The 109,036-nt window shown below is 36.7% G+C and overlaps 11 protein-coding genes, 2 non-coding genes and 2 pseudogenes across 16 annotated transcripts in view; 9 read left to right on the forward strand and 6 right to left on the reverse strand.

Annotated features, from left to right (window-relative positions):
- The window catches only part of LOC149005769 (U11/U12 small nuclear ribonucleoprotein 25 kDa protein-like), a 5,020-nt gene extending 3,467 nt beyond the window's left edge, over nt 1–1,553 (forward strand). Inside the window, exon 4 of one of the 2 annotated variants that reach the window (XM_089168645.1) lies at nt 366–1,553. In XM_089168645.1, the coding sequence (XP_089024771.1) occupies nt 366–455 (90 nt within the window). In that variant the 3' untranslated portion in view covers nt 456–1,553. The remainder of the gene's footprint in view (nt 1–365) is intronic. The other variant, XM_089168646.1, reaches the window with a different exon arrangement.
- Nucleotides 1,554–2,220: 667 nt separating this feature from the next.
- Nucleotides 2,221–3,527, forward strand: LOC149005770 (RING-H2 zinc finger protein). The gene has a single exon (XM_089168989.1). The coding sequence runs from the start codon at nt 2,441–2,443 to the stop codon at nt 3,326–3,328; it is 888 nt and encodes a 295-aa protein (XP_089025115.1). The 5' UTR covers nt 2,221–2,440; the 3' UTR covers nt 3,329–3,527.
- Nucleotides 3,528–7,777: 4,250 nt separating this feature from the next.
- QRT3 (Pectin lyase-like superfamily protein) lies at nt 7,778–10,088 on the forward strand. 2 transcript variants are annotated; one of them, XM_089168754.1, is made up of 3 exons: nt 7,778–8,296; nt 8,510–8,749; nt 8,851–10,088. In XM_089168754.1, exons 1-3 carry the CDS (start codon nt 8,075–8,077, stop codon nt 9,895–9,897), a joined length of 1,509 nt encoding a protein of 502 aa, XP_089024880.1. In that variant the 5' UTR covers nt 7,778–8,074; the 3' UTR covers nt 9,898–10,088. The 2 variants fall into 2 exon arrangements, with proteins under 2 accessions (XP_089024880.1, XP_089024882.1); XM_089168756.1 differs by having other exon boundaries at nt 7,778–8,287.
- A 1,785-nt stretch (nt 10,089–11,873) lies between these two features.
- Nucleotides 11,874–12,049, forward strand: TRNAY-GUA (transfer RNA tyrosine (anticodon GUA)). The gene is made up of 2 exons: nt 11,874–11,910; nt 12,014–12,049. It is a non-coding gene; the product is annotated as a tRNA-Tyr (tRNA).
- A 1,125-nt stretch (nt 12,050–13,174) lies between these two features.
- TRNAY-GUA (transfer RNA tyrosine (anticodon GUA)) lies at nt 13,175–13,268 on the forward strand. The gene is made up of 2 exons: nt 13,175–13,211; nt 13,233–13,268. It is a non-coding gene; the product is annotated as a tRNA-Tyr (tRNA).
- A 4,650-nt stretch (nt 13,269–17,918) lies between these two features.
- Nucleotides 17,919–18,970, reverse strand: LOC149005774 (uncharacterized). Its single transcript, XM_089169375.1, has 2 exons — nt 18,543–18,970; nt 17,919–18,437 (listed from the first exon to the last, which is right to left on the reverse strand). The coding sequence occupies exons 1-2, from the start codon at nt 18,839–18,841 to the stop codon at nt 17,951–17,953; spliced, it is 786 nt and encodes a 261-aa protein (XP_089025501.1). The 5' UTR covers nt 18,842–18,970; the 3' UTR covers nt 17,919–17,950.
- Nucleotides 18,971–40,219: 21,249 nt separating this feature from the next.
- LOC149005775 (membrane magnesium transporter-like protein) lies at nt 40,220–45,508 on the reverse strand. Its single transcript, XM_089169420.1, has 4 exons — nt 45,361–45,508; nt 45,167–45,219; nt 44,989–45,089; nt 40,220–40,610 (listed from the first exon to the last, which is right to left on the reverse strand). The coding sequence occupies exons 1-4, from the start codon at nt 45,431–45,433 to the stop codon at nt 40,517–40,519; spliced, it is 321 nt and encodes a 106-aa protein (XP_089025546.1). The 5' UTR covers nt 45,434–45,508; the 3' UTR covers nt 40,220–40,516.
- Nucleotides 45,509–48,375: 2,867 nt separating this feature from the next.
- On the forward strand, nt 48,376–52,243 carry VIP5 (plus-3 domain-containing protein). Its single transcript, XM_089169546.1, has 2 exons — nt 48,376–48,673; nt 49,889–52,243. The coding sequence occupies exon 2, from the start codon at nt 49,917–49,919 to the stop codon at nt 51,894–51,896; it is 1,980 nt and encodes a 659-aa protein (XP_089025672.1). The 5' UTR covers nt 48,376–48,673; nt 49,889–49,916; the 3' UTR covers nt 51,897–52,243.
- Nucleotides 52,244–52,665: 422 nt separating this feature from the next.
- Nucleotides 52,666–54,863, forward strand: LOC149005777 (Pectin lyase-like superfamily protein). The gene is made up of 3 exons (XM_089169547.1): nt 52,666–52,966; nt 53,259–53,489; nt 53,823–54,863. The coding sequence occupies exons 1-3, from the start codon at nt 52,733–52,735 to the stop codon at nt 54,861–54,863; spliced, it is 1,506 nt and encodes a 501-aa protein (XP_089025673.1). The 5' UTR covers nt 52,666–52,732.
- Nucleotides 54,864–56,568: 1,705 nt separating this feature from the next.
- LOC149005778 (putative E3 ubiquitin-protein ligase ATL45 pseudogene) lies at nt 56,569–57,137 on the forward strand (annotated as a pseudogene).
- A 1,714-nt stretch (nt 57,138–58,851) lies between these two features.
- On the reverse strand, nt 58,852–62,436 carry LOC149005779 (TMV resistance protein N-like; annotated as a pseudogene). Its single transcript, XR_016169929.1, has 4 exons — nt 61,488–62,436; nt 60,257–61,374; nt 59,861–60,151; nt 58,852–59,671 (listed from the first exon to the last, which is right to left on the reverse strand). The product of XR_016169929.1 is annotated as a TMV resistance protein N-like (transcript).
- A 509-nt stretch (nt 62,437–62,945) lies between these two features.
- LOC149005780 (choline-phosphate cytidylyltransferase 2-like) lies at nt 62,946–67,016 on the reverse strand. Its single transcript, XM_089169525.1, has 8 exons — nt 66,789–67,016; nt 65,327–65,440; nt 64,993–65,088; nt 64,652–64,694; nt 64,414–64,569; nt 64,211–64,291; nt 63,322–63,432; nt 62,946–63,227 (listed from the first exon to the last, which is right to left on the reverse strand). The coding sequence occupies exons 1-8, from the start codon at nt 66,914–66,916 to the stop codon at nt 63,021–63,023; spliced, it is 936 nt and encodes a 311-aa protein (XP_089025651.1). The 5' UTR covers nt 66,917–67,016; the 3' UTR covers nt 62,946–63,020.
- A 1,258-nt stretch (nt 67,017–68,274) lies between these two features.
- Nucleotides 68,275–70,261, reverse strand: LOC149005781 (putative pectinesterase 8). Its single transcript, XM_089169259.1, is given in 6 exon segments — nt 68,275–68,730; nt 68,836–69,095; nt 69,181–69,387; nt 69,571–69,742; nt 69,834–70,051; nt 70,053–70,261. Coding segments are annotated over 6 exon segments (1,206 nt in total). The 5' UTR covers nt 70,248–70,261; the 3' UTR covers nt 68,275–68,576.
- A 3,037-nt stretch (nt 70,262–73,298) lies between these two features.
- On the reverse strand, nt 73,299–74,303 carry LOC149005782 (uncharacterized). Its single transcript, XM_089169520.1, has one exon. It carries the CDS (start codon nt 74,231–74,233, stop codon nt 73,604–73,606), a length of 630 nt encoding a protein of 209 aa, XP_089025646.1. The 5' UTR covers nt 74,234–74,303; the 3' UTR covers nt 73,299–73,603.
- A 19,715-nt stretch (nt 74,304–94,018) lies between these two features.
- Nucleotides 94,019–107,634, forward strand: LOC149005783 (polyubiquitin 3-like). The gene is made up of 6 exons (XM_089168161.1): nt 94,019–94,236; nt 95,951–96,210; nt 97,525–97,626; nt 104,301–104,412; nt 105,706–105,965; nt 107,309–107,634. The coding sequence occupies exons 1-6, from the start codon at nt 94,144–94,146 to the stop codon at nt 107,418–107,420; spliced, it is 939 nt and encodes a 312-aa protein (XP_089024287.1). The 5' UTR covers nt 94,019–94,143; the 3' UTR covers nt 107,421–107,634.
- Nucleotides 107,635–109,036: the final 1,402 nt, after the last annotated feature.

Here is a 109,036-nt window from a genome sequence, read left to right on the forward strand (position 1 = left end):
TCCTCCAATGCATTTTGGAGAGCTTACCTAGATTTTTTTTATAGATGAATAATTGAATATATAACTGCAAGAAAGAACAAAGAGGGGGGGGGGGGACTGGCCTTCAAGAGGGAGGCCGAAGGGTGGAATCAAGACCCCATGAGACAACAATGAGCTTGTTCCTTGGGGTATCAACAACTGGGGGGGGGGGGTGAGGAATACTAGAGTCTAGTAGAAACATTAAAACATATGGCTTTCCAAATCAAGTCTAGGAATTGAGATTTGGAAATCCATCTCCTTAGGTTGCTGTCCCACCACAACTTACCTAGATTAATAAAGATAAGAGTGTATTTTCCTTTAATTTAAATAATCTGTTTTTTATGTAGGTACACTTTGTTCCCTGTATCATGTCAAGATTATACCGGAAACATGCTCGGAGGAGAAAACATCGATTCTTCCATGGTCTTAGAAAATGATGTCTGGTTTGTGATAGTGAGGTTTTTATGTAGTGACCCACTGTAATTTGTTAATAGGTTAATTATGCTTCTGATGAATGCTAGACGCTTGGTGTGGGATAACTTGGGTTTGCAAACATGATGATGATCAGCTTCTTTTTCAGGCAACCTTTTTCTTTTCTGGTTTGTTATAAAGTTATACTATAGCATTGAAGAGGATAATTTTCTTTTTGTCCTAAAACAGGGTGTCTTTTTGTTTTCTTTTAAAATATAAACAAATGTTCAATGTATTTTGGTAAACTCATGAATCTGTTCATTTCCAAGCTTTGCACTGCAATGCTAATTTCCTATTGTTTGCCTCTTAAGAGGTATGGCTTTTCTTATCTATTTGACGATAGATGTCAATCTTCAGTCTGATATTTTACCTTTGCTGGTAAAGAATAGCTATTCTCTTCCAATGCTTTTGGATGGTTTTAATAGGACATCTAAGGAATTTTGAATCTTCCCAGATCTTGCTGCTATTGTGACACAAATGTTTTTCAGAGTCACTCACTTTTTCCGGGCCTATGGAGCCTGTAAATGTAGTTGCATTTTCATCAGTAGTTGGGGAAGAAGCTTCTTTTATATTATTAGTGGGAATTGGCTACTATTAGAGGCCTCAAGTTTAGTCAGGGTAATGGTTGCCTTTTGAAAGCACTCTGAAACTCATATTGTACAGTGCAAAGAATTGACTTTTACAGAGATGTTACAACCTAAAGACGTCCATTGTAAGCAGAAGTCCATGCTTGAATCAACTTTACAATTCTAAAAGGATAAGTCATCCACTTTGATCCGCAACATAGTAACAGAAGACTGCAACAGTATGGTGATGGTGGGAAGCTCTTAATTCCAGAAACTGAACCATGGTGGTTTATTCTTTTATTCTCGGATTGGAGTGTTTGCCACCATGGAGGACAAACTCTATTGGTTTATTGTCCAGTCTTGCTTCTGAACTGGGGAAGAATAACTTCATTTTTGGAAAGTTTTAGTATCATAGTATCAAATAGCAACAGATAGGTTAGGCTACAGGAATTCTGTTTGGATTCTTGGATTCCAGAGCAATTGAGGGCAATACATTTTCTTACCCGAAAAGGAAGATCTAAGCAAAACATTGTGTTGGGTTCTTGGATTCCGAACTACACTCTCTGTGTTGGATTCCAAAATTTGGAGAACAGCCGATCCAATTTTCAGTTTCTTTCTTCTTTTTTTCTTTAGTGTTTTGGATTGTTAACTTTATAATGGGTGGGGACTATTACAAAGACCACATGGAGCATCGAAACCAGGGCGTCTTCACCACAAGTCCAGAGCACCTCCTCTGATGGGGACTGTATTTTTTTGATGTTTTCTGACCACAAAAATAAAAGAACTGCGAGGAATGTACACTGTGACTCCCACCAATCACCACAAGTCCAGAGCACCTCCTCTTATGGGGACTATAGGGACTGTATTTTTTTGATGTTTTCTGACTACAAAAATAAAAGAAACCGTGGGGAATGTACACTGTGACTCCCACCAATCGAGATTTTCGATTGTTAATTTTGCACTAGGCCAGCTGGTAGTAACGGATTTGGCATCCATGACCCACCAATCCGGGTATCAAAGAATTCGAATCAGAATGATCCTAAGTGAGGGCAGGCGATCAGTGATTCTCCAGTCAGGATGAGTAGGACCCACCACACTCTCACCGGAATATTAAATATTCATTTGTTTATTGGTCGATAATTTTATCATTCATTCACAGCTTCGGAATAAAGATTACATTCAACTCCACAAGTCAATTTTTGTGGATCGAAACCAACTCTTGCGGGGGAGACCTAATACCGATCACTGTTTCTGCTCTTTTGGGATTTAGAGACTCTCAGAAGAAGAGAGAATAGAATTCTCATTCTCTGATGGACTCGTCTTCGCAAAAGATAAAGTTTTCATTCATACGAGTTGAACACCAGAACCAGAACCAGCGGTGATCGATGTCTCCTCCAATCACAAACAACAACGGCAACAACCCTAGCAGACCTCCTCCCCCTCTTCCTCATCATCATCATTCTCAGAAGCCCACATCACTCCCTGATCTCTTCCTCACAGCTCTCTCCCTTTTTTTCCTCTTCTCCTCATCTTCCAAACCTCAACCTCATCACATCTTCCCTAAAATCCCTCCCTTCTCTTTCCCTTCCAACCCTCGTCGTCTTATTCTCAAGAACCCAATAATGTCCCAATCCAAACGCACCGGCCCTAATCGCTTCTCGAATCCTCAATCCCTCTCTGATTGGCTCAAACCTCGATTGCCTTCCGATTCTTTTGCTTCTTGGGGTGTTAAGCCAGGCACCAAGAACGTACACAATCTCTGGCTTGAAATTGCTGATGGCGAGACCTCCCTTGTCGACTCCAGCCCTCCTCTGCGTACTGTTCATGTCGTCACCGTCAGAGTCATTGATGGCAATGGAAGTGTTCTTGTTGAATCGCACCAGGAGTTATCTGACGGCACCATTCGTGAACGATGTAGGCCGTTGTCGGAAAAGATGAAGCCTGGAGAGAGTGTTGAAGATGCTGTGAGTAGGGCTGTTAGGGAAGAGCTTGGATCAATAATTCAAGGGAATTCAGATGATGGGTTAGTGAGGGTTGTGCCTGGTTCGTATATAATGAAGGAAGAAGAGAAGGCATCGGTTTCCTACCCAGGTTTGCCTGCTTTTTATGTGTTGCATTCAGTTGAGGCTTTCGTGGATGGGTTGCCTGGAGGGGAATTTTGTACAGAAGAGGTCGGAGAGTACAGGGACAGCAGCGAAGCAGAGATGGTGGCTGATAAAGCAGTGTTTGTTAAAAGACATTTTTGGAAGTGGGTTGCTTCTGACTCTGTTTGATTGCTCCTTTCTCGTTCAGGGATGGTGAGTTTGAGCTGACCTCCCCTTTTTTGCCTTTTTCCTGCTTTAAGCTTCTTTTTTTTTTGTTCAATATGCAACTCTATTCTTTATAGGTTTGTCATGGTGGAGGTTCTCATTCCATATGCTCGCTAATGTAATGAGATTCGAAACATACATAAATATGATCATATGAGTTCTACATTGATTTCTTGTTCTGTTTTTCTTTTTCGGTTTTTAACATCGCGTTACAAAAGCAATTGAAGCAAACTAAACACGAATAAAATAAAATTTGATTCTGGGTAGAAAAAAAAAAACCAGTGCTGCATGGTTATCCATTCTCATACAATTGAATAATTGATAGCCCAAAGTGTGGGGAAGAGAATACTGAAGGAGTACCCATTATTAGCTCTCCACTACATAAGAGAAAATATTTATTCGGCAGCTACTTCTGGAAGTCAATTCATATATTCTTAAATACTTCTGGAAGTCAATTGGTATATGCATTCTGAGATGATTGAACTTCCTGGCCGCGGACATCTTCTAGTAGTCGATCCTCCTTTTTGATCTTCTAGCGCCCCTTCCACCTTATTGAGAACCCCAAAGATGAAATATGCCAAAATACTTAGGGATACACATTGGTTTACCCATACTTGCATCTTGAACAAAACAATATAGATAGATGCCAAATTGTAGATGAACCATCTGATGTTGATAAGAAAAGCTATAAGCCTTACCTTTTTTTTTTTTTTTTTTGTTGGCCCCTGGGAGGGGGAAAAATTGGGGTTTAAAAAACAGACTGACCGGCGCCTTTTGTAATTCCTGTCAGGAGGAGCATGTTATCTGATATGACAAGTGGAATTTTTTTTGAGTGATTGCTTAGTCAGTTAAAAAGTGGTGCTGGTAGTTGTACTCCCATATCTCATTTTTCAACATACCAAATCAATAAGAAAGAGATACTGAATCACTCAGAATGAACCAACCATTAAAGTAAGCAACATACCAAATCAATAAGAAAGAGATACTGAATCACTCAGAATGAACCAACCATCAAAGTAAGCAATGGCCAATGTGCTTTTTGAAAACTTAAATTCTATCCCTCCCCTCCCCTGATCGTGTTGCACTCTATATCTCCATAAAACGGCAGGGAAGTTGAGGCTTGAGGTATACAGAAAAAGATGTCAATGTTGTTTTACTTCTCGAGAGACTTCCAGAAAGAAAATCCACTCTATTCTGTATAGTTTTCTAAACTTCAGTAAATGCTGGATTTATCGGAATAAATTCCTCAAGAGTAAATGAAATTCAAACTTGCATGAATTCATTATAATCTTACTGAAAATGTGAAACCTATGTTCAACGGCAAGGGTAGTTTCATGAGTAAACAACGGTAATGATTCTTACCTGAAACTAAATATCACAACGCTAATACCCAAATGCAAGTTTCGGAATAAAGTCAATAAACCATGAACCAGAAATAATTCAAATTGGTTTAAAGCTGCATTGAATTACAAGAATGCTTCTTTATTGGAACATTATCTTTGGCGATGGTAGTAGTTATGAACCCTGAAGTGCACCATTCCCAATTTTACGAAGCTTAGGGGCTCTCATGGGGAATTTTTATTTGAGCATGTTTTAAAGATAAATCCTTTTTTTCCTAGGTGATATATCTAACGTTACAAGTCAACCAAAATGTTGAAGCTTTTGGTTTCAGCTCACTTATTTCCAATGAGGTCCAGTGATTCACAGAATGTCAGATGGTGCCAGTCACTTAGTAACACATTGCCCAACAGGAGGTTGATTATTCACATTGTTATTTGTTCAGCAGAACATAAGACCATTCCTGAATGTGTGAAGAACATCTTGAAGCTCTTCGACAACTGAGGATAATTTGATGTTTTCAGGTAGATCTATTGCCTTGAGTATCAAAAGATGTTGCCGGGATATCATATCCTGAACCCCCTGTTAAATGATCATGGCCTTCGAACCTGGATATGGAAATTTCAGGAAGACATGGCGAAAAGGCTGAGCCACGCATTTTCAATTGTTAATGCTTAAGCTAAATCATGTTTTCTTCAAGCTGAGCAGTATCATCAACAAACTTCCGTGCCAAACAGGTAGGGGTCTACAACTAACAATTTTGAAGTAAAGTAGCAGTTGGTGAGATTAGCTCAAATCTAGTAATGGCCCAAAAGGTACATAAAATTACAACATTTGATAGGTTAAAAAGTGGAATTAATGGATTTGATTCAGGTGGTATTGAATGAAAAACTTAAACAAAATGAGAGGGCAAGGGAAGAGTTGATGTTGATAACACGCCAAGGGCCAAGGAGCATTGTTCCCTTCAACATGATGGAGTAGTCTTTAAGAAGAAATGGAGAACCATCCAAGTTCAAAAAGGCATACATTCCTCTCCCTTCTCTCTACTGTCTCATCCTATCTGATCTGTTACTTCACTCTCACATCTTTTATTATTCACAAGTTATACTCCAAAACGATCCCATTTATCCCATCAAACAACCCAGATTGAAGCAGTCCTGAATGGTAATCCATAATTATGTGAAATATAAACAAAGAAACAATAGAAACAATCAGGTGGGCTGTAGATCTTTGCCTAGCAGATTAAGAAAATGTTTTGAATGGAGTATTCTACTCCAAGAATGAATCGAAAAAGGAAATCTTTATTGATCCCATCTCATATTTTTACCAGGCAAATCAAAACTTTCATCAAAGGATGAGAAAATAATATTTATTAAAGAAAAAAAGTTCACTTTACATGATGTCAAACTTGCTGATGCTTCTTTTAGAACTTGTTGATGCTGGACGCTTATCAGGTCCTTAATGTAAGAAATGGGCAACTGCTTGCTTTTCTGTCACAGAGCGAAGAAGAATCTCCTAGCCTTTAAGCCATGTTTGCTTTTCCTTTTTTTTTCTTTTCTTCTTTCTCATGGAAATGTTTGCGTTCTTTTGACAGACTTTAACTTCTCACCATTGGCTTTATCGATTCTTCCTTTTAGCCGTCTTTCAATAGTTCCAGGTGACTAGTCCAACGTGAAAACTTATAATCAAGTAATTGGAAGCCATCTCTTTATTAGTTCTACTCGTGTCTCACAACTTTTGTCATCTAGAATGTACGAAAAAGAATGTAGAAAACACTAACCACACATGTTCATTGCAGTCAAGACCGATTTATTCTCACCAAATGAAATGTTCTGGGGGTCCATTTCAGGGGCCTAAAATGTGCTTCGATGGTAGTTTTTCAAACTTTGAACATCTTTGAATAGGCATGGTTTTGTTGAGAATTTTGAATCCTTCAAAATTCTTAGTTGTAGTCTTGTAAATCCCTACCTATTTGGGGTCCTGTGTTGTTTTTTTGGATTGGGGTCCTGTGTTGTTTTCTTTGGATGTTTCTGAGTAGCTTGGCCTGTCAGTCCTTTTTTTTTATAAGTAGAGTTTTTCAATCCTATAACTATTTATATTCTCTTAATAGGGTTTAGAGGGCAGAAGAAATGACTAGATTGTCTACTATCTCTAGTAAAAAAAAATCAATTACAGGTGCGTCCTACTCTTAAGAATTGAAAGCTATAAATGGACATCTTTTTAGAAGAGTAAGGTGGCATTTGTAATTAACTTTTTTTTTTTTTCCTTCTAGAAATAGTAGATGTAATTGATTACAAATTAATACCTTAAATTTAATGCTTTAATTAGCAAGAATTTGATGAATCGGGGCTACTAGAAGTTTAATCAAGGCTACTCAACTCTATCACAATTGCATTCAAAAGAAACAAAAGTTCTTGGGCAACTGCTTGTCTCCTTCCTCAGCCTTAGTTGTCAAAACAAAGACTAACTGTACAGAGAAACTTGGGTTTTGGAAGAAAAGTAATAATTAACGTTGAGCAGACTATCTAGTCAAGAGTAAATGAGTCATACAACATCGACCCAATCTAGAGCTTGACTTCAGTGCTACACATTAACTGTGTTGTGAACAATCTCGACCGAAATCTCAATCTCAACTGTTAACTGCAGGTGTTGCGCCTAAGCAATTTTAACCTTCATAAAATTGAGTCTCTTCTTTATATTAATTGTTAAAATATTTGACTAACATGTCAAAAAGTTTCAGAAAAGATGAAAATAAACAGTGACAAAATGTTGGAAATAATCTCATGTCAGAAACTTCGAAAGTGCCGCCACAATTTCTAAGACCTTTGAAATAAAGAAAATATTTCTGCTCAGCCAATAGAATTGATTTCCGCAGGTTCCGGTGAATTGAAATCTAACAGGAGAGAGGTAGTTACTCGATGAAAATAATGTGTTAGAAAGAAAAGAAAAAAAGCTAATGTATCTGCTCACGTGTAAATGACCCATACGGAATATCTTCCTCTTGAAGAGAAATTTGTAAGGACTAAGGAGAGGTTGTTGCTTAACAAGAGATTTCATTGCTTGGAAGGTATTTTAGAAAGGGAGATGTAATCTGTGCATGATACAATATAAGAAAGATCATGTCCGTTTCTTAATGAATCTGTTAAGCCTTTCTCTTTCCATGTTCATAGGTTTCTTCTCCCTCTCTCTTTCATATAAGAACACAAAGCTTCTCTGTTTTTGTCTTCAATTAAGTGACGAATAGAAGAGAACCAAATTAGCAAGAAATAAAAGGCTCTGGCCTTCTTCATGCTTGTGGGTTTACTAGCTAGCTGGCTTGTTTGTGACCCTCTTCTTTTGATTTCTATCTGAGGTGGTTAACAGAAGTGGGAAATGAAAACTGCAATAGCAAGAAAATTTGTGGCGTTTTTCACGCTTCTTGGGTTTGCTAGTTTCATTGTGATTCATGTTTATGGGGATTATCCGAAGGTAGGTTTGCTGCCAAACGAACCTCATTATTTCCAAATGAATCAAATGCAGGAACTAAAGGCTTCAATCTTCCGCCGTAGTCTGGCTTCTTCTCCCATCTCTACTGCGCCATCACCGGTGATCACCGTACTCTTCTTCCTCTTTAATCTCTCTCACTTCTTTTCAACATCCAAGTTATGGGTTAGGATAGAAAAATATCAATGATCTTGGCTCTGTTCTTCGGATGAAATCTTCATTTTCATTGGAAATGCTCTTCCCCTGCTGTTCTTGTTTTCTGGGATGTTCTTTTCTTCCCCTTTTTTAAATGGATTCCCTCTGATTTAAGTTCATATTATGCAGACAGTATCCTCATCTCCGCGAATTTATCGAGCAACAGCCTACGGTGCTGATCCAACAGGAAAAACAGATAGCACAGAAGCACTCCTCAAGGCTATTTCTGATGCATTTGAAGCTCCAACAAATGGAGATCTGATGCAGGGGATCACTAACCTTGGTGGTGCACAGGTATACCTTGAAGGTGGCTATTACATGATAAGTAAACCATTAAGATTGCCAGCCAGTGGTGGTGGAAATCTTCTGGTAGGTTCACACAAATCTATATTCTTCTCTCATTAATTTGCAGCTTCTGTAGCATCTATTAGAAGAGCAATATTGATTGTGTTAATAAATCGCATGAACAGATTCATGGTGGATCACTGAAAGCTTCAAATAGTTTCCCTGGAAATCGGTATTTGATAGAGTTATCTGCATCTTCAGCGAGTGAAGAGGAAGCCATGAAAGAGCAGATATCCAAATCAACCTACACCTATGAATATATCACACTCAGAGATCTCCTTTTAGACTCTAATTACAGAGGAGGTGGCATTTCAGTCATCAACTCACTTAGAACTAGCATAGACAATTGCTACATAACCCATTTCACAACCACTGGAATCTATGTCCAAGGTGGCCATGAGACATACATTAGAAACTCTTTCCTTGGGCAACACATCACCGCCGGTGGTGATCCCGGTGAGAAGAGTTTCTCTGGCACTGCAATCAACCTAGCAGGCAATGATAATGCTGTCACAGATGTGGTCATCTTTTCTGCATCAATTGGAATAATGGTGTCTGGTGAGGCTAATACACTTACTGGGGTACATTGCTATAACAAAGCTACTGGTTGGGGTGGAACAGGTATTTATCTCAAGCTGCCTGGTTTGACACAAACCAGGATTGTGAATTGTTACATGGACTACACTGGCATCGTCGCAGAAGACCCAGTTCAACTACTTATCTCTAATACATTCTTCCTGGGTGATGCTTTTATTTTATTCAAGTCCATTAGTGGAGTGATCAAAGGTGTTAACATTGTTGACAATATGTTCTCAGGAAGTGGTAAAGGGTTGGAAATAGTCCAATTAGATCAATCAAAAGCAGCTTTTAAGACAATTGATGGAGTTCTTATTGATCGAAACAATGTGAATGGAATGAAATTGAAGGCAACTGTTGCAAGAGGAGTAAAAGAAGGCAACGGAAGTTCATGGGTTGTTGAGTTCAACAATGTTTTACTGTTCCCTAACCTCATCAAACATGTTCATTACACCTTGAGCACCATTGCCTCAGGCAGCTTCCCTAACCATGCCCTGCGAAATGTGTCGGAGAATCGCGTGGTTGTTGAATCGGATAGCTCTGTACAGGGAACCATTCATGTTACAGTCGACCAAAGTCCTGTGAGCAATGGATGAACTGATCTGGAGAACCCATGACAAGGAAGAAATGAAGGCACAAGAAGGAAGGAAAATCAAATTGAAATAATTCAGTACCATACTAGTCTAAATTTTGAATTGGATTCTATTTCTTTCTTTTTTTATATATAATTTTTTTAGATGTCCTAAGCATGTATTGGTGATTGAGACGTACACAATGAAATCACAAGTTCACAACTCCATTAAACCATTCCAAAACTCTTTGTTTATTTGAATCATATTCAAGAGATTTTTCTAAGTAAATTTGGTTTAAAATAATCCTAGTATATTACTTTCTCTACAGGTTCATGGGAAAAATTCACTTTTCAAACCATTTTTTCCATCTCCTATAATGACATAATATGACCTCTTGGTAATGATCTTGACCACCAAGGTATTGAAAATGTGGTATGTTGATAAAGGGAAATAAGAATGAGAATTCAAAGTTCAATTTTTCATAGAAGGTTCTTTATGTTGAATTAGGGCTGTTGTTAGGTTGTGTTTGGTATGCATTCTTGAAGTAGATTATGGTCCATAATGACAAGAATGATACGTGTCTTGAATTCTTGTATCCAATTTCAAAGAATGGTCCGCTTAGAGATGTTTTGGTGCAATCCAATTAACTATCTTTGAAATCTGTGGTGGTAGCTAAGTATGAAATGAATCATCACAGTGAAAGTGCCTATTTGAAAGAGTATTTAATTCAATGCTTTAGCATCTAAATTTGAGGTTTTTTATTAGGGTTCAGCTTCAAGTTTTCAATACTGTTTTGGGGTTTTGGGTACTCATCAGAATCTTTGCATTAACGTGTGAGCTATGTTAAATTGAAACTTAACCACCTGGGAGGTGTTCTCTTAATTGAACTGTGGTGCCACAATCTCACTTTGTGATCAGCATTAGTTTCTCTCACCCAGGTGGTTGTCAAGCCAGCAAAGAAGACTGGAGATATCTGGTTTCAAAGTTCAACTAATCTGAGAAGTTCATACTTCAAAGGGACCCAATCTGGAAGTTCTTGCAGAACTTTGAAATCAACCACAATGCCCAGCTGTTTGAGAGGACTGTAAGGGGCTTTTTATTTTTCCCTTTTTCAATTCAAGACTTGGTCTAAAGATGAACAGAGAAAGTATTTCACCTGCAATTGCCAACACATGAACACCCCATCCTCTGATTCTAAATTCTAAGTGCCTCTTTCATATCATCCGTTCGTCTGTATAAGGTGATATGTATCAATTTTTCATCTTTGCATATCATATGAATAGATCAGAGTTTGAATCTTCTCGAGGCCAGGGGTGAAGCCCCTTTCTATATTAATTATAGAGCAAATTGCACTGACATCCCAAAATGGAGGCCTTAAACTATTGACACCCCTCTTTATGTTTATAAAATACAAAGACCCCAAAATTAGATTTTCATTGGATATATTTGTCCAATTTATCAATGAAAATAATTAAATCAATGTTTATTTTCTTTCAATTCAAAAAATATTCTTATAATAAACAATGTCTTAATGGTTTTCAGTGACTAATTGGACAAATATATCCAATGAAAATCTAATTTGGGGTTTCTGTGATTTTTAAACATAAAGTGGGGTGTCAGTGCAATTTACTCTTAATTATATAAAAACTCTTCTAAAGATATAATCGTGGTGTGTGCAAACTATCCCAGATGAACCTCAGATAAAAAAATAAATAATAATAATAATAATAATTTTATAAGAAGAAATAAAACCTATTTTGCCACCGTACACTAAAAGCATGCGATGAACTTTATTGCATCCCCTTCAATGCTGAAATTAGGATTGGATCGGATTGAGTAGATCAAAATGGTTAGTTAGATTTGGGCCACTTGATACTCTCTTTATGTTTTTTTTTTCCTTTTTCCCTAACGCAACTGATTTATGAAAAGATTGGTGGTGAATACAATGAAATTCTCTTCATTGAATGTTAAATTATTTTTTGCTTCCACTTATCATCAATCCGACCTTAGCTCAGTTGGTAGAGCGGAGGACTGTAGTTGGTTGACAGCCATAGATAGTCCTGCGATCGCAAGTTCGGAACTGCGTACGGATATCATGAATCCAAAAGAGAATGGAATTGGCTTAAACACCTTGCAGGGGATCCTTAAGTCGCTGGTTCGAATCCGGCAGGTCGGATTTTTTTCCCCCTTGACTCTTCCAATGGTTCTTCTTTATTGCAAATCTAGGTTTGCATTTTGCTTTGGAGCTGCTCGCAGCCACCCAGATTAGAGTTAGGGCAGTTGATAAGGTGACAGTGGTTGGCTGTCGAGCGTGCCCCAACACGCCCTCTTGTGCGCTGGCGGCTCCACATTGGCGATGTTGTTTTTTCTTCCAATGGTTCTTCTTTATTGCAAATCTAGGTTCGAATCCGGCAGGTCGGATTTTTTTCCCCCTTGACTCTTCCAATGGTTCTTCTTTATTGCAAATCTAGGTTTGCATTTTGCTTTGGAGCTGCTCCCACCACCCGGATTGGTTAGGGCGTTGATAAGGTAGCCCCAAATTGGCCCTCTTAGTAGCTGGACTCAGGCTCTGGTTTCTCACATTGGACTAATGTGTGTTTTTTTACTTGAACATAAGATGGCTACTGGCTTCTATGTAATTACTAGGCCTTCACGATAGGACCAGTGTTTGAGTTCGTAGTTTATAGAGCTAATGCTTGCATAGGAAATTCATTTACATGTCACATTAATCAACTTTGATGTGACTTATAAATGTATTTCAACCATTTGATGTGATTTTGAAACATATGTCACACATCTACAAGGAAATGGATGGTCCATATCTGATAAGAAAAATAACTGATAAATTTTCAATGATAAACCAGAAGTATCAAACTTATAAGATTGTTAACCACTCCTATAAAGTGAATTCATGTAAGTCCTACCGAGGATGAAATAAAAAAAAAAAAAAAGACTTGCTTTGTACAACAGTTTCTCAAAAATATGGTCATAGACAATGTTATAATAGAATAAAATTTACTACTATATTGAAATATGTAGCTAGCCTAGCTTCAACTTCAAAAGGGAAATCAAAGAACAGAATATACACATTCTATTTAAAAATATACAATAGAATCTTTAGGACAAGGTGTCAATAGTTATTAGGACACAAACAGCTTTGTGAGTGTGAATGCATGACTATATGAGCAGCTTGGGTGGAATGTGGACAGAATCCAAATTCTTCTTCTTCCTCTCCTATTGTAGAATTTGTTGGTTTGCTAGTAAGATATTTTAGATTATCTTTAGCAACATTATAATAACTCCGACCTTAGCTCAGTTGGTAGAGCGGAGGACTGTAGTTGTGATTCATTAAGCAGATAATCCTTAGGTCACTGGTTCGAATCCGGTAGGTCGGAATTTTTTTTATCACTTATTTCCCTGGAATTGTTTTCTATTTCTATTGGTGAGATTTGTTAGTGTTTGATAATTCTTATGGACATATTCCTTTTTCTGACATTTTTGTTTTCCCCTTCTTTAATATTGTCTGTTTTCCAACCGTGCCATTAGAAATTTTATGCCCGTATAAATTTCGTATCCTCCATTTTCAGATAACTGTAAGTCTGTAACAAAAACTCTCTCAAGATTTCAACGGTTATAATTTATCAGTTTGCCAGGTTTCAGTCCAAACAGTAGTCCCCTACTCTGTCTAGTTCAATCAAATCCATACTCGGTGAGATTAAAAGATGCATATGAGAAACCCATCCATCCAACTAGAAAACATTACAACTACGTATGCTCAAGGATGGAGCATTGGACTCATTTGAACTCCCTCTTAAGTGCAGGGTCGGAGGAGTCATAAACTTTCTATCATTATCACACAGGAACAGAAACTATTATGAAGAAAAATAGTAAGCAGAATCCGAACATAACCCATACCCTCCCTCCATACAGTATTCAAATCTGTTACTTTTGAAAGACCCAAGCTGCTATTGAATCAAAATCACTCTGTGAAGTTGGAGATACGTTGTACAGAACAATCAAAAACACCACAGCTTGCGCAGTAAAGGAAACAGATCAAAACTGGCTCACTAAGACATATCGAGTTGGGCAGGCCTAAGGGTTCAATCAAACACCATGCTAAGCAGATAAAACCAGAAGTATACTTTTTGAGCGTCATTTAAATTTGTAAAAGAAGAACAAACAATTGAGCAACATTCACAGGTCATGATCCCCAAATCCTCATCAGATTTCAAAATAATAATAAATGATCACATAAATGAATAATTATTCATTTCTAGTTATTCATGAAATCCATCAAAGTGAGTTGTACTTGATCCAGATCGCAGCTGAACATTTTTTTTATTATTTGGTAACAGCTGATGAACATATTTAGTTGTATGAAAAAACACCATGAGGGTTGTCTTACGCATACAATAATGTTGCAAATATGGAATGGGAACCTAAATTATTCCTTCAAGGAGGTTTTGGGACATAGCAAGAACTTTCTTTGACAACAATCGTTCAACAGAAAGAGGTAGGTCTTGCACTGTTAAGAGAGTCAATATTAGGATCAAAAGTAATAACCAACAAAACAAAAATAAAATTATGCTGCAAATACAGAATGGGTACCTATTCCTTCAAGGTGGTTATGGGACAGCAAGAACTTTATTTGACAACAATGGTTCACAGAAAGAGGTAGGTCTTGCACTGTTAGGAGCAGTCAATATGAGGAAACGGGTAAGAATGTCAAAAGTACTAATCAATATGAATTGGAAAGAAGAACACGGAAGAGGCAGCTTGCTCATGTGCATTCAGAAAAATAAGCCATGTATGTAAGCTAATAGAAGACAGTATATCCAATAAGACTACATAAATTAGGACATAATGAAGGGCACTGAATGATCTTAGACTTCAATTTTTCAGCTCAATAGCAAATGAATAGTGGTTCAACACAGTTTCAGATGTATCTTTGTAACTAGTCTTTCTTACAACTCCAAAAAGGATGGCTTAATGGAGTTTACAACCCAACCACAGACAAGGCCATTGATAACTATAGAAGTATTAGCTCTGGATCTATAAATCCAAAACTCTGAAAATGTTCCTTTGTCCAGAATAAACAGATTAGTCATCAATTACCCCTAGAAAAATCAGTTAAAACCACCATTACCCTGTTGCTATCAAAAGCTCAATCCCATGCATATACAACAGCCTGTATTAGATCCCCAAAGAGCCAAGCACATATTCTTTCAGCATTTATGAAAGGTATCCCATCTACCTTCTTACTTGCAAGCCCATCCAATTCTCAGCCTACATTCCCTATCAAGTATCAATGCAAAGAATTTTCCTGTGTATTAGCCAATCATCATCCCAATTCATTACTTTACCCTGTCACATCTGCCCCTTGAATTCTTATATGGATTTTGGCATTATAGACATGGTCTCAAATAGACAAGATGATGGTGGTGTAAAGATCCCCCCCGATGCAAAGAGATGCAAACAGACAACTAATAAATGGAGAAAAGCAATAAAGTGCAACATTGCACTTTCTTGCACGTAATAATCTATGTTCTTTTGTTTTTCTTTCTTCCCCCAATGATGTTTACTCTATAGGCCTACAGTAGGACCCCCTTAAGGCATTCTAATGTTAAGTTGTTTTTTGGAGGGGGGGGTGGGTTGGGGGAGGGGTGGCAGGGGTTAAAACAGTTCTAAATGTGGGTTTTATTTTTTGTGAAAATTTTAATTGTGTATAAGTCTTCATTAAGTTAGTTAGAACTTAGAAGGTTCCTTTTCTGTTTGTAACTGTTGAACTATAGCTACACATCAAAAGGTCCACCTCGCAAGGGTCCCACACATGTTGGGTCTGGAACTAGAAGAGATGAGTTGGGAGATGGTCCTAATCTTCTGTATCTTTTTCAACGAAGCACCATTCTTAAGACTAGAACCCTGGCATTTACCCCATGTTGCTAGTTCAAAGGGGTTGTTCGGGTTGAAAGGGCTGAAAGTGCACACTCGTGTGTGTATTTAGAGCATACACCATCTACTGACCAGTCACTTTTTCATCAGACAATCCTAAAACCTTTCTGTTGGCATTGCAGTACTCATTAACAGACATGAGCACCATTAAACTCATCAACATTCTCTTATCTGAACCTAGACAGAACACAAGATTGCATCAATTTCCAAGCATATTCTATAAGGACTTCCACAAGTGGCAGCTTTTCTTTCTCCCAATCAAGCTGGTAGTTTTGAGACTTTTAGACCTGCTTCATATCTATACTATTTTTCGGCACATAATATTGTGATATATAAAATCCTAAATCAATAAAAATATAACCTGTACTCAACATACTCAATTATATTGTCCAGCCTCTCCACAAACAGGAGTAATCCACTAAAATATAATACAGTAAAATATAAGCCTACTCCAATGTAAAGTTGAATTTTTCTTGTACAAAGTGAAGACTAACCCATGGATGTTCATTGAAGAAGATCTGCAAGACTAGCAGTGGAAGGTCTTATACAATCAATTTTTTAAGTTCTGTTGATTATGTGATACCACTAGGTTGCTAAAATCAACAGCAGGATGTTCAAGTCTGACGCAACACACAAAATTCAGAATGTTGGAATATACAAGCATCTGTAAGCAAGCACCACAAATAAAAGTTGCACCCTCAAACTTAAGTATGATGGATAATATGAGTGACACTAAGCAAATCAGCAAGAACGTCCCAACCATTTAATAAACATCCAGAAAGATGCAGCAAAATTAGAAATTCATTGACACTATGTCAAAAACAATGAGTTAACAGAGGAAGAAGTGTTCCAATCAACCACAACAAAAAGGCCAAAAAATGGCATATTAACTAATTTTCTTGAGTGAATCTACAAGTATATAAAATGCACTAACGGCACTTGAACATGGTCGTCCCCATATCTATCGAGTCTCCAGTTTGGTTAAAATAAAACATCCAATTTGTTGGTAATTCTCAGATTGCAACTTCTAATGTGAAATGGAGAGAAACCATTAGATTTCTAGATTGGCAACAACGAATTTTGGTCAAATTAGAGTGCGTGCTTGTTGTCCAACAAAGCCTACTGTAGTTTAATTACAAAATTTTAATTCGTCCATAACTTCAGCTAATGAACAAGGAGGTTGTTTACTTCATTAATGAGCATATGTGCATCTCTTAAAAAAGCACATACCTAGACTGTGGGTCCCTATATGATTGAGAAATGAATCTCCAACTGAAAACTAACAATGTCCTGCCTTAGGGGAGAGAAGCTTCTGCGTTCCCCATGTCCTTCAACCTAGCCTGAAAATCAATTCCTTAAGTGCCTGCGTCATAATGTGATTACAAGGCAAAGCACAAAGCTTGGAGTTTTTTCTTTTTATTTCTTTATTTCTTTATTTATTTTTTTACTTTATATATGTATAAGTTCATACTAACATCAGTGTACATTTGTCAACTGTAAGTAGCATGGTGATATTTTACAGTGGAGTTATTCAACTGGAAATATCAGAAGGATTTAACCTTGTCCTCTATAACATGGAGTGGACAACCCATTTGAGCTGAATATGCTGAAGTCTTAGGTTATGGAAAAATGATCTAGATACCATCAAAAGCTGTGTTTACGAGATGAAAAAAAAAGCCCAACCAACTATCCTACTTTGCTTTACATAAATAAGGTAAAGACATTGATTGAACAAAAAGCTGTGCCTGTGCTTTCTTATTCATCTTGAATATTCCGATATATAAAGTAGAACCCTCATGGTTTCACCTCCCTAAAGCATCAATATGAAATTGTGAAAAAACTTATTTTGAAGTTTTACATCATCTATGAATCAAGGATAAGTGAGAGCTAACAAAAGATGCCTATAGATGCACATCCAAACTGTAAAAACTCAACAAGGATGCACCCACTTAATGTAGATTTCCCACAATTCAAAAACATGAATGCTCCAACATCCCTTCCTATTTACAGTAGTTCGCTTCCAGTTCCTATACTAGAAAAGAGCTGTAAAAAGCATAAGATACACGAAGTATGAGGCAACTATAAAAACAGAGGATATAAAGGAATACTCAATTATGCGGTGTTGTTATGAACTAGTAACCAAGCCATCTTGCATATGCAAATAACCTTCATTACACAAAGTCTCCCTCACTGCCCGATAGAAGTCCAACCATGAAGAGGAGTATGGTTCTGTTGGTCCCCATAAGAATGTCGGATTAGGACTAGGCGGGCAGGCAGTGACCAAATCCAACACCGACGCGGCCGGTTTCAATTGCAGTGGGAAATTAAAAGCCAAATTATCCACTTTGTGCTCATAAATTTTCCCATTCCTGTCCAATTTATACCTGGAAGTTCCCTGAAACTGGCCCTTTGCCTCCCATGGAACCCTGGGAACACCTCTCAAGTTCCATCTGATTAGTATCAAATTCTCAGAAGGCTGCCATATCCTATAAACCTCAAAGGAAATTTCCCGAAACAGGATTCGGCTATGAAAACGCAAGGCCCAGAAGATCAATTTATATCTGTCAATTCCGGTGAAGGTATTCAGTGGGTCCATGAATGTTATGTCATCTCTGAAACAACAACAACAACAACAAAATCCAATAAAATCACAATCTTTCCGAAATCAGTAAAGAACCCTAAAGCCTTAGAAAATAATTGAGGTTTTTGGGAAATACCTGTAGATGTCGTAATTAAGGTCCCTGCAGAAGATTAAGGGCAAGTCTTCTCTAAGAGTCCTGACAGCAAGGCCGACATTAACGTAGAAATCGTCCTTGTGCTTATCCTGTGCAATTGGGAGGTCCTTATCCTGAGCACGGCGGACGGGTGGGGTTTCGAGTTTAGTGAGAGGCGAGGAAGCTAGCAGAGGAGGTGCAGCAGAAGTGGATTTCGTTGAGGAAGTTTGGTGAATTAGATTTTCTTTAGACTTAGCTTGAACAAGCAGAGTGGGAGAGAGATTTGATAGAAGAAACGCCATTTTCAATAGCTGCTTCCGAATCAACTATTCATGGCAGAGAGACACAGAGAGGGCGAGAACTGTAGAAGCCTAGAAGGTAGAAAACGAAAGCGGAGCTGAGGCTGAGCTGATAGGTGGCTTCTGGTTAGAAGAACATCTGTGTTCAAATGAGAATCTCACTTACATTGGGTGGCTTTGAATGGCTCACAAGTCAGCCTTTCAAATTCCACTTCTACCCTCATTAATCCAAATATTGGCCTTTCTAAGCTGTTTACGTATAATGTTTAAAGCTCAATTATAAGAAAATATGAAAATTATCAATATTCATACATAACCCATGGAAGAATAATTTATGGACTAAGATCATTCAATTATCATGTCTACAAGTAAAATGATTGTGAAATGCTTTTGGTACAGGGATCTTAGTCTTTTATGTAGAGGCAGTAAAATCAATGAGGTTTTGAATTCATATCTACGTAATACAACTCATTTTAATTAGTCTTACTCTTCTCCCAACCCTTCCCAACTTTTTTCTTTGTCTCGTGTTTTGACGACTTACTTTTATATTGTCATGTGTTGACGTTTACTAATCAAACAGGATAAGTGGATTGTTAGCGAATAAAAACTTGAATTCGATGGATAAGGTTGCAATAAAGAACATTGAATGTAACACAATAATAGGCAGACAAGATTACAAGAAAAAATGGTTCCAAGAGAGTATTATAAGAGCATATTCTTGATAGCTTTTTGTTGGAGCATCCGAAGGGAATGAAGAGCATATGCTTACTCCTTTATGGTGTATGCTAGTTTTGGCTTGACTCGAAAAGTCATAAATACGATTACATATAGAGAATGATTTTGAAAAATCCACCAACTAGAAATAATAGAAAGTGACAAAAAAAAATGGAATTTATTTTTTTCAATTTTTTCATTTTTTGTTTGATATGTCGAGAGGAGGAAAGAAACAGATGCATTATATTTATGCCCTTACTATTGCTATTTTAGGTTGTTTTATTTGTGCAACCTACTTATATTACTGTTGTTTTGAAATTTATCATCTCGAATCTGTTAATGAATAGAAGTAATAATAGTGATTTTGCTTGTGAATTGTACCATACCCAAAACTAGATATGGGCACTACATACCAAATGTATTTGTTGGTAAAAACAAAACTGCAGCAGTCAAAGAAGGGCTGGAAAGAAAAGAAAAAAATCCAGTTCAACATATCACCCAGGATGAATCGTCCTCTTCAACCTCACTGTGGAGCTTATCAGACTCAAAAACCCCCCATATCAGAAGGAATGTTGTCACCCACCTTGAGTTTAACAATGGAATCCTTAGCAGGTGAAGAAGAAATTTTCTTGGCCTGTTCCAAGTGAATTTCTTTGAGGGCTTCTAGTAGTGCTTTCTCAGCGTAGATTTCGTGGCAGACTCCAACTGCAGCTGCTACAATAAGGATCAAGAATATCAGAAGAGGCACAACGAAAGCCATCATTCCTCCATTGAAATCTTTCCAAGCAATAGAGATAGAAACAATAAGTACTGCAAGTAGAACCCAAAAGAAGGCGTTGCTTTCGAGCTGTTCAAGAATCAAACTCCAGAATGGAAGGGCTTTCATGATTGTCCAAATCAATCAAACCGTAGATCCGACGCAGTTCATCCTTGGCATCCGAATTCAAGCCATAAATTGGTTCCACCTCAACTGCCAAACGCAGTTTGACCTTGACATCCTTAGCCAACGCCTTTAGGAATTCCTTTACAGGAGGTCTTGATCCAGTATCGTGATCAAGTTTCCCATGTTCCTCCCCTATTTTATCCATTAGGATTCAGTGAGTGCTGTAGAAACTCGAGAAGAAAAAACAGAAAAACCTATACAAATTAAACAAAGTGACCAGCCGGTCTGATTCTGTAAAGCTGAGATTCTTTTGAGGTGTAAGCTAATTTGAATTATTTCTACATCATGTCCTCCTTCCTTTTGAATTCTTTCTATATGATCTCCTCTTACTTTTATTTCATCACCTTCTTACTTTGGGTTTATTGGTTTCTCTATGAAACTTTCTCTTATGGTGTATTTTTGAATCTTTCTTTAATTATTCATAGTTACCTTAAGAGCTTGGAAGAAACTTGTCCTTGATATTCAGTTTCTTTGTTTTTAAAATAATTGTACCGGTCTGCAATCTGGTTGAGATTGGTTTAAGCATTGAACCTTCAGCAGTTAATGAAGAGAAACCACCACTAACTTCAAAAAAGAGGAAAAACCCTACAAAGAAAGATTGTGAATTGATCCAACCGTCAAAGATGGAAGATAAACCCTATATAAACTAAAGCATTACACAAAAGAAGGATGTCTAAATCGTTTCCCTCCATTAAAACGTCATTCTATTAAATTTTGCAACTAGCTAGAACTCTGTGCATAATGTCTAACCTTGTTTTGTAAGCAAATTTTAAAGAATTTTAGGGCACTCATCAAGTACAAATTATATTTGACATACACTTATAAATAAAACTCTTCTCCACAGTTTAAGATTTAACGGGTTTTATAGTGTTGTATCAATTCATCCTGTCAATGTCTTGCGTTCTACCTTGGCTCAGTTGCCACTTTCATCTAGCAGATTAGAGTTTGAATTCCATTGGGGTTTATAGTTAGTTACCCTTTTGAGGAGTAATCATAAATAGACTGTCCCAAGCAAACCTCAATTTTAAAAAATAATAAAAATATATTTAATAATGAAAACAAAACAGAAAAAACTTCACCAAATTACACATACTAAATGTATTTGGTTGTAAAAGGAGAACTGAACCCAAAGAAAAATGAAGAAAAGAGGAAGAAGAAAGAAAAAAAATTTTGAATCCGTTCAACACATCACCCAGGAATAGGGAATGGGAATGGATGAATCCTGTTCAACCCGTGAGCCTAATAGAAGAAACAAGTGATGTGCAAGCTCACCGAGTAGGTTATGATCAGACTTAGAATCCCGCACACCAGAAGAAATCTTGTAGTGAACCTACAAAGGTTACAATGGAATCCTTGGCACATCGGAAGAAATCTTTCATTCAACCTAGAAAGAAAGGCCACCTTCTTCAGCTTGCAAGGAATTAAGGACTGAATAATTTCTTTCTCGGCTTCTAGTAGTGCATCCAGGGCGTTGGTCTCCTCCCAGATGCAGCTTCTGCAATGAGGGCCAAGAATATCAGAAGAGTCAAGACCAAATGCCCCATTTTTAATCTCCTGTGGTCCTAAATACCCATAACGCCAACCAAAATTGAACTGAGCAGCAATAGAATAGTCCCAAGTAGAACCGAAAGGGAGAGGGCAATATTAATGGGGTGTTCAAGAATCGAACTCCACCTCGGAGGAGGGCCTTCATGATTGTCCATGTCCAACTCAATAAAGCTGAAGATCCAAAGCAGTACGTTCCACTTCCACCAGAAGAAGAAGAAGAAGAAGAAGAAGAAGAAGCAAAATACAAAATACAAAATCCAAAAGAAGAACCCCTAGCTGCTATAATAACAGCGCAGAGCAGCTAAAAATGACTAGCATTTTCAGATTGTAGTCATGAGGTTCAAAAGAGATGGCTAAATGATTACTTGTAGAGATCTTCCATGGTAGCCTTCAAACGTGCAGCATCAACACCAACAATAACGTACTTCAATAGCCTCAATTTGTCCCATATATTCTGGAAGAAGTGAAATGTAGGCTGCAAAATTCCAAGTTAAGGCACTGTAAACAAACTATAAAATATCCGAACAATGAAACCTGAGCCAGTTTTGGGCACAACCAAACCAAACTTCTTTAGGTTAAGCCCTCCAGCTAGTATTAAAAGCATAACTAATCCAAACTCACAAAATAACAAGAGAAAAGAGGGGGAAAAAAAAAGTGCTATGCACTAAACATGCTGCAACATCATCTTTTTCCCTCTTTCTTTGGTATATGGAAGTTGAATAACATGGTGAACTGAAGGAAGACTTAAACATATGGCACATCGAGAACAAATGCAAATTTAGACGCATGATTTGATTCAGGACACACGGTTTTAAATCATCATAACTTGAATCTGTTGTTTGCTCCATCAAAAAAGGAAAAAAAAAAAAAAAACAGTTAATTAGTTAATGTCATTAATTTTGTAGCTTACTTGTTGGGGGAAGGGAAAAAAATGAAACAGAAAAATAATTGAAGCCTATGCAACACCATTAATCTACACATAATTTATTCAATTTCCACATGATAGCTAGCCAGAATGTTCCAAACTATTGTTGGAGAAACCGAAGCTTAAGAAACTCCTTGGTTGGTAGACAAAGCGTAGTCAAAATTTTATTTCATTGTTGCAGACTTGCATCACTATTATATCTTTTAGCGGCCAAGTCTTAAGAGATCGAAAAAGTAAAAATATCAGCTCCCATACAAAGTGTGGTCATTGTCAATACTCAATAGTGTACTAACCATCCAAAGTCTTAACGGTCTGTGTCATGCAAGATCATTGACTGCAAGATACTCTGACTGATTATTCTTTCTTGTTAGTTTCTTCACAGTTGAGTTCAACATCTCATATGGAAAAAAAAACTTGTTTGACGATGGCATTACGTGGTTTAGTATCAAATGGTAAAACCCAGCCCTCAACCAATTCAAAGATGATTTGTTCAAGACATGGATCATCCAAATCCATACTCACTTGAATGTGGGAATTCAAATCATCTATCATCTAAAGACTAAAAGACTAACCTAAAGTGGACATAAAAAATATCATGTAAAAAGTATTCATTACCCTAAAATTGTATTTAATTAATAGCTGAAACCAATCCAAGACCAAGGCTAGCTCTGACAAGAGATTGTTCTAACTTGAATCCAAGATAATGTCGGGGCAAGTCAAACGACTACATTTTCCAGCTAGCATATAAAAATGAAGAGTGAAATAAGTACATCCATAAACTAGAAAGTACAACCACATACTTGCTACTAGGAATTGTAAAACTTTTGGGTGGGAGGAGCATCATATATTCTCTAGGTAACAGAAACCAAATACAAGTCTTACAGTGTTGGCTTTTTGTGCCTTTAGCTTTGAGTTATTTCTCATACTTCATGAATAACAACTTAATGCATGAATACAATGGAATAACTATATCATGCACTCTTTTAGTTCACTTGGTTCCAATTATCTAAATCTTCAAAGCATGAACTCCATCCCATGGAACCAGAGCTAATAGTAACACAGGTGGACAGAATCATATCTCTATTATCAAGTTGTATCGCTGAAAGTCTTACTATTTTGAGACAATTGTCAATTTAGCCTGCAGAGGTATTACAACAATAAAATATAATAACATGTGATCAAATTTGAAAACTAACTTAAGCAATGGATATATGTTTTTATTTCAACGTTAACAAAATAAGAAGTAATCTGACTTGACGAAGTGAAAGCTATGTATGGAATTGCAATTTTATTCTAAAAGCTATGTATTACATTGATATCGATTGTAAGATGTATGATATAATGCCGGAATGAGATATTGCAATTTTATTCTAAAAGCTATGTATTACATTGATATCGATTGTAAGATGTATGATATGGATCTGGATTGGTGACGGGAGGGAAGAAGTAATCTGACTTGACGAACTGAAAGCTATGTATGGAATTGCAATTTTATACTAAAAGCTATGTATTACATTGATATCGATTGTGGTAAAGTTGATACACTACATGTACAGAATGAATACTCGATTTTAACGTGGTTCAATCTTCAATGTGAAGTCTACGTCCATGGTGAAATCCCTAATCAACTATACTCTGGGGAGAACATTTATTATCTTTAAATAGAGATGGTAGTGTACATGATGTAGTATTTTACAATGAGTAGAGTTCTATAGAGAATGAGAACTTTTACAATGCTTAGGACTATTAGTCTTTATGTTATACTGAAAGACTAATATCCGATAACACTCCCCCTCAAGTTGGATCAAAGATAACATCTGAGGTCAACTTGGACAATAATTTTTGGAATGTTCCCTTGGATAAAGCTTTTGTGAAAATATCTGCAAGCTGCTCTTCACTTCTTATGAATGGAGTTGTAATAATTCCATCTTGGACTTTCTCACGAATAAAATGACAATCAATCTCAATGTGTTTGGTTCTTTCATGAAATACTGGGTTGGAAGCAATGTAAGTAGCTGCTTGATTATCACAAAAGATCTTCATAGGTTGACTAAAACTGTCAAATCCTAATTCTTGAAAAAGAGATCTGATCCATACCAATTCACTAGTTGCAGATGTCATTGCTCTATACTCAGCTTCAAGACTTTGAACGTGCAACCACACTTTGTTTTTTACTTTTCCAAGTGACTAGGTTTCCTCCAACAAATACACAGAAACCAGTAGTTGATTTTCGATCAATAGGATTACCCGCCCAATCAGCATCAGAGAATCCTTCAATAATAGTGTTCCCATTTTTCTTCATCCATATACCTCGTCCTAGAGATGACTTCAAATAACATAGAATACGATCTACCAACTCCATATGTCCTTTGGTAGGAGCATGTATGAATTGGCTCACATAATTCACTGAATATGCAATATCAGGTCTAGTAATAGTAAGATAAATTAGCCGTCCTACTAACCGTTGGAAACAACCAATATCTTGCAGAGGAGTAGAATCACTAACCACTTTGCTATTATAGTCCATGGGAGAATTAGCTCGTTTCACACCCATTTTTCCAGTTTCTTTTAGAAGATCAAGAGTATGCTTCCTTTGACAAATGAACAATCCCTTATTAGAACTTGCAACTTCAATACCAAGAAAATATCGAAGTTTTCCCAGATCCTTGATGTCAAAAGTTTTACCCAAATATTGCTTGAGAGTAGTAATTTCCTGATGATTATCTCCAGTGATAACTAAGTCATCGACATAGACTAAGACGACAACTGTACCCTTAATAGTTTTCTTGACAAACATTGAGGAGTCTGATCCGCTTCTTTTGAATCCAAAAACTAGAAGGGATGTACTTAATTTTCATACCACGCTCATGGTGATTGCTTAAGACCGTATATTGCCTTCTTCAACTTACAGGCAATGCCATCTTGATGTTTCAATGGATGACCTGGAGGAACTTCCATGTATACTTTTTCTAGCAAATTTCCTTGTAAGAATGCATTCTTTACGTCCATTTGAAAGAGAGGCCATTCACAATTGACGGCTATTGACATTAACACTCTTACAGTGTTCATCTTCACTACAGGTGCAAATGTTTCCTTATAGTCAACTCCAAATGTTTGGGTATATCCTTTGGCGACAAGCCTAGCCTTGTATCTTTCGATTGTACCATCACTGTTGTATTTGGTCTTATAGACCCATTGACAACCAACTGGGTGTACACCATTTGGAAGTGGAACAATATCCCATGTATGATTCTTATCAAGGGCCTTTAGTTCATCTTCCATAGCCTTCATCCATACTGATGAATTATTGGCTTCAAATTAATTAATTGGTTCCTTATGATCCTCAATGGCAGTTAAAAAGGCAAGGAATTGAGAAGAAATACGATCATAACAAATATGAGATTGAATGGGATATTTACTGCATGATATGTTGAGAAGTCATGCAATCTAATGGAAGGTTTAGAGATTCGAGTTGACCTTCAAACTTGTATAGATGATGTCTGCTCATTCTCAGGTGGAACCAATATTTCTAGTTCTTCTTGAGTATCAAGATTGTTTTGTTGTTCAATGTCGATTAATGAGCTATCTGACATACTTGGTAACGGGATAGGAGCAAATTCCTGAACAACAAGTTCATTATAATGATCCATATTCTCCCCTTGAATTTGACTCCTGTCAGGATAAAACATGTGAGTTTCATTAAAGGAAACATCACGAGAAATAAAAACCTTCTTGGTGGAAGGATTATAGCATTTATAGCCTTTTTGTGATGTCGAGCAGCCCAAAAACACACACTTCTGTGAACGAGGATCAAGTTTGCTACCATGTTGCCAGTGAACATAAGCAACACAACCAAAAACTCTAAGATGAGTCATCGTAATTGGACGATTATAGAGAACCTCCAGTGGAATCTTGAATTGTAACACACTACTTGGAAGACGATTAATCAAATAACAACTTGTAAGAACAGCATCAGACCAATAAATTTTGGGAAGATTTTCATGGAAAAGTAAAGAACGGGTCACCTCAAGCAAATGCCCATTCTTACGTTCAGCAACTCCATTTTGTTGAGGTGTGCCAACACATGATGTTTGATGCAAGATTCCCATATTTCTGAGATATGACTGGAAATGAGTATTTGTATACTCTGTGCCATTATATGTTTGCAACGTTTTAATACTAATATGAAATTGAGTGTGAATCATATTGCAAAAGTCTTGAAATATCTGCAAAACTTCAGTCTTTGATCTCAATAAATATAACCACGTGGCTCGTGATTTATCATCAATAAAAGTAATGAAAAATTTAAAACCATCTTTAGAATCCACAGGAGAGTGCCAAACATCAGAATGCACAATCTCAAAACACGTATTGGAAACATGAGTAATGTTCGGAAAGGGCAACCTATGTTGCTTAGCAAAATGACAAGCATCACAACAACTGGAATCAAAAGAAAAGGATGAATTCAAAAAATTTAGAATCCTATCAAAAGGATGGCCCATACGCCAATGCCAAAGTTGGGATTCCTCAGGGTTTCTCAAAGAAACCAAAGCACTATTTGGAGAGTCCAACACATAAAGACCATGTTGCAGGCGACCTTCACCAATCGTCAGTCCGGTTCTACTGTCCTGAAATATTACTTTGTCCTTGGAAAATATCACATGGCAATTCAAACTTTTAGTGATCTTGCTAACTGATAGTAAATTCATAGACAAAGATGGCACAAACAATGAATCTGTTTCAGTTGAAAATAAATTCAACTTCCCATGTCCTTGAATAGGAACAGTGGTGCCATTAGCAACCGTAATAGGAGGGAAGGAGTTCAATTTATCAGTACTCAAATCAGATAAATAATATGAAGAACGACACATATTGTCAGCTGCACCCGAATCCACTATAAAATAATTCTGAGATAAAGTTGAAAGGGCAAGGGAAGTACCAGTGGTGTGAGCAACATTGCTTGATTCAGCTGCTGAGTGAACAGAACTATTTGACTGAAGGAGCTGTTGTAGTTGAGATGCAATCTGTTCAAGAGAACCCTGAAAATCTGAAGAGCCTGCTTGCGCAACAATTTTTGGATTTGATGTTTTAGTGGTGGTCTGATCTTTAGAAGGACGCAAGTGAGGGTGCAACTACCAGCATCGTTCTTTAGAATGACCATCACAATTACAATGATCAAAATGATAAGTAGGTCTTCCACAACCTTTCCCAAGATGACAACCGTAAGAGACTTGATTTCCAGAGCCAGAATTAGGAAAAATATTTGTTTTTGCAACATGGGCAATAGTATCACTTGGATCAATCCCTGTTTTAGATTCAAATTGCATAACATGTCTTCTAGTTTCTTCCCTCTGAATAATTGCACAAACAGTAGTGAATGTGGGATATCTGAATTCATAAGTATCTGTCTTTTTAAGTCTTCATATTCAGGACGAATACTGGCTAACAGTTGAAAGACATGGTCATGCTCATCTCTCTTCACATATTCATCAATAGTTTGGGATGGGGACGATACTGACGAAGTTCGTCCCATTTCTTTTTAAGGTTTCCAAGATGGTCAGAAAAAGACTAAGAAGAGCCTTGCTCAACATAGGCAATCTCTTGTTGCAGTTCATAGATTCTAGAGGAATTATCAGCTTATCCATACATGAGTCTCAATGCATCCCACAGAGATTTAGCCGTTTCAGAGTAATCAAAAATCTCATATATCTGAAGTTTTATGAAATTAAAAAGCCAAGTCATAATTTGGTTATCATTAGCAAGCCATTCATCATATTTGGGGTCAGCAATATCAAGGGCTTTGGTTTGTCTATTAACATGACCAATTTTAGAATGCCCACCTAAGGCAACAGTTATTGCACAAGACCAAGTCAAAAAATTTCTCTCATTGAGTAAGGTGGAAGTGAGACGACCAGTGGATTCATATGAAACATTTGGGCCAGTCATGATAAATACTCCAATCAACAACCAAGCAATTGAAAAGAAACTTCTTCAACCAAGCAACCAAGCAACACGTGGGATTCTGTTCTGCCTTTTTTTTTTTTGGGAAACGAACTCAGAAGGGCCAAAAGGTTTACGTGAAACCCAATAGTCTCCACCACTCTTTGTTTTTTTTGTTTTTTTTTTTTGGAGAAACGAAAGCAGAGAAAGGCACCGCGTGAAACCCAAAAAGTACTTTTGGGTTTTTTTTTTGGTAACAAACAAAAAAAATATGAAAAGGTTTTAATACGTAGCTGATGTAAATTTCTCGATCTTCTGCGGCTCTATTCTTTTCCAGCAGATTTGTTTTAGATAGGTGGAAAGATGGATGGCTGCAACGGTAATTCAATGATCTGATCCGGCAGCGTCCCAAAAATGAGATTTGAGGTACAAAAAAAATTCCGTCGAGTTGCCGAAGAGACGAAAAAAATCGCTTCAAAAACGTGCGCACATCGAACAAATCCAGGTATGCTCTGATACCATGTACAGATGGAATACTCGATTCAAGAAATAACGCGCTCGAACAAATTCAGGTATGCTCTGATACCATGTACAGAATGAATACTCAATTCAAGAACGAGCGCGCATCGAACAAATCCAGGTATGCTCTGATACCATGTACAGAATGAATACTCGATTTTAACGTGGTTTGATCTTCAATGTGAAGTCTACGTCCACGGTGAAATCCCAATCAATTATATTCTGGGGAGAACCTTTATTATCTTTAAATAGAGATGGTAGTGTACATGATGTAGTATTTTACAATGAGTAGAGTTCTACAGAGAATGTGAACTTTTACAATGCTTAGGACTATTAGTTTTTATATTATACTGAAAGACTAATATCCGATAACATGAATCTAATAATACCGGGAATGAGATGTATGATATAGCCGTTGCTGGATCTGGATTGGTGACGGGAGGGAAGACTGATTGCATGAGATCTGCCGGACTTAGATTGGTGACGGGAGGAAGACTGACTGAATGGATATGGATTGGTGACGGGAGGGAAGACTGATTGAATGAGATCATCAAACTCCCTGGCTCTGGATTTGACGCCGGCGACGACGCCGCTCCCGCCTTGTATACAGTATACTCTGAATGGCGGTTTTATGCTCTTTGTTGAGATGGATGCGAAGGCTTTTTTTCAAAGTGAACACCCGAAGACAGAAAGAACATTGGTGATACGTATTTCCATGCTTGAAATCACCGAACCCCTTCTTAACCTTTTTCTCCAGAAGCTTCTAGTAACTGCACGCCAGTGATTGAGAGTAATGGAAGAGCTTCTGGTAACTGAGCTTCATAGTTCAAGAGTGAGTGAATCAATCAGTGAACGTGAACAGTAGGTATGCTCTGATACCATGTATAGATGGAATACTCGATTCAAGAAAGAACGCGCTAGAACAAATCCAGGTATGCTCTGATACCATATACAGAATGAATACTCAATTCAAGAACGAGCGCGCATCGAACAAATCCAGGTATGCTCTGATACCATGTACAGAATGAATACTTGATTTTAACGTGGTTAGATCTTCAATGTGAAGTCTACGTCCACGGTGAAATCCCCAATCAACTATATTCTAGGGAGAATCTTTATTATCTTTAAATAGATATGGTAGTGTACATGATGTAGTATTTTACAATGAGTAGAGTTTTACAGAGAATGTAAACTTTTACAATGCTTAGGACTATTAGTTTTTATGTTATATTGAAAGACTAATATCCAATAACATGAATCTAATAATACCGGGAATGAGATTTATGATATAGCCGCTGCTGGATCTGGATCGGTGACGGGAGGGAAGACTGATTGCATGAGATCTGCCGGACCTGGATTGGTGACGGGAAGAAGACTGATTGAATGGATCTGGATTGGTGACGGGAGGGAAGACTGATTGAATGAGATCATCAAACTCCCTAGCTCTAGATTTGACGCCGGCGACGACGCCGCCGCTCCTGGCATGCATACAATATACTCTGAATGGCGATTTTATGCTCTTTGTTGAGATGGCTGCGGAGGTTCTTCTTCAGTGTGAACACCCGAAGACAGAAGGAACATTGGTGATACGAATTTCCATGCTTGAAATCACCGAACCCCTTCTTAACTTTTTTCTCCAGAAGCTTCTGGTAACTGCATGCCAGTGATTGAGAGTGATGGAAGAGCTTCTAGTAACTGAGCTTCATAGTTCAAGAGTGAGTGAATCAATCAGTGAACGTGAACAGTAGGTATGCTCTGATACCATGTACAGATGGAATATTCGATTCAAGAAAGAACACGCTAGAACAAATCCAGGTATGCTCTGATACCATATACAGAATGAATACTCAATTCAAGAACGAGCGCACATCGAACAAATCCAGGTATGCTCTGATACCATGTACAAAATGAATACTCGATTTTAACGTGGTTCGATATTCAATGTGAGGTCTACGTCCACGGTGAAATCCCCAATCAACTATATTCTTGGGAGAACCTTTATTATCTTTAAATAGATATGGTAGTGTACATTCTACTGACAACCTTATATGGAAGACTCAAACCCAAAGGACAGAAGACCCAATGCAGTCTTCAACTAAGTAGGTAACAGAATAAACTACAGTAATAAAAAAAACTGCCTAGAAACTGGACTGAACTTACAAAATCCTTATGTAGCCTTGATGAAATTAATAACAAAATATTTTAGAAGAAAAACTGTTACTTAAATAACCCCATAAGCGTGTAACCATATTAAAGCCCATTAAAATTGTACATTGCAGTGAAAACACATGGGATCAAGTCAACACATGCATACTGGCTACCAACTTTATTCTTATTTCTAATAAAATAAGCCCATTTAGGTGTTTAACTGCATTAAAGTATTGGTCTGTAGAATGCTACTGCACTTATTGGGACTTCAGTTTACACCTGCGCATTTAGTTTTAGTATTCAATATTACCCTTAATTATTTTTAATTTGCTGTTATTTTGTTTTCCCTTTCAATGTGTTATGGAGGTGGTATTAGACTTGATTGCATTTCTCACTTAACATAAATCTGTTTTCAATGCAGGTTTTCCTGTGCCTATTGCTTAAGATCAAATCTATTGACAAAAAAAATAAGATTCTAATTTATGGTAGTTCGTTGATTTTATGAGCTTTATCTGATGGTTTTTACTTTCTTGAATATGATCTACTGATTGTTTGGACCAAAAGAAAGTATGATCGTCATCACTTTAATCTCGATCAATGAATAAGTCAGAAATTTGATTTGCCATAGTTGCTTTAGTATTGTATTCTTCACCCTCTTAATTGACTTTTCAGTTACACATCTGTTGTGATTGAATGCTGAAAATTAAATTATTTTCATATCCTTCACTTTTTCTTGTTAGATTGAGGCACAAGGGCTCCATTTGACACTTGAATCATTGGCCTCCCTTCCACCTTTTTCAGCAACTACTTCTAATGTAGAGGGTTTAAATGGAGGGAATTTTAAACCTGAAGTTGCGAAAACTGGGTTGGGATCATCTGCAGTAATGACAACTGCAGTCGTAGCCCAGACTGCTCATTGTATTGCTCAAGGGAAGGTTGGCAGTGGGTTTGATGTCAGCGTTGCGATCTATGGCGATCAACGCTATGTTCGTTTTTTACCAGGAGTGCTCTCTTCTGCTCAGGTTCTCTTCTTTCTCTTTCTCTCTCTCAGAGATATATGTGTGGATGGTATAGTTTTTGTTCTTTCTGTGGGTATTTATGTGTGTATATTGGGTTGGGGGAGATTTAGATGGAGTGAATGTAGGAGATTGAATATGACCTATAGCTAGAGTGTCCAGTATGACAAAAGCATACTGAAACATATAAAAATGTGTAGTTGGGGTAGTGTGACCATGTTATTTGATGACCTCCTAACATAGAGGCTATAGGCGCGACCTGGTTTCTTGAATCTGAACTATCATTGTTACATTAGTGTCTCAAGAACTTTGTGTGGATTAACTGAGAATATTCCTATAATGATTTTTATATAATTATTGATGTACTTGGCACAATGGTCGGTGGACCACAGTTGTAGCCTGAGGTCAAGGTTTTGAAACAACCTCTCAGCAAAAATTATTGGAGTAAGGCTGCATAAGAAAATTGCCCCTCAGACTCTGCTTGTGCGGAAGCCTTGGGCATTGGCTTTGGCCTTCCGCCCTTTTATTGATGTACTTGATGGTTGGGTGATGGGTGTTATTTTCTAGTTAACTAACTAAATTTGACAAGTTGTTGACTATTAACCTGCCGTAGCAATTAATATCATGTCCCATGCTGTATATTTTTATTAATCTTCTCTCTTTAAAGAGAAGCTCTGAATCATCTTACTTTTACAAAAAAAAAAAAAAAAAGAAAGAAAGAAAGAAAAGAAGGATATATGGCTTCGGGTGTGAGTTTCTCCATGTATCACCCAATACTAGCAGTTTCAAATTACACAGTATTAGCAAACTGTTGTAAAAACTAATAGTCTAATGAAACTAATAACTTATTCAACTTCATTGCAATAAATGAGCTTCCCCATCCCCGTCTGGCAAGCCTTTAGGCATTCTTTTGGTCCCTTAAAAAGGGTTGCATCCAACCATGCTTTTGGTTTGTGTGTATGTGTGCCTGCAATCAGTGCCAACTAATGGGCAAATTTTTTCCAGAGAACATCAATTGATGATTCTCCCTTTGAACAATAACGTAAAGACAAAACACTTTAATCTGAGTAAATGATAACAATCATATATTTGGTAGTTTATCATTGCAGGATGCTGTCAAAGAAAGCCATTGCACGAGGTCATTACTGATGTTATAAAAGGAAACTGGGATCACGAGAAGACTAAGTTCCCCTTGCCACCATTGATGAATCTTGTGGGTATACCATAATTTTCCATCGCATGCATGGCTTACACTGTTTTTCCTTGTTAAAGAATTCTTTTTACCAGGAATATATGTTTTGTGCAAGTTATAACATATCGATTGGGATTTTTGCAGCTCTTAGGTGAACCTGGAACAGGAGGATCATCAACGCCATCAATGGTAGGTGCTGTTAAGAAATGGCAAATATCTGAAACTCAAAATGCACAAGATACATGGAAAAGGTTAGCGGAGGGGAATTCAGAACTCAAACTACAACTCACTACGCTGAGCAAATTCGCAGAAAAGCAGTGGGATACCTACAGATATGTTATCAACAAGTGCAGTGAGCATAAATGCGGCCAGGTAAATACATATAAATCAAATACAGGCACTAGCTGTAGCTGGTCAGTGTGAATGAAAAGTGTTAAGTGAGTCTTCCTAAAACAGACGATTTGCCACATTGTTGAATAGCAACATCTTTCTTATTACAGAACAAAGCAAAAAAAAATAATTGAGACAGATGTAGATTCATTCTAAGTAGAGGAAGAGGTTTGGCAGCATGCTGCTAAAAGAAAGATAAGGCTAAGGATATTGGCCCTCTTTTGTTCTCTGTTTTTTTGGTATTGCAATAGCTCAACTAGGTAGCTCCAGTAGGGTTGATTTTGTTGGCTAAATCATGAATATAGTGCAAAGCAAGTTCCAAGTAATTTGACAGGGGCTTGTTCTGCTTTATTGGGGCTAATTAAACTCTCTTTTTGCTTGTGATAAATGTTAGATGTTTCTCTGTCTCCCCATTTCCTAGGCTTGTGAATTCTATGGTGGGATTGCTGTCCATTTTGTTCAACCAAAAACATTTGCATGATGTGACTAGTTATTCTATGATACCAATGATAAATGGAAACCTGGCATGCCCAGACTTGGGTGGGTTGTCTATGGTTTGAAACTGTCTTGGGGTCAGTTTCTGCTCATCGCATGTTGAGGGTGAAAGCTTAGCTCAGTGATATATAGACCCTCATTGGAATATGATGGTGTTCCTCTTTCCTTTTGGTGATTAGAAAAAGAAGGATTAATGTCTTGGATTGCTACTTGACTTCCAGTTGGTTGGTTCAGGAAAAGCTTAAATTTTCTGTGAAAATGGTGGGGCTGGAAATTATTTTAACATAGAAAATGCTTATGTTATGGATTTGGGTCCTTTGAACATCCGAGCATGATGCTTCATCTGTATTTCTCGTATTATCTTTAACAACCCCGATGGTGTCAATTGATATATGTCATCTTTTCATCAAAAGACAAAATTAATAGAATTGGTCAACCATCTACAAGGATAAACCTGAGGTCCATCCTATTATTCTGATTTTGCTCATGTTGGTGCCATTGTAGTGTTTGATACTTGCATCATTGTTTGGATTGTCTATTTTTAGCCTGACAAAATGGTCTCCTAACTCTGATTTTCTATGTATGAGATACTAGAAATCTCTCTATGTTCCACATTACAGAAGTCTAATTTGTTTAAATACGTAAATGGATGTGCTGGTTTTACATTGTTATTAATTTGCTTTGTTCTTCCTACAGATAGAGCCCAAGTCACAAACTCAGCCCAAGATGATCCTTGTAATCATGGAGTTAACTCATCTCCAGTATATCAGAAGGAATCATGTCACCTTCCTTGAATTCAATAATAAAATCCTTGGCTGGTGAAGAAAATTTTATTTTCCCTTCATCATGAATCAGCGCGGCTTGCTCATAATGAATTTGTGCTTTCTCATCGTTGATCTCCCGCACGACTATAACCGCAACAAATAGAATCTGGATAAAGAACATCAGAAGAGCCACAAAGAAAACCACAATTCCCATCATCCGTAGTTCTTCATACCCATGAAGCCAAGCAATAGCAAAGTAAAAAACAGTTGCCACAAGTGAAACCCACATGATGTTGTGGTACAACAGTTCAAGAATCAATCTCCAGATCGAAGGGCCTTCAACATTGTCCATGTCCAACTCCATCAAGCCAAAGATCCAACGCAGTAGAAGAACCTATACAGCAACAGAGAAATCAGCAACTGGGTTTCTGTAAAGGTGAGACTTTCTGAAGAACAAGGCTTACACAAACACTGGGCAGAATAATTGTGTACTTATAACAGAGCAGAACAGAGCAGAGATTCGGTTAGATCAGGTTTATGTACAATTCGAATTTAAACCTGAGAGAAGTATTTGAATCAGAGAGGAAATTGGAGTTTTGGTTTATTACAAATAACAGATGACAGTTTGTTATGAATAATGATTATAACTTCTTAACAACCCCAAAAGATGAAGTAGGTTGCTTGCAAATCTTCGCCTTAAAAAAATACAAGATTACTGATAGCACTGAAAAACTTGATGACGCGTTATTGAAGCCATAACATAAGCATTATTAGTCCAGACGGGATCAATAAAAGCAAAGTCAAGGAAGGAACTCCACAAAACAGGCAAAATCTTTACCAGAAACCAGTCAAAGATATCCCCAAGAAATGCACAACATTAGAATTTAAAACAAGGAATTCCTGCAATTAATTACAAAGATACAAAGTTATATATAGCTATATTGCAAAAACAAAGACTTGTTTTTGGCTATAATAACTACTAAGATCAGTCTAAGACAACTACTAGAGAAAGAGAAAGAACTGAACTAATGAGAGCTTCTAGAGATCAGAGCACAACTGAACAATTTCAAATTAAACACCTTTTAATCTCTATCATTTGAAACTAGGCACCTTATTTCTCTTATAGTATTTGATTAATTTGTAGATGGTGCAAAAGCTACCATACAAGATTTGAAGCAGCGATCAAGTGATTGGAGATTACTGTATGCACTCAAAATTTATTCAGGTAACAGTCCAATTTATTAGTAGAATGGTTGAGAACCTCACTATGAAAAAAGTGCCTTTGTAGTCAAAAAAATTTTGGATAATAGATTATACACCCTTAGATTCTCTAAATTCACAAAGGCTAGCCATGTGAAACCTCTAACAAAAGAGAGATTGTTTCTAAAATCGCATTCACATGAAACCCTAGCTCCATTGCTGACCTCAAGTGAATCTTATCTTGGTTGCAATGGTGATTTTAACACTAACACCTAATGATAGAGGAGGGTAACAAAAGACCCAATTTCCTCAGAAAGGTATCAAGAAAAAACTTTTGGGAAACTAATTTCCGAGATTGGAGTCATTGTATGGAATGTGTTGACGGTATAGGAAACAAGCCTACAAATTTTGAGTGCACACGGCGGTATAGGAAACTGTTTAGTTGAAACAAAGATGGACATCAGCTAAAATTGCTGCTGCAACAAAATAGGGTTTCACTTGGGCTCACTTTTGTGAATTTAGAAAATCCAAAGGTAAAAATAATCCTTGTTTATACATTGGCTCTCAGGTACAAAATGAGCCACTTCAAATAAGTTCATTGCTCCGGCCTAAAATACGATTAATCTGGCATAAGCTACATGAGCCCTGAGTAATTTACTAGATAAATTGAGCCCCGAGTAATTTACTGGATAAATTGCATTTCATCAAGCATACCCATTACAAATTTCATTCCGATCAAATGAAATTTTGCAACTATCAATACATCTCACAGTAGCAAAAATGTATTGATCTGAAATATATAAAGATTCAGTGATTCATATTTTGCCAACCAATCCTTCTTAGTCCACACCTTTGTCAAGAAAATTCCTCTCTTGTAATTCTTTACATAGGGATTCAGAAAATATATGGATTGAACTTTCTAACAAAATAACCAAAAAATTCCTTCTACCTACCTATAAAGTGAAAACTAATCTATTTCTCGTAAGAAAACAACCAAAATTGCACCCAAAGACATTGAGTAAAAATATCACTCAGAAGATGAAGATGAAGATGAAGAAGAAAAAGAAGAAGAAGAAGATGAAGAAGAAGAAGATGAAGATGAATCCTGTTCAACCTCACCGTGGGGTTGAGTTCTAACAATGAAATCCTTGGCAATTAAAGAAGAAATCTTTTTGTTCAGGGCTTTCATTCGTGCTTTCTCAGCGTCAATCTTCCTGGAGCCATGAATTGCATGGAATGCAATCATGATGCAGCCATGAATTGTAGCGAATGCAATCATGACCAAGCGCATTATCATAAAAATCCTAAAAATCCGAAAATAAACCGCAATTCCCATCATCGGTTTTCCATGAGAATAGTAGTCAACAGTAAAGCCAGCGAAAGCAGAAACAAAAGCCGCAACTATGACCACCCCAATGCACTTTTTGAAGTGTCGAGGAACGAAAATCCAAACCAAAGGGATTTCATAAAACTTCAAATTAATCAACGCCCATAACAATTCCCATTTCTTGGCAGGTGATATCCATCCATATTCCTCCATCAAGATTCAGTGCTACGGAATAGAAACTCAAGCAAAAAGAAAAAGCAAAAACCAACACAAGTATGAGATGCTTACACAAAATACTAGGCAGTAATGAGTATTTATAACAGAAAGAAAAAGCAAAAACCAACACAAGTATAAGATGCTTACACAAAATACTAGGTTGCAATGAGTATTTATAACAGAAACAAAGCAGAGCAGAATAGAGATTCAGTTACACAAAGTGGAGTTTGGTTTGTTACAAACAAATCATAACAGTTTGTTATGAACAATTATTCGAAACTTGAAAAGTCAAAATTCCTAATAACAAATCCACAACAAATCTTATCTTGGTTTTAGAGATAATTGTTATCTAGTGATTTTGAATTTGATTTTCAAATTTAAATCCACAACAAATCTTATCTTTATTTTTTTTAAACAATTTTTTACAAGCATGCCAAAACTCAGCTACTGAGAGAGTCCCCATGTACAGGGGCGGACCTACTAAAGATGTCCCCCCGGATTACTAAAAAATTTTCATAATTGCCTGTATTTTCTCATTTTATATGTTAATTTCCTTTTATTTTTCCAGTTTTTTCTCTTCTTACATGTGAAATTTCACTATTTGCCCCCCTCTCCCAATATTGAGAATAAATTTTAAAGGTAAAATAATGTGTATAAATGTCATCTCTATCTAAAAACTAATTCATCAATCCCTATTTATTCTCCCCTCTTATCTCTCACATTTTTTCTTCCTATTTATTCTCTCATCTTTCTATAAACGTGGGTTAAAGGATTATTTTTGAAAAAAAAAACCTTATTACATATTTAAAATGTCATTTTTAATTAGAAACTCCTCAATCTCTATTTATTCTCTCATATCTCATATCTCATCTCTCTTCTCTCCTCTATTTTTTCCTATTTATTATCTTCAGTTTATTTTTGCATATTTATTCTTCTCACACACGGAATTTTTGGAAAAAAATCTTCTCCACAATTAGGTGCTCTTTTTCTTTCTCAATTTATTTATTGTTTATATTTTTCTCATTTTTTAAATATTTTTTGATATCATATTCTCTATTTCTTTATTTTTTTCTGCAATTTTTTTATTGGATTTTATATTGTGAATAAAATGTCTATAATTAGTAAATTCACTAACCACCATTAGTTTGTATATCTTACCTTAAAAAAAAATGGTTTGCATCTAACTTTTTAGGGTTGAAGTCATGTGTAATTTTTTTTGTGCTGATACTTTAATTTACAAATTTTTGTCAAATATGTGTGGGCCCCACAAAATATATGTAGACTATCCTTAATATAGTAATATAATACATAGATGATACCTCAATAGGTCTTATAAGGGCCCACACAACATGTGTAGCGTAAAAACATTGGTGCTTCCCTAATCCGAACTTCTATTCTTCGGCCTCCCCCAATATTGAATCCTGGTTCCGCCACTGCCCATGTAGCACAAATTTTATCGTATGAAACTGATCTTCTTCACAGATTAAAGCGTGGAGAACATTTCAATTCAAATGAGTTTTATAATCTTGTATTAATTATAGTTTGCTCTTTCACTATTTGCCATTCTTGTGAATGTAATGAGACATAGACTTGGATTTCACTCCTATTGTAATTAGTCTCTGACTCCTGACTTGTCGTTAATGTATTTCATTCTTCTTACACCAGAGCAAGCTTGGGAGTTGGGACAGCAAGGAGACCATGGCCCCTGATCAACCTGGTCCCTAGACTTGTTCGCATTGCTTCAATTTTACGTAATTAATAGTTGTTTTAACGAGCATCCTAGTTGAAACTTGAAACCCATCAGTTGTCAGCTAGTTTTGATGGAGTTGAAATCCATGGAAGCAGATAAAGAATTATAACCCAGTGAGTATATATGAACAATTGATATCACCTCCAATCAGCCAACCATGAAACTCCAGTAGAGTTACCCACACAGGAAGGAATCTGTTCTATTAACTTAGGAATTCGTGAACAACGGCCACCAAAAGATAAAATAAATATTTATTGTTACTCTCCTCTCAGATGTCTCACCTTTGATTTCCCTAACAAAATGACCTTCTGATCATCTGATGTTATCTTGCACACAAATAATTAATAACCTTCATTCCAATTGAAATCAAGTTTTTTAAGGATTTTGCCTTCAATGAATATTTGAGCTTACATGAGGTTTACAACGAGTCCAAAAATAGAGATCTGACAGAACACAAAAACTGAATGCACTAAGAAAATCATCAGAAAGTGAATCACTATCCGAAATTTGTAAGGTTGATTAAGGAACTGAAGTTGGTGTCCTCGTACATCAGCTACCAGTTAACAAATATTACTTGACTTAGAATTGCAATCAAATTTTCAGCTTCAAATCCATCTCTGAGAGGGATAACTTGCCGCGGTGATTAAATACCATGAAGTCCGGGTTGTCGGGTAATGAAACAATCCTGCATTGTAAAATATTGCACAACTGCTATTAGATAATAAAACTCCAATGTTTGACACTCCAACATGACCAAATACTGCAACTGAAAATTCCAACTACCAAAAACGTGTACTGGATGAATTGAATGGAAACATTTTCTATGAACATCCTTTACAAAATTATATTTACAAAACAGCAAAGATGGTTACTATTGAATTCCAAACATAGTTTTAGATTTTAAGTAGAGCCTTGCTGTTTGTACATAGGTCCTTAATTAAAAATGTAAGCATTGCCCATAAACTGGATGTTTCATGCATCATACATCACAATGGACATGATGCAATTGCCATAGCCCTTAGTAAAGACCCCCCCCCCTTTTTTTTTTTTTTCCTACACTTATACCTGGGTCCTGGAGCAAGGATCTACAAATATATGAAATCATCAGATTGTAATAATTTTCTGAAATGATTCTCCTTCTGTTTCCCCTTGTTGCTGCCCCTACCAAACTAACTAGAAAACTCCTCCCTTTCCTCCTGTCTTCCCCTGGGCCCCCAACCCAGCAAAAGAGGGGGGGGGGAATCTGCTTTCAACACACAAACCAACTGATCTGTTTCATAAAGGAATGATTAAGATACATAAATCTGAAAGAGAAACAATACCGGAATAGGTTACTGGGGAGAAAAACAATACTCCAATAGGCCTAAAGTGTCTAAAAGTTACAAGCTAAAGCAACCATCGGATAGGCTGCCATTGTACTCAGTACTAGTTGGATTCCCCACTAAAACCTTTATGATATGACAATGTGTTGCAGATCCACTGCAGCCCCATTTAGAAAAATGGGCCAGCTGCTAGATATGGGTTGGATGCTCATATAGTCACATCCAAGTAATATAATTGCTGGATGACCTTTATTGTACATGAATTCTACATTCGAGACAGCCTTCCTATTAACATGACATCTCCTTACCCTTTACTGGAAGTCTGGAAAGGATACCACGTAGATAGCAAAACCATGAAAATCGTCAATCAGCCAGGACTATACATCAAAAACATATGCACATATGAGCACAAGTAGACACTAGTGTGACACAGGAAATGAATTCCTAGAAGATTAGTTATGCCTCCATTTCCTTGTTTTGCCAGAAAGTCTGCAATATCATTCACTGTCCTTGGCTTCCTCCAGAACAAGAAGTTCCCACTAGGCAACACTCCAAGAAGCCTCCTTGTAAAAGCACATCACTCCCTCATTCATTGTTTTATGATTCCCCTCCCCCCTCTACCCTCTATATGGCAAAGTGACCTAATTCTGTCACTAATTTCTAGCAAATTTGTGTTTCCTTTTTTAGAACAGGTTTAGAACCTTAAAAGTTGGGATCTATTTTTGGAATGTATTCAGAATCAGTAAGTTGGATTTCCATTGCTTTTAAGACTGATGTAGAGCTGTATTTTTTTTTTTTTCAACTATAAATAAAGGATTAAGTGGCAGAGGCCACACCCACTGCAGAATCATCTCTGCCTCTTTCTTCTCCTCCTCATTTTCTTTCTCCTCTTCTTCTTCAGCTCTCTGATCTATTCTTCTAACTTGCAGTGCACCTCAGTAGGAGGTTCTAGTTTGTTATACTGATGATTGTGCTCCTACCAAAGACATCAGCATGCTGCAGATGTGACTAGCTACCATGATATCTACAGAGAGCTGCTGCTGAAACTGACACCCCAAACATATGTTTGGTCCATAGTAACTGTTCCAAACAGGTTCAACACAATAGCCAGATCACTTTCTTCACCAGGAAGCTTCTTATAACAACTCCAACCATGCAAGTTTAACCTAACTACTCCTACCATCTAGACAAACTGAATTAGAATAACTCTACCATCTCAGGACATCTTTCTTGAAAATTACTAATAAAATTTCATCAAATGGTGAAAACAGTAGAGAATGTCCTGTGCACAATGCTCCCACTACAGCAGGGTCTAGGAGGAGAAACTTATGCACCTATTCCCCACTTTGCAGCAAAGGCTATTTCACAAGAAAAATATAATAGTCAAACCGTATTTGTCAAAAAGTGAATAACAATACAACAACAATGATAAAATCATAACCAAAAAAAAAAATCATCTATTACACACCACCTATGCTCTGCCATAAAAGTATATTCACTCCTTGGATTGGCCAACCTGCAGAGTTTCGTGGCACATCTCAACTTGATGGTTGACCATGGATCAGAGTTTCTCCAGTCTAGCTTCAGCCTTCAGGTGTCTACTTCTCTCAGTATAATTGATACACGCCACCTATGCTCAGCCAGTATATTCACTCCTTGGATTGGCCAAATGCCAATTTCGTGGCACATCTCAACTTGATGGCTGACCATGTATAAGAGTTTCTCCAGTCTAGCTTTAACCTTCAGGTGCCTACCTCTCTCAGTGTAATAGACATTTTCAAACTTGCCACAAGTATTATGCAGTGTGATATGCAATTGTGCAGAAACTAACAACAGGAACGAATGTTGCTACAGGCAAAATGCCCAACAAGTCTAAACACCATTCAAGAACATAACTGTCACAGAGGCTAAGCAATCCAAGAAATTGGAGAGGGTAAAAAAATATTGAAGTCAACGATAGCAAGAGGGCCAAGGCAACCAACCAAGATGCCCAGCGAGGCAACTCCTTGATAACCATGTTTAAGAATGGAGTATTCACAGCAAATGCAGTGGTGCCTACTCCTAATCACAACTAAATACAGAAAAACAAAAAGAATCAAAGAAAGAAAAAGAAAAATATACACACACACACACAAACAAACAAAAAACAAAACAAAACAGTACAAAGCAAGAATCAATTTTTGCATTTATGTGCATCACAAGTTGGCAAAACGCTGGAAAAATCCGACTATATTATCTAGTCATCAAGCTTTCGATACAGGGCAACTGCAGAATTGGAAATCCTACAGGTTGTTAGACAGGGAAATAACCCTACCCAATTGGAAAAACAAAAGGAGGCAAGAAGGGATAAGTTATATCAATGAGGGATATAAAATATCAGATAGACAAATAAATGGATGAGATAGAATTCCAAGAGTGAGGGGGGAAAATAAAATAATAAAGAATTGGAGGGAAAAGAAAGAATGAAAAATAAACAAGGTCCACACAGAATGGAACTGAGACCATAAAGCAATAACAAATAGGATGAAATGGAATTGCTAGATTGTTTTGTAGGAAGGCTGCATCGTTGTTCTGATTCAGAATTATAAACAATGATAGGAAGAAGCTAATTAAGGAATTTGGAAGAATTAGATATCATCATTAAAAGCAAGGAGAAATCTTAAGAGAAAGAAACAGTATAAATAAACAAGACAAATCAGGAATGCACAGAACAGGCGAAACCCTTTAACAGCAACCAGCCGAAGATATCTCTAAGGAATGCACAATATTTACATGCAAAATAAGAAAATCATATAGTTGCAGAAGAAACCAAAACAAGGAACACATTTACATAGCTTTCCTGCAATTACAAAGATATAAAGTTAGAGCTATCCTGTAGAAACAAAGGTTTGTTTTGGGCTACAATAACTACTACTAATACTAGAGAGAGACAGGCTTTTTCTGACACAAGGTGATGAAGGAAACTCAGACATCAGTTCCTAATCCTAGCTAAACTGAACTATTGAGAGCTCCTAGAGATCAGCACACAACAGGACCATTTCAAATTAAACAGCTTAATCTCTGCTGTTTAAAACTAGGCACAATATTTCTCCATAATATTTGACTATTTTGTAGGTGGTGTAAAAACTAAAGATTTGGTGCAGCGATCAAGTAATTAGAACGAGATTACTGTATCCACTCAAAATGTATTTAACTAACAGAGAACAATGTGCCTTTTATCAAAGCTAAATCATGTATTTTCCTTTCCCAAATATTTCTGCGAATTTTATTATATTTGAAAGCACTCACAGTGTGCCGAACACCAAAAATCCAGGAAAACTATGGCACACCATAATATTTGGTGCAACTGACATGTAATCTTAATTGTTATCTTAATGTAATCTAGCACGCTCACATGTAAACACCTTCTATGAAACCAGAGAGTATCACAATGAGCGTAAGCACCAAAAAAGCCCATATTCACCGTTAATGAATGTTCCATAATCTCTCAATCTCCCAAAAAATAGCACTGGATGTAGAGAATACTTTTCATGCGGACAACAGGCAATACATTACACTGATAAAATTGCCGAACTAGCACATTCGATTTGGAGATTGACGGGTCCTAAAAGCTTGTTCACATCGAATATGTATAGAATATGAATAAAGCATGATAACTAAATAATAGCCTCCTCTCTATCTATATCGTTGTCTCCATATATTGACTAATCAACGAAAGAAAGAAAGGGATTCAAATCCAACCTGTTTTCATCCGAATGAGGGAGTATGGATAGGAATTCTCCCGGCACACTCAACGCCGCAAACATGCAGAAAGCTAAACTCAGGATCAGTTCAACCACCACCTGCATCATCGCGAAATTCAAGTTCCATAAGTACCACACCGTGTGAAAAACGAACGAGGGAGGGGACTATGATTTACATTCATCGGAGGTCCCGAGAATTCTTCCTCCAGGATCTTCAACAAACTTCTATCTGCGACAAAAACAAACAAATTTAAAATCAAAATACTCAATATAGATAAATTGAATATGCTTAATAATGCTTCGAAAACCTAATTTACTGATTCTGAGTCGTGAGTGAAGACGAAGAAGAATCGTGAAAGAGAGAGTTTACACTGAACAGTAGAGTAAGCTGCGTGACCCAGAATTGCAAGCCCGATCATCCCAATCAGGAAACCAATCCCCATCTTCACAATTCCAAACTCTTCGATCCTCTCAGTCCTCACCTTACCTTCTTCCTCGCTTCTTCTTTCTAATGCCCCTCCTCGTTCCTTAAGTCCTGTTTGGTTGTATAGAAACTCAAGAGTGATCCAAATCTCAGTCGCACACTTTTTTTTTTTTTTTTTTTTTTTCAGTTTTTTATTTAGAAATTAATATATTTCCTTCTGAATTTCAGAAGATGATATTTTAGTTAGAAATTAAGGGTAAGAAATCATGTTGACTAGGTTTTGGTAACTAAGGATGCTTTCTTGTGGTAATATTTTCAGTTATTCTCTGATGTAATTAGATGCCCTACTGGGGTATACTTTTCCACCATTGTTAAGGACATGTGGCACCTTGAGCTCTTAATTTACTTAATTAGGGATCTTATTCTACTACTTCATAGTTGATATTTAACTTGGTTTCTACTCTTCCATTGGAAGAGGATATCCCTTGGTTCATCCTTCAATCACTCAATGCAAGGTTGGTAGAGTAGTAAGATCTATATTTCTCAATGGAGAAATCATGGGTTCGACCCTTGCGGACAACAAAGCTCCCTCTGAGGATGTAATCAAGGTGCGCGCAAGCTAGTTATGATGAACCTTAGACACAAAAAAAAAAAAAAATTCAATCACCCAGGTAAAAGGTCATGATTGATTATTATACCTTTGAAGTTGGTCATGAATCCTATTTTGGGTACGCCGGATGATGGTTTCGCCATTAAACTCATGTGTCCAATGACTTTGTTCGTAGTTTACTTTTTCTAGATGTGGTTGTGTCTGCTGGTCATCATACTCGTCTGTGTGTGGCTACAAATGTGACACTCAAACCACTTTTAATTTTGAAAGACAATTGATTTTTAAACGTGGGCTGGTTGAAGTTGGGAAGTCATGACATCCGTTGGGGGGGGGGGGTTTTGGGGGGGGGGGGGGGGGCATTTATGGTTTCTTCAGGATTTTTGATCATGTACTAATGGTTTTCCCCTTCTCTTTCCGGATAAACGGTGGTTTCGCCGGCAAGATTTGACTATGAGATGAATCAAAGAGGCGGAAGAAACGTAGAACGTTACTTTTCAACTAGTTTTGTCATCAGTGAAAACCAACAAAGCCAGTGTCTAATATTGTATCCAGTAAAATCAAATAACCAAGTTGTATCTATTCTCATGACTATCCAATTTGAGCATTTGGATTATAGAATCAATGAATGACACATTGGAAAGATGTAGAGCGTAAATAGGGTTTTGAGTATATAACTTTAATCCAGTATCATTCTATGATTACGAGTCTAATGTTGTATCTAAGCTCTAAGCCAAATGCCAAATATTGCAGACTTTTCTCTAGTAAGAGTCTTAAATCTCTGGCAACAAAGTATTAGAATCCATAAATCGATGAAATCAATGAGCTAAGCTTGGTTAATCAATCCCAAAATCTTTTGTCATTGATCCACCACATCAATTTTAAAATTTGTATTCACTATTATATACATCATTTTTCTTTCGAATTTTTTTGTTATGAGAAAGAAAATACATTAGTTAGAAGCAATTACATATGTGAACTAGATATACACTCCTCCAAGTCATGTATATTGTATTATACATTGAATGGAGGGCAAGATTCGTGGATCATTTAAGTAAAAAAAATCATTCCTAAACTGATGAAAGGGCATATTTCAATTTTGATTTGAGTAGAGTTAAAATGATCTTAGTTTCTCGTAGCAGCAAGGCTCTAACTCGAGGCTTTAGTAAGAGATTAACCTGAGCTCAAGAAAGTAGAGCTTGATCTAAACCTTGCCATAGGCACAAGAGGATAGCCTGGAAAAAAATGATCAGTCATCAAAACCCATAGAAATGATCTGAAATGAACTATCACCAAAAAAGAGCAATGACCTAAAATGAAGCATCACAAAACAGAGCATGAATCCATTAGTCCGGTTCAACCATGTACTATGAACCACCTTTTCTCCCGATTTATCTCCATCATGCTTCGGCTGCACTATCCTATACGGTCCGACATGAGGGTCCCCAACACGGCAACACAGGTCGATATATCGGACAACTTTTTGACCGACAATTATCGAGAGAGAGAGAGAGAGAGAGAGAGAGAGAGAGAGAGAGAGAGAGGGGGGGAAGGCTTACGGTGAAAATGAGAAAATCACCGTCTTTTCTCCTCCTCTGTTCTTGTACTTCTTCTATGTTCTTCTCTTCTCTTTGCTCTCTAATGGGTGTTTCTTCAAATGAATCCAAAGGAATAAGCCATTTAAGTTCTTGATCTATGGCCACACCGGTTGGATTTGAGGTTTGCTAGGTAAGCTCTATGATGCTCAAGGTATTGAGTTCTGCTAAAAGATTTGAAATCGGGAAAGTCATTTTCAGGTGTGAGGGTGAATCCTGTGAAGGTGAAGGAGAAGCCCAAGCTAGCATTTGATGCCCTACTGAGAGCGGTGCCGCTGCTCACCTCGTTGGATGACTCCACCTTCAGTTGTACACTCTCCTCTTCTTCCTCAAGTATTGTTGCTTGTGGTGGTGGTGGTGGTTGTTTCTGCTACCACCACTACTGTTCTTTGGTGATACTTCTGAGAATCTCTTCCCAAAACTCAGCATCCTGGAATGATTGCCACCACTATTCTGATCTCATGCCTTCTTCAACCGACATAGATCTGCGCAGTGACTTCTTCCCGCTGTTGTCGAGGAGACTTAGTGTATAATTCGTGTCACTAGAGGGGAATCATGTTACCCCCAGCAACTCGGCGATATATCGCTGAGACAGTGAACCACCGCTATTATGACATATGAAAAACACCAAGCCTACGAGCTACCACAGGTCCACAACGGTATGCAGTCGGTCCGGTTCACCTTTGAACCACTTGTCGGTTTAGAGTAGGCGGTTTGCTTTGGAATTTCCGTGTTTTTTCTTTTTTGGGGGTTGTAAATCCGTGCTTGCTTCAGATTCAAAACCATCGTAGACTGAAACCCTCACGATCGAATACCAGAGCAGGTACTTCAGAGCTCTTGGAAGTTGGAACCCTAATCCTTTCCTCTCCACCGTCTCCATTGCTGGATAACTTGCGCGGTTCCCGGCGACTGAGGCTATTTACCCTCGTCTCGAATCACGATCGATTTTGCCGAAAAATCCTGTGGAAGAAGCGATTGTTGCCGTGGAAGCCCGGATTACTGCTCTTCTGCAGCGACTCTCCAGCTGAAGCTATTCTTCTCCTTCTCTGTTCGGCCAGTGAGTAAATCTCTTTTATCTCTGAGTTATCCTTCGAACCTATTACTATCTTTTCGGGATTCTGGTAATCTATCCCCCTTTTTCAAACATGGTTGGAACTTATCGCGTTTCTTGGCTGATGAACTGACACTGTCAATAGGAGCTATAGAGGGATAATTGAATTCCATTGCAGTATTGTTCTCAAAGGTTGTTATTTTGAGCAGGGAAGGGGGAAGTGTTGTTCAAAATCTGTTGCAGCTTATTAATTTTGTAGATGGAATATATTGGTTTCTTGATTACAATGGCTTTTTGGAAGTTAGCATCCCTGTTTCCTATTTTTGCAATGAAAGTAGAGGCCCTACTGTTGATATGTATTCCACGGATTTGAGAAATTCTTCTCTGTGTTGGTTTCTGCGTATTCATTTTAGTGTTCTATACTCTACAGATCTGCTGATTGAATCCTAGAGTTTTCCAACTATCTTACATTCTTACTCCAAGTAAGATTGTTTCATTGTTGAGAATGCCGTCAGATTCCTTTCAGTTCCACAGAACTGTTCTACTATTAGAAATAGTACATGACCGAAATCTAATTATATCTTTGCTTAGTTACTGATTTTAATTTTGCATTGGGTTTCATTTTTACCTGTGACTCTGGTTTTATCTTGGTAGGTACCTCTATTAACTTTGAGTAATTTGTGATGTCTCTACACTTATTGAAGTATTCACATTATAACATGCTGATTAGCGTTTATGGAATAAATGGAGTTGTTATAGGGGTATTTTGGTTTTGGGGGGAGGGGGAGCGGTTGTGGGCTTGGAGCAGGGAAATATACATGAAATGCAATTAGTGGTGATTTATGTATTAAAGTCGCTGTTGATATTTATTGATTAGTTCCTATTTGTGGCCAAACGTCTCTACCTTGAGACTATTCTAAAATGATCTAGAAACATGACGGGGTAAATAAAATAGAGTTCACACAATAAATGGCTGTACATTTGGGGCTAGTCTGTGCTTCTTTCAGATTCATTATTTCTAGATATCGTGATGATAGTAAATGGATTTCACTTGTAGGATGCCATTTAGTTCATATTAAAATCTTCTTACAAATGCTTCTCCTGAATTCTGTCACATGATAGTATGCCTGATGTGAATTCCATTCTGTTTATGCATTTTTATTTTTGGTGGTGCTGTTTCAACTGTTAAATTGATTCTTGTTTGTTTTGTACTGAAACCAGGTCCACATTTGTCTAGTGTGACAGTATCATGGCAGACTTGGATGACCTACTTCTGGAGGCTGCAGGAAGAACTGGTGGTGCTGGAGGGAACCGTCGTCTTCCTTCAAGAAGGCGAAGAGAAGGTTCATATTCTGATGATGGAAGTGATTCAAAGGATGATGACTCGGATGATGATCTAGGTTACAAAAGCCGCAAACCCTCTGGCTCGCAAGTTCCTTTGAAAAAGAGGTTAGACCCTATAGAGAAGGATGATGATCGGGATAGCCAAGGAGAAGACGATTACGAAGATGATGAACGCCGAGGTGGCAGCAGTGATGAATCTGATGTTGGTAGTGATCTCTACAAGGGTGATGAAGATAGGGAAAACCTTGCCCAGATGACCGAATTGGAACGAGAATATATTCTCTCGGAAAGGGCCACTAGGAGAGATGATCTAAAATTGAAGGAGACAGTGAGAGCAAAGCAGAGCGGAAAGAAGTCTGAACCGGTAAAAGAGACTACGCCTCCCCCTCGTTTGCGCTCTTCAGCTAGATCTGCTGACAGGGCAGCTGCCAAAGATGACGCACTAAATGAGCTACGATTAAAACGGAAGAAACAGCAGGACCCAGAGGGCCATTGGAGATCAAAGGATGCTGCAAGAGGAGGTTCAAGTGGCCGAGGTTCCTCTCCTATCAAGCGTAGAGGCATCCCTGCAAGTCCGAGTAGCTCCAGCCAGAGTGAAAGTCAAAGTGGTAGCCACAGCAGGGATGATGGATCAACTGGGGATGGAGACTTGGGTGATAGTGATGACGATAGGGCGGATGATGGGAGGGATCAGCCAGCATTTGAGGATGTCAAGAACATCACCATAAGAAGGTCCAAGCTAGCTAAATGGTTTATGGAGCCCTTTTTTGAAGATTTGATTGTGGGTTGCTTTGTGAGGGTTGGGATTGGGATGTCCAGGTCTGGGAAGAGTATCTATAGGTTGTGTATAGTCCGTAATGTCGATGCTACAGATCCAAACCGCCAGTACAAGCTGGAGAACAAAACCACATATAAGTACCTCAACTGTGTGTGGGGTAATGAGAGCTCAGCTGCCAGGTGGCAGATGGCCAGAATATCAGATGCCTCTCCACTCCTTGAGGAGTTTAATGAATGGGTCCGTGAGGTGGAGCGCAGTGGGGGAAGGATGCCAACCCGGCAAGATGTCCTGGAGAAGAAGGAGGCCATACAGAAGATGACCAACACTTTTGTCTACTCTGCAGCTACTGTGAAGCAGATGCTGCAGGAGAAGAAATCGGCCTCTTCAAGGCCATTGAATATTGCTGCTGAGAAACAACGCCTGAGGAGGGAAATGGATGTGGCAGAAAGCCGGAGAGATGAGGTAGAGCTGGAGAGGTTACAGGGGAGGTTGAAAGAGCTGGAGGCTATGTCTCGGCAGGTGAAGGAGAAAGATTCAAAAGCTGTTAGATTGGCAGAGATGAACAAGAAAAATAGAGCTGAAAACTTCAAGAATGCATCAGAATTGAAGCCGGTGAACATAGGTCTGAAAGCTGGGGAAGCAGGTTATGATCCTTTCTCAAGGAGATGGACAAGGTCAATGAACTATTATGTTTCAAGGCCTGGTGGAGGAGATGAGGCTGTTGCTTCTGTAAATGGAATTGCAGTTTCTGAAGAAGCAGTTCCAGAAGGAAACAATAATGGAGGAGGAGCCAGGACCAGGGCAGAAGCTGGAATGGCTGCTACTGTGGCAGCTCTAGAAGCAGCAGCTGGTGCTGGGAGGTTGGTGGATACAAGTGCGCCTGTTGATCAAGGGACGGAGTCAAACACGCTGCATGCCTTTGTATTGCCAATATCATTGACAGGACTTCAGAAGTTCGGGGGACCCCATGGAGCCCATGCAGGATTTCTAGCCAGGAAGCAGAGGATAGAGGCAACAGTTGGATGCCGTGTACCAGAAAATGATGGGAGGAGGCATGCTTTGACACTTTCAGTGAGTGACTACAAGCGACGAAGAGGTCTTCTTTGAAGGGTGATGATGGAACTACCATTTACTTTAATCAGGTTACAATTGCTGATACACTGAATTATAGGAATAACACCGTGTTAAGCTCAAAAGTGAATTGGAATTGTCCTTGTAAACCTGTGAACTATGATAATTGTGTTTTCTTGCTTTAGCCTTGTAAGCAGTTGTTTTTCTGTGATGTGATTAATTAAAGAAACACTCATATCATCCGAATTGGTGCATTTCCTTTATCCCTCTGCAACACCTTTACAGCTAAAAGATCTTCTATTATGCATGACGGAGTGTTAATCTTGGAGTCAAGAGTTTTGTTTCGCTTCTTTATTTTTCTGGGTGAAAGTTTTGTTCGTTTATGATGCATGGGAGTAGAGGTATAGCAATGTTTTACCCAACCCAAAAAAAGAAGAAAAAAGAAGGAAAAAAGAAGAAGAAGAAGAAGAGTTTCAAGGTGGACCGTACACCGTATGCTATCTATTTCCCAAAATTTACGGTTTTAATTAAAGTATTAATCTCAATTAGCAACCTTAAGTGAGTTAAAATTGGTTTAATATGGTATAAATATAACCACAGGTAGCCAATGCATTGTTATTTTTGTTTTTCCAGTTTGGCCTCTAATACTTTTTAGGTAAGTAGACGTTGTCTATTTACCGGCTTTTCAAATGACAGGCTACAACGGTTGGGTTGACACGAAACTCGCTCCCTTTCGTTCCTGTAACAGAATTAATTCATTCCAAACTCCTAATAAAAACCATGACCCACCTGATCAAGCTCCTCATGGTGCTTTTTCTTTCTGGGTAGAGATCAGGTGAATCAGCTGAAGCCGATCAATAGAATCTCTGCTCATGATGGCCCCTTCAACAAGAAGTTCCAGTCACCAACTACCCATCAAACCTCTGTGTTTCTTCCTAGTGTTTGTATTTTTTCTGATACAAGAATCCCAGAGCATCCACCCACCACCGAACCGAAATTTCTTAGAACACCATGAAAAGTTCTTGCAGGCCGCAGCAGTTCGGTCGAAGGTGGCATTCACTGCTTCAGAAAATGACAACGGTGTGAACAACAAAACTCTGAAGAAGGTGAACTTCCTGACATTTCTGTCTTGAAACTCGGAATTATTTTTTGAAAATTTTTCTCTCTCTTCCGTTCCCTGTAATTACTCCTCTCAAAAGTTCCACCTCTTGGCTAAAAAACTGAACTTTTGCTTATGCTTCTCATCTGATACTTTAAAATAGTCATATTATCCTTTATTTCGATATTTTTAATCAATTTTTTTCTTCATTTTCTATTTCTCTTAATTTTTTCCCCTTCATTAATTTGTTAATAATGAATGGTTGGTTCGTGGTTGTTTTCTTTTTATGATGAACTCAGGCAGGGAGAGTGTTTTATCCAATAGGGTATGGAGCAGATCCGACTGGGGAGAAAGACAGCAGTGACCCCATTTTAGATGCTTTGAGGGATGCGTTTCAGGTGACGACTTCTGGGTCGACGTTGCTTCCTGGGGTCCCTGATCTTGGTGGTGTTGTCATTGATCTTCAAGGTGGAACCTGCAAAATCAGCAAACCCATCCGTTTTCCTGCTCCCAGCATTGGCAATGTTGTGGTAAGAACTCAAAACACACACAAATCTGGTGAAGATTGTCAATAAACTGAAACCTATTCAAAAGTTAGAAAACAAAAGCACAAGCAATCATACAATCATAACCCAAGAATATACATGGTTCAACGAGGTATATAGGTGAAATGAGAGCAATTCCATTAGTAGTAATAGACAGTAGTATTACAAGCTCTCTTCCTCTTTGTTTGCAAAGAATTTCATGTGACACTAATAAGGACCCTCATTGATCCAAACTTGTAGTTCATCTTTGCCAAGTTTGGAGAGTAGTTTTCCTTTACTAACCCACTATTGTGTTCTGTGGTGATGGAAAATTTTCAGATACGAGGAGGGACCCTGAGAGCCTCTGATTCCTTCCCGGGTGACAAGCATCTCATTGAATTATGGTCTCCCCATTCTGAAAAAAACACTGACCCAAACTATAAGCAAATTTACTATGAGGATATCACCTTCCGGGACGTCCTCTTCGATTCAAGTCTCCGAGGAGGTGGAATCGCCATAACTGATTCAGCCCGCATTCGTATTGACAATTGTTTCTTCATCCATTTCACCACTCAAGGAATCCGTGTAGATAATGGCCATGAGACCTTCATCTCAAGTTCATTCCTTGGTCAACATTCAACGGTTGGAGGCGATAAAGGCGAGAAATACTTCTCTGGTACCGCCATAGATATTGCCAGCAATGATAACACAGTCACTGATGTTGCCATCTTCTCGGCGGCTATCGGAATTATCTTACGTGGCCAGGCTAACATTCTCACCGGCGTACATTGTTACAATAAGGCCACAGTCTTTGGTGGTGTAGGAGTACTAGTGAAGCTGGGAGGGTTGTCCCAAACGAGGATTGTTAATTGTTACATGGACTACACAGCTATAGTGATGGAAGACCCTGTTCAAGTCCATGTCAGTAATGTATTCTTCTTAGGAGATGCTAATATTGTGTTGAAATCTATCAAGGGACAGATATCAGGACTGAATATAGTGAATAACATGTTCACTGGGGATCCTAAAAAAATGGTCCCTATTGTGAAATTGGATGGAAAGTTCACAGATATAGATCAAGTTGTGATTGATAACAACAATGTGAATGGCATGGCATTGAAGACGACGGTTGGAAGATTGACAGTCGCCAAAAAGGGGACAGAGTGGGTGGCGGATTTCTCGTCCATGTTGGTGTTTCCAAACCGGATAAATCATTTCCACTACACATTTTACTCTCCAAGTATTCCAGGTTTCATGTCACATTTCATCAAAAATATATCCAAGAATGCAGTGGTTGTGGAGAGTGAAAATGAGATTGAGGGGGTGGTATCAGTGGTGGTTAACCAAAATGCTAAGAAAGGAGAGAAGCAGTTCCTTTAGGTGAATCCCTTGTTGCCTATATTGAATATGCCAAACCCAGTACCAACACTTTTAATTAAGTTGGGCTTTGGGGGTTATCATGTATTCTGATCCTTCACCAGATTAATGCATGGATTGATGGTGTCTTGTAACATTGGGTGAGGTTACTAAAAGAGGAGCTAATATTTTTCATTTTCCCAAGAATGTCCAAATTCTTTCATTTGGTGGAATGCATTGGAGAATTCTTGACAATTAAAAATAACCCAAATATTTGATTTGAAGCATCTTCATTTTTAGTTTTTCAATTCGTTTTAACTTAATATTTAAGAGCACCTTTTAAGTACATCTTGAGTACAGACATGATGATTAATTTTGTGCCATTGTGAGCTCATGTATGATCATTTTCCACAGAAAATAAAGGTTCCTCCCCTACCCAATTGTCTTTCCCTTTATAGGGCACAAGATATGGGACAATATTATTCCAAGTACCCACAAGGAGTGGTTTCACGCGTGGCTTTCAGATAAAGAGAATATTCTGCAATTGTTTCACAAAAACTCTTTCATGGTGTGAAGTTTCAATCCAAGCTGTGTCATTGGTCCTTAAATTGTCTCAAGCTCAAAGTAGTACTGTGTCTTTACTTTCACATTCTTTTCTCTCTATGGACTTCTACTGGATCAGCATTCCTTGATAATGGCTGCAGGTAGCAAGTCCATGATCATACTAGGCATCAAGACAAGCTAGTACTCAAAACTCAAAAGAGTCCCCACCAAAGAAACAGCTAGTGCACCAAGTCATGTCAGAACAAGAAGTACTAGCTTGCCTTTATTGTTTTGAGGGAGGAAGGGTGGGTTGCTGTGATCGGTATCCTCTATAATCTCAGTTTCGTGAGTCCAACAATTGCAGGTGCGCCATGTCAACAATGGAGATATGTTGATCCAGTGCTTAATTAGCTAGTGCTGCAGGTTCACCAATAAATCTGTGACTGGTTGAAGAGATGCATTTACATCCACAAGTTGCATCAAATTAGGAAATAAAGGACATGAATTCATTTCATTTGTGAGGGATCAAATTATCAATTGCTAAATGTTTATATTATGACGTGAATTCTTATACCCGACTTTGAAGATGAACCTACATTGGCATATTAATTTGGTGGCTAGACGACCCCGATGACCCAATTCCGGAGGTCTAGGGCCTATACAGGTTGACCCATTTACACAATTAAAGTTTATACATATGCATCTTATATTTGTTTATGAGATCATTAATAAGAGATTTAGGATTTTGGTTAAGAGTTCTTGTAACACCGTGTTAGCTAGTGATTGGTTGAGAGGTTTCTCATTCTTTTTATTTTCTTCTACATATGAAAATTAAGTTCTTCTTTGTCTGTGAACGTTGTACTTTACATTGGTGTATAAATCACGTTAAATCCGTAATCAATTGATCATTTGCAAACGCGAGAGAGAGAGAGGGGGAGAGAGATGCCCATTCCTTTTGGGCGCACAAACAAAAGGCAGCTCAGGCAGTGGGTTATACGTAAGCAAGTAAAGCATATCCCATGCCAACATTTTCCTCTCATTTCATCAACACCATCTCTCTCCTGGAGTCTTTGAGGGGCTCAACCTTAGTGTGTTACTTTAGATGCATGGTACGATCGATGTGGCCCTTCCCTGCATTCATTCCCATCTCTTCCTCTTATCTTCCCTTCTTTCCTTCTTCCCCTTCTTCCCCTCCATTCTGATCCATGGATAAACTCACCCCGCCCACCCAGAGTCCCACTGCCAGCTTATCATCATCGTCCTCTCTAGAGGGCTCAAACGGGTTATCTCTGGACTTCAATGTGGTGGTCATCATGGCCGCCTTGATATGTGCTCTCGTCTGTGCCATTGGGCTTAATTCTATGCTCCAGTGTGTAGTTAGGGGCACCCATCGCGCAGTTACCCAGCCAGTTGAGTGGGTGGCTTCTCGGCACCAGAACACGGGATTGAAAAAGAAGGAGATGGTGGCACTTCCTACTTCAACATACAGAGCACCCAGCTCATCGCCCCCAGCAGCAGCAGCAGCAAGCTCATCCCCCACCAGTACTTCAGCTTCTGTTTGTGCCATTTGCTTGGTGGACTTCTCAGATGGAGACCGCTTGCGGGTGCTACCCAAGTGCAACCATATGTTTCATGTCCCATGCATCGATGCTTGGCTTCTATCTCACTCTTCATGCCCCACTTGCAGGCATCAACTCAAGTCTGATGTAGAGATACTAGTGACAGCTACATGAACTTGTTCATTTTCGATCACATTATTGGGTTCGAAGTTTAAGCCTTTCTAGAGCTCTCTATGACCATGACCACTCTATACCTGTTATTCTCTCTGTCCTTAAATTCGTATCTCCTTTCTTGTCCATCTTCAAGCATTATTATTCTTTCGTTTGATGTGTGCTTTATAGCAGTTTAATTGTGACGGTTAATTTATGTTATTGGGAATACCAAGCAATGACATTATATCTGTATATATATATGCTTTGTATGAAAGCTACAAGCATTGATAACGATCCAAGGAAAAAGCCAGCATATATTTGCAGTTCATCACTATTCTTCTTTGTGTAACTCTCACTAAAGTTCGAAAGCAGGTGGAAAAGTGTAATTGCCATTTTTCTTATGAAATTCTTTTGAATTGTATGTTGACAATATTCCGAAACAACATTAATTGTACAAGTGGAAGGTTACACTAACATGCTTTTGTCTTGAAGATACTTACCTTGTTTAATTTCAGAAAATCCCATGATATGTTTGTCAGTAGAGCTGTATTAGAGGAATGAGTTCGGATTCTTGAAGGGACTCTCCCAATGAGTTATAGGATTCAGTAACTTCAGCATTCTAATTCAAGGTTCAATGATCGAGTACCTTTGGATTGAAATATTACATGTGGCTGGATCGTATGATTTTTCTGGCAATTACATGAACCTTCTTTGCATTTCCGCTAGCAGCATTAGAAAAACGGATGACAATTTTACCCGCAATCCTGCTTATTGTTTCAATCTCATTACCCACAACCATTTATTTTTTCGTACAAACAGGTGAAACCCACAATATTTCCTTTTTCAGTTCTTTCATTCTGTTCTGCTGCTGCAGCCTCTTATCAGCATCCCACTGTTCACTGTGCCTGTAATATCTAAGGCCATTAAACCATAAAACAGCACCAAAGAATTCACATCTGAAAGCCCACATGCAGCTAGGACTTATGGTCTCTAATCCTAAAGCCTGAAGCAGTTTCAATGATCTAAAATGATGCAAAGATCCCAAACCTTAAAAACCAGAAGCACAGAAAAGGTTGGGAGTTTGGCTACACAGAAAACCCAAAAGCCTGAGTCTTGTGAAGCAAATTTCTTGGTACATATGAAAAGAAGAAGCAGTAACCTGTCTGAAGTGGCCTACCCTGTCTGTTGGCATGACTCCTAGAACTCAAAAGGCTGCCAAAGCATCGTGAGATGCTTAAATCTGTGCATGGCTCACCTTTTGGAGTCTACAAGGAAGATAACATGGAAGCCATACATGGTAAGTGTTCCTGCTACATAACAAAAATGATACCCTTAAATCTTGGTCACGTTTCAATTCCTCACTAGAAGGTTGCTTGGTTTGGACTTCTTCCAGTTTAATGGTGGCTAAGATCCATTCCATGTAGTATATTTTAAATCTTACTATATTTGTTTGAAGATTAAAGGTATGCATGTACACACACTATAGTTCTCTCTTTTTCAACCATTTAGTTTCTCATCTAATTAAACTTCTAGAGGTTCACTGGGATGGACTGTCTTGTATCACCTAAAATGTTAGAATTGGTTTCCTTTCCAGGGTGATGAGAACAGGTTAAGAGGTTACATGAGAATGCATATTCAATTAACCTGTTTGTACATGGAACGTATGTAAATGCAATCCAACTGTTCAAGGATATTTACAATTAGAACTGTTTAGTGAAGAGTTTGAATTTGATTCTACCCTGAAATTCTTGCACTGAAGAACAAAATTGAGCTATTTACAGTTATAGTAACAATATATTGAATGGCAAAATTTATTGCTTAGGCTATTGATTTCATGTACATCAGTATCAGATAGGTGGGTGATCCAGAAAGAAATCAGGACCAAAAGCAGATTAACAAGAAAAGAAAACAGAGAAGCAACAGAAACAGTTCAAGACTTGGTTGAAGAATCTTCTTCCCAGTTTCCTCTGCAAAAGACTCTGTAGCTCTGCCCTGCACATTTCCCTCCCCCTGTTTCCAACATGCTTCTGTGTGGTTATTCAGTATATATGCATGAGAATTTGTTGCCATCGAAGCACTCAAATCTTGACAAGGCTTTTGCTGGTCTGGCTCCATATTCAACAGTGACAGATTCCCAATTCTATTACTGTGTCTTAGAGGAGGCCATTTCCAATCCCAATAAGATATCTCAAACTCTACTACATTTGAGAGCATTGAAAAATCATTTGGTAATTTTGAAATACGGTTGATCCTGGTTCCTGTGAGGATAATGTTACGCAAACATCTCATTCTTCCCATTGATCTTGGTAGCTCTTCAAGATTCCCGCAATTCTTCGCATCTAGCACTTCAAGCTTCTCTAGAAGTCCAACATCATCTGGCAACTTCTTGAGTGAGTAACAGAACTTGAGGGTAAGACATCTGAGCTTACTCAATTGCCCAATGGAGTTGTCTAACCTTTCCAAAGACGTACAATATCCAAGATCTAATTCCTCCAAGCTGGGAAACCATGAAAAATCAGGGGACTTGGAAAGATACCTACAATTACTGAGATTGAGAACTTTCAATCTTCGAAATAGCTGCAAACAAAAGAGGATATGTATATATCAGTGCACTTAGCTATAGAGTGTCATAATCTATGCACAACGCTCTTACAACTGCAGCTTTGTGGAGGGTCATAATGCATATAGCCTTGTCCCTGTTTTCACATAAAGGCCATCTATAAAATTTAAAACTCAAACGAATAAAGAATAAATGATATATCATACCTTATTTTCATCTTGAATTCTGATATGCCAAGCTTGTTCAATCATAATGTTCGATGACAAATCAAGATGTACCAATCGCTTGTGATAAAAAGTGGCTGGTAGAATATCCCATTGACAGTTATCCCACTTGAACCATCTCAATGCAGAAGGAAGGTTTGCTAGGTCACCCATGAACTTATCCGACTTGATGTCAAGAAATCTTAGATTGGGCATCATCTCAAGGTGTTCATGAGATAAATAAACACTAGGTAATTCATTGGGAAGGATAATGCCTTTTATCTTGTCAGTTCCCTACAAAATAAATTAACATGTAAATAAACTTAGTGAACACCATGGTTCCAACAGAGGAAATGGAATAATGATTAAAGACAGATCTCAAACATTTAGAGTGTTTACCTTGTGCTCCTCAAACATGTCCAAGATTTCGCCAGTAGACCATAACCTACTGCGCTTACTTGGTTCTGCAAGATTTTCTTCTTTGACTATGTTCCTTCCCATGTCTCGAATTTGATCATGCATTGTCAAGGAGCATTCACCATAATCTTCAAATTTTAGAAGAGATCTCTTAACTAGTCTATCTACTGCAGATTTCGGATGATAACCACAGGCTTCCCAAACAGAAAATACAGTTTCTTTTGGCCATCCGATGAAAAAACACGCAGCATCAAGAAACATTGCTTTCTGATAATCATCTTCTAGATTGTCATAGCTTACCTTCAATCTTCTTTGGACTTCTTGGGGAGGAATTTCTTTCAACTTTTGTACTGTACTTTCCCACTCTTCTTTATTGGTTATGCCAAATAGGGAAGACCCCAACACCTCTAAAGTTAAAGGCAACCCTCCAGAATAGCATGCCACATCATGTGAAAGTTGCATATAATCTTCATCAGGTTGGTTCCTCGAAAAGGCGTGCAAGCTAAATAGGTGAAGAGACTGAGTATAATCCAGCACTTGAGGCCTATAAATTTTATCTTTGTCGACTCTAGCCACATTCAAAATATGCTCGTCTCTTGTTGTTATTATGACCTTACTTCCTTGGCCAAACCAACTGAGTGCACCTGACAAAGCATCTACCTGTTCTTGACTGTCCACATCATCAAGAACAACAAGAACTTTTTCATTACAAAGACTTTGTTCTATTAACTTTTTTCCTCTGTGATGATTACCTACATCAATGTTTGTTCTGAAGATGTCTCTAAGAAGTTGATTCTGCAAGGACGTTAGACCCCTCCATTGTTTTGCTTGTTTTCTAACATCTGAAAGAAAACTATGCTTATCGAAGGTTAAAAGGAGATAATTGTAGACAGCTTTTGCAATAGTTGTTTTCCCAATGCCACCAAAGCCAACATATTCCCACGAAATGAACATCATCGGAATCAATATTTAATAAAGACAATAGATTATTTAGATGGGAATCACTTCCAACAGGATATTTACATACAGCCAAGTAAGTGTTATTAATCAATTCACTTGAAACTCTTTTGACAACTAATTCAACTAGCTCTCCTTGATCCCTGCAATCATTTCATACCGAAAATAAAATCATAACAAGAACTAATTTTAAATTTAGGCAACAATAAAAATTTGAAGTATGCATCCTCGGATCTAGGAGGGATTTTAAACTTACCCATTTACATCTTCTTCGAGAACCCATCCCTTCAGATTCCCTACGAATCTCAAAGCTTCCCTCCAACTCTGTACAACGTGAGGTTCAAAATTCTTCTCGTGGTCTTGAAACGGTCCCTCAAAACTTCCAGTTTGATTCCGGACATGCGAAGGCTCAACATCGAAGAATATGGGCAGGACCATTTGAGATCTGGATTTATGGCAATCAACTATATGAGAAAGTTCACTTAGGCACCATTTGCTGGAAGCATAGCCTTTGGAGAAGACAGGAATTGATATTTTCGACCTCTCAATTGCTCTAAGGAGGGTTGTCCCTATAGCTTCTCCGGTCCATAGATCTTCACTATCAATGAAATGATTGATTCCCGTGTTCTTCAGTGCTCTGTGAAGGAAGCTGATGAAGCTTTTCCGGAGGTCTTTCCCTCTGAAGTTGAGAAACACATCGAAATTTGAAGGTCCAGATGAAGAGGTAGAAGAGGATGCCATGGCCATGAAAATGTGGCTGCAATTGTTGGAGTTGCAGAACTGTTAGGAGTCTTGCAGTAATATATCATTCTTGAAATTCAACGATGTTCAATTAAGAAACGAAAACAAAAGAGGATAAGCATCAGAGAGCTTCCAACTAATAGAGCAGATAAGTATCTGACAGCTTCCAAGTAAGAGAGGTTTGAAAGCGGATAAGTATCTGTCAGCCTCCAAAGAATAGAGATTTGAAGGGCTGAAGTCTCCTGTATAAAGTCAATGTCTCATTTTTGTGCATTCTAAAAAAAATGAGTCCATACCATATACAACATAAATTTGAAATGGGTTGGAATTCTTTATTACTAAATAGTGCAACAGAGGATGAACTGTAAAGCCCATGACTCTTAATTGAAGTGAGGCCTTCTGCTGCAAATCTCTTTCTGCAGACCATTCTACTGCATACCAACTTTCAGTCAATGCAGTTAACACGATGATCCACACAACTCCTCTAGTTAAGTAATGCAACATTAAGTTAACTTTTGAGTTCATTCAATACAGCTCCAACCCTACTCTGGAAAATTGCTTTCCTTGATCAGTGACATTTGTAGCCTATTAAGAGCACTCAACAGGGCGTGTTTACACTAACAATGACAAAATTCCTCAGACCTATTTTGCTGCAACAATGAATAAGTTTCTCTAGAGTCAAGTTTTCATTTTCCTTGTTGAGTGATTTCTTTATAGGTTAAGTCTTGGTAAAAGAATATAGGTAAGTTTATAACAAAATTTTGCATTCCAAATTAAAAACTCCAAACTTCATGGTAATCTTTGCAAACAAATTTTGAGCTTGAGGCTTCAAAACTCAATTCCTGATGTCCAATGATATACTCTTACGTTAACACCACATGCCTAAATACCACATAACCTACTATCAGCATACAAAACTCCCCCCCCCCCCCCCCCCCAAAAAAAAAAAAAAAAAAAGAAAAAAAAAAAGAGAAAGAAAAAACCTACTATCAGTAAGCTAGGGAATTCACCCAAAAAATAAAAAAAAAACTAAACTAGGGGGGAACACCTATTTTCCATTTTCATCATAGTATTTTTCTTTTTGATCTTCTTCATCATTATCATCAACATCATCATAGTATTGTTCATCCTCATCTTCATCATAGTAGTATTCATCATCATCATCATCATCATCATCATCGTGTGGCATATACATGAGTCCCCCTGCTTGCTGTCCCTTCAACCGCACTTGAATACGGTCCCTTATGGCGGTTCCCTGAATTAAAAAGAAACGGTAAATGATAAATGAAGCATCAAATTGATTGGCAAGTAAATTAGAACTCATAAAACTACTGCATGCAAGGACTAACCATTTTATGGCAACCTTCCTCAAACATCTCGAGGAAACCAGCAACCCAGCGATCTGCATTCTCTACCCACATATTACGATGCATACCAGCAGTTTTTGCCACAGTTTGTATCTGTAAACGTTAGGGAACAAAACCAATTATAACTTTCTCCACTAGCCATCAATCTGGAAATTAAAAAAGCAGTTCCTCTCACGGTTTAAAACAACAAAGCCTCGAAACTATTTCTGTAAATGAAACTCTGAAACTAAATATGGTCACACCCATCATCCATATAATGTCCTGATTAGCCATAGCCCAATAGCAGCAACCGGAATATGAAGAAATCTGTTTGTAGTGCATACACATGTGTATGTCCTGTTATTATTTATTATAAGCCACTACTGAAGTCTTCTTTTCAATTAAGGCAACAAAAAAAGAGCTGCATTCATTTAGTAGTACATCTGGATACCAAAAAACCAAGCGAAATCATTTCAACACAATTAACTCTTCAAACTTTGGAGAGGAAATTTTTTTGTCATTTGAAGAACCCCGTTAATCTAACTCGAATCAACATGTGCACATACACCTCTCCTTCCATATTACTGATTTATATATTATTAGACCAATTCCCACAAAAAAAATACATATCATTGAACAAATTTGAATAGGGAAGAGACCATCAATGAGTACGTCACTGAAGTTTACTGACAGACATTTCCTCCGCCATGATCCCTCACGAAGAAATATCATCCATAAACAAAGATAGTCAGTGGACCACATCATACTGAATAAGAACACTCCTTGCCCAGCATCTGACCAACGCATGCACACACAAACACAAATGCATAGAAGAAACCTACTTAACACTTCTACATCAGAAACATCTACAATTACAAATAATTATGCATACCTTCTCCCCAACTTTTTCTTGTTGTTGCTTGACTTTCTCATGTAGCTTCTTTAAACCCATATTCACTCTCAGTCGCTTCTCCTGGTGACAAGAACCATAGAAAATTAATAAGAATCCATTCACCCAAAAAGAAGAATTGGAAGAGGATTATTTCCTGAATAGCATGCACAAATTTGAAGGCATAAATTGGAATCAAACCATACCTTTACGTAGCTAACTCCCAGTTCCTTCCTGGAATATCCACGATCCAGGTTTCGCATCACATACTCGTTATAATCTTTAAGCATCCTCATTATAACATCTGACGTAGAGATCCCCTCAGTCCGCTTGGTTTCCTTAAACTTTCCAATGGACTTAACCTGGTAACACAAGATTTGAGCGGAATAAGAAATATGAACAGATACGAGAGAAGAAAAGAAAAGAAGTAGGTTCAAAACTCACAAATTCATAGACATCCTTTCCAGCTCCACTCGCATCGGCATAACTGCATACAATATATGCAGCAATATGTAATTAGCTATATATATGATGACGGAAAAGCAAAGGGCTTTCAATTTAAGTGTAGTCGTAAAACTGAAGAAGGGGGAGGAAATGAACTTTTATATGATTGGCATTTGGTTTAAGTTTACGGAAAAGCCACACCAATGATTCTTCTAGGATTTTTAAGAACTCAAAAATAGGAAAGCACAGAAGACAACTTGACCATTATTTCTCAAAATTACTAGCACCAAAGCACAGGACTATTATATATGACGGTATGTATATGGGCTGATTAACCTTACGGAAGAGAATCGTGAGCCACAAAATCAATTTTATGCTTGTCAAGAAACTCTTGTGTCATCACCCATGGGGCGTCAGGAATAACTTCATCAACCCATCTGCATTAAATAAACAGTCAGCATACTCATGCTCCAAGATGACCAGAAATGACATATGACAAGGAGGAAGGGATGGGGAAGCTTACATAACTTCTAAAAAATTTTAATACTAAAAATAATGATAAATTTGCTTGTGGAATATGATCAGGATTTCAGAATGACCTTTCCTCCTTAAACAATGTCCACAGCATCTGAAATTTAATTAACAGGAGACAAACTAAAGCACACACAAACAGACCTGCAGTGGCGAAGAGATTCATAGCGCTCAGCTTCAGTCATGACAGTTTTGCCCTTATACTTGTGTGTGATTTCATCACTGCAGCACCCAACAAGTAGGTAGGTATTGGGGAACCTATATTTTACAAGTTCAAAATAAGATAAGAAACTGATCAGCTTCAGGACCATACATGTGTCAGTGGAGCGGATGCGCAGAAGTTTCACAAACCTCTAAGAATAACAAACAAGATCCACAAGAAAAAGTAATAAGAGTCCAATAGGAAACTAGGAATCACCAAGGGTTTGGAAATTTTAAAATTTAGTAATAAAAATGATAAAAGTAGAAGAATTTAAGTCAATGGAAAATGCTTTATGAATGACAGTCGCAAATTATGTTGTCAGGGTATTAAAATGAGAATGCTGGAAACCAGATTCAGGGATCCAGTGAAGCAACAAAATGAAATGGATCAGACAAGAGGTAATATATGGTACAACTCGAGTAACTCCGGTTTCTATGGAGGCTTATTGAAACATCAAAATTTCCAAAACCTTAATAAGATATCTCACAACTCCCTGCTCAACTGGTCATAAGATTAGCTAGAGCTTTTGGAACCCATAAATCCACTTGAGAGGTTTGAAATTACTGAGACATACCACATAAAAACCCATCCTTCAATAAATTACTTTGCACCTCCTGAAGACTTCTTTCCTGTGCTAGTAAAATCAATTAAAACGTTTCTACTGACCTGAAAACCCCACCCAAAATAGAAAGACATTTTAAGGACCACTGGAGGACAAAATTTTCAAGATGTAGGATAATAACAAAACGTTTTGGAAAGATCAAGAGCCTTAAGTTACTTCCTTATGAACAGATTTCCAGCAAGTAAGATTTTGGTAAAGGAGTATGGGAATCGAATGACATGGTTCTGGCCAATTTCTATAGAAATTAAGCTTTCTGGAAATGGAAGAAAATTTTGATCCAAGGAAGTATTTTTTATACCGATGATCTCTTATCATCAATAATGCGAAACAAAATTGTCCATTAAAACTATCAAAAACTAATCTTGGCGTGATGGAGACAGTAATACTACTAATTTGCTAAAATTTGTCAACTAGGGTTGCCTTCGCACAGGTACACATTGCCAAAGCCGCATAACACAAAGGGTTGACAGACAATCCACAGATAGTACCATAACAAGTAGAAAGCACCAAGAATTGACACGGAAAGAAAGATATTAAGCATATGTGATCAAATTATATGAAACAACATGTTTGCAGGATTGCAGGAAAATCCTGCCAAAGACGAAAACAGGCAGAGAGAGAGAGGGAGAGAGAAACCCATGTAAAAATTCGGATCAAAAGGCAAAATAGTAATTCTGAAACTGATTCAAAACGAATAAAAGAATCGAATAAATAAGAAAGTCAAGAACACAAGTGAAATCTTAATTGTTATTCCTATTTGAAAGATGGGTTAGATCCCTCACAGTTTCTTGGCTTGCTCAAGTGAACGAGCATGACCGAAATGGAAGAGATCGTAGATTCCATCGGCGTAAACACGAATGGGCTTATCAGCCTCCACAGCACCACCATTCGCCTTGTTCTGCTTCTCCATTCTCTGCGTTCGCTCCCCCTCTCTCTCCCTCTCGCTTTCGCGTGAGTTTCGCTTTTGCTTGTCTCCTATTTTCTTGAAATTTTGTATACAGAAGTATCAGATAGTTTCCGTCCGTTGTGGTTTTCAAAGAAAATGATGTGTTCTAATCAATCAGGACCGTCCAAATGGATGTACCCATCAAGATAGCGACACCTAAAATAGTCCTGTCCATCCATTGGGTGGACTAACAAGGAAGACAATTGGTCAACACTGTGTGCCGTGCAACGTAGTTTATACAGTTCACATTGGTAGTTTCCTCACAAAATCTATTTGGCAACTTCAAAGAGCATGTCGCTGGCAAGGTATCTTATGATACCCTATGACATTAGCTAATATGTATTTATATTGGATACAGTCGATACAATATATATCCGATACATTTCTTTAAGAGATTACACTAAACTACATTGTCTAATATAATATAATACTCAATGCAAAACAATGTCTCTTAAAATCAATACCCAATACTTTAAACTTTGATTCTAGGTAAAATGATAAAGTTTTTGTTCGTGTTTAATTTCAAGAAGATCTCATGATCGGATTAGATTCAATTGATTTAATGAGTTCTCCAAGATAAAGTTTGCAGATTGAATGATGCCTTGAATCTTCATCATAGCCCATTTCTTTGATATCAAGAAAAGGTTAACTTTTGGAGCGGTTCTTTTTCCCCCTTTTGTGGTTTGGGACTTGGAGTGGGGATAACGTGGAAGCTTTCACTCAAGATCGATAAATTCATCAAGGACCAGTAGCTTTCTAATGGAGGCCTCGGTTATCACGATGGGCCCTCTGGACAATGATGGGTGATGTTTACACAATTTGGGTAGTAGATAGGAATTTTATCCATTCCATTTCTTAACAAGGAAATGGACTGTGTGGATGTCTGACATGTGTCCGAACGTCATATCAAAAGAATAAATTAGATTTACAAGTCACATCAATTTTTTCTTTTACTTTTATCCCAATATTTTGATGTGACTTGTAAATTTAACTTCAACCCTATAATATGATGTCAGGACACGTGTCCCACATCCACTATAGTAGATAATCGGTTGGCCCATTCATTAAGTCCACGTTGATATAGATTGACAAATCTTGCAAACTTACAATGTTTTGGTTGGTCTATTCATTAAGTCACAACCTTTCGATGTGATTTGTAAATTTAACATCAACCCTTTGATGTGATGTTAAAACACATGTCACACATCCATACAGAAATGGACTGGATAAATGTCTGTAGTAGATGTCGGTTGGCCCATTCATTAAGTCCACGCCGCTATAGATTGACAAATCTTGCAGACTTACAGTGTTTTGGTTGGGCCAGCCCAAGCCCAAATAATCAGGGTTTGTTTTGGCAAAAAGTGGATTAAGCAGCAAAAACCAGCAGTTTTTTCAGTTACCAAATATATCACCTGCTGATCTAGCTAGCTTTGGCTTTCCTGATTGTCCCTAGTTGTTTGTTTGGTGCATTACAATTGGTTCCATGCAGTTCAGAAAACACTCTTGTATTATGCTTTATAGCAGTGATGAATGGATAAGCAAGACATGCACAGTTAAATTTTATATAATTAATCACTCTTTGGAGCCCATTTTCTTTGTAATTCAATTCAAAATGTTAAAAGACCTAAGCATATTGTTGCAACCATTGGTCCCCATCAATGAAAGTTGTATTAAGAAAAGAAGCAGCTTGTGTATCATTCAGTCTTTGAGCATAAGGAACTCTCATGGTCATATTAGCTCCTGCACCTGAGCACATATACTCTCCATAGAAGGTAGTCCTATTCCACACAAACAAAAAACAACAGTTCTCATGACTAATTTGTTACATCTGGCCTGCAAACTTTAAAGCAAACGAACTTAATTCTTCAAGCTTTGATACTTACAAGTCTCTGGCAGGATCATTGAAGTCATTCCAACCTTCTGGGGAGATGATATCTGTCATGGTTGTGTACGCAAAAATGACACGAGAGAACGGCCTCCAAGCCCGACCGAGCCATATTCTTCCTGTTCCTCCTATGGAGGAGTTCACAAATACAAACCCTGTGTTTTCATCCTTGGAAGTTCTACCATGTGCTGTAACAGCTCCATTTATATTCTTTGCTCCAACTGGTACTGGGCTTGCTATAGATATCAATTGGCAGTTCTGAGGACAGAAAGAGTGATGAGTAAGTAGCTCTGGAATGTCTAACTGCAACTTACTAAGAATGCAAGCAAAAGGGAAGTAGTACCTCATAAAGAGACCTTGCATTACCAAAAATGAAATCAATGGATCCTTGAATGTAGCAGTCCCTGAAGTAATGTCGACCCCTATCATCATGAAGGGTGTCTTGGGCTCCAAAGAATCCACACCCCCAGAAAGAAGCTTGATCTCCTGCTATCCTAATGGCCACTGCTTGAGCTCCAATATCACCAGGAGCTGGAATTGGAGCTACATTCTTGAGAAGGTACAAATGTAATTAGATACTAATTTGGAATTATGCCTATTATGTAAAAAATAATCCTAAGCATCTCCATCTCTCCCTATCGAAGCAATAGACATTGCATTAAGATTCTCCCATTAGTTCCTTTCAAGCTAGGTATTTAAAGGAAGCCCAAAAATTCAGTTTAAGTCTTCTCACCATGAAGCTAATGTTCTTTGCCACGAAATTGGATGCAAAAACCTGAACTGAACCACTATAGAATGTACCGCCTGAAGAATTGGCTGTGCCATTCCATGAAATTGCAGTAGACAGGAAACCTTGCCCTTGAAAGGTGATATTTGGTTTGGTCCTTTGAACCATCACCTTCTCACTAAACATAGTTGAATAAGGAACTGTATCATGTTGCAGATTTAAATTCTTCAAGGAAGCAAATAAGTAATTAGCTACCTTGGCTAACTTACAAGTATACGCCATTGTTGATCCATATAATGATCCTCTTTTGGCTTAAAACTGGAGCTGCATCGACAGCAGCTTGCACTGTTGTAAAATTGCAACACCCGTTCTTATCAACACAGATGATTGAGGTGGTGTTGGTGTCTGGTGGAGGGAAGTCAGGTGGGAAGTCATCACAGATAGAATCTGGTTTCTCATTTGGTTTGTAATGGTGGTGGTGGTGGTGGTGGTGGACGGTGGCTGCCATGGCTGCTAATGTTGCTGTGTGGGAAGAATTCTAGAACAATGGATGATTGTGATGAGAACAAGGTGGTGAAAACTTGGTTGGTGAGGTAGGTGAGGAGAGGTTGTTTTGGATTTGTGAGATGCATAGATATGAAAACAGCCAAAATTGCAAATAATGCAGCTCTTCTGAGATTCATTTTCTTGAAGCTAGTATGAGTGTCTGGGAGATGAGAGAAGAAAATATTTCCAAATAGAGTAAATAGAGGTATGCCCTTGAAGTCTAAGTCTAAATGGCATGCCTTACAAATTACCCTTTCTCCTAATGCTATGCTTTTGGATATGTGAACCTACCAATCTTAGCATGGGGGTTGCTTCAAATTAAAGGACTCTAGCAACCTCTCTCTCTCTCAAACACAACCGCTAGGCCCATATCATGTTTTTTTTTTTTTTTTTTGAAGAAAATGAGACTTATATTAAATAAGAGTAAATATTATAATATGAGAACCGCCGACCTCGTCTTTCATGTTGAACGAAAAGAGTGAGGCATTTAGGTAGTCTTACAGGATCACAAGAAATGACATGATGTAGACAAGCCGGCCAAGTACAAGGCGCATCGATTAGTCTCCCTTTCTTCATGACGGAAGTTGCATATAGTAAACCTTCTCCAAAGCTCATCAATTTCTTTAAGGATGTTTATGATGGTCCAAGCTGGTTGGCCTAAGCCAAGAATGATTTGAATTGAGACCATAGAGTCTGATTGAACAATGACTTTGTGAAGTCCTTCCCAAATGGCAAACAAAAGTCTAGTTTTGATAGCTATAATTGCAGCCTATAGGATGGTGATATTGTTCTTTCCATCAGCAGCTACGAAGACAACCTATCCACCATGGTCACGACAATTGGTACTAAAACCTCCATTTTTGTCTTTGATTGTTTTAAGTATGACTCATGCTTTACATTGTGTTGCCGACGGACACGGGGGAGGCCCCTCGACAGGGGTGTGGGGGCACTGCCCTGATAGCCTGTAGAGGATTCATATTTCTGTGGGTCTTGGCATTTCTTTAAAGTTTAGGCTTGAACCCATGAATAGTTGTGGCTTAAGGTTTTTAAGTATATATATATATATATATATATATATATATATATATATTCTCTTGTAACAGAACATTATATGTAGTTGTTTTCGAGAAGAATAGAGTGAGAAACCTAATACTAGACGTATAGCCTCACATTAAGGTAAACCAGGGTAAAATTCGTGTCTCCTTTTTCCTTGTTTTCTATTCATTTGTGTGTGATTGATTGCTCTAATCCTAACAAATTGAACCATCGATGATATAGATTTATGAGAAGCCAACCTGGGATTGAAGGGAAATCCAGTCATGCATAGGTTCCTTATCAGCAACGTGCCTCATCTGAAGGTTCATCACAGGAGAGTCAATGACCGGCCCATGTACTCTCTTCTTACTGTTCTTATGAACTTTTTGATTGGATCAAGTCCTTTACCCAACACTCATTAATTCTGAACTCACACGCTAAACCCATCAAGTCTGACATCAAACTCATTAGTTGTTCGCAATTTTGTAGTCAGCTCCTTCAACTGAGTAGAAAGAAAAGTAGGCAATTTCACCCAGTCTAGCCATTTTAAAAGAAAATGACCTCTAGTATCAAATTGTACAGAAGTAAAAAGATTGAAAATTTTTCGATCAACATATATTACCATTCTCCTTTAACCCCACACACCTTTCTCTTTTTTTTGGGTAAGAAGTCAAATGACTTCATTCAAAAGACAAGCTAAACTCAACACTCAAGGCTGAGGCATACAGGCATACCCAATAGAGACTGCCACCAAGGGGTGGATAGGGTCCAATGTGTCATGCTTGTCAAAGACACTACTTTTATCATGCCCTTGGAACATTTTAGAATCGAGAAGGAGATCATGAAGAGAATTTTAACAAAATTTGGATTCTAGTCATCTTTCTATGTGGGTAATATTAGTACTTTAGTCCAAATTTGAGAGAATTTTAAACTAAAATGGATAAACAGTTTACTGTATTTTATGTGCAATACGTACTTGTCCTCCCCACCCTATGTTAAATGAGTCTAGATTCTCTTCACTTAGGTGCACGGTCCACCTTTTTTTTTCTCTCTCACACTCAACCTGGCAAGTTGCCTGTATGAGATTGAGTGTAAGAGGAAAAAAATAAATGGACTATAGACCCAGGTGGAAAAAATCTGAATTAATATTGAATCTAACTCCGCCTATGTTGAGGCCAAGGTGCGACATTTCGGCGAGATTCTACATTTTCAGAGGTGCAGACACATTTTCAGGTGGAGTTTGACATTTTTAGAGGTTCAGTGCAGGGTGCGATCGTCAGGTTTGGGATGGAAGGGTTTGTGAGGTTTGGAAGAACTCGAGCGAGAAGAAGAGGATGAGGCAGTACTGGCCATGGATTTCAGCGATTTTCGTGAAGTAACGGCGATTTTCCGGTGACATATAACATAAATCGATTTCGCCCCCATTTTCTTTTCGCTCCTCACCGAATCGGGCAAAATTTCGCCCATATGTTTTACTTTGGTTGAGGCTACCCAAGAGCCATGAACCCAGTCCCAGAAACAGGTACAGACACCAAATATTACAAGACAATCATCTCCTCGACACAGAACCCTCCCTGTTAGTGAAAACGCTGGGAAACATAGCAAGATGGAGCATGGAGGCAGAGACCGAAACCCTGGGAAACATGATGCAGAGTCTGAGAACAAAATAAGAGCTTTCGTGGGGACATGGTTGCCGGCTGCTGCGCCACCGACCTTGTGGCATGTACCCAAGATTCCCAGCCGAATTCCTCTGCAACACGGCTCTTCTAGAGAGAGATGGTTTGATGCTAGCTACCTCCATTAGAGGACATGGGTGATTCACTTGTCAAGTTATCAATAAATAAGGTTGAACAGTTGGTCTCAATGCAGCTTACCAACCAAAGGGAAAAAAGATACTGTAAAGTTGAGGTGTTGAACAGGGAAAGGTTGAGAAAGGCAATCTTACCAAATCCAAGTATGAACCATGAAGGCGGCATATATGTCCTTTTGTTGAAATTCAACTTTGTAAAGATGAGTTGCAGGAATCCATGATTTGTCAAAGGAGGAGTGAGTGAAGACAAATTCTTAGTATCCATTGATGCCAGACCCCACCTCACCCTCACCCACACCCACAGCAAACCAAAACCCTATCTTAATCTTCCTCTTCAAATCAGCAACAGCGAAAAAAGGTAATTAAATGGAACAAAATTTTAGAATATTCCAAGACATGTTTTGAGCTAATCACTGAAAAACAACTCAATTCCTTATTTCCTTAGAACATAAATCAGAAGAAAAAAAAAAAAAGCAACATAGAAATATTATTAACTATTATCTTCTAGAGGAAGCGTGCAAAGGGGTAGAGAAGTTCATAAATATTTACATCACTAGGCAAATCCAAAAAGCCCATCTGTTACAAGTCAATACCTAATTTTCATCCTTGCTTGCCACTTTGATCTTTTTGTTTTAATGGGGAAATACCTTATGAAGCACGTGGGTTGAAAATACCATCCATCAGAAACCCATCAGAAGCAGAAACCTCCATGTTTGATCTCTGATTGCCGTTACTGAATCTCAGAAGAAACAGATCATTTGCACTGTTGTTGTTGTTGGTGGTGGTGTTATTGTTCATAGAGAACATATACGGCTGCTGCTGCTGCTGGTGTTGCAGATGGTACCCAGAAGGTGCCATGACTGTAGCTGCGTTCAGATTGTGTTGACCATTTCCAAGGCCAAAATTGAAGCTGGTTGGAGCAGTTTGAGGTCCAGTGGCGAAGGGTGCACTAGGAACTCCGGTGAATTGCTGAACCATGGCACGGAAGTTGGTGGTATCAGTGTTGAGTAGAGTTGTAGGAGTTCTCCTTGAAGCCCTTGATCTTCTCCGGCTTGGTTTCACAACACGGCCTTCTGGGTTCAAGTGGGCACTAACAGGACTCAAAGAAGCTGAATTTCCGGTTGTCGGAGTGCTGACTGAAGTCACCACTGTTGCGTCGGAGAACTGGTGGTGGCCGTATATAGCTGATGATGGTGGAGTTGGTGATTGGTCTTCTCCGGTGAGACTTCGCCGGTAGAATTGAAACCAGTCAGTAGGACTAGCCATTGTATCACTCATGGCAATCTGAGGAGAGATGAAAACAAAACTCTCGATCTCTTTCTCTCCCTCTCTCTCTCTCCTTCGTCAATTTGTGAGGGAATTCAAGGAGGAGACACTCTATGAGAGAGAGACGTATTTATAAAGGCCAAAAACATTGACTATTCGGTCAATATTTCTTATTTTCTCTATCTTTATTTGTAACAATGATAAACAATAAGGGGTAAAAACGGTATTATGCTGTTTAAGCCGCAGAGGCAGAGCCAGAGGCCTGAGGGTGGGTAAACTAGCACTGTCTCCGTCTTTCTATGACTTTCCTTGGCATAACTCCTTACAATCTGATTACCAAAAAAAAAAACTCCTTACAATCTTATATATCAAACTTTACCCAAAAAAAAGGAAAAATTCCTTCTATATGAAACCATTTTGCACCCAAAAGAAAATTTTTAAACTCAGACTTGTTGATTAAATTAGAGTCGTTTATGTCTAAAAATAAGAAGCTTAATTTCGGGAGATTGTTCTGTTGATAAAAATTCAATATTTCTATGTAGGAGATCAGAGTTCTAATCTTCTTGGAGTAGAGAGTAAAGCTCTACCCTGAGGATGTAGTCGAAGTGTGCATAAGCTAGCCCGAATGAACCTTTTTTAACACTTCCCTCTAAGTAACCTCCTAAAATCAATATCACTCCCAAAGTTATCTAATTTAAATTAGACCCCTTATAGGGTAAAAATATAGTTGAGTGGTGATATAAGGAAGTTAATTATTCCAAAAGGACAAGAATAATTTTGAACAGAAAACCTTATGCTCGATTCATTTCTTTGTTTCCTTTTACCGTTTACAACTTTATCGTCTCTCAATCATAAATCCTTGCAAAGTTTGGGAGGCATGTTCCACAAATAAACTCCATTTTTTAACTTAAGATGCGACAGTATAATTGAAAATGAATAAACAAAAACTAACAGAGACCAATGGTATTAAGCAATATAACTGATAAATTGGGTAACTTAGGGAATGACATTAACATTAGGGGGTAACTCAGGGAGTGACATTGAATTTTCAGTAATAAATAATTCAAACCCTAAGTGATTGCTCTTGGCTCTACCATAAGTTTTCAAGAAAATGCTTGGGAGTAGCGCTGCTCTGAACAGTCCACGACACAAATTCAAAGTTGGGTCTTCGCGTAATTTGGACCATTAATGTGAACAGTCTAAATTAAGTGAATGAATGTTGGAGGACCCAAATGTAGACCACTTGGAGCAATGTTGCTCCCAAGCAAGTTCCGAGTTTTCATATATTAGTAAAGGACAACAAATAAAGGGAGGGGGACATTGATTAGAGTACATAGACTATTGTGTGAGAGAGCTCTTTGATTAGCTAAGTGATCTGTCACATTATTTTATTCTCTCTTTATGTGTGAGAAGATGTTTCTATCAAAAGTAATATCCTTGAGTCATTAATGATATTCCAAACCTGAGAAGCAAAGTTACAATCAAGAAAGACATGCTCTGTTGAAATAATCAATCAAGGTTTAAAGTATCGATATTGAAAATCGTATCGATTAGGTGATTTTAAGAGATGTATTATCATGTATTAAATAATGTATTGTATTTGTCAATGCATTTTAGTGCAATTCAACAAAGAAACATATCGATATGTATAGTATCGGTTTGTATCTAATATGGATATGTATTGACTATTATAGTGTCATATCATAGATACTTTAACATTGCCGATAAGTGTAAGTTTAAGTAATTCATATGATTTCATCTATTTAACGGTCGAAAAGACATAGAAAACACAAGGCTTGAAGAGGAAGACAAATCCCAAGAGCAAAGGCTAGTAGGGATCTTGGGCTAGGCATCAATTTTGAAGGGATTGTGCTTCAGTGAATGTGCAACACTAAAAAACATAGGGCAACGATCGAAAAAGAGTGATCTAAGTCAAAATCTCCACCACTCATTTTGTATTTTTATTTTTTATTCCAATTTTGAAGATGAAATGCAGAAGAGTGTTTGGCACTCATTTGATGTGATGGGTCCTCTTCTTTCTGGAACGTCTAGTAGGGCCAGAAACGTGGTGGGACCCAACATGTTGGCGAATGGCTTCCTGGAAGGAACCATCAACCATGAACCAAACCTGACGTCATCATCTTGCATTGACACGTCAGCAGCCGACTTGACTCGCGGTAGGTGACTGCGGAGCATTTCGAGGCGGAGTCTTCGGTCAAAAGGGAAGGCGTGATCCCCTACTCCCCCACCCAACGTATTAAATCGTGATTCCCTCCCTGTAGTCTCCATCATTTATGTATTTTTACACGATCAACGACTGAAAAGCTTCAAGAGCTTGAACTCTGATTTTTTTAATTTATTATTCTCAATACCTTTTTTAATTTAAATTAATACAACACCTACAATGCCCCTAGCTTTTGTACATTAGACTAGCTCAAATCTTTACAAAGATTTTGTCCATTATCTTCTAAAAATGGTTGATTTTGTATTTGGTACTCCGCATTTAATGCGTGAGACCCTCTAAGCCAAGCATCTTGGATTTTTAGTTCGAAATTTCGATTGAAATTTTGAATCTGATGCACTGATATCTTGTATGACGGTCATGCATATGATTGAAGCAATTTCACTATATTTTTTATGAGTTGTAATGTATTTAGATGTCTAATTAAAATTGACGGAGTTGAATTGCTCCTCATTTAGGATAGTAGTCATGTTTATGGGTTTCAATTTTTTTTCTCGTTGGAGGAGTTCTTCAATGAGTGTTTAATAAATTATAGAATCTATTTAGACATGATATTCTAGTTTAAGGGCACTTGTTCGATTTTTTTTGAGTTAATATAATACACATGATTGAATTATCTAATTCATTGAGTATTCATCGAAAGATTTCCCCTAAAGAAAGGTACCAAATTCATAAGTTTACACTCAAACACACAAATCACATTTTCAAAGAATGTACATGACATAAAAATAAAAATAAAATAAATAAAATAAAGTTAAAAAAAATAAATAAATAAGAAGAAGAAGGGTGATTGTTGTGAGATTTGTGATAGGTTAAAGACAATAGTCTGTTTTTTACCCCAAAAATAAAATAATAAATAAAATCTTAATGACGATTAAATTACATCTTGAATGATCTAATAAGAATATTCAAGATAATGTTGCATATACATGGTCTTTAGTAGTGACATCATTTTGTTGATAAGACAAGAGTAATGATTTATAATCCTAAGAAATGCCGATAAAAATCAATCTTAGAGAGGAAAAAAAAGATAAAAATCATTCTTAGAGAGGAAAAAGAGGGGGGGGGAGTTTTTACTGCCAACCCCTTAATTACTAACTAAAATTTGTATCATTCCTCTAAGTTATTTAATTTATCATTAGACCCCCTAGAAGGTAAAGATATATCAATGACACTTCATGTTGTTTAGAAATTATAATCAAATATAAACTTAGAATGTGAGGTACAATAATGGTATTAGTAATAATGGTATTAGCTAACGGGTCGATCTCAAGGAGATATGTCACTTATAATTCAACTTCTTAATAGTAATGCGAGAGTGCAATGATTCAATTTTTGTTAACTAATTAACTAAAATAAACGATCCTAATCTATACTTCTAATGCAATCAAATTGAAAAGAAAAATAAAATAAACACAATCAATGCATAAATAAAAGACAGGAAAAAAAATGCGAAGAATAAAAATAAAAGGAAAAGGGAAGTGATCAAGAGGATTAGCTCGGATCGAGGGAAGGGGAGTATAATAATAATAATGACTTTGACCGTGGACCCTTTGCCGTAGCTTACAGTCCACCGATTGGAGGAATGGATATTAAAGGGAAAAAAAAAACAATGCAGAAAGTAAATAACAAAGCAATAAACAAAGCAATAAAAGGAAAAGGAAGCCTTAACCAGATAGGCACGACTGTAGGCATATCTAATCAAGGATCCAGGGGAACAATAAATAAATGCTGAAAGTAAATTGCAGAAAATAAAAAAGGAAGCCTTAACTAAAGAGAGGCACGACTGTAGGCATCTCTGATTAAAGATCCAGGGGATGGGAGAACAATAACGAAAATAACATAAATTAAGGATCCAGGGGATGGGAGAACAATAAGTAACTGCTGAAAATTAATCATAAATTAAGAATATGGAGGGGTAGATAGAAGCAGGAATGGAGGGAGGAGAGAAGATTAATAAAGAAGGTTACTTACTTGCGAATTGAACAAACGATTTGAATCTCAACCAACCCTAACAACCAGATCTAGATCTAGAATGATTTAAATCTACAATTACTAGATCCAGAGAAAAACGAATCTAAAAACTTGAACTTAAATTGCATTACATAAAAAAATTAAACATAAACATTGAATATACAAATTTAAATCTCATAAATGCAATCAAAGAAAACTAAAGAAAGCCTAAATAAACTGAAGAGAGAAAAAATAATGCTTCTACTAAGCTCTAGAACATGTTCTCCTTTGATGGAGTATGCTCTCCTTTTATAGAGTTTACATGAAATATGAAGCACGGCTGAATTTGAATTTTAGGGTTTTGACGTACTAATTGTGCCGACTTAGAGAGATCAGATGCATAATTCCACCGTTGGATTTGAGGTTTAAATAGTTGTGAAGCTCTCCTCAAAAAATCAGCAAGATCGAACATCGGATGACTGTTCAATGAAGGGTTTGATCGAAACTGAATAGAGGCATTCAAAAACGGGATTTTTCCTCTTTTTCTTTCTGAATATAATTATTTTTCCTCTTTTTCTTTCTTTAATTAAATCCAAGATAGGAAATAAGATATTGAGGTATGCAAGGACTCTTTTCCATTTGGACTCTCTCAATAATATCTCTGTAGATTTAATTTAAAATCTCAGCCATAGATCAAATTTGCCTTCTTCTCTTCAATATTTTGGAGTTGGCCCATAATCACACATCTCTAGCCCATCATGCTCCAGATCAGGCAGGCCTATTTTCGCATTTGAAAATTTTAATAGACTTCTTGACATGTAAAATAGCATGATTCAAACCCAAAACTCCAAATATTTGCTTAAATCTTGAAAAGTCCTAAAATCTACAAAAACAACATAAAACCCAAGGTAACTCCACTCTAAGTGTATAAAATGCATGCTTTATGCCCTAAGATTTTACACATAAATGTGCTCATCAACTGATAAATTAAATAATTCAAGAAATGGCATTAATATTAAAGGATAACTCGTCATATTAAAAAAAATAAAAAATTAATATTGAAACTGTTTATAATTACATGACAGCTAATGGCGATTATAATTTGACCGACAAAATAGTAAAGTGATGGCAATAAGTCGGCAACGAAGTTGTCATATTGACCATAAAAAACATATTTTTTTAATCTGAAACCAATATGAAGTTCATATTCTAAATCCATACAGGTATAAGTAAAAACAAATCTTCATCTATTACAGAATAGAAGATCCCATGAAGAAAAAAAAAATGCTAGAGCTTCAAGAGGAAGAACCCTAAAAAGGAAAAAATCAGAGAAGATTGAAAAAGAAAGAATTAAGAAAAGTCAAACTTCACATGGCGTTGATGAAGGTAACCAAGGGTGGGTCCCATATTAAGAAGTGACCGATTTAGCATCGCAAGTAATGTTGAATTTGTGAGTTACCATTAGAAAAGATGTCAAGCTTTTGGGGGGTAAATTGAAAAGTCAAACAAGTACTGAAAATATTAAAAGGAAAAATGGAAGAGTAATAATTGGTTCAAACTTCCAAGGTGTGAGTCGTGTGACCACCACATTGGACTAAGTCCTGGTCTTACCTTGTGACCCATCAAACCTAGAAACATGGTTTGACTGCTCTACCAAATAATTCAACTACTCCATCACCCATTAGATCACTAAAATAATCCTGTAAATAAGTTACATTATATGTCACAAATTGGTAACTAAAACTAATAACCAACTGGTTCAAACCATGGTCGGTTCAATTGCCTCGATTAGGGCCGGTTCAAGAAGTTAACCTAGAGATGTCTTGGGCATGAAGAAATTCGACAGTCATAGAAAGAAACGTGATTCTGCCAAGTTTGGAATAAACAATCGTGCTTCATATAGGAAATTACAACTAAGACAGATGTACATAAGATTTGTTAATTAATCTAATAGTCGTAGCAAACACAGAGTTGTTTCTAGTGGTGAAACACCTCTTAGTGAAGAGGTCGTGGTTTCGACTTTTGTTGAGGCATATTAATATCTCAATCCCCCGGCTTAATAAAGCCCCTTTGAACGGAGTCGTTTCCCCTCCATTGTGACTTTTAATTAAACTCTACAACTCACCAAAGCTCTTTAGTGGTACTCTTATTGACTTAACCATCGCATGTGTTTTTCGAACTGTCGAGTCGGCCCACTTCTGACGTTTGTTTTGTAGGTATTCAAGGATTAAGCAATTTTTAAACGCATCACAAACGAATGAAATGCCTTCCTTATGTTTAATTACAAATGGATTTATTTAGCTACAATAGAAGGCGCTAAGGGTCAAGATGAAGCTTTTGCATATACATGCTATTTTTAATTTGTTCATATGAATGAGATTTTCCTTTTTTTGGAGTTGGGGTTCATCTGGGTCAGCTTGCACATACCTTTACTACATCCTTAAAGGAGACACCTCAGCGAGAGTCGAACCCACAACCTCTTCACCAAGAGACATGGATCTTACTGCTAGAGCAACTTTGTGTTGACAAATGAATGAGATACTCTTTTGGGGTAAAATGTAAGTCTTTTTATTTTCTCTAACTTTAAATACATAATAATGATATATAAAATTCATGACTATGGTTTGATTGAACATAGAATTTGAATCTTCTAGTGTTCTAGAATTAAAAAAAATTATTTATCATATCACTGGTTTTCGTGTCATGTTTTAAGATATTTGTTAAAGATAATGTTCAATATTAGTATAGAAAGAAAACGAACCAGTAATGAAAATAAGACTCACATATATCTCAATGAGAATACATGAAACAGAAACCGAATATAATTCACATGTAAAGACACCAAAAACAAAATCAAATTAAGTTGTCACATGTATCACCTAAATACAATCCATGCCAATGCATGTGAAATTGTGAATGAGGACCCACATATCGCTTTTGGACCTGGTACGCACTTTGACATTTGTCATTTGATAATACGAGTTAAGTTCAATAGAAAACTCGTACAATTTCAATGACTAAATTATAATTCAAAATAAACAAGAAAGAGTTGCCCTCATTTTTATTTTATTTATTTGATAAAATCACCAAAATTCCACCAAAGGGAGTTCAAATAAAGGGAATTAAAACATCTATGTTATTTCAATATCTATTTTGGTAAAACATTGAATGGTCTAAGCTATAATGAAGAAGGGCTTGTATAACATAGACCTTACAAAAGAATAAATCTGAAATGGATTTTTCTCCTGTTGAAAGATTAGAATTCAACCCTTAAGTAGAACCAACAAGAGAAAAGTATTCATTAGAATTGTGATAAGTTGATTTCATACATATTATTTTATATGATTAATTTATTATATTTTCATGTATTTACAATTGTTTTATATCAATTTACCCTAATATGATATGACAATGAATATGTTGCACCATTTCCTTTAATTTCTATAATTTTGGTGATTTTATATATTTCCTAACAAATTCTAATAAAGATTTATTACTTTTCATGTGGAAATTATCAATCAAATCCGGGTACTATTCAGTCCTACCTCAAGTCAAAAACATAAAGAGAATGAGTCCTTGCAACAAGGATCTCTATTTCCTATAGGATTGATCAAAGAAGGTAAAGTAGTATCCCCAATTCAAATAAGAAGGAGAGAAGAATCCTAATTGGTGTCTCTGTCCAGTTTTGATCAAGATCTTCATCGGATGGTCATATGGTGTCCGATCGACCTGATTTTTGGAGGAGAGCTTCACGACTTCTGGTCTTCAAATCCAACGGTGGGATTATGCATTGGAGATCTCTAAGTTGTCCGATTCATACGTCAAAACACTCCTGGTTGTCAGATAAGAACCGATATTCAAACTCGAGTTTAATTAATCTATAAGGAGATCAAACCCGGAGTGCGTTTTGGGGCGGGGGCGGGGGTTGCGCGGGTGGCGGGTGGGGAGTTTTTTTTTTTTGTTTTGCTTTTGTTTTTAATTTGAAATAAAAAAATTTATGTTTTTCTAATATGTATTTTGTTTAAATCCATTTGACTGTCATCAATATAATTTTGAATATTGTTTCCTTGATTGAGTTTTTACTAATCATGCCTTGATCACTAACGATTGTATCATGAATCTGAAGGATTGGGTTTTTCTCCTGTTGAAAGATTAGAATTCAACCCTTAAGTAGAACCAACTAGAAAGACAAGAGAAAAGTATTCATTAGAATTGGGACTAATAGATAGGGAAGGAATCTCGACTACAACCAGGAAAATATTAAAAAATAAAGGGGGAGGGGAATGCTTAGTTATGGTGAATCGACCCCTAGGTCTTGCAATTAATAATCTCAATTTAACTTTCAATTTGCAATATAGTCTAGAAATTATTATCTTCCTTATTATTTGTTCAAATAAAATTGGTATAATTAATTTGGTACTTAATCTATAGTCTTCGAGGGATCGATCTTTTATCATTATATTACTTGTTACGACAACCATACACTTCGGTACTTTCACAACAAATTGGACAAACAGAGGAATCTTAGTTTAAATTTTGAAACTTTTTTTTTTTGGGTAAAACAATTTTGAAAGAATTGAAAAAACTTAACACAATCATGTCCTTTTTGAAAGAGAGACCCCCGAGGTTTATCAATGTGCTAACTTTTTGGCGAGCTTGATTTCTGTGCTGATAGAGATTTGGTTGAATATGAATGGTTTACCTTACAAGCTTCATGATTAGTCAATGAAGAGACGAAGGGTAGACAATTCTTTTGCCACTAATCTTATAATTTCTTTATTATTGTATTTAAAATATGTTTAATTTTATTTATTTAAAAATTTTAACTTCTCATTATTATGATGTTGCCCAAACATTATTGGTAACTACAACTTAGTTCAAGGTTGTTATCTAGAAGTGTTTGATGGGAGCATCATTTTTACAAGGCTCATCTGAACATGTATTCTAAGAAGAAAATATTACTGCAATTTTCTGTAAACTCTGGTCCTCCGTTTTGTTAGCAAGAAAAAAAAAATTCATGTCTCTCTATCGTTCGGTTGCTAAGGAAAAACTGCAAGAACTTGATTTCTTCAACATTGAAGACGATAACCTGATGAACTCACAAAAGACTTCCAGAAACAAGTTTATCATGTTTTCCGCATGATTGAACTAATAACATGACTAGTTAAGTTCTTGAGTTCAATATTCAATAAATTGATTACTTGCTCCTGATAGTTTTTACATTACGATCTCTCCTTTGTTCCGAAAAATGTGTGGTTATCCCAAAATGTGCGCCTAGATTTAAGGTGAGTGGTGGCCATCAAAATCCAATTTTCTGGTCCCCTATCAAACCTCCAAAGTGTGCAAAAGCATGGGCTGATAGTGATAGAACCAAAATGTTTGGCCTAGTCTTCTTATGGATTATTGTCTAATGAGTCTCTACCAAATTTGATTTGATGTTAAAATTTCAGAAACCCTAGCAGTCAATCTGACCCAACCCATTTCTTATTGGATTGGTTTGGTTTTGATTTGGAATGTAACAAAACTTAAGTTCTAAATCGGATTATTCAAATCAGAACTAATAATGAAATTTGAAAACCGGATTTAAATAGATACACTAACTGAATCGATATAAAGTTATACACCCGGAAATCATTAAAAGAAAATAAGACATTTTTGTAAATGATCTTACGCACCCTTATGGATTTAGGAGTGCGATCAGCCCAGGTTGAAATGGGCTGGGCTGGGCTGGGCCCAGGCAAGCTTGGGCCATGACCCATTAATTAGTTGAACCCAAAGCCAAACCCAGACCCAAATGCAAGACTGGATAAGAACCTCAAGTAACAATTTGTGTTGTTCCTAGGGTTGCAACAGGGTTGGGCTGGGCCAGGCTTTTGCAATCCCAAGATCAGCTCTATGTATTATAATCTAAGCTCATTCCAGCCCTAATCCTAATTCAGGGCCAATGATTATTGTCCCTAACCCTAAACCCTACAGGGTCAAGCCAAGTCCATTCTTGGCCCTAATTGGCCTAATCCTTGGCCCTATACTTGGCCCTAGCACATCCATGTTCCTAATTCATTGAGATCAAAATCAAGGTCAAAATTAGGGTCAACACCAAGCCTAGGGTCAAGGCAAAAAATCAGAGACGGGTTGGGAGGCCAAAGAGTAATCCTAGGCCCGCTCTTGGCCTTAGTTAGGGCCAGAAAAATCTTGAGCCCAAGCCTATTTAGGCTCAGGGCAAAACTTGCATCCCTAGAGCTTGTTCCCTCAAATTAAATGAGTTAGGTTGAAGAAAACCAACTCTATGTCTAATTTGCATTACAAGAACATCAAATAATGGAAAGCAAACTATAATTAACATATAACACTAAAAAAAATCTTTTGAATTGAATTGAACTAAATTGTGTTTTTCACGTTTTAAACTGTGGAGAACACTTTGTTTATAACCATATTACAATTGTGCTACAAGCGGACTCTTTTTCGGCTGCAGGAGAGTTTTAGTGTGTTTATTCATAACAAACTTTACTTTCCTATCTGATTTGAACTCAACTGGTTAGGGAAAAAAGTATATATATATATATATATATATATATATATATATATTTGAACTCAACTCAAATTGTAGATATCCTGATGAAACAGAATCTCTGCTGCTCTGTTATAAGTATGCATTGCTAGTACCAGTTTCTCTCTGTTCTGTATAGGTTCTTCTTCTTCTTGTCCAGTTTGTTTTTGTACAGCAGTGAATAATCTTGATGGAGCCCAGAGGAAATGATGGTGGACGGACGAGAGCCCGTGTGAAGAAATTGTTGAAGGCGTTGGCTAAGAATGTGAGAGTGAAGTTGGATTTTAATGTGAACAGAAGTTATGCCATGAATTCGGATAATGAGGAGGAACTGCGTCAGATCTGCAGCTTGATTGATTCGGACAATTACGAAAGCCCTTGGACCTGGAGTTTGATTCTTCAACAGTTCAACGAACCCTCCTTTTGGTTTCAACTTGCGGTTGTTGTTGTTACCGTCCTTCTTGCTCTGTTATGTCCGTGTGAAACATGGAGGATTGGATTTGCAGTTTTGGCTGCTCTGATGTTCTTGATATTGATTTCATACGTTATCACTCAAGTCTGGGAGGAGCGATGCGCCGAGCAAGCACTGCTAGAACATCCCTTCAGGCAAACCGCCGTGATTCTTGATCATGAAGAAGAAGAAGAACCTGCTAATTAAAGATTATTCCATTATCAAGTTCAAGTTCAAGCTTGGGTGTCTTTCAATTTTGTTTTTTTTTTCTCTCTTTTGGGTACAGTTTATTATGTTTATGTGTTACAGTAACTTCTTGTCAAAATTTTTTTTTTTTTGAGGTAGAAGAAGCAATTTTCGTGCTTTACTCAATCAAAACCTTAGTATTTTGGAGATTATCTTATGTAATTTTGATTACTTTAATTTTCACACTCTAATTCGTGAGTGGGAGATATATTAATATTATTTGAATTATAACTTGTTTACAATGAAACTCTATAACTTTTTGATACTTTAATTATAATTCAAATTCTTTGTGATCGGTTGGAGATAAGATCAATTGAAAATAGAGTTAATTATAGTGGATTTAATTTGAATCTGAATTTAAAATATCACTAAAACTCTTGGTGATCGGTTGGCGATAAGATCAATTGAAGATAGAGTTAATTATAGTGGATTTAATTTGAATTTGAATTTAAATTAATAGACTAAGTTTGTAAAGTTTACTTAGATTACTCCACGTGAATCTACAAATTTCATCATTTTTTATATTTATAGTGGAATCCAAAAGAATGACTTAATTTACGTTTTTAGGCAAAAAAGTAAAATCCCTGAATTTCATGAATTCATAGAGGTTTTACAACCAAACATGTATAAATCTTCAATTCATGAATTCAAGGATTTGAAATCTCTGGATTTAGATAACGAAACAGGGTCTTATACACGAAGCAATCTCTATCAAAGCTATTGTGAATAAATGCATGAACATGGATTCCTTGTCAATTTGGCATTATGATGTTTAACTGTGATGTGTAAAACGTATTTGGGCGGCTAGGTATCCAAGGATAACTTGCTGTACTTTGTATTTCTATCTACTCTCAATTGGATTTTCAATGTCATGGTGAAAACCTGTTATTACATGTGGGAGAATAAAGAATCAGGTTGTGTTCTCTAAACTCAAACCCAATCTTATTAATTGTTATCCTCTTTTGGTTTTGTCATGTTACACAACCCCTGGAATATGCCATCAAATTCCTTGGAACCCTAAGTGCACGTTTGGAAATGGATTTTTTTAGAATGATGTTCTTTGCGAGAATTATTTTCTAGTATTATTATCAAAGAACACTTGAACAATGGGGATTAAAAAAAATAAATAAAAAAATAAAAATAAAAATAAAATTCTTATAAAGACAAGAAAAAGTTAAAAATTGCCCGTGAATGAAGTTTTAGTTGTGGAGAATTATTTATTTTGAATTGTTTTTCACGCTTTAAACTGTGGAGAGCAATTTGTTTATAACTGTGATACAATTGTGCTACAAGCGGTGGACTCTTTTTCAGCTGCAAAAAAGTTTTAGTGTGTTTATTCATAACAAAGTCTACTTTCTTATCTAATTTTTCAGCTGCAGAAAAGTTTTAGTGTGTTTATTCATAACAAAGTCTACTTTCTTATCTAATTGAAATACGTCCCTCATATTTGAACTTGAGAGGTGAATATACATGGGCCAATACAGGCTAAAATTGTGGGAGAAAAATTTTGAAAAATCATGAAAGAAAAAAGATAGATTCGAAGTCTATTAAATAAAAATTGGTTAAACATTCAATTTATCATAAATTAATTAAAAAAAAATCAATGATTATGATTAGATCTGATAACATCAATGGCTGAATTATTACGATATTTAAATTTCTATTAGTAGAAGAGAAAGAAAGAACAAATAAATAAAATTATACTTTATGAAAAGAATATTAGAAAAATCGTGAGTGTGAGAGAAAAAGGGGAATAATTTGAAAAAGAGAGAGTGAATACCTGATAACTGTGGAAATATTTTGTCTACTAACTATTCAAATATTTTTGGAGGGGACAAATAGTATAGAAGTATTTGAAACATAAACCAATAAAAGAAGAGATTCATGAGAGAATAAATAAGAATAAAAATATGAAAGAATATAGGAAGAAATTCATGGATCATAAGTTAGTTTTTTTTTTTTTTTTTAATTTTTGGAGGGGGCAAGTAGTATAGTGGTATTTGATACGTAAAGTGGGAGAAATAAGGAAAAAATATAGGGATTTTTAAAATTTCAAAAAATCAATCTTGATGAAACCTAATCTCTGCTGCTGCTGCTCTGTTATAAATTAAGTACGCATTGCTATCTAGTTTCTCCTCTAATAGGTTTGGTTCTTCTTTAGGGTTTGTTGCTTCTTCTTGTCGAATTTGAATTTGTTTTTTAACAGCAGTAGTTAATAGTCTTGATGGAGCCAAAAGTGAAAGGGAATGATGGTGGATGGACGATAATCTCGATGGAGGAGCCAAAAGGGAACGATGGTGGTGGTGGATGGACGAGAGCCCGTGTGAAGAAATTGTTGAATGCGTTGGCTAAGAATGTGAGAGTGAAATTGGAATTCAAGGTGAAAAGAAGTTATGCGAGTATGAATTCGGATAATGAGGAGGAACTGCGTCAGATCTGCAAGTTGATTAATTCGAATTCGGACAATTACGAAAGCCCTCCGACTTGGAGTTTGATTCATCATCAGTTCAAAGACGCCTACCTTTGGTTTCCACTTGCGGTTGCTGTTGTTGCCGGCGTTCTTGCTCTGTTATCTCCGTATGAAATATGGAGTATTGGATTTACGTTTTTGGTTCATCTGTTGTTCATTTTCTCGATTTCATACGTTATCGCTAATGTCTGGGAGATGCGATGCGCCGAGAAAGCACTGCTAGAAACTCGGTTCAGGCAAGCCGCTGCGGTCATTCCTGATCATGAAGAAGAAGAAGAAGAAGAAGAACCTCCTAAGTAAGGATTATTCCATTAACGCAGTCTCAAGCTTTGGTGTCTTTCAGTTTTGTTATTTTCCCCCTCTCCATACAGTTTTTATTTTTGTGTCTCAAATTTGAGGTAGAAGAACCAATTTCCGTGCTTTAATTTACTCAATCAAATCCTTAGTTTCATTATTATTTTGGAGGTAATTACTCTTTTACGGTAGTGCCTTAAGTTAGAATTTTGTTTGACGGATAATTTTTTCACACTCTAATTCGTGGAAATATATATTAATATTATTTGAATTATATTTTGAATATGATCCTGCCCCGTTGATTTGAATTTAGAGATTTTTCCTTAATTGTTTGTTAGCCTCAAATCTATCGGAGAAGTTTGTAGAGTTCTATCAAACTACTCCGTTTTGGTCCTGAATTTCATGAATTCATAGAGGTTTTACAACTAAACATGTATAAGTCTCCAATTCATGAATTTAAAGATTTGAAATCTCTGGATTCAGCTAACAAAACTTATATATGAACTAATCTCCTATTGTAAATAAATGCATGAACATGGATTACTGTCAATTAATTTGGCATTATGATGTTTAACTGTGATGGTTAAAACGTATTTGAGCTGTTAGGTCACTGTATCTCCGAATTTAAATAACTTGCTGCACTTGTGTATCTCACTTTGTATTTCTATCTATTCTCAATTGGATTTTTAGTGTCATGGTGAAAACCTGTTATTACATGATGGAGAATAAAGAATCAAGTTGTGTGTGTTCTCTAAACTCAACCCCAATCTTATCAATTGTTGTCCTCTTTTGGTTTTGTCACGCCCAATCTTATCAATCTAAAACTGTTCCAAAAACAATTTATGTTGTTTTTATTTTAACAAACAAAAAGATCAATCAAACAACTGGGGGGGAAAGAAAAGTGCATTTGAATAGAAGTTTGAGTTAATATCCATTTAGTTTTTGTTTTTAAGGACGATGAAGATAGTCAACATTGTTTTACAAAATGTCTTCTTAGACAAGAAAATTAGACCGTATAATTTCCTAAAAACTAAAGAACAATCCATTTTACCAAATATTTTTTAGCGCCAAAAACTGTTCCAAAACTTTTGTTGTTTTTTTTGAGACAAAAAGTCAATCCCCTTTTTGTTTTATTTCAAAGTGTTTTTTCAAACATGAATTGGAAATTTTGAAAACTTCTACTTTTAGAAACAGTTTTTTTGCAACAATTATTTCTCAAATCAAAAGTTGGGTTGGGATATGTTTAGATAGAATCATTTATAGTGAGTACTCATGAGATTTTTTATATTCTAAACGTAAGAATCTCGCTAAAACCCAATTAATGCTATGTTCGCTTCTAAAAGCAAGTTTTATCGAGCCCAGGTCCTCTCCATCCAACCTACCTAGCTAGCTATTTCTTCTTTATCTTTATGGGGTTTATTATTAATGAAGGAATTTTAAATTGAAATTTTCCAATCATTATTTATAACAAAACTCTATAAATAAATTAATTAATGGAAACATACCATAACAAACTCTTATCTGCCACTAATCTTGTAATTTCTTTATTATTGTATTTATAATATGTTAGAGTTTATTTATTTAAATAAATAAAAGTAAAGATTTGAACTTCTCATTATTATGATGTGGCCCAAATATTATTGGTAATTTACAACTCAGTTCAAGGTGGTTTACGTGGAGGTGTTTGATGCCTACAGGGCTCATCTAAACCTATATTATGAGGAAAAAATATTACGGTAGTTTTCTATAAACTCTGGTCCTCGGTTTTGTTAGCAAGAAAAAGAAATTTCCTGTCTCTCCATCATTCGCTTGGTAAGAATAAACTGGAAGAACTTGCTTTCTTCAATATCGAAGATGACAACCTTCTCGGAGAGAAACTCGCAAAAGACTTTTAGAAACAAGTTTAACATGTTTTCTGCATGATTGAACTAAGAACATGACTAGTTAGGTTTTTGATTTCAATATTAAGTAAATTGATTACTCTGCTAATAGTTCTTACATTATATTCTTTCATTTGTTCCAAAAAAAAAACACACACACACACAACCCTTCATGGATTATTGTCTAATGAGTCTCTACCAAATTTTATGTTAAAATTTCAAAAACCCTAGCAGTCAATCTGACCCAACCCATTTCTTATTGGTTTGGTTTGGTTTTGATTTGGAATGTAACAAAACTTAGTCCTAAATCAGATCATTCAAATCAGAACTAATAATGAAATTTGAAAACCGGATTTAAATAGATACACAAACTGAATCGATATAAAGTTATAAACCCGGAAATCATTAAAAGAAAATAAGACATTTTTGTAAATGATCTTACGCGCCCTTATGGATTTAGGAGTGTGATCGGCCCAGGTTGGAATGGGCTGGGCTGGACCCAGGCTAACTTGGGCCATGACCCATTAATTAGTTGAACCCAAAGCCAAACCCAGGCCCAACTTTACTGGGTCCAACCCAAACCTCGTAAGAATCCCGAGTAAAAATTTGTGTTGTTTCTAGGGCTGCAACAGGGTCGGGTTGGAACGGGCTTTTGCAATCCCAAGTATAGTCTTATGTATTCTAATCTAAGCCCATTCCAGTCATGACCTTAATTTAGGGCCAACGATTATTGTTCCTGACCCTAAGCACCCACTTTGATTGGCCCTGTCCCTAATCCTTATTGACTTATCATTGGCCCTAGCCCTGATTGGCCTTATACTTTGCCCAATCTCTAGCCTTGATTGGCCTATCCTTGTCCATGTTTTTAATTTATTAATATCAAACATCAGGTCAAATTAGGGCCAAAATCAAGGTTAGAGTTAGGGCAAAAAATCAGGAATGGGTCGGAGAGGGCCGATGGGCCATAAAGTAAACTCAGTCCTCCCTTGGCCCTAGTCGGGGCTATAATATTTTGGCCCTAACCCGCCCTAAGGGCCAAATAACATATAACACTAGAAAACTCTTTTGTATTGAATTGAATTAAATTGTTTTTCACGCTTTAAACTGTGGAGAGCATTTTGTTTTATAAGTGTACTATAAATATGCTACAAGCGGACTCTTTTTCATTTGCAAAAGAGTTATAGTTTTTCTATTCATAACAAACTCTACTTTCCCATCTGATTGAAATACTATTAAGAACTAGCTAAAAGAGTTATAGTGTCTCTATTCATAACAAACTCTACTTTCCTATCTAATTGAAATACTGTTAAGAGCTAGCTAACTAAGCACATCAGCAAAACAAAATGAACAGGGTATAGAAAAAAAGTATTGAACAACTTAAAAAATGCTGCTTATGATCAGGTTTAAATAAATCAAAACCACAACCAACAAATCCACTGTTAGGATCCCACGATTACTATATAACAGAGTGAAATTCTGTTCCTAAAAATTAGCAACCACTTGGACTTAATCATCTTGGACTCATCTACTTGCCTCAATCCTAAATACTCGGTCAAGCAAACAAGCAGCAAACAGAAAAACTACTTTAATTCCAACAATTACATCTCTCAAATTGTAGATATCCTGATGAAACCGAATTTCTGCTGCTCTGTTAAAAATTAAATATGCATTAATTTCTCTAATAGGTTTTTTTTTTTTGGCTTTGTTGCTCTTCTTCTTGTCGAGTTTGTTTTTTCACAGCAGCAGCGAATAATTTGATGGAGACAAGAGAGAATGATGGTGGATTGACGACAGCCCATGTCAGGAAATTGTTGAGGGGGTTCAGGGGTTGGCTAGGAATGTCAAAATGGAATGCCAAATCCCTTCGACATGGATTTGATTCTTCAACAGTTCAACGATGCCTTTCTTAGGATTCTACTTGGGCTTTTTGTTGTTTCTGTCTTTGTTGCTGGGTTCTATCGGTATGAAATATGGAGCATTTCAAATCTATCTTTTTTTTATTTTTTATAATTTTTTTCACAATTTCTTTTTCACTTTTTTTCTTTCATGATTTTTTAAAGTTTTTCTCACATAATTTTATTTCCTACTTTATTTTAATATATTTTTTATAATTTACTTATAATTGTGTTATTTATATTTTAGTCCTCCTATTAATTTACCTAATTTTTGACTGTAGTCCTATGTCAAAATATAATAAAAGATTCTGAAATGGGACCCAAAGTGGGTTCCAATGTATATTCGGCCTCAATGTTCAATCTTAGCTCTCCCCCTGATTCTCTCCCTTTTAGGTACAGCTTTTATGTTTATGCCTTTGATGTAATAATCTTCTGGGAGTGCAAAGGTTTTTTTTTTTTTTTTTTTTTCTTTTTCTTTTTTGAGGTATAAGAAGCAGTTTTAATGCTTTACTGAATCAAAACCTTAGTTTGTTAATTTTTTTTCTTTTTTTTCTTCAAATTTACTATCAAACTAGGGTTCGTTGCCATACTTTATCTGGGTTAAATTAGCGTTCATTTCAAGTAAACGACTCTCTAGCACAAAAACAAAACTTATAAAGATTGAATTGGACGGATTCTAAAACATTATTTAGAATTTAGGAAAATTCTACTCTAAGAAACAGTTTTGGGTCAATAACTATTTATCGAATAAAAAGTTGGGTGTGAGTTACGTTGTTTAGATAGAATAGTTTATAAAGGAGTAGTCAAGAGATTTGACATTATAAACATAAGGATTAAGAACTGTGCTAAAACCCAACTAAGATTATAATTATTATTATTATTTTTTATCAATTTTCATTCTCTATTATACATATTTAAAAGAAAAAAGTACAAGAATTCATTATTGGTTAAGAATGAAAAATAGTTTGGTGACATTTTTTGGTAATAAATTATGGAATGAAAATTAAGTTTGGTATGTTTGCTTTTAAGCAAGAGTCGTTCTCATGTTATGGTTTGAGAGAGGTTGAAAGTGAGAAGTGAAAAAAAGAGGAAAAAAATAAAACTTTTATAAAAGAATGTATATTGACTATTTTAGGCACATCTTAATTTTAAATTTTCAAGTAAATGAAGAGTATCACCCATAATTTTTTTCTATTATGGATTTTGAAAGTTTTTTTTTTAATTTTAAATAAAAATAAAATTAATAATAGATATTAGCAACTAAAATAATAAAAAAAATCTCACAAAATGATAATTGATAGCAAAATGTTCACTTTTAAAAGCAAGTTTTATCCAGTCTTCTCTACCCAACCTAGCTAGTTCTTCATTGTCTTTAGGAGGGTTATTATTGATGAAGGAATTTTAAATTCAAAATTTCCAATCAGTATTCATAATAAACTCTATAAATAAATAAATTAATTAATGGAAACAGACCACAACTCCACTGAAATACGTCTCTCTCTCTCTCTCATGTTTGAACTCAACTCATTCAAATTGTAGATCTTCTGATAAAATCGAATCTCTGCTCTATTATAAGTTATTACTTATAAGCACACATTGCTATCTGAGGTGATTTATGTACACTTGTCACTCATCGGATGGTCAATTTCTGCATAGGGAGAAGATAAAAAAACCTTCCACGGTCCCACCTCTGCCCCACACAGACTTAAGCTTGGACACAATTAATTAATCAACGTGGTGGGGTCCACGCATACTCCTTACATTTTATATATATATAGATATATATAGTTATTTATTATTTATATCTCCTGCCTTTCTTTCTCTCTGTCTTGTCGAGGAGGAGGCGAAGTAGAATTTGGTGGTGTCCAATACTTTGATTCTGCCTAGACCTCAGTTTCTCTCTCGCGCTCGCTCGCTCGCTGAAGGTTGAAGCAGTTGATAGATATGCAGATCTTCGTTAAAACTCTCACCGGAAAGACTATTACTCTCGAAGTCGAGAGCAGTGATACCATTGACAATGTTAAGGCCAAAATTCAGGTTCGCTTCTTTTCTTTTCTTTTCTTTGCTTCTATTCTATAATTTTATCCTTCAAATCATTCACTTTTGATACAAAGATTTCGGCTTCTGATTTCTTCACTGTTCTTCGAATTCGTCAGATTTTCTTTTATTAATCTTGCTTTTAGGGCTTATTAAGGAGTTCTTTATATTCGAAATACTTCTCTGAAGTTGGGGTTGGGGTTGGGGTTGGGGTTGGGGTTGGGGTTCGGGTAGGGTTAGGGAAGCTATGTTGGTTATTAAATCCCTCATAGAGGGATTCTTTCTGTGCTTGTGGTTCAGTATTGAGTTTTTTTTTTCTTCTTCTCTCTCTTGTGTTTTAAATTTGCGGTGTTTGATTGTCAATTTCTCCAGTCATCTATTCTTATTTGTTATTGTCAGATTGGATTTGGTGTTTTGGCGTATGGTTTCGATATTTGGTTATCCCCTATATCTTTTGGGAATTTTGGATTTCGGAATTTGTGTTGTTTGTTTGATCGTCGTATCGTGTTTGACATTTCTATCATAGAATGTGTTATTACTTTTGACAAGCACTCCAAAACCTTTCTTCGAATAAAAAAGGTTTATTTGCGGTTTGCAGAACCTATCCTAATCGTGAGTAAGGTAGTGGATTTGGGAGAGCAGCGGCAGGATTGTAGATAAAGAGTAATAAGAAAATTTGGACAATCAAAGTGACAACAAAACTGAAGTGCACAGTTTGATCGAGCTTTCAATTGAAGAATTGAAAAAAAAAGCCTAATTTTCAGTTGTGAAACCCTACATTAGATTCCCATCTAAGAGGCGTCATTTGCTAATGATCATTGGAAAATTGTAACTGTTGATCATTGCCCCCTCAAAGTTGATACGTGGATGCCTATTAATTTTTCTTAATTCTCCAATTCCTGGAAAAGTCTTTTGCATCCCCAGGGGAATCATTGTAATGTCTTTTAGTTTATTTTAGAAGTTGATTTGGTTTCCCAGTTATTCATGGTTTCTCTTTATGCGTGGTGTAACTTCCTCATTGTTCAAAAGCTTGAGAAAGATGACTAAAGTTGATTTTGTTTATGGGCTTATTTGTTAGTAAACATATATGCCTTCTACACTCTGCTTCTCTCCCCACCCTCACACCACCCCCCCCCCCAAAAAAAAAAAAAAAGAAGCATTTTTTTCTTATGTGATTTTATTTCCTCCCCTCTTCTTCTTCCTTCACTGGCCCTTCACCTCATCCCCGCACCTATTTACATCTTACATGCAGACATTAATTGATGGACTCTCTCATTACAATTTTAAAATTTGCATGACATCAAGAGGGGAAAAAAATAAAGTGAATTATGTCCTTGATGGAAAAAAAATAAAGTGAATTATGTTCTATTTTTTATACAACAAATCCCTCAATTCTCTTCTTAAAGAAAGGAAAGAAGGAGAAAACAGGCTAGGTTTATGTGGGGGCATGCTTATCTCTGTCTCAACCTTTTGCCTCTCAATATTGTTGTTGGTGATATTCTCCTGCCTGAAAAATAATGCAAACTTGTAGACCTACCTAATTTTGATACCCAAATTCATGTCTTTATATATGACGCTACACTAATACACCTATCGTATTGTTGGCAGCAAACCTTTTATGGTTATGATCTAAGCTGACATCAGTTGTTTAGAACATAGCATAAAGCACTTTTCAGTTCTTCTTACTAATTAAGGTTAATAAACGGTTTTTCAGGATAAGGAGGGTATTCCACCTGATCAGCAACGACTGATATTTGCCGGGAAACAACTGGAAGATGGTCGGACTCTCGCAGATTACAACATCCAGAAAGAATCAACACTTCACTTGGTTTTGAGGCTTAGAGGTGGAACCATGATCAAGGTGAAGACCCTTACCGGGAAGGAAATTGAGATTGATATTGAACCAACTGATACCATTGAACGAATTAAGGAGAGAGTTGAGGAGAAAGAAGGGATTCCCCCGGTGCAACAAAGGTATGCTCTCTTTTTCTCTCTCTCTCTCTTACAAGATGGTATGCCATCCTTATAAGATTACTGTCCATCCTAATATCTCAGAAAACTCAAATTATATGACTTGCTCTAGGGTTACCTGCTCCTGAACTAACCTATACTCTCCTCGTGCATTATATATGATTCATTTTTTTAGTTGAAAACCTTTTACTTTAAGTTAACCATCCTATCTTAGGGCAACACTCATTTAGGCCTCTGTGGCTCTCACCTTACGGTGTGACCAATGTAGCATACTAGCCTGAACTTGGACATTTCAACCCCAAGTCAAACCTAATCCAAGGGACGTTTAGTTCTCTGAAGATCAGAAGTCAATTCTGTCTGGTCGGTTTGCTTGTGGTCAAGAGCTGACAGAATTTTCATTTATTGCTGCTCTTCTTTTGAAATGTCCTTTTGTTATCTTTTGTAACTTCTTTTGGTTGAAGACACCTGATGGAGAGTAAAGGACTTAATTTAGTAATTGCTGAAATTTTTTGCCTGTGTTTATTCATTTATCTGCATGCCCCTTTAATTATTGGTACTATTTGTGAATTGCTTGTGCATTGAAACTAATGAATTATCCTGTCAAGAAGTTTCCATCGGAATGCACAGAAAATTTTAAATACATTTACATAAACTCTTCAATATGCAAAATTTCATATGGAGTAGTGACTAGTGAGTATAACTGCAATGATGATGATTGTGAATTGAGCTCTTTTTTATGGGTGAACTGCCAATCTCAGTTGTGTTGTATCTTAATGATTAACCGCTGACTACATTTAAGGGGATTTTTGGGATTTTGACCCCTCGTCTGTAAAAGCTTTGGTAGATTGGTGTTGAGCCTGGGGTATTGATGCCCTTTTTGCCTTTATATGTGTCGAAAGTCTCCATGAGTAACCGAGGGAAAGATTAAAGAAGACTATGAGTAGAATGCAGTTAAACCCTGGGTAAAGATTATAGGCTTGTTTTGGCCAGAGTTTAGCAGGATAGCGCTGTTGCTAGGCCCTAACTGAGTGTTAGTCTGTTTTGAGCCACATGGATGACTGATGTGGGGAATCTGGCATTAGCATGTTTGGTGGTTGTTAATTTATTACATGTTTCTCCTTATATCTCTTTGAAAAGCTCCTTTCAGGACACAGGAAAGCCTAAGGATGGGGGCCTAACTGTGCTTTAAAATTCTGTGCTAGATTATCTGCCATGGGGCTCTTTCTGTTGCAGTTCATTAAGGCCTAGTCAAAACTGTTCCATTGCACTTATCATGGTCCATGACGTGATTTTGTTCTCTATCACCTTTGATTGCAGGCTCATCTATGCTGGAAAGCAGCTTGCAGACGATAAAACTGCCAAGGACTACAACATGGAGGGTGGTTCTGTTCTTCATCTCGTGCTTGCTCTTAGAGGCGGGTCTCTCTGATTCTTTTTCTCTTACATGATGTCCAAACTATCTGATCCTAATTTAAATCATGTGCATTGATTTGATTTGGGCATGTAGATCTTATATCTTGTGTAAAAACACCTAGATATCTTGAATGAGTTCAGAGTAATAGATTTTCTTTGATTGTTATACACTTTCAGTGGCACACAAGTTAATAAATTCGCTTTCCTTTTGAGTTGGAGACGTAGTGTGATATCCAACCCAGGTGCTGCATGGTGAGTGTTTTTCATAGATTTGTGAATTTTAATTCGCCAGGTCTTTTGTAACATGCGACTTTGTATCCTTGCTTCCCAAGATTCCTGAAACAGAACGAGGATTAATATTTTAAATAGTTCGAGAATTCTCTTAGAATATCGTTGGATAAACTGGGGTCAAAGATCAGTATATAGAATGACTTTTTTGTTAATTATATCATGCACACAATGTTCTTAAAGATTACCCTAATGCCCGAAAATCGTGGTTCACTTTTTGTTTTTATCATTGAGAGTTCCTATTTCATTCTGTTATTGTCTACCCCCTTCAAGAGTAGGTGTGCTTCAGGGTGGAATTTTATCGAGTCAGAAATGGACCATTCATTTTCTTATAGATGTATGACATGTGTCCAACTATTACATCAAATGGTCAAATTACGACCAAAATCAGGGCTAAGGTCAGGGGAAAAATCAGGGATGGTCCATAAAGTAAACTCAACCCGCCCTTGGCCCTAGTCAATGCTAGAATATTTTGGCCCTAACCCGCCTTGAAAGCCAAAATCTTAAGCCCAAGACCTATTCGGGCTCAGAGTGGGTGGGAAGGGCCAAACTTGCACCCCTAATTCTTGTTCACTCAATTGAATGAGTTAGGGTGAAGAAAACCAACTCAATCTAATTGCATTACAAGAACGGCAAATAATGGAAAGCAAACTATAATTAACATATAACACTGGAAAACTCTTTTGTATTGAATTGAATTAAATTGTTTTTCACGCTTTAAACTGTGGAGAGCATTTTGTTTATAGGTGTACTACACTTGTGTTACAAGCGGACTCTTTTTCAACTACAGAAGAGTTTTAGGGTCTGTTTGGTTTAATGAATCAAGATATTTAAAATCTCTAGATTCACAAATGGGAGATTTATACCTGTTTGGTTGTATGAATCCCTAGATTCATGAAATCTAGAGATTCATTTTTTTACATTAAAAACGTGAATTTGTAGATTTATGGGTATGCGGTGAAATCTTAGGATTTCACCCCTACTATAAAAACATTAAATATTTGAACTATGACTCCATAAGTGTTTTTTTAGAATGATTCTATAGATTTCATTACAAAGATTATAACAAAACCGTTAATTTTATGAACCATGACTCCATAGATTTAAAATCTCTAGATTTTTGAAATCTTCAAACTCAAGTAATCAAACAGGCCTTTAGTATGTTTATTCATAACAAACTCTACTTTCCTATGTGATTGAAATACTGTTAAGAAATCTGTTAAGAGCTAGTTAACTTAGCACAACAACAAAACAAAATGAACAGAGTATAGGAAGCAAAAACAGAGTATTGAACAACACAAAATGGTGCTTACTTTATTGAATACGATCAGATTTAAATAAGCCAAAACCACAACCAACAAACCTACTGTTAGGAACCCACGATTACTAAATAACAGAATGAATTTCTGTTCTTAAAAAACAGCAACTACTTGGACTCATCTACTTCGCCACAATCCTAAATACTCGATCAAGCAAACAAACAGTAAACAAAAAAACTATTTTGATTCCAACAAATACGTCTCTCAAATTGTAGATATCTGATGAAACCGAATCTCTGCCGCTCTGTTAAAAATTAAGTACGCATGAATTTCTCTAATAGGTTCTTCTTTTGACTTTGTTGCTTCTTCTTCTTCTTGTGGAGTTTGTTTTTCACAGCAGCGAATGATCTTGATGGAGTCAAGAGGGAATGATGGTAGATGGACGAGAGCCCGTGTCAAGAAATTGTTGAAGGCTTTGGATAAGAATGTGAGAGTGAAGTGGGAATTTAAACTGAAAAGAAGTTATGCCATGATGGATTCAGATCTGTAGCTTGATTGATTCCGACAATTACGAAAGCCCTTCGACCTGGAGTTTGATTCTTCAACAGTTCATCGCGCTTCTTGTTGTTGCAATCGTTGTTGCTCGGTTATGTCTGTATGGAACTAGGAGGATTGGACTTGAGGTTTTGGCTGGTCTGACGTTCTTGATTCTAATTTCATACGTTGTCAATCAAGTCCAGGAGGAGCGACACGCCTTGAAAGCACTGCTAGAAAATCAGTTCAGGAAAGTGAACGGTGATCATGAAGAAGAAGAAGAACCTGCTAATTAAGGATTATTCCATTAACGTTGAACTCAAGCAGTCAAGCTCAAGCTCAAGCTTTGGTGTCTTTCAATTTTGTTTTTTTTTCCTCCCTTTTCGGGTACAGTTTTTATTTTTATGTTGTACGTAACTTTCTTGTCACTTTTTTTTATTCTTCTTCTTTTTCTTTTGGAGGTAGAACTTAGTAGAACAATTTTCGTGCTTTACTCAATCAAAACCTTAATTTGATATTTTTTGTGGTAATTACTCTTTTAGGGTAGGGTAGTGCCTGTTTGGTTAAGTTAGAATTTTATTTAAGAGATAATTATTTTACCTTATAATTCTTATATTAATATTATTTAAATTATAACTTACTTACAATGAAACTCTATAACTTGTTGATATTTTAATTATAATTCAAACTCTTCGTGATCAGTTGAAGATAAAATCAATTGAAGATAAAATTAGTTAAGGTGTATTTGAATTTGAATTTATAGACTATCCTTAATTGTTTTGTTAGCCTCAAATCTATCCAAGTTTGTAGTGTTCCGTTAGATTACTCCACGTGAATCCACAAATTTATTAATTTTATATTTATAGTGGAATCCATAAGAATGACTTAATTCATGTTTTTAGGAAAAAAAAAGTAAAATCCTTCAATTTCATGAATTCATAGAGGTTTTACAACCAAACATGTATAAATCTCCATTCATGAATTCGAGGATTGGAAATGTCTGGATTCAGATAACGAAACAGGGTCTTATACGCGAAGCAATCTCTGTTAAAGCTATTGTGATAAATGCATGAACATGGATTCCCTGTCAATTTGGCATTATGATGTTTAACTTTGATGGGTAAAACGTATTTGGGCTGCCAGGTCTTCGAATCTAGATAACTTGCTGTACTTTGTGCATCTCATTTTGTATTTCTATTTACTCACAATTGGATTTTCATGTTGGGTTTTGTGGGCTTAACTAACGCTGATCCCTTTATCTGGCCTATATTCCTTCAGAGGTATTATTGACATTTACTATTATAGGAGTGGTTAAAGGTTATGGATTTATATTATAAATAATTTCTTGGTTTTACTATTTCACATGATACGTTTGGGTTTGAGGTTGTTTTCTCATACATTCAAACCAAGCATTCCAAGGAGATCAAAAAGAGGATCTATAACAAGAACGCACTACATGTATTTATTTCTACGCTTCGGTGATTATATTCAAACTATGATTTAAACATTATAAGAACAATATAGGTCCTGGTGGATCCAACATTTTAATGTCATTGTGAAACCCTGTTATTACATGTTGGAGAATAAAGAATTAGGTTGTGTTCTCTAAACTCAAACCCAATCCTATCAATTGTTATCCTCTTTTGGTTTTGTCATGTTACACAACCCCTGGAAAATGCCATCAAATTCCTTGGAGCCCTAAGTGCACGTTTGGTAATGGATTTTTTTAGAATGATGTTCTTTGCGAGAATTATTTTTTATTGTTTTTATCAAAGAACAGTGGTACGAGCATAATTTTGATCGTGTGATAAAATTTGTACTCAGAACACTTGAGCAATGGAGATTTAAAAATAAAATAAAATTTTATGAACGCAAGAAAAAGTTAAAAGTTGCATGTGAATGAAGTTTGAGTCAAATGTACATCTAATTTTTATTTGGGATAATTACTATTGCCCCCCTTATTATAGCTTTATTACTAAAATAATCCTACTCTTTATGAAATTACTGTTGCCCCCCTCAATTCTAACAGTGTTAAGCAACCATTAAGGTTGAATGTTTAATGTCTATTTTACCCTTTTATAATTAAAAATGCCAAATAAAATATTATCCTCATTTAGAAAAAAAATCATATGAAATAATTTTACATGTGTATTTTTATCATCTTGAATTGAAAAAAAAGGCACCCTATTGGGTAGTAGGACTTCTTAAAATAACTAACATCAAATTAGACAATAAATAAATAATAATCCATTAGAAGTAGAAACTTCTTAAATTGATAACACTAAACTAGAAAGTAAATAAAAAAATTTAAAATAACACAAAAAATTAGGAATTACTATTTTTTTTATTACCAAATTGAAAAGTAGATATCGAAATTTGAAAATGAGTATCCCTTGATTTTCTCTCTTTTTTTAGACTAGGAAAGAAGATTGTTTAATTAGGTTTAAGTTTTTCCTAATTACTCAGGATAGTAATATAATTTAATGTAAAGTGTAAATAAATAATATAATAGACTATAGGGTTAATTTGGAATTTTTAAATAAATAAAATATGCCATATCATCATTTAAGTAATGGAGTATCCTATTTCGTGCTTTACTCAATCAAAAGATTCAAAACCTTAGTTTGTTTCTTTTTAAAACGATGTTCTTTGCTATAATTATTTTCTAGCTTTTTTATAAAGGACGGTGGTCCAAACATAATTTTGATCATATGGTAAAATTTGTACTCAGAATACTTGAGGCGATGGAGAATTAGAAGAAAAAAAAATTTCTTATGAAGGTAGAAAGGAGTTAGAAGTTGCATGTGAATGAAATTTGAATTGAATGTTCATCTTTGATGTAATTTTGACGTGCTTTTTATTTTTGAAAACAACGAAGAAAGTCAACATTGTTTTGTAAAAAGCCTTCTTAGACAAGAAAATTGAACCGGTTCATTTTCTAAAAACGAAAGAAAGACCCATTTTACCTAATGTTTTTTGGTGTTTTAAAAACACAAGAAGACCAAAAATTGTTCCTTGGTTGTTACCAATCATGCCCTAAGAATGCCATAGAATAAGCCCAAACTATTAAATCCCCCCAACTTTGAGCAAGATAAGTGGTTTTAAATAAGGACCCATTTTGTAATTCATCTGAAAAACTATTATGTTGGTTCTTACTTTGAGGAACAATAAGATCAATAAAAAACCATTGGATAGGATTGTTTTATTTCAAGGGATTTTTTAAACATTATTTAGAATTTAGAAAAATTCTACTTTAAGAAACAGTTTTGGTGCAAGAACTATTTCTCGAATAAAAAGTTGTGTGTGAGCTACATTTAGATAGAATGACCGTGCTAAATTCAACTAACACTTTTTTTTGTATCAATTTTTATTCTTTTTTTTTTTTTTTTTCGAAGGGGCTTTATTAAGCCAGGGGATGGAGATATTTAATATGCTTCAGAAAGAGTCGAACTCACACTAAAAGATGTTGGTTTCAACCGCTAGAATAGCTCTGCGTTGGCATCAATTTTCATTCTCTATTATGCCTATTTTAAAAAAAAGGTACAAGAATTCATTATTGGTCAAGAATGAAAAATAGTTTGGTGACATTTCTTGAGAATAAATTATGGAATGAAAATTAAGTTTGTATGTTTATTTTTAAGCAAGAGTAATTCTTACGTTAGGGTTTGAGAGAGGCTAAGACTGAAAAAGTGAAAAAACAAAGAAAAAATATAATTTTTATAAAAGAATATGTATTAACTATTTTACCCAATCCTAACTATAAATTTTCAAGTGAACCTACATGTAAATGAGAAAAATAAAATTATCACCCATAATTTTTGTCTGTTATGAATTTTGAAAGTTTTTTTTTTAATTTTAAATAATAATAAAACCAATAATAAATATCAAACAATTTAAAATAATAAAAAAATTCTCATAAAATGATAATTGATAGCAAAATGTTCACTTCTAAAAGCAAGTTTTATCGAGTCTCCTCTACCCAACCTAGCTAGCAAGCTAGTTCTTCTTTATCTTTTGGAGGGTTATTATTAAAGAAGGAATTTTAAATTCAAAATTTCCAATCATTATTCATAATAAACTCTTTAAATAAATTAATTAATGGAAAAATACCACAACTCCTTCTTTTCTAGCTGATTGAAAATTTGAATACGTCTCTCTCTCATATTTGAACTCAACTCACTCAAATGGAGGTTCACCAAAAAAAATATTCGTTCAAATTGTAATATTCTGATAAAATTGAATTTTTTTTATTAGTTTTTTACTTGTAAGTCCCACAAGATTTGTGGTGGTAAAGTCGTCGGAGAGCACTTTTGCGGGGTGATGATCCGATTCTTGCTATTTGAGGTGATCATTGTACGCTTGTCACTCATCGGATGGTCAATTTCTGCATAGGGAGAAGATAAAAAACCTCCCACCTCTGCCCCCACACAGAGTCAGAGTTAGACTTGGACACAATTAATAAATCAACGTGGTGGGGTATATATATATATATATATATCTCCCGCCTTTCTTTCTCTGTCTTGTCGACGAGAATACTTTGATTCTGCTTAGATCTTAGTTTCTCTCTCTCGCGCTCGCTCGTTCGCTCGCTGGCTGAAGGTTGAAGCAGTTGATAGATATGCAGATCTTCGTTAAAACTCTCACTGGGAAGACTATTACTCTCGAAGTCGAGAGCAGTGATACCATTGACAATGTTAAGGCCAAAATTCAGGTTCGCTTTTTTTCTTTGCTTATATTCTATAATTTTATCCTCCAAATCTTTCACTTTAGGTACAAAGATTTAGGCTTCTAATTTCTTCATGTTCTTCCAATTGGTTAGATTTTCTTTTATTAATCTTGCTTTTAGGGCTTATTTAGGAGTTCTTTATATTCGAAATACTTCTCTCTGGAGTTGGGGTTGGGGTAGGGTTAGGGTTAGGGAAGCTGTGTTGGTTATTAAATCCCTCATAGAGGGATTCTTTCTGTGCTTGTGGTTCAGTATTGAGTTTTTTCTTCTTCTTCTCTTTCTTGTGTTTTAAATTTGCGGTGTCTGATTGTCAATTCTCCAGTCATCTATTCTTATTTGTTATTGTCAGATTGGATTTGGTGTTTTGGCGTATGGTTTCGATATCTGGGTATCCCCTATATCTTTGGGGATTTTGGATTTCGGAATTTGTGTTGTTTGTTTGATCGTCTTATCCTGTTTGACACTTCTATCATAGAAGATGTTATTACTTTTGACAAGCACTCGAAAACCTGTCTTCGCAGCACCCGGGGAATCAATGTAATGTCTTTTTAGTTTATTTTAGAAGTTGATTTGGTTTCCCAGTTATTCATGGTTCTCTTTATGCGTGGTATAACTCCCTCATTGTTCAAAAAGCTTGAGAAAGATGACTAGAGTTGATTATGTTTACGGGCTTATTTGTTAGTAAACAATTATGCCTTCTACACTCCGCTTCTCCCCACCCTCACACCCCCCTCCCTTCCAAAAAAAAAAAAAAAAGCCTTTTTTTCTTATGTGATTTTATTTCCTCCCCTCTTCTTCTTCCTTCACTGGCCCTTCACCTCATCCCCGCACCTATTTACATCTTACATGCAGACATTAATTGATGGACTCTCTCATTACAATTTTAAAAATTGCATGACATCAAGAGGGGAAAAAAATATAAAGTGAATTATGTTCTATTTTTTATACAAAAAATCCCTCAATTCTCTTCTTAAAGAAAGGAAAGAAAACAGGCTAGGTTTATGTGGGGGCATGCTTATCTGTGTCTCAACCTTTCGCTTCTCAATATTGTTGTTGGTGATATTCTCCTGCCTGAAAGATAATGCGAACTTGTAGACCTTCCTAATTTTGATGCCCAAATTCATGTCTTTATATATGACGCTACACTAATACACCTATCGTATTGTTGGCAGCAAACCTTTTATGGTTATGATCTAAGCTGACATCAGTTGTTTAGAACATAGCATAAAGCACTTTTCAGTTTTTCTTACTAATTAAGGTTAATAAACGGTTTTTCAGGATAAGGAGGGTATTCCACCTGATCAGCAACGACTGATATTTGCCGGGAAACAACTGGAAGATGGTCGGACTCTCGCAGATTACAACATCCAGAAAGAATCAACACTTCACTTGGTTTTGAGGCTTAGAGGTGGAACCATGATCAAAGTGAAGACCCTTACCGGGAAGGAAATTGAGATTGATATTGAACCAACTGATACCGTTGATCGAATTAAGGAGAGAGTTGAGGAGAAAGAAGGGATTCCCCCAGTGCAACAAAGGTATGCTCTCTTCTTCTCTCTCTCTTACAAGATGGTATGCCATCCTTTTAAGATTACTGTCCATCCTAATATCTCAGAAAACTCAAATTATATGACTTGCTCTAGGGTAACCTGCCCCTGAACTAACCTATACTCTCTTCCTCATACATTATATATAATTCATTTTTACAGTTTAAAACCTTTTACTTTGAGTCAACCATCGTCTTAGGGCAACACTCATTTAGGCCTCTGTGGCTCTCACCTTACGGTGTGACCAATGTAGCATATTAGCCTGAACTTGGACATTTCAACCCCAAGTCAAACCTAATCCAAGGGAAGTTTAGTTCTCTGAAGATCAGAAGTCGATTCTGTCTGGTCGGTTTGCTTGTGGTCAAGAGCTGACAGAATTTTCATTTATTGCTGCTCTTCTTTTGAAATGTCCTTTTGTTATCTTTTACAACTTCTTTTGGAAGTGTCTTGAAGACACCTGACGGAGAGTAAAGGACTTATTTAGTAATTGCTGAAATTTTTTGCCTGTGTTTATTCATTTATCTGCATGCCCCTTCGATTATTGGTACTATTTGTGAATTGCTTGTGCATTGAAACTAATGAATTATCCTGTCAAGAAGGTTCCATCTGAATGCACAGATAATTTTAAGTACATTTACATAAACTCTTCAATATGCAAATTTCATATTGAGTAGTGAGTATAACTACAATGATCATGATTGTGAATTGAGCTCTTTTTATGGGTGTACTGCCAATCTTAGTTGTGTTGTATCTTAATGATTAACCGCTGACTACATTTAAGGGGATTTCCGGGATTCTAACCCGTTGTCTGTAAAAGCTTTCGTAGATTGGCGTTGAGCCTGGGGTATTGATGCCCTTTCTGCCTCTATATGTGTCGAAAGTCTCCATGAGTAACCAAGGGAAAGATTAAAGAAGACTATGAGTAGAATGCAGTTAAACCCTGGGTAAAGATTATAGGCTTGTTTTGGCCAGAGTTTAGCAGGATAGCCCTGTTGCTAGGCCCTAACTGAGTGTTAGTCTGTTTTGAGCCACATGGATGACTGATGTGGGGAATCTGACATTTGTTTTAGCATGTTTGGTGGTTGTTAATTTATTACATGTTTCTCCTTATATTTTCAGTCATTGAATGAAAAATGAAACTTGACTCTTTGAAAAGCTTTGTCATGACACAGGAAGGCCTGAGGATGGGGGCCTAACTGTGCTGTAAAATTCTGTGCCAGATTATTTGCCATGGGGCTCTTCTGTTGCAGTTCATTAAGGCCTAGTCAAAACTGTTCCGTTGCACTTATCATGGTCCATGACTTGATTTTGTTCTCTATCACCTTTGATTGCAGGCTCATCTATGCTGGAAAGCAGCTTGCAGACGATAAAACTGCCAAGGACTATAACATGGAGGGTGGCTCTGTTCTTCATCTTGTGCTTGCTCTTAGAGGCGGTTCTTTCTGATTCTATTTCTCTTACATAATTTCCAAACTATCTGATCCTAATTTAAATCCTATGCGTTGATTTGATTTGGGCATGTAGATCTTATTTCTTGTGTAAAAACATAGATATCTTGAATGAGTTCAGAGTAATAGATTCCTTTTGATTGTTATACATTTTCAGTGGCACACAAGTTAATAAATTTGCTTTCCTTTTGAGTTGGAGACGTAGTGTGATATCTAACTCAGGTGCTGCATGGTGAGTGTTTTTCATAGACTTGTGAAATGGGAATTGTTTTAATTCGCCAGGTCTCTTGTAACATGCGACTTTGGATCCTTTCTTCTCAAGATTCCTGAAACAGAACGATGATTAATATTGTAAATAGTTCGAGAATTCTCTTAGAATATCGTTGGATAAACTGGGGTCAAAGATCAGTATATAGAATGACTTTTTTTTTTAATTACATCATGCACACAATGCTCTTAAAGAATACCCTAATGCCCGAAAATCATGGTTCACTTTTGTTTTATCATTGAGAGTTACTATTTCATTCCGTTATTGTCTACCCCTTCACGAGTAGGTGCTTCATGGTGGAATTTTATCAAGTTCATTTTCTTGTCAGAAATGAACCATCCATTTTCTTGTCCGAAATGAACCATCCATTTTCTTGTAGATGTATGACATATGTCCAAATATTAAATCAAATGGTTGAAATCCATGTATAAGTCACATTAACTTTTTAAATGATGTGATTTGTAAATGGACTTTAACCTTTTGATGTAATGTTGGGACACATGTCATATATTTACAAGGAAATAAATGTCCATTTCCTTGTTAGAAATGGATAGGATAATGGTCCCCTTCTTCCGAAGGAGGGGGGGGCGCACGGTCTTGGGCCTGAGCAAAAATTCTTTGCCAACCCATGCCATCATCATAAGTTGGGCGAATGTAACATTGAATATGCACAATTGTCCAATTTCCATTTGAGAATTTCTTAGGTGTTTTTTTAGTGCAATGCTACAGCGCACACTAAGGAAGGCTGTCATTTATACAAGAAATTTAGTGGTTGTATGGCAATGATTATGTGCCAATTTTTTCAATTTGGCATAGAATGAACTTTTTGTGCTTCTATATGCCAAATTGAGATTGGGCACATAATCAGTATTGAAATCTTGTATGGTTGGGCATAAATGGACACATTTTTTTGGCCACATGGGCACAAAATCAAAGTACAAAATGGGCTTCAATTGCAAAGAGAGGGCTTTGCTTGCGTAGAGTCACGAGAGAGTCGAGAGATACGTAGATGTGTTGCTTTAGAGCTTTTAAAAATAGTTGGGCAAATGACATTGATACCCCGATTCATTGTCAGCTTCCCACTTGTGCCCTCTGTTTTCTCCCAAAAGTGCTTTTGTGCCCAAGAACTCCAATGTGGAACTTTTTAATGGTATAAAAATTGTGTCAAACACTCAATTCAGCACACTTTTGCTAAACCAACACATTATTTTTAGACCGATTTACTATACATAATTTCGATAACTCCTGTGTCAAACTGGGCTAATGGCATAAAATTAGTGTCCTAGAATCATTGTCATCGAACCCTTGAGTGACCAATGTTAAATGCTTGGGGATTAGAGTTGTGT

This window comes from Hakea prostrata, chromosome 9 (genome assembly GCF_041222555.1).
Source record: "Hakea prostrata isolate BN-2017 chromosome 9, UWA_Hpros_2, whole genome shotgun sequence".
NCBI classification, from domain to species: Eukaryota; Viridiplantae; Streptophyta; class Magnoliopsida; order Proteales; family Proteaceae; genus Hakea; species Hakea prostrata.

What these genes read in the sequence shown, in the direction of transcription:
- LOC149005770 (XM_089168989.1), top strand. Translation starts at nt 2,441, where the DNA reads ATGTCTCCTCCAATCACAAACAACAACGGCAACAACCCTAGCAGACCT.
- QRT3 (XM_089168754.1), top strand. Translation starts at nt 8,075, where the DNA reads ATGAAAACTGCAATAGCAAGAAAATTTGTGGCGTTTTTCACGCTTCTT. An exon ending in CGCCATCACCGGTGATCACC is followed by an intron (nt 8,297 to 8,509) that starts GTACTCTTCTTC and finishes CATATTATGCAG; the next exon opens with ACAGTATCCTCATCTCCGCG. An exon ending in GTGGTGGTGGAAATCTTCTG is followed by an intron (nt 8,750 to 8,850) that starts GTAGGTTCACAC and finishes TCGCATGAACAG; the next exon opens with ATTCATGGTGGATCACTGAA.
- LOC149005774 (XM_089169375.1), bottom strand. Translation starts at nt 18,841, where the DNA reads ATGGCGTTTCTTCTATCAAATCTCTCTCCCACTCTGCTTGTTCAAGCT. An exon ending in CTTAATTACGACATCTACAG is followed by an intron (nt 18,438 to 18,542) that starts GTATTTCCCAAA and finishes TTGTTGTTTCAG; the next exon opens with AGATGACATAACATTCATGG.
- LOC149005775 (XM_089169420.1), bottom strand. Translation starts at nt 45,433, where the DNA reads ATGGGGATTGGTTTCCTGATTGGGATGATCGGGCTTGCAATTCTGGGT. An exon ending in TCTCGGGACCTCCGATGAAT is followed by an intron (nt 45,090 to 45,166) that starts GTAAATCATAGT and finishes GCGATGATGCAG; the next exon opens with GTGGTGGTTGAACTGATCCT. An exon ending in CCTCATTCGGATGAAAACAG is followed by an intron (nt 40,611 to 44,988) that starts GTTGGATTTGAA and finishes TTTACAATGCAG; the next exon opens with GATTGTTTCATTACCCGACA.
- VIP5 (XM_089169546.1), top strand. Translation starts at nt 49,917, where the DNA reads ATGGCAGACTTGGATGACCTACTTCTGGAGGCTGCAGGAAGAACTGGT.
- LOC149005777 (XM_089169547.1), top strand. Translation starts at nt 52,733, where the DNA reads ATGATGGCCCCTTCAACAAGAAGTTCCAGTCACCAACTACCCATCAAA. An exon ending in ACAACAAAACTCTGAAGAAG is followed by an intron (nt 52,967 to 53,258) that starts GTGAACTTCCTG and finishes TGATGAACTCAG; the next exon opens with GCAGGGAGAGTGTTTTATCC. An exon ending in CCAGCATTGGCAATGTTGTG is followed by an intron (nt 53,490 to 53,822) that starts GTAAGAACTCAA and finishes GAAAATTTTCAG; the next exon opens with ATACGAGGAGGGACCCTGAG.
- LOC149005780 (XM_089169525.1), bottom strand. Translation starts at nt 66,916, where the DNA reads ATGGAGAAGCAGAACAAGGCGAATGGTGGTGCTGTGGAGGCTGATAAG. An exon ending in CTTGAGCAAGCCAAGAAACT is followed by an intron (nt 65,441 to 66,788) that starts GTGAGGGATCTA and finishes TGTAAAATATAG; the next exon opens with GTTCCCCAATACCTACCTAC. An exon ending in TGGGAGTTAGCTACGTAAAG is followed by an intron (nt 64,292 to 64,413) that starts GTATGGTTTGAT and finishes TCTTGTCACCAG; the next exon opens with GAGAAGCGACTGAGAGTGAA.
- LOC149005782 (XM_089169520.1), bottom strand. Translation starts at nt 74,233, where the DNA reads ATGAGTGATACAATGGCTAGTCCTACTGACTGGTTTCAATTCTACCGG.
- LOC149005783 (XM_089168161.1), top strand. Translation starts at nt 94,144, where the DNA reads ATGCAGATCTTCGTTAAAACTCTCACCGGAAAGACTATTACTCTCGAA. An exon ending in GTGCTTGCTCTTAGAGGCGG is followed by an intron (nt 97,627 to 104,300) that starts GTCTCTCTGATT and finishes CGCTGGCTGAAG; the next exon opens with GTTGAAGCAGTTGATAGATA. An exon ending in ATTCCCCCAGTGCAACAAAG is followed by an intron (nt 105,966 to 107,308) that starts GTATGCTCTCTT and finishes CTTTGATTGCAG; the next exon opens with GCTCATCTATGCTGGAAAGC.